The sequence below is a fragment of the Sorex araneus genome, chromosome 2 (genome assembly GCF_027595985.1).
Source record: "Sorex araneus isolate mSorAra2 chromosome 2, mSorAra2.pri, whole genome shotgun sequence".
NCBI lineage: Eukaryota > Metazoa > Chordata > Mammalia > Eulipotyphla > Soricidae > Sorex > Sorex araneus.
Window position 1 is genome coordinate 123,183,546 of NC_073303.1, and position 126,520 is coordinate 123,310,065.

A 126,520-nucleotide genomic window follows, 5' to 3' on the forward strand; every position below is an offset into this window, starting at 1 on the left:
TTTATGGAAAGCATGTTGGAGAGATTCATTGCATTTACTCAACAAACTCCACTGAACCTCTCTAATGGATGAATTCTGTCAACATGCTGAGAAATAACAATAAACACCGCCAGTCCTGACTGTCTAATTGAAAATAAGGGCAGAGGGCAGGAAGTTGGACAACAATTTCTTCTCTTCTCTGGCTTCCTTCTCTTCTCAGCTCCAAGTGCAGGAAGAGGCAAGTGTGCAGGGATTGTATGAGTGACATTTAAAGGAGAAATGGAAGTGGAGGGTGCAAAGAGATAGGGCAGGGGTTATATGGTATTTGTCCAGCAACCTCTCAGAAAGCCAGGCAAGCAATCGAGAGTATCCCACCCGCACGGCAGAGCCTGGCAAGCTACCCGTGGTGTATTCGATATGCCAAAAACAGTAACAAGAAGTCTCACAATGGAGACGTTATGGTGCTCGCTCAAGCAAATTGATGAACAAGCAAATTGATGAACAACGGGAAGACAGTGCTACAGTGCTACAGTGCCTTGCAACCAGGTTTGATCCCCAGCACCATAGACGGCTTCCCTGAGCAGGGGTCACTTCTGAGCCAGAAATAACTCCTGAGCACGGCCAGGATGGCCTCCAAACATATACAAACAAATGAATAAATAGATGAGACATGGGATGTGAGTTTCAAGGAGAAAGATGTGAGCGCAAGCAGGACACCAGTGTGTGGTCACCGAGAACTATTCCCCCAGCTGGCCCATGTCAGCGGACCAACAAAGGACCAGGGGAAAAGAGAGAGAGGGCCCCAGGCTGATCAGCAGTCAGTTTATTTCTCTCTCCTCCCTAGAGTAGTCTGATCTCTCCCCTTACAGCACAATCATAGCTGTAGTTTTAGTCGTAGTCCAAATCATCATAGTTCCATTATTCTAATCTCCTCATAGACCTCAAAGTCCTCTACCCTTAGAACATAGTTATATAGAAATTGTGAAGGGTGGAGTTACACATAGGTGGGGTTGAACATTTTCATAACAACAGAGGTAAAGCCACTCCTTCAGGGGAAGTTCTAGGAGATTAAATGAAGAACAAAATCTCATCTGAGGGTTCAGCACTCCAGATTACTAGGAGATCTGCTAAAGGGTAGGATTTCAACTAGGGTGTATTGCGTTCTCCTTTCCTCAACTAGTAATCCATTTAAACAATCATAGTAAATTTACTTCTTACTAATATTTCTAGTCATTTTGTATGAACACTGTAAGAGATATATTAAGCTTAAAGGTTGGCTCTTCCTGGGGACATCTTGCTATATATTCCAGACCACAGTCCTCAGGCCAGGTTAGTCTTTCCTAACCCCAGCTGGGTCTTTATCCAGTTACTTCTTTTTGGGTCATGACAGTTTGTTCCATGACCTTGCTCTTAACTTATACTCATGTTTTTTTTAGCTTGTTTCCTTTCGATGCCAGGGTAGTTTACAGCTTACCCGAGGTCCATCCAGTCCCTTCGTCAGGACCCTCCTTTTGGGGGTGTGAGGAAGTAATGGAACTGAGACTTAAGTCAGGTAATTATGGCGGGTGCCCTGGAGTAAATATTATTTGGAGTCAATTAACTCCCATGTTACAAAACACAGCATCAACTGTCTTCCTGTGTCTATACAAAAAGGACATTGCTAAACAATGCAAATGACATAAAGGAAAGAGAAAAGCAATATAGGATTATTAGTGTCTGATGGAATTGGGTATGCCTTAGGGGCACTGTTGTGGGAGTAGCTTAATAAACCTAAACTCTCTGAGGGAGGAGCAAGGACAATGTTATCCAACAGGTAAGGTGCTTGCTTGTTCGAGGCTTCCCTGGGTTCAATTTCTAGCATGTCATATGGTCTCCTGAGCGGTGCTGGGAGTGATCCCTGAGTGCAGAGCCAGGAGTAAGCCCTGAGCACTGCCACGTGTGACCCCCAAACAATAAATAAATAAATAACAAGAAGTTTTTCTCAGCACTTTTCCATTGAGTATGACATTCAATCATGACTCTCTACCTGACTAACAAAGATTCATTATTCTTATCTAGATAGTTTTTTTAAAATTTTTTATTAGTGCATCACCATGAAGTTTCTGGGTGTGATTGCCTAGCTACTGGAAAATGGGGAATCTGGGTGGAAGAGGCTCAGTTCCAATCCAAGCAGCCTTGGAGATCTTGGTCCTGGGTCCCGCACATCTGGGTTCCTCTTCTGGTTCCTTCATGTGTGAGGCTCGTCCGAACGTGTGGAGAGTGACCTTGAGCATAGCTGTGACTAGATTCTGGAGATCTTCAGAAACTGCCCCGGCACTTGGTAATCCCAGAGACTATAAAACCAAGCTCCCAGAAGCATGCAGCCACTCATCTGATAGCCTAGTTCTACCTCTTGGACACTGTGGCAAGCTACCAAGAGTTTATTGCCCGCATGGCAGGGAGAGCCTGGTAAGCTCCCCATGGCATATTCATATGCCAGATACAGTAACAATGATGGGTCTCATTCCCCTGACCCTGGAGAGCCTCTAATGTGGCACTGTTTGGAAGGATAAGTAAAGAGAGGCTGCTAAAATCTCAGGGCTAGGATGAATGGAGACGTTACTGCGCCTGCTTGAGCAAATCAATGATCAACAGGACGACAGCGACAGTGATACAATGATCACTGTGAGGTACAACTACAGACATACAAACTTTCGTGCTTACATTTCAGTCATAAGTGATCGAGTGCCCATCCCTCCACCAATGCCCATTTTCCACCACCAATGGTCCTAGCATCCCTCTCACCACATCCCGTCCTCCCACCACCCCACCCTGCCTCTGTGGCAGGACATTCCCTTTCACTCTCTCTTTCCTTTTGGGTATTTTGGTTTGCAGTAGAGGTATTAAGTGGCCATCACGTTTGGTCTATAATTTACTTTCAGCCCGCATTTCCCATCCTGAATTGGCCCTCCTAGCACCCTTTACTTGGTGGTTCCTTCTCTATCTGAGCTGCCTTTTCCCCCAGCATCCAAGGCCAGCTTCTAAGCTGTGGAGTAATCCTCCTGGTACTTATCTCTACTGTTCTTGGGTGTTAGTCTCCCATTGTGTTACTTTATATTACACAAATGAGTGCAATCTTTCTATCTATCCCCCATTCTGACTCATTTCACTTAACATGATACTTTCCATGTTGATCCACCTATATGCAAATTTCATGACTTCATCTTTTCTAACAGCTACATAGTATTCCATTGTGTAGATGTACCAAACTTTCTTTAACCAATCATCCGTTTTCCGGCACTTAGGTTTTTTCCAGATTCTGGCTATTGTAAACAGTGCTGCAATGAACACATAAGTGCAGGTGTCATTTCTTCTATACTTTTTTGCATCTCCAGGGCATATTCCCAGGAGTGGTATTGCTGGGTCAAATGGGAGCTCAATTTCTAAATTTTTGAGAAGCGTCCATACTGTTTTCCAAAAGGGCTGAACCAGTCGGCATTCCCACCAGCAGTGAAGGATAGTCCCTTTCTCCCCACATCCATGCCAACACCAGTTGCTTTTGTTCTTTTAGATGTGGGCCAGTCTCTGTGGTGTGAGATGGTACCTCATTGTTGTTTTGATCTGCATCTCCCTGATGATTAGTGAGGAGGAGTATCTTTTCATGTGTCTTTTGGCCATTCGGATTTCTTCTTTGAGAAAGTTTCTGTTCATTTTAGCGTCCCATTTTCTGATGAGGTTGGATATTTTCTTGTAGAGTTCAACAAGTGTCTTGTAAATCTTTGATATCAACCCTTATCAGATGGGTATTGGGTAAATATCCTTTCCCATTCTGTTAGCTGTGGGTTTTTATACTTTTTAAATAATCACCACTGTCATCTTTGTCATCCTATTGTTCATCGATTTGCTCGAGCCGGCACCAGTACGTCTTGATTCATCCCTGTTGAGTGCTAGTGTAGCCTGAAGGCATATTGGAGACTCTTTCAATATCAGGGAAATGAAAACCATCGTTGTTACTGTTTTTGGCATATCGAGTATGCCACAGGTTGCTTGCCAGGCTCTGCTGTGTGGGCGGGATACTTTTTTAATATGAATTAATATTTTATTTCTATTTCATCTACAGTGTATATTTAGGTGATATTTTTATATCTAAACATATTTTATTATAATATTTTATTTAATAATGCAGATATTTAAGCATTATCTATAATATATTTTCCAACATAAAACCAATATTTTCTTTTTAGGATAAAATACACTTAACTTTATTATTATCATTATTGTTATTATTATTATTTGCTTTTGGGGTCACACCCAGTGACGTTCAGGGGTTACTCCTGGCTCTGCTCTCAGGAATTAGTCCTTGTTTAGAGCTTGGGGGACCATATGGGATGCTGGGGACTGAAGCTGGAATGGCAGCATGCAAGGCAAACGCCCTACATGCTGTACTATCACTCTAGCCCATCAAATACACTTAACTTTAATATGACTATTTAGATTATCCCTTATTCTTTATTTTTTCCTTAAAATATTCTTAATTATTCTCTTTATCCCTAAATTGTATATTTAAAGTATTAGCATAGAATTACTCATGCTATTAATTTTTAAAATACATACCTATTAGAAAGAGAACAATATGCAGTTTTTTGAAAAATATTTTATCAACTTACTGATTTACAATTTTGTGGAATTTCAGGTTAGCCTTTATACATACGTAGGTGTTACTACTTCCACAACTTTTTTTTTTTTTTTAACTTTTTGGGTCACACTCGGCGATGCTCAGGGGTTAGTCCTGGCTCTGCACTCAGGAATTACTCCTGGCGGTGCTCAGGGGACCATATGGGATGCTGGGAATTGAACCCGAGTCAGCCTCGTTCAAGGCAAACACCCTACCCGCTATGCTATTGCTCCAGTCCAAAGTTTTAAAAATATACATCATTGGGGCCTGGAGTGATAGTAGAGCAGGTAAGGCATTGCCTTGCACACAGTCTACCTGGTTCAATCCCATCCCATATAATCCCTGAAACACTGCCAAGAGTAATTTCTGAGTGCAGAGTCAGGAGTAACCCCTAAGCATCACTAGGTGGGATCCAAAAAAGACCAAATATAAAATGTGTATATATATACATACATATATATGTATATGGGAGCAGGAGCAACATTACACTGAGCAAGGTACTTGCCTTGCACATGATTGAGCTGGGTTCGATCCCTGGCACCCCATATGTTCCCATGAGCCCCTCCAGGAGTGAGCCCTGAGCACCACCAGGTATGGCAAAAACAAACAAACAAACAAAACATATATATGTATGTATGCATATATTATATATGTATGATATAGGACATAAAAGAAACACAGTGAGAAAACAGCAAATGGCCAGTAGCACCAGAACTGGAGATTTTACCTCTAGAACTGAACTTACCTTGGTGATGGGGGAGGGGATGGCTGGACATTAGTGGAGGGAAACAGGCTTTCTGGTGATGGGTGTGGTGTTGGAATTATGTATGCATGAAAGTGCCATTAACAGTATTGCAAACCCAAGTACCTCAATGAAAAAATGAAAAAGAAAAAGAAAAGAAAAAGAATTCTCAGAAAGGCAAGATTTACCAAAGAAAACCTAATACATTACAACCCTTTCCAATGTGATCAGCCAAAGAATCTTCCTAATGAATCAAATGGCCAAGAGCTCTTCTCCTGTTCTGGAAATATTCAGAAACGGACAACTGCTCGCTTCCACTGAAAAGGAACATGTTGGAAGGCAGCAGAGGGGTATATGGGGGGAGTGTCACAGATCACTTACTGAATAGGAAGCCTGGATGCCCAGACTGAAAATGTGATGGGATCCGGGGTAAGTTCAGGGGCTGGAAGGTTAAGTGCAGGAATGTTTTGTTGGGGGTGAAAATGTTTCCTGTTATCTTCTGGGAAAGAAACTGGGGGTCATATGAATTTATGTTTGTGAACCTCACATAGCTCAGCTCTGAACCCCGTGGGAAATTCCTACACTGTGTCCATTGGGATGAGGCAGTGCCTGGCTCCATCCCATCCTAGAACCACAGAAGGAGACACAGGGCAGCCCCAAAAGTCACACACCTGTCCACTTCCCGCAGGACGCTCATGGCAATGGATGAATGTGTCACTGACAACGTGGAGTCTCAGTCTCGGTCCAGGATTTCAACTGTAAGAGCAGAACAGTCTTCCCAAAGTTTACTGCAACCCCCGAGGATCTGTCTGATAAGGAAGCCAGTGTCATTGTGGAGACAGCGCTTTGTTTCAGGGTGCCATTGTCTCCTTAGATGCCCCCCAGGATCTCAGGATCTGGAGAGATAGTTCAACAGATCAGGAGAGATAGTTCAACAGAAAGAGCACAGACTTTGCCTGAAGGGGTCCTGGGTTCCAGCTCTAGCACAACGTGGTCCAAGTACAGAGCCAAGTGTAACCCCTGAGCAACACAAAATATGACCACCCCCCCAACAAAAACCAGACAAATAAGGGCTTCTCTGCTTTGGGAAGGTGTACCCATATTAATATGCCCATTTTATGTATGCAATACTGAGTCTCATAGGTGTATAGTATTGTGCCAACAGTTATAAACGTCCTTTTGTTATGATGGAATAGAAACAGACTTGGAGTAATCTAAATTTTTATCATACCAAATTGTGCCCAGGGGTTACTCACATATTGAAGTTTGAGGGTTGGCCCTGGTGGTGCTTGGGGAACAAAGCTGGGACCAAGGACTTAAACCCTGACCTCCCACATGTGATGCCCATGAAGCATGCTAGGAAATATTTACTCTGATTTTATTTATTTGACTTGGGGAGAGGGACTGGAGCACACTTGGCTGTGTTTCAGGCTTACTCCTCCCATTTAGTGATGCTGGGTTGGGGGTGATGTCGGTGGGCCCCATGGGTGGCTTATGTGAAGCGGGGAGGAGAAAAACTGTCACTTTCTCCCGATCTGCTCCTGCTACCAGGACACAGGGTTACTGAGTTCTTGTCTCGCCTCACAGAAAAGAGTTTCAGGAGTAGACAAGCAGTGAAGTAAAACAGATTAGAATGACTGCACTCATTTGTGGAATATAAGATAACGTAATAGGAGACTGACACCCAAGGACAGTAGAGACAAGGGCCAGGAATATTGCTCCTAGCTGGAAGCTCATGAGTGAAGGGAGAAGGCAGGTGGGCTAGAGAAGGGATCACTAAGTCAATGATGCTTGGAGGGATCGTTCAGGATGGGAGATGTGTGCTAAAATTAGATAAAGGACTAAACAAGATGGCCTCTTAGTATCTGCATTGCAAACCATAATGCCCAAAAGTAGAGAGCGAGTATGGGGGAAATTGTCTGCCATAGAGGCAGGCGGAGGGTTGGGCTGTAGGGGTGGGATGCTGGGGACATTGGTGGTGAAGTTGTTTATTGGTGGAGGGATGGGTGTTTGACCATTGTATGACTGAAACTCAAACATGAACGCTTTTTAACTGTACCTCATGGTGATTCAATTAAAAAAATAATAATAATGCACCAAGCACCACCAGGAGTAATTCCCGAGTGCATGAACCAGGAGTAACCCCTGTGCATCGCCAGGTATGACCCAAAAACACACAAAAAGACCAAAAACCCAACAGATTTTTTTAAATAAATTATTTATTTTTAATTAGTGAATCAACGTGAGGGTAGAGTTACAGATTTATACATTTTTGTGCTCATGTTTCCCCCATACAAAGTTCAAGAACCCATCCCTTCACCAGTGCCCATTCTCTACCACCAGTAAACCCAGCATCTCTCCCACCCTCCCCAGTCCTGTCTCCCCCACCCCACATTGCCACTACGGCAGGGTATTCCCTTTTGATCTCTCTCTCTGATTAGGTGTTGTGGTTTGCAATAAAGGTGTTGAGTGGCCATTGTGTTCAGTCTCTAGTCTATATTCAGCATTCATCACCCTTCCCCCACATGACCTCCGACCACATTTTACTTGGTGTTCCCTTCTCTGAGTTGCCCAGAATGAGAGACCAGCCTCCAAGCCATGGAGACAACCTCCTGGTACTTATTTCTACTAATCTTGGGTGTTAGTCTTATAGTCTATTATTCTATGCTCCACAGATGAGTGCAATCTTTCTATGTCTGTCTCTCTCTTTCTGACTCATTTCACTTAGCATGATACTTTCCATGCTGATCCACTTATATGCAAATGTCATGACCTCATTTTTTCTAACAGCTGCGTAGTATTCCATTGTATAGATGTACCAGGGTTTCTTCAACCAGTCATCTGTTCTAGGGCACTCGGGTTTTTTCCAGATTCTGGCTATTGTAAACAGTGCTGCGATGAACATATAAGTGCAGATGTCATTTCGACTATACTTTTTGGCTTTTCTGGGATATATTCCCAGCAGTGATATTGCTGGGTCAAATGGGAGCTCAACCTCTAATTTTTTGAGAATCGTCCATATTGTTTTCCAAAAGGGCTGAACTAGTCGGCATTCCCACCAGCAGTATAGAAGGGTCCCTTTCTCCCCACATCCTCTCCAACAGTGGTTGCTTTTGTTCTTTTGGATGTATGCTAGCCTCTGTGGTGTGAGGTGGTATCTCGTGGTTGAAAAACCCAACAGATTTTATTTGGAGGTTTTGGAGGGGAGGAGGAAGAGAAAGTGGGAGAGAATGGAGAGTAATGTGCTAAAGAGAGAACCTGGGCTTCTCCAACGGAGAGAGCCCCTACACACATCCCAGCATTAGACACGAAAGCATGAAAGTCCACATTTCAAGAGGGGAGATGCAGGCGACATGTGCTCAGGCACCACGTGTGCTCAGCCATGTGGGCACAAGCAGCAGATGGGCTCGGGCAGCATATGCGCGCCCTTCCTTTGTTCAAGGTGGCTTTTATAGGGTTTTTCCAGCCTGCCGCCCCTTGGGACTTCTACCTAGGTAAATGTTCATTACTAAGGAGGTTGCCAAGAAGAGTAGGGTTGGAAGTGGTGACGGTCTTCTTTGAAATTCCTTTCCTGAGCCTTTTATTCCTGCTGGAGCTTCTCTCCAGCAGGTGAGGGTTTTATCAGGCCTTAATTCCTGTTTTCTGCAAGGTTGGCTTTCCCAACTTCAGGACTATTACTTCCCGGGAAATTTACTGCTATTGCCTTGGAAGGGGCCTTCCCTATATGCCTGCCTGCCTGCAGAGTGAATCATATATGGTGCCAGGATTTGAACCTGTTACGGCCACGTACAAGGCAAGTGTCTCATCCCTTACTCTACCCTATTCCAATTTTAAACAAAAAACAAGATTTAGAATGATTAATTTCTTCTACTATCTTGTAGTTCAAGTTTATACAAAACATGGCTCATAAAATTATCATTGTTTTAAATTGGGGTACACATCCAGGTGCATTGAGGGGCCACCAGGATGTGTACCAGGATGAGGGGCCACCAGGATCTCTTCTTTGTGCTTGGGGAGTCATATGATACCAGTGTCAAACCCAGAGCCTTGTTTATGCAAGACATATGTGCTATCCCCTGAGTCATATCCCTGGTCCTAAAATTATTATTTTTAAAAATACATATTTCCTCTAGAAAGCATAACACTTTTTGTCTTTTGTAAAATGAATGATGGAGATTTGAAAGTCCTGATGGAAAACAGGAACTTTCTTTGTTACATTTGAAATGGAGTTCATTAATTATAAACCAGGAAGGATAATGCTATTCAAAGTTTCACATTTCACCTGGAGAGACTCTAATTAACAAGATTGCTTTTTATAAAATAATTTCCCGGCCTATTTCCTTATAGAATTGAAACCAGACTCAACTATATCTGCTCTAATTACTTGGTTATTCTATTTGAGCTTGAAAGTTGTATATTTGAAAGTCTAGGTACTGTGATCATATACGTAAATCCAAGTGAATTCTTAAATTAAAAAGATAATATTGGGGCTAGGGCAATAGTACAGCAAGTAGGGCGCTTGCTTTGCATGAGGCTGGCTGGGTTAGAACCCCAGCATCCCATAGGGTCCTCCTGAGCCCCACCGGAGTGATCTTGATGTCGGTGGACCCCACAGGTGGCTCACATGAGTGGGGAGGAGAAAGACTGTCACTTTCTCCCGGTCCACCTCTGCAACCAGGGACTCAGGGTTACTGGGTTCTTGTCTCGCTCGCAGAAAAGAATTTCAGGAGTTGGGGCTGGAGTGACAGCACAGCAGGTAGGGCATTTGCCCTACGTGTGACCGACCCAGGCTTGATTCCCAGCATCCCATATGGTCCCCCAGCACCACCAGGAGTAATTCCTGAGTGTAGAGCCAGGAGTAACCCCTGTGATCACTGGGTGTGATCCGAAAAGCAAAAAAAAAAAAAAAAAAATTCAGTGGACAAGCAGTGAAGTAAAACAGATTTTATTTGGAGGGTTTTTGAAGGGAAGGAGAAAGAAAAAGTGAGTGAGTGAGAGAGAGAGAGAGAGAGAGAAATGCGCTCAAGAGAGAACACAGGCTTCTCCAAGGGCAGAGAGCCCCTACACACATCCCAGTATTAGACACAAAAGCATAAAAGTATACATCTCAAGAGGGGAGATGCGGGCGACAAATGTGCTCATCCACGTGGGCACAAGCAGCACATGGGCAGCATATGCATGCCCTTCCTTTGTCCAAGGTGTCTTTTATAGGCTCTTTTTGGGTTGTCTTGATCAGGAAGTTCTGGAGTCTTCCCGGGGCTGAATCACATTTTAATCAGATTAAGGGAGAGGTTGAGAGGTCTGAGGGTTTGAGGAACTTCATGGGGAGGGGTCCAACCTCCTCAGTGTCTGCTGAAGTCTTACCAGGTCTGTTTTCCATATCCACAGTGTGGATCATTCTTAGAATTTTCCTCTCAAAACTTCTGTTGATCTAAGTTTTATTGCCAAGGGCCATTCCCTGTCTACCTGCCTACATCAATCTGAGTATAGAGTAAGGAGTAAGCCCAGAGTACAGCTGGGGATGGCCCCAGAACTTTCTGTCGCACTGTTGCACTGTTGTCCTGTTGTTCATCGATTTGCTTGAGCAGGCACCAGTAACGTCTCCATCGTGAGACTTGTTACTGTTTTTGGCATATTGAATACGCCGCAGGTAGCTTGCCGGACTCTGCTGTGCAGGCAGGATACTCTCTGTAGCTTGCTGGGCTCTCCGAGAGGGACAGAGGAATCAAACCCGGGTCGGCTGCATGCAAGGCAAATGCCCTACTCACTGTGCTATCGATCCAGTCTGGCCTCAGACAACAATAACAAAAAATTTATTTATTTATTTATTTATTTTTGAGGGTACAGTTACAGATTTATACATTTTTGTGCTCAAGTTTCTCCCTTACAAAGTTCGATAACCCATCCCTTTACCAGTGCCCATTCTCCACCACCAGTAAACCCAACATCCCTCCCCCCCTCCCCAGACCCGTCTCCCCCCACCCCACACTGCCACTATGGCAGGGTATTCCCTTTTGTTCTCTCTCTCTGATTAGGTGTTGTGGTTAATAACAAAAAAATTTTTTAATAGTTTATTTTTAGTGAGTCAACGTGAGGGTACAGTTACAGATTTATACATTTTTGTGCTCATGTTTCCCCCATACAGAGTTCGATAACCCATCCCTTCACCAGTGCCTATTCCCCACCACCAGTAAACCCAGGGTCCCTCCCACCCTCCCCAGCCCGTCTCCCCCCACCCCAAACTGCCACCATGGCAGGGCATTCCCTTTTGAATAACAAAAAAATTTTAATAAAAAGATAAAATAAAAAATGAGTTGAAGAGACCACTTAGCAGGGGAGGTATGGTTTTTCATGCAGCTGACCTGGGTTCTATGCTGCACCATATATAGTCCCCTGAGCAGTGCTAGGAGTGATGTCTGAGTTCAGTCAGGAGTAAATCTGGAGCACGTCCAGGTGTGGCCCCAAACCAAAAACAGACAAAAGATAATATTGAGACCAGAGAAATTGTACAGGGATTAAGGATAAGGTTAAACCACTTTGGACGTGGCTAGCTCCAATTTGATCTACAGTACCACAAGACCCCGTGAGCACTTCCAGGAATAGCCCCTGAGCTCCTCAGGAAGTGAACTTAAGGCCCCCCAAACCAAAAAATATATAAATGTTTTGTTTTATAAGATGTATTAAGTATATAATAAGTATAAAACAATATATTCTCTCTCTATATATAGATAAAAAATAATTTTGAGAAATGCTTATGACTAGCACGCCCAATTCAGTATTCAGACCTATTATATTCCTTAGCAATTTTCATGTTTAAGGCTACTTTTTCACAAACCTAAAGCTGTGATGTTTTGATTAAGGAATCCTTGGGGAAATAAGTTTCTGAGGAAGTTTGAGGTGTTAAAGCCAACAAAAAGCTTCATAAATACTGCAAAGCAAGGCTTCGTGAACTTGTTAGCAGCACGACACCTCTGTACAGCGCTTCTATTTTATCCCTGCTAAGGTGAAGATAAAATTCCCTTTGCAGTAATTATGCAGTCGGCTGTTTGTGGTCTTGGGGGCAAAGCATGCTGGGACTTCAGCCACAGGAAGCAGCTCAGGTTGGATAAAAGAGGGGCCAGGCTGCGGGGCTCTCAGCAGAGCTGTGGCTTACCAAGGCTGGCTTCAGAGTCAGACAGAGCCTGGGGGGAGTTTTCACACTGGTCCAGTTTAGGAGCCAGAAAGGCACGCGCCCAGGAGTCCCACAGGGCCAGCAGGCAGGATTGCAGCCGTGGGAAAGCAGATTTGGTAGGAGCTAATAGGGATCCGCAGTCCCACACACCCCAGATTCTCATCTCGGAGCTGCATGGAGAAAGGATGATGGCTGGGATCCTTCCCAGAAAGACACAGAGGGACTAGGGACCCTACCTAAATTCCAAGTCCCCTTCCACTTCCCACCCCAGTTAGCAAGACAGACTGGGAGAGTCTGTGAGCTAGGAAAGCAGGCAGCAAAACTAGGCTGCCCGTTAAGCCTCAAAAGAAGGTGAGGGGAAGAGGGAAAAAAAAAAAGTGGTGCAGAGCAATATGCTTTCTCTGGTAGGTCAGCGTCTTAGCAAGCAGCGAGGCTAATCACAAGCATCTGATGCAACTTTTCTCTTTTTATGGAAGGGAAATTAGAGGTGTTTAGGCCACACCAGGTACTGCTTAGGGCTTATTCCCTGCCTCTGTGCCTGATCAGGGGTCACTCCTGGCAGGGCTTGGGGGACCATATGCAGTGCTGGGGATCTAACCAGGGTCACCATATGCAGAGTAAGCGCCTTAACCCCTGCACTGTCTCTCCAGTCCTTGGTGCAACTTTTCCTTCTGAACGGACCGTTATAAATCTAGTCTCTCCCACCCCCTACCCCGCCCCGCCCCATGGGTCACATCCAGTGATGCTCAGGGGTTACTCCTGGTTCTGCACTGGCAGTGTGGGGGGGACCAAATAGGATGCCAGGGGTCAAACCCAGATCGTCCACGCCTATCCACTGTACTACCCTTCTGGCCCCACAGATCCAGTCTTAACAAACATTTCTCCTCTCTCAGAAACCTCTTTGCATTTCCACCAACACTTTTCCTTCTGTGGGGTTCTACCCTTGCAACCCCACTTCTGAAAACACATCTGTGCACGTTATTCCAAAAGATTTTCAATGCTCACATTACATTTCCAGAGGCTGGAGATAATACTCCACTTTCCAGATGAATAATATTGAATGGCAGGGAATTGCTTATGCTTCTAACCATGCAGGTTCCGTGGAGTGTGGTGTGCTGAGACGTCACCATGGAAACGGCAGGTTGAGGCAGGAGGGGATGCCAGTGGCTCAGCAGGAGGCACATCCCTTCAAGGCACTTGTCTCTAAAGCCCTGGTACAGATACAGGCAACCCCCATCGTCTGCTGACTTCCGCTGGGCTAAGCTGCCACAGAGTTTAGAAGAAACAAAACGAGAGCTCAAAAAACCCAGAGGAGCAGATTGGAGTCAAGTGGGACAGAGGAAGGTGAGAAAGCAGCAAACTTGCGTTTTTTGTCTACTTTGTACGTCTCAGGCACCCCTCGAAAGCTTTGCTTTCCCAGGCGGAGCTTGGAGGGCGCCTCAGATGTTACTCAAAGCTATCCTACCTGGATTTTATTTCTTAGTGAATGAGAAGCTGCCTTCAAAGCTCCAGGTCTGAGTTCTGCTCTTGAAGTCAGTGGGCCCCACAGGTGGCTTATGGTAGGCAGGGAGGAGAGAGATGGTCATTTTCTCCCGATTCACCTCTGCCACCTTGTCTTGCCTCACAGAAAAAAATTTCAGGAGTAGATGAAGTAGTGAAGTAAAACAGATTTCACTTGGAAGCTTTCAAGGGGAGGAGGGAGAGTAAGTGGGAGAGAGTAGAAAGCAATGGGCTTCAGAGAGAGTGCTAACTTCTCCAAAGGCGGAGAAGCACCTACCTCCCCCCCCCCCCACACACACACCCCAGCATTAGATAGGAAAGCATGGAAGTCCACATCTCGAGACGGGAGATGTGGGCCCCACGTGTGCTAGGCTGCCACATGCGCTAGGCCAAGTGGACACAAGCACACATGGGCTTGGAACACATATGTGAGTCCTTCCTTTTTTCAAGGAGGCTTTTCTAGGGTTTTTCCAACCTGCCCCCATGTGGGGCTTCTACCTAGATAAAAGTGCGTTGCTAGGGAGGTTAACAAGGGGGTAGAGTTGGGAATGGCAATGGATGGTCTTTGAAATTCCTGTCTTGGCCTTTTGTTTCTGCTGGGGCTTCTTCTGGTGCAGCCTTCTCTGAGTCTGTTGCTGGCGCCCCAGTGAAAGTCTTATTAGGTCTTAGTTCCTGTGCTCACAGCCTTGTAAGGCCCTTATATAGCCTTAAGGCTAGGTGATGTTTTTTGTTTTGTTTTGTTTTTTTCTTTTTGGATCACACCAAGTGATGCACTGGGGTTACTCCTGGCTCTGTTCTCAGGAATTACCCCTGGTGGTGCTCAGGGGACCATATGGGATACTGGGAATCAAACCCGGGTTGGCCGCATGCAAGGCAAACCAACGCCCTACCTGCTGTACTATTGCTCCAGCTCCCAAGGCTAGGTGGTTTTATTACTTCATGAAAGCTTGTAACTATCTCACGGTGATTCAATAACATTTTTTTAAAAAAAGAATTAAAAATAATAATTGAATTGCCATGGGCCTTTCCCTATTTGTCTAAACCAGCCTCAGAAGAGATCTGGTGTTTTCCTACCATGGGAAACCCTTCCCCAATTCTCTTCACCAAGCAAAAACCACTGATATCCTCCTCCCAAGCCTGCCATGGTTCAATAGAAATGAGGCAGAGGGAAACTGGGTTCTTTTTTTTTTTCTTTTTGGGTCACACCTGGCGATGCACAGGGGTTACTCCTGGCTCTGCACTCAGGAATTATTCCTGACGGTGCTCAGGGGACTATATGGGATGCTGAGAATCGAACACGGGTCAGTCGCATGCAAGGCAAACGCCCTACCCACTGTGCTATGGCTCCAGCCCCGGGAAACTGGGTTCTGCGGTTCCCTGGAGGGGTGCTGGGAGCCGTCGTGGATATTCTGGTCCAACTGGATGGTATCTCTTACTAAGGATTCCCAGTGCCCCTTGCCACAGTGGTGCTTGAAGGGGCTCCAAGCAGCACCAGCTGATGCCCAGGGGACTTAGGATGCTGGGATTGAGTCCAGGTCTGCTAAGTACAAAACATGCACCTTAACCTTGGGGCTACTTCCCAGACAGACCTACGTTCTATTTCTTTTGTTTCTGGGCTACAAGCGTCTGTGCTCAGAGCTTACTCCAGGTGATCAGGTGGTGATCTGGGGGCAGGGAGGTTGATTATAATGCGTGCTGAGAAACAACCGGGGGAGCTGTGACCCCCGGCTTCGGATTTTTTTTTTAAACCTATTTCTATCTATGTACTCTCATCCTTCAGAAGCATGTTATGTTAGGGTGATTACCTACCCTCCCTGCCACCCTCTGCAAAGCAATAAAATTGCAATGGTGTTTGTGACACCAGTTTGCCTCTATTTGCCTTTTGCATCCAAGTATGGCTGTAATTTTATTATTTTAATCAGTAATTTCAATGAACTCATTTCAACTGCGATATCTACATTTTTATTTTTCTCATCTATATCAGATGAGAAAAAAGAATAACTTCAATATCTCTTCATTCTGGTGATTTTCACCATTATGATAGTTTAATGGTTTGATTTTAAATTAACTTAATTTTTTTGTGTATTTTATTTTATTTTATTTTTTATTTATTTATTTATTTTTATAGTTTATTTTTAATTAGTGAGTCAACGTGAGGGTACAGTTACAGATTTATACATTTTTGTGCTCATGTTTCTCCCTTACAAAGTTTGATAACCCATCCCTTCACCAGTGCCCATTCTCCACCACCAGTAAACCCAACATCCCAGCCCCCTTCCCAGTCCCGTCTCCCCCCACCCCACACTGCCACTATGACAGGGTATTCCCTTTTGTTCTCTCTCTCTGATTAGGTGTTGTGGTTTGCAATAAAGGTGTTGAGTGGCCATTGTGTTCAGTCTCTAGTCTATATTTGGCCCACATCATCTTTCCCCCACATGACCAACAACCACATTTTACTTGCTGTTCCCTTCTCTGAGTTGCCCAGAATGAGAGAACAGCCTCCAAGCCATGGTGACAACCTCCTGGTACTTATTTCTACTATTCTTGGGTGTTCGTCTTATAGTCTATTATTCTATATTCCACAGAGGAGTGCAATCTTTCTATGTCTGTCTCTCTCTTTCTGACTCATTTCACTTAGCATGATACTTTCCATGTTGATCCACTTATATGCAAACGTCATGACCTCATTTTTTCTAACAGCTGCAAAATTAACTTAATTTTTAATAATTTTTTTGTTAGCACCATCAAAAACTGAGAAAGTTGTATGTAACTCATGTATAAAATATAAAACACATCGACTAGGATGCATTTTATCACGCACATGTCTATAGTGTGTGTGATGGTGCACATCAAGCTTGGGACAATATTTTTTATTTCAAGAAAAAAAGAGAAAAAATGGGATGGGGGCACACCCTGCCGTGCTCAGGGCTTACTCCTGGCTCTGCACTCAGGTATCACCCCTGATGGTGCTCAGAGGACCATATTTTTAACTTACTATAGTTAAGGTAATGTGTTTATAATGCTGTTGACATTTATGGGCTTGTATAAAATCTATTTTAAGGAGGCACTCTCTTTAGTACAGACAGTCTTTGTTGCCAGACTTCAGGAAGACAGAACGAGAAGAGGGTTAAGTCATAAAAATAATGTTAACTAAAATTATCAGCAAATCTTTTTTCGGTTGGGCGGTGCCTGCATTGAACCCACGGGCCACACATGCAATGCATGTGTGTGCTACTGCTGAGTCATACCTCCAGCCCTAAAAGACTCGCTTACCTGTTCAAATCTTTGGTTTTTAGGGTTACTCCTGAGGGTACTTAAAAGCCACTCCCAGGCATGCTCAGGGGATCATGCAGTGACCTCATCAAACCCAAGGCAGAGTTCATTCAGCTCATACCACCAGCAAATACTCCAAACAACAGTCTGGGTTTTATTTTAGGTCCCTACGGCACCCATGCAGTGTCCAGTGCCATGTGGGGTGCCACTCCTTTCTCTTGCCTTGGGCACTTGCTACTCTGTGACACTTATGTCACAGAGATAGGACAGGGGTTAAACAGTTAAAGCATTTATGTTTGCAGGCAGCCAACACTGGTCTGATTCTTGGCACCATATATGGTCTCCTGAGCGCTACCAGAAGTGACCTCTGAGCACATGCCTCCTCTTCCCCAGCAAAATAAAAGGCTGACATATATTGCAGTTTTCAAATTAAATGCTTTTTCACTTACCTCGAGTCAAAATAAGACCAAACTTACTGTGTAGCAGTTCCTCGATCTGAGACTTCCACCTAGGAGTAGACAGTCAGGGAACTGTGACAATGGATAGGGAAGTAGGTAACTGTGCCTGTCCCCAGATGTGTCCCTCAGACCTCCTTGGAGGGAATGGGCAGTGGAGGAAGAGCCCGTGCATTGGCTGGACTAGACACCTGACTGCAGGGCCGCATTCTCTGCTCAGTGCTTCTCTGAAGCCAGTTTTGACTCAAGGATCTCTCCTGGGTGTGGCTCAAGCTTGATTAGAACTCGAAGTTTGGAAGTTTGAGGCATTTCCTTCTCCTTCCTTTGTCATGGGTATGCAATTTCCAGTACAAAGCAAGACTAGTCCTGCCCATTGCTGTGTGCTGTGTGCTCTCTCATGCAACGAACTGCCCTGAACACCCTCCATCTCTTGATTGTGATCAGTCCCTTGAAGTCCTGGCTCTGCACTCAGGATTACTCCTGGTGAGGCACAGGGGACCATACTCAGTGCCAGGGATCAATCCAGGTCAGCCTTGTGCAAGGTCAGCGCCCTATCTGATGTATTATCTCTCTGGCCCCAATAATTATAATTTCGGCTTTGGGGTCACAGCTAGCGGTGCTAAGGAATCACACATAGTGGGGCTCCAGGGACCATATGGGGTGCTGGGGACAACCCAGGTTGGCTGCATGGTAACCAAACACCCTACTGTACTATTTCTCCAGCCCTCTAAAAACAGTATTTTTTTTTTTTGCTTTTGAGGTCACACCCATCAATGTTCGGGGGTTACTCCTGGCTCTAAACTCAGGAATTACTCCTGGTGGTGCTTGGGGGAACATATGGGATGCTGGGGATTGAACCCAGGCCAGCCGCGTGCAAGGCAAACGCTCTACCTGCTGTACTATCGCTCCAGCCCCTAACAATAGTTTTTAAACAGGTAGATGGCTGATCTTTTCTTGGTCTGTAAGAATGGAGTATATAAGATACCCAAGAAAGCAGGGACAGATTTATATACTGATTTAAAACAGATTTATTTATATACAGATTTATTTTATATATGTATATATAGAATAAACATGCATGTATATATGCATATGCATATGCTTATGCATGTATACATATGTATATGTATATGCAAATATATGTATATATATAAATATATAAAGAACAAACATGCAAGAAATGAGCATGGGATCAGGATGTGGTCTAAGAGGTAAACATAAGCCACGCGCACACCGTGTCCCCCAGCATAGCTAGGTATGGTCCTGGTGACCCCCAGCACCACCAGGCTGAGGCATGATAGAGTCCCCAAAAAGAAAACAAACCTTTGCACAAGTCTCCTGTATGCCTCCCCTCCTCCTCCCTCCCTAATCTTGATCATCCCTGTGCCTTCCTTAACATTATTACTATAAATCTCTTTACTTAAAATTTCCTAAAACATGGGCTTATGAGTCTATTAAGCTGATGCATTAAAATTCAAAACTCCTGTCTACACAGAACTATTTATGAATTAGTTGGGATGAAAGAGAAGTCATTAAGTAGAGAGATCTAAGTTACAAATGCTGAGAAAAAGGATGGTTTATTATCTTGACCATAAATTATAATGAATAGTTATAAAAGATATACAAAGAGGCTGATCCTTTTGCTCAAAGGCAAAGATATCAATAACCCTGGGAAACAAATTCAATTAACAGAAGTCCTGGCATAATTCTTCTCTACATGTTACAGGCAGAGTCTTACAGGAAGAGTCATGGGGACAAGCATTTGGAGCAATGTTGAAGAGAATCGAACATGTACGTAAATTCAAGCATCCAGGCCTCAGTAACAGGTTGGGAGACAGTGCGCCTGCGGTTTACCGCTCACTGCCTCCCCTCTCGCCCTTCTTTCCCTAATGATTGCTGTGGTTTTGTTGATGGCGCAAGATGAGGCTGCAAAACTCCCCGTTTTTTGCTGTGGTGCTGGACCTCCACCCTGGTGTACACCAAGGTTTACTCTTCAATGAGGCACACATGCTAGAGTGACGGTGATCCCCGAGCGATGGGGTCCCACCTTCTGTCTATAGAGCGCTTCTGTGTTTTTCAATTGTCGTATTGGTCAGAGTCGTCCCTTAACATGGTGTTCACATGTGCCCGGCTGTGGAATGGCCAGAAATGGTTTGCAATGTGGGTAAGTGCAGAGAACCGGAGCTGTCCGGATCATGCTTGGCACATCATGGGACTCCGTGGATTAACTCATGACCATGTGGCCCCTGTAGTCTATGTCCAGGTCCACTCTGCAATTTCTAAAAGCCAAAACTGAGCTAGTGAAATACGACATACTTCAGTGAGGTAAGAAAGCAAACTGAGGGGAACAAGTTGGAAACAGCCCACCTTCCCCTAAGGACTTTGGGATGGTTAAACTGAGCTGCAGTGAAGCTCTCTATACAATGGTACTTTTATTTGCAGAGTTTCTGTATCAAAAAGAACAAATAGTTATACACCATCGCAGACGGGAACACCGTGTCTTATTTCACCACTGCCACAACATGCTTCTTCTTCTCTGACACAAACGGCACTGACCCAGGCTTGCTATGTTTTCGGCGATTCACCTCCCTAGGAATAAGCAAAATGCACAAAATGTAAGCAAGTTTATGAGAAACAATCTTAACAAGAGCAAAAAAAAAAAAAAAAAAATTTAAAAATCTCAGAAAAATCACATTTTCTCTCACCAGAAAACCACCTGAGTAGGTAAATACTTTCGGGGTATCAACTTTGGCTAATTGCCTCACAGTATGCTGTGTCCTTCATTAGGAGAATTGAAAGCAGTGACTTCTGAGCTCTGGACTACTCAGTCTAAGGCCCAAGAAGCTGAGAAACAGTCGACTGCAGAGCAGCTGACTGCCGGTCTGTAGACAGGTGCAAAAGAGAGCTGAAACCATCAGTCTAAAATCTCTCAAGTTTTTTAAAGTACTAAGGATTCAAACCCAAAACCTATCTGAAGACAGTAAGATAATAATTTGTATGGTCCAGTTAATAAAAAAGCGAAAGATCTGTCTTAGAATTTTGACAACATTTTGCAAGAACCCAAGAGCCCACAAGATCCATGATATGTGAATAACCCCCAGAAATGGAGCAGTGGTGCTCCGCTTCAGACTCTGAGGTTATGATCAAGAAGATGAAACAGTTTAAGAACTGAACTCTTTGCATTCTTTAACGGGTGAGGGTTGCGTTGGGTTGGGTTGGTGGGATACCTCTTACATTAGAAATCTTTTATCTTGGCTTTTGGGCCGTAACCACTGGTACTTGGGAATTGCTCCCAGCAGTGCCAGGGACCAAATGATGCTGAGGACTGAGCTAGGGCCTCGAATGTGCTTACTGAGCCCAACTAATTAGAGAGCTTTCTAGAATGCTCTGCTACTCTAGAAAGTACTTCTCAAACATTTAGTCACATTTTTTTAAAAGAAGCAGAAACATTTCCTTGTTTTCCTTCAATTCATTTCCACGGCTTGCCCACTAAAACTGTCTCAAAAATAAGTAAAACTGATGCAAAAATAAATAATGGAAATTTCCACAGTCTCAGATGATCCTGCTTTGACCAAGAAAAAGAAAGAAGCCCAGAGAACTCTCAAAAACCATCTTATCGGAACCAGAGCCCCGTGGGTTGCTCCTTCGGGGCAGAGAGCGAGTTCTGCAGGGTGGGGGGCAGCAGGGGGAAAGGCAGGCCCCACTTACTTCCTGCGCCGGGCCTCCTTCATCACTCGCTGTTCCTGGATCTGGCTGTAGATGGACTTGGGGAGGTGTCGGTGCCGAGCTATCCGTTTTATTTGAGGATAGTGTTGGAATTTCTCCTTCAGCTTCTGGTTATAATCTATGGCTGCTCTTTCTCGTGACGTGAGCTGGGGGGGAGGGGAAAGGCATTTTGAAACTTCAAGCATGTAACGATCTTTGTTCCTCTTACACAGCAAGACCCTTTTCCTGACAGTCTCATGAGAGGTGCCAACGGCCAGGCAGCCTCTCCTTCCCTCTCCTTGCACTCAGCGTCCCCTTGTGAGCTACATGCTATCGTGGCCAGTAGCTGGTGGAAGTGGCTGGGCTGGGCATGCATGGTGCAGATCACCGGAGTAGCTTCCCAAGCCCGAGGAACACAGCAATGTACTGAGTCACATTCACTCACATTTTGTGTGTGTTTGTGGAGGCAAAGGGGGCAACTTAGGCCACTCATGGCTGTGCTCAGGTCTTACTTCTGGCTCTGTGCTAAGGGATCACTCCTGGGGTCCCTGGGGTCCTTATGCAGTGCCTGGGATCAGACTCGGGTGGCCATGTGAAAGGTAAGCATCTTTCCCCGCTGTACTATCTCTTCAGCCCCATCACTCTCACCACTGTTCTGCAAAATAACTCTAACAGAAGAGAAAGCATTTGATTCCCTAATAACCAGCATTTAACCAACGTTGAAAGGATACCAGATTAAAGGCCCTTCTTACGGTGATAGAAAAGCCAGGCATGAATCAGAAATAGAACTGTCCTCAATTACTGCCTATTTTATCTTGGCTTCTTTACTGGAGATAAGTAGAAAATAACTCTCGCACACTACCCTTTCCTTCTTAAAATAAGTATCTGTTTCTGATAAAAAAAAAAAAAAACACTCCATATGTTTCGTGTAAAAAAAGCGAGACACTTAGAAAAACATCCAGGAGTAAATGAAAATGAACTGTCCTTCACAGCAAGGCCTGATTTGTCCTTGACAGTGTGTTAGGGGGTCCCTGAGCCTTGTGAACTCTGGAGTGCGTCACACACACACATACAGTGTGGCACACACACAGATGTACACTTTCCTACAGGACACGCACACAGTGCATCAGACACACAGCGGTAGGTAGACAGACAGACAGACAGACAGACAGATGCCTCCTCCTTGAGGGCAGCAGGCTAGAGATGAAACTGATGCCCATCGACAAACACAGACTCCATCAAGCCCCTGTGATGAGGCTGTGGGCATGCGGGCCCAAAGTGCACTTGGAGAGGACAGGGAAGCTCCTTGTGCCCCCAGCCCACCCCGGCCCCCGCCACACACACACCCCTTGCCGCCAGCATCTCTTCCATGAGCTGAACCCTTCTGAGCAGCCACGGTGTTTGAGTTTGCTGAACTGGCTACACAGCAAATTTACTAAGCTTAAGGCAGGGCTGACTCGGCGCCAGGTAGTCAGAAGTCCTGGAGCTGAGGAAATAATACAGCGGGTAGGGCATCTGCCTTGCACACAGCTGACTCAGGTTCGATCCCCAGCACCCCAAATGGTCCCCTGATGCCCGCTGCGAGTGATTCCTGAGCGAGGAGTAAGCCCTGAGCACCACTGGATGAGATCCCAAAATAAAAACAAAAGCAAAAACAAACAAAAAACAAAGTAAAAGAAAGCATGTGGAACACAACCCAGGCTTGCAACAGGTGTTTCAAACCTGCACAGCAGGACTTTCTGCTGTGTAGTGGGTGGGCCAAAAGCACAGGAATGCCTCTGGCTTCTCCAGTACCCAGGGAGCACCCAGCACTGCTATGGGTGCTGTGGAAAACACTCCAGCCATCACTATACCCACGCACTGGAACTGGGTCTTAATATACTCACAAGATCTTTTTAAAACCAGTTTCCCTGTGTCTGTGATGCTCAGAGACCACTTGGGGATACGCTGTCTTTGACCGGCTTGATTTCTATCCCCTTAGCAGAAGAATAGGCCTGATTCCCAGCTTCTACCTGGTCCCTGTGCTGACCCTGCTGCAAGGAAAACACAGCTCATGAAGGCTCAAATAGGGGCTGGAGCAAGAGCACAGCGGGTAGGGCGTTTGCCTTGCATGCAGCCAACCCGGGTTCAATTTCCAGCATCCCATATGGTCCCCTAAGCACCAACAGGAGTAATTCCTGAGTTCATGAGCCATAAGTAACCCCTGTGCATCGCCGGGTGTGACCCAAAAAGTAAAAAAAAAAAGAAAGAAAAGGAAAAAAAGAAGGCTCAAGTGTCTGAAAACATCTGCATTCACCAAAGCGCGTCAGGCAGGAAGAAAGGTATGTATAGCCTTATCTGCTTCACTGCTACCTGGCTCCGGGTACCTTAGAGGCCCTGGAATAAATTCTTTACAATCTCCAACAAAATTTGAAATCACTATGAAAACGAAGGGGTCTCTTACCACACCCAATTTTTCCGAAGCATTGGCTTTCCACAGGCGAATGTTCATCTCGTCGGAGCCGCACATGATGTACTTGCTGTCGGAGGTCCATTTGACACAGATGACATGCTGCATCCGCTTTGTGTGATAGACTTCCCTACAGAACGGGGACAGACAGACACATTGACCCCTCTCTGACGTGGCGCTGAGCACTGGGCAAGGAACTATGCTTACCCAGGTAGGGAAGGGGCAGACACTGGGCACAGTGGCGGGGAGCGTACTCGGAAGCCACACGCATGAAGCCCTGTCAGGAACAGTGCTGGAAACCACAGTGCCAAAACTTGAAAAGGAAATTTTAATTTAAAATAAAAAGGAACCACGTCAAACCCTCAGGATTTGGTACAGACTTTCTTTCACGCCTCCCTGTCAAGTACCAAGATAACAGTTTTGAGTGTTCACAGAGTACAAAAAGGAAATGCAAATTTGTTTTCATGTAGTCTTACTAAATCAAACTCACAAGGTTCTATGTTTAGGTACTGAGAACTTAAAAAAAAAAAAAAAAGAACCTTCAGTTATAATCCAAAAAGAGAAATTATTATAAGCAAAGTAAATCTAGAATCCCACGAAGCCTCACAAAACAAAGACATTTAACAGAAAAGAACCTGGTTAGTTGGGGAGGTGGTACAGCAGGTGGGGTGCCTGCCTGGCACACGTCTGACCTGCGTTCAACTGATTCCCAGTACCACTCGTGGACCCCCTTAGCCCTGCCAAAGGGATCCCTGAGCACCGAGCCAGGAGTAGGCCCTGAGTACCTCTGGGTGTGGCCCCAAACCAAACCAAACCAAACCAAACAAAAAGCAAGGTTAGCTGGACTAATTCTGTACCCATAAAAACAAACAAAAAATGAGTAAATTTCTTCATTTTTGAGTCACTTCGTGGTACCCAGGGGTTCCTCCTGGCTGGGTGCTCAGTGATCCCTGAGCACATGGGGGAAGCTATGCAGTGCTGCAGAGTGAGCCTAGGCTGGCAAAAGCCTTTCCTCCTAGACTCTCTGGACTTTGGTGACATCATTTTGGGTCACACCCCGCAGTGCTCAGGGTCACTCCTGGTGGTGCTCAAGAGACCATGTGACACCAGGGCACAAACTGGACTTATTGCATCAAAGCCATCTTTCTGGGCCTGAAATGCATCCTTTTAAATAAGTCCCTCAAATTAATTCAGATCACAATGTCCCCCTTGTTATTATAGGAAGGGATTTTAAAAAATAATAATAAATGCAATGAGTTTTGTCCTGGTCAAATTATTTAAAATGCTTGACTGAGTGCGCACGTGTGAAAAGGAAGGGAGGGCTAAGAAGTCTGAGGACATGCGGCCAGAACCATTTCATAAAGGCAGATGTCAAGTATCTTTCCTCCTTGAAAAGGCTGTGAAACATGCTAAGTGAAGTCACAGGAGCTACTATATTCGGAAGTGTTAAGAAGAGCATTCAAAAGACAAGGTCAGAGAAAATAAAAGAACGCTGGAGAAACCAGCTTCCCCGCGCGGCTTCACTGCATTGCACGGGGTATTAGGAGAGAGGAAGGAAGCCCAGCCAGGTCTCCACCACCACGACTGGAGTCAGCTGCAACCCTCTCTAACAGCTCTCCCAGACGCCAACAGATGCAGCTTCCCAGCCAATCCCCCAGGGGACAGAGGTCAAATGATAAAGTTGAAAGCGAGGTGAGCCAGATGGCTGCTTTTCTTCTCAATGCTCAGCTTTCCCTGCTCTGTTCTTTCCATCTCCACAGATCTATGGGCTCACTTCCCCCAGAGCAATAGGATGAATGAATGTAATTCAGGGAATTCAATCAGGCACCCACTGGGGTCTTAGACCACTCAAGCCCAATGGGCAGTCATTTAACCATCTAGAGTTCCTCCTCGCTGTCCATACAGAATGCTGAGCTTCTAGATATGCTGAGAAGTCACTCTATTAGGAGACAATGCATTTTAAAAAGTCTTTATGTGCAGGGTAAAGATAAATGATTTCATTAGAGTTCAAAGGATTCATCTGCTTAGTAAATACTGAATGAAACAGCAAAAGCTTACTCTCAAATATGGCTTACATGCGGTTTAAAATAAACTACTCAAAGTCTGTTTTAAAATATACATAGCTGTTTTCAGGACTTTCAAAGGAAAAACGTTGTTAAAATACAGGGTATTCAAAACCTGCTGTGTTACTGGATGCTTAAAACGACAGAACAAAAGCAGCCACAGAAACAAGGTGAAGCTAGCTTTCGAGGGGAGGTGACCACAGAGGTAAGGCTGGGGTCAGGAGGCATGTGCGCAGGATCTGGGTTCGGTTCCAAGACTGCATGCCCCCCGCTCCCCACTCATCTTGCGGGAGTCCCCTAAGCACTGCCCTGGTGATCCTTGACCCCATCAATGAGTGTTCAGCCTGATAAGCCAAGAATCCAGGGAGCAGTCTCCAGGCGCCCTGAGCACCGCTTAGGAGCCCCCCTCCCAAACACATGACAACTAGCTCTCAAGCAGATGAAGGCCAAGGACTGGTGAAAACGAAATGATGGAGGCCCACATCCTCGATTCCTAATGTCCTCCAGAGATGTGAGAGAAATAAAGCATCAGCCTTGCACTGGGCCTGAAAGAACAATCCCAACAAACCACTCAATGGCAATTTGGATGACACCGAGTTACTCAGGAAGCAGCGGCTAGCTGGGAACCAACAGCAATTCTACAATGGTGGGGACCGGTTAGGGAACGGTTGCGGAATCGCACCAGCAGTGTGCATCTTCCTGAACAGGGGCCTCCCACAGGCGCTAGGGGACCTGGGGCCCAGTTCTGGGATCTCTGTCTGGTGGTTCAGTGCTTTGACCAGAGATAAGAAGGGCGCTGTGCAGTGCTCGGACTTGGGGCCACACTCCCACAAGGCATGTACTCCTCTCCTCGGAGCCATCTTCTTCCCCCCTGCAGTGTATTTATGTGGGGGGCTAAATCCAGCAATGCTCGGGAGCCCCTAGTGGTGCCAGGGACTTGCACCATAGCTGCAGCCACCTTAACCTCTATACTATCTCTCCGGCCTCTCAAACACCTTTACAATCAAACACACAATGGTAACACCAGGGGTTTCAATACCTACACGGCTTCTTCAAATCCGAGGGGAGAGGATACAACCACCACAAGTCAAATTTCCAGGAAGTTCAGACAAACACGTTGGCAATAAGTGCGAGAGGGCTGGGCCAGCTGCTGGCCCGTCTTGGAGCTCCTTTGTTTCTGAACACAGGGCTGGGAACAGGGCCGTGAGGACGCAGGGCTGGCACTGGCAGGACCCTGTGGGTGAGGAACCCCTGCCATTCGCACTCGGGTTCCGTGCTGATTCTCCCCTCACCCGACTGCTCAGGCAGAAAGCTGATGAGTCAGAGTCAGAGCTACAAGTCAGCCCGCAGAGCAGAGAAATCAAGTGCTGTCAAAATCACCCTGAAAGGAGCGGAAGAGACACGACTGCAGGCTTATCACTTGCCTTGCACACAGCATGCCTGAGTTGGTCCCCAGGATCCCATCTGGTCCCCAGAGCACTGCCAGGAGTGACCTCGAGGCACAGAGCGAGGAGTAAGCCCTGAGCACCTCTGGGTCTGTCCACAAAGCAAATTAAAAACGATCCTGGAAAACCATGAAAACACTATGGCTGTCTATGAACTACCTGAGTACAACAATATATGGTAGACTCCAACAGTACACACTACCATCAGTGACTTGTAACAGAGAAGAGGAAGAGGAAGAGGCTGTACCAATACCGATTTCAGTGCAAGGATCACACTCCTACACAGAATTTGAGGAAGTAAGAAATAACATGCTACAATATTACTGTTTCTAACTGCTCTTAAACTATCCAGGCAAACTTAACCTCAGTTATCCATGGTCAAACTGAAATTTTCTTAACGTTTTATCTTGGTGCAATGAAAATACTTTATGATAGAATCATGAAGGATACATGTCATCATGCATCTGTTCCAACACACTGAATGTACAATACTAACAGCGCACTATGGAATGAGTGATTAATACAAATAAGTGTACCATCCTGGTGAGTGACCTTGATAATGGGATATTCTATGCAGGTTTGGGGCGAGGGCACATGAAAAACCTGTTTCTCCCTCTCAATTTCATTACAAACTTCCTGTTTTTAGTGGGGAAAAAGTCCTTAATTTTTTCTATTGTTGGGAAAGACGAGTAAGGAGAGGCTACTAAAATCTCAAGGCTGGGAGAAATAGAGAGACATTACTGATGCCCGCTTGAGTAAATGGACTAACAACGGGATGACCATGATACAGTAATATTTAAAAAGAACTTCACCCTTTGCGGCCCAGCGCGAGATCGACCCCGGAGGCAACTGAACCACTTTGGACACGAGCGGCGCCCCCAAAATGCCTCCAAACTGTGTGCTGGGAACTTCTGGCCCAGGCGCTGCCGGCAGGGTATGGTCTTTTCTCTCTCAACTCTTTCTTTTTGAACGCAGCGAGGCTATAGCCGGTTTTTAGACTCTACAGGAAGCCCGGGATAGCCGATGGGCGGGACTCCCGGATCTGCCCTGTGCCGGCCGACATTTAAGCACAGAGCCATGTGGGGACGCTCCTTTGCGGCCCCGCGCGAGATCGACCCCGGAGGCAACTGAACCACTTTGGACACGAGCGGCGCCCCCAAAATGCCTCCAAACTGTGTGCTGGGAGCTTCTGGCCCAGGCGCTGCCAGCGAGTGATGCAATTACCAAAAGAATTTTCCTTGGACTTCATATAGAAATCCAAAACCGCGCAGCTGCTATTGCAGCCGCTCGACCTAATATCACTTGATTGTCAGCAACGTGTAAATGTTCCTTTTTGGCAGGGCTTAACGTGGGGGGAAACTCCAAACAATAGTACTAAGTTTTTTGTTAAAGGGTAAAAGATTGTAGCGATAGAATTTTAGGCAGAATTTTCCCTGGACTTTATATAGAAACCCAAAACTGCGCAGCCGCGGCAGCCTAATGTCATCTAATCATCAGCAATATGAAATGGTTCCTTTGTAATGGGTTGGACTTTGGGGGGACCATAATAGGGTTAAAGTTTGTAGCGACGTGTAATTTCTGGCTGTACTTTCCCTGGACTTTATACAGAAATTCAAAGCCGAGAGGCTGCTGCCATGGCCGCGCAACCTATTTTCATTTAACCATCACCAATATGAAATGGTTCCCTTTTAACGGGTCGGACTCTGGTGGGAAATCCTAACAAGAATAGTAAGTCTTTTGCTGAAATATTGAAGGCCACCAAAGTGGTAGCCATCTCTATAGACTGAACTAAGCCATATCCCCACGCCGGCTGAGAAGAAATATCCTTCTTTCTCGGGAAGAAACGCGGCGTGGTGTTAACCATAGTATGATATCCATTAAGCTGACACGGACCTGGTGGCGTGGGAATCGGATACAAGGGAATAAATTATTATGTACTTGGAACAGCGGGACGCTGGTGGAATCTTGAGCCGGGGTCGATACCAGCGTATTACTTTTGGTTCCAGAAACTGCTTGCAGACATTCTACCAGACTATCAACTAAGCCAGAGCCCCACGCCGGCTGATGACGAGAAATAACCATCTCTTTTGGTTTGTTTTCCCTTTGTCAGGCAGCGTGGTGATTACTAAACAGGCGTGATCTCGGTGGCGCGGGACGAGGGGGGAAAAAAATAGAAAAGTTATGTACAAACAGCGGGACTTAATATCTCTACATTCTCAGCAATGGAGAGCCATCAAATGCTTCCTTGACAGTGGGACTGTCTTCTCTTTTTTGGGGGGAAACCCTAGCAACAATAGTGAATTATGTGTTGAAACATGGACTGTAACCAAGATAAAGCGTAAACGAAGTGAAACTTATCACTTACAAGGGCGGGGACTGGGGGGGCGGGAGGGGGCGGGAGGTATAATGGGGTGGTTGGTGATGGAATATGGGCACGGGTGAAGGGAAGGGTGTTTGAGTACTGTATAACTGGCATAATCCTGAGAACTTTGTAACCCTCCACATGGTGATTCAATAAAATTTAAATTAAAAAAAAATTAATGAAAAAAAAATAAAAAAAATAAAAAGAATTTCAAATAAAAGACCCTGCCCTGGGGCAAACCCTAAGATTTCCTAGTGACACATTCCATAAATGCATGCATACGTAACATTAAATGAACGCATACATGTTACAGAACCACACAATCCTTTTGTAAAGATGCTGATGTTCAATGCAAGAACATCTGCTCGGATGGCACACTTCCTTGAACTTCCATGTTCAGCGCAGCCACATACCTGCTCCGACTTTTATCCACAGGAAAGATGCGAATTGACTTATCAAAACTCGCAGACACGAAGTCCTTCCCAGTGGGGGAGTAATCCACGTCCAGCACAGCAGACACGTGGTCCATGTGGACCATCACAGGGGTGTCCAGGGCACGCATGTCAAAGGTATACAGGCTGCAAAGGAGCTGGTGTTAGTGGACACACATTTCTAGAACCAAGCAGGTGTGACACTGAGGTCAGTGAAAGGAAGACTGAGAGCTAAGCAGGACATGCCTAAGCAGACTCTGGGAGGTAAAAGGCAAAAGGATCAATGACTTTAATTATTTCTTACTGTTACATCTGCATGCTTTCCTCTATCAAAATAGAACTATCTGCTTGGAGAATATGCGGGAACTTTTTAAAAAAGTACAAAACATGAAACTTCTTGTCTTAATTCAACCACCCAGAGAAAGACAGTGAGTACACTGAGATTCTTTCTAATCTTCTCACCATCCTATTTTTAAAAATTAAGTAACACTATAAAAATTGAGATACTGTTTAAAGCCCTGTATACTGCTGATATTCCATATAGCTTATAAACATTTACCCGTTAGTCTCTAAAAATGTGCTAATGGTCCATATTTAAATACAAATTAGCTTTGAAAATTTCCAACTTTTTATTATTACATATAATTCCTTTTCAAATTGTTGTGCAGTGCCAGGGACTGAAATGAGGCAAACTGTTATACTACTGAATCCCATCCCTGACCCTATAAACATTTCTTAAAAAGAGTCCAGCATTTGAATACTTAAGATTCCATGCAACCAGGACAGGTTCCCACAAGTAGAATTATTAGGTCCAAAGGTATCAGAGCAAAAAACAAAGTAGACTGAACCAACATAGAACTGTGGGTGGCCCTACTCCGATGTGAAGTTTAGGGCGAGAGAAATTCAGGGTTTGAGGCTACACCTGGTAGTGGTCAGGGGCCAGGGAAGGTTGGGGATGAACCCCTTGAGCTATCCCTCCAGGCCCCCGTTTCTATTCCCTTTTCCTGCCTTTTTTGTTGCTGTGGTGCTGTTGCAAGGCCTGGGACGGGGGGGTTGGGGGGGTGCTCTGCACACTTGGTCATGGTACTCGCTCAGGCCTGTAACTGGCCACTGTAGTCGCCCACGTTGGATGTGGTGCTCACACACACCTGGCTGTGGTGCTCAAAACTCCTACACTCCGCTGTGATGTTGGGAGTCCCCAGGGCAGTGCTGTTCGGATGGCGGTGGGTGCATGAGAGGCTCAAAACTCCCGCTTTAGCCAGGGAGCTCTCCCCAGGTTCCTGAAGCTCGCTGCTGGCTAGATTTTCGGGGCAAAGGTGATAGTTGGCTGTCCCTGGTCAGTGTCAGTTTGAAAACTGAGCAGGCTTTCATGAAAAAGTTCTTCAATTTGGGAAACAATTATTTCAGCAAGAAGAATGGCGGTTTTCTAACTTACACATGAAGGACATTACTACTTAGGGAAACATCTCATTAGTTGGGACTCTGACAACTGAGCTATTTCTTACAGAAGTTTGAAAAGAAACCAACATACTTGTAATCTTCATTTGCCGCAGTGAAAACAAAAGCTTCCATAGGGTTCCAACAGATTGTATTTGTTCTCATGTCTAAGATGACCTGAAAAAGGAAGACTTTATAAATCCATCTTCTGGAATTAATTTCCTTGAAAACGCACATATTTCCCATTTAATTTCCTTTCTTTCTTTTCTTTCATTGAATTGAGCACATACGTGATAAGTAGTGAACTGTTCTCAGCTTGCTGCAAAATCAATTATGATTGTTTCCTGAATACACAGGGTAGTAACCATGAAAATTATTAAAATGCTTAATACATCGTCCTTTTTAACATATATGCATGTGATAAAAATGCAACATGACTAATTTAGAAAACTGAGATACATCAACATGTTAATAGAATACAACTAAGCAGCAAATGATTAACTACTGAACTAAGGTTCAATTTAACGGTGAACTTAGGGTTAAAGTGGAGGAAAATTTCAAAGGTTACTGGACATCTGGTCCAGTGAAAAACACCCATTGAGACATCTGGTTCCGGCCACAAAGCTCTTTAAACTTGATTCTATCAAACACATTACATAGCACTCAATGGCAGAAGCATTCTCTACAGGGGCAAGGCCTGGGCTCAATCCCCAAGTTATATGAATAAATAAATAAATAGTAAACAGAAGCAGCCATGAGTCTATCTGGCCACAATTCAATAAATAATACAGATACAAATCTTTGTCGCAAGATTTATTTTTATTGTAATTCACAATTAAATTAGGATATTACACCTGTTCTATATGGGGCTAGGTTAACTGAATGAATGGGAGGATATACCTGGTGGGACTTGGGGACCCTCAGCAGTGTCAGGCAAGCACTCTACCTCTTGGGCCTCCTCTGCTATCAACTCAGCCCCTCACGTTGATTTTTCTCTATCCTACCTGCAGGTGTTTCAAACATCAAGTATGATGTCAGCTGACCCGTGAGGAACTATTATAATGTTCTGCAGCAGGACCGCTACTGGCACTTTAGGTAGGACACACTATGTTCTGTGTGACTGTCTATGCACCAGGCACCTCCTTTAGACTTCCAGCCCATTAAATGCCAGAAACACCCCTTCTACATTAAACAAACAAAAACCACCTGGTGGAGAAATATAATGATAAGAGATTGAACACTGTTACATTTAAAAGAGAAAAAGACAGGGGCTAGACAGAGAGTACAGTGGGTAGAGCGCTTGCCTTGCAGGCAGATGACCCCCAGTATCCCATTTGCTCAAGCACTGCCAGGAGAGATTCCTGAATGCAAAGCCAAGAGTAACCCGAGTATCCCCAGATGTGGTCCAAAACAAAACTCGAAAAAAGACTTGTAAAACAGAAAACGGGCCAGGAGATAGCACAAAGGGCTGGAGCACATGCTTTGCATCTAGAATGCTGGTTCCACCCCCAGGGCTGCCTGGTCTCCAGCACCACAGGGGCAACCCCTGAACATGAAGTCAGGAGCAGCCCCAGAGCATGCTAGGGGAGCGCCACAACCAAAACAAAGCCACAGGAGTAAAAGAACATCTTTTCTTTTGTATCCAAGGTGACCGGCATGTGACAATTGAATTAAATGCTGCTTTACTGACTGAAACAAATAAATAAATGGAAAACAAGCGTGGACCAGATTTTGGAGGAACTTGAAAGCCACACACATGCGTGTTTTTTGAAATGATTCAAGGATGCTCTGGAAAGAGGATCTTATTTTCTGCAATCAGCCTCCAAAAATACATTCCCTTCTACTATCTGCGAACATACGGTGTGTCAGAGTGATCTGACCATTTAAAAAGGATCCGAGGAATGTCTTTCTCCGGTGCCTATGGCCCTGGAGTCCAGACCCAGGCGGAGCAAGGCTGTCCCGGAAGGGTCGAGGTCCCAGCCTCCTGCTCTTCTCACTGGGCACAGACTCTTCTCGCCCTCCTCACGGGCCACACAAGCAGGTCTGGGTGAGTACATACATGTCTTCTTCTGTAAACAGGCCCAGCGTACCTGATATCTCCCAGGCATGGCTAGGAGTGACCCCGAGAACAGAGCCAGGAATAGCGCCTGAGAACCACTGGGTGTGGGGCAGAATTTAAATTACAAACTAAAACACCAACATAAAAGCAAAAACCCCACAAACCATCAATAAGCTTTCATAACTAAATACTGGAGTGACTACCTTAGACTGTTGGGAAATCTGTTCCTCTGAACAGTCCTTGTCTAAACAAAACAAAGCGTCAAACAAGGGCCCATCAGCAAATAACTCAATAAACACAGCTGCCTGTGTCAATTAGAATCTGCTGGAACCAAATATCACCCGAGTCAGGATAATCACAGTCTGAAGTCATGAAAATACGTACTTCCTTGTTAGGCATTTTCAGTCCCGCCAGTTTTGAGGGTGCAAAGGTTAGAAGAGAGGAGCAGGAGGAAATTTAAGGATACTCAGAAAAAAACAAGAGGAAGCAGGGTGCATCCAATGTTGATCACTTTGGGGTAAAAGGAAATCTCTATGAAAAAAATGTATTAATCCTACAAAAAAACAAAACAAACATAAAAACATGTGTTCACCTTCCAGTCACCAGACACACTGAGAAATGCATCGACGATGGTTATGTTCAAAGCCAAAGATAAACGCAAACTCACCTTTTTCAGAGGAGTAGCTTGCCTCATGTCATACAACACTATATTCCTGTCAGAGGCACAACTTCCCAAGAGAAACGTCTAAAAATAAAATAACAAATACCAATCAAAAGCAGCCTTGGCAGTTAAGCATGTCTGCTAGTGGAAGAATGATCTCTCTACATGTTCACAGGAAGAGACACGCTGCAGCGCTTAGTCCACTGGAAGAGGGTAAGGACTCAATCTCGGCAGCTTAACCCTTCACTCTTCAGCCCATTCGGGCAGCTCAGAGGCCAGTGAAGACAGCACTGAGAACTCGGTATTCTACTTTAGTCTACATCCCTATTTTATATCTCCACTCTTCATCTTAAGACTTGTTTCCTATTTTTTCAGTTTTATAATAAGCCAGGGCTTATTCCTGGCCCTGCACTCAGAGATCATTCCTGGCAGTGCTTAGGGGACTACCACGGGGTGCCCGGGACGAAACAGTTGGCCGCATGCAAGACAAGTGCCCTACCAGCTGTACTCTCTCTCTAGCCCCTATAAATAACATTTCTGTCAACATTTTCATATATCTAAAAGCTATCAAATGTAAGGCTTCTTTCTTCTTAGTGTAAGGTTCCACCACTGGCACCAGTGAGTCAAAAAGCATGAGCAGGGGCTGGAGAGATAGCACAGCGGGTAGGGCGTTTGCCTTGCACGCGGCCGACCCGGGTTCAAATCCCAGCATCCCATATGGTCCCCTGAGCATGGCCAGGGGTAATTCCTGAGTGCAGAGCCAGGAGTAACCCCTGTGCATCGCCAGGTGTGACCCAAAAAGCAAAAAAAAAAAAAAAAAAAAAAAAAGCATGAGCAACTTTACACTTCTTGACATATATATTTAACTGTTCCATAGAATTGTATTAACTAGAGCTATCGTGGGGGAGTGTGTCAATTTTACTGCAAACAGCTGAGGGAATGTTATTTAAAAATTTAGATCTGTACATTGATATCCCTTAATGACGTGACTGCCTGGCTAGTGGTTACACATTTCCTCATGTTCGTGAACTAAATTAAGCATGGCCTTTGCCTCACAAGTTTCAAATATCTCTCAGGTATTAAGGTACAACACACACACAACCCTGGTCATTAGTGACACTAAGCACCCCCGCCCCACCCCTCCCCACTCACTATTCCTGACACTCACAGTCAGCCTCTGCCTCTATTCGCACTGCAAGCAGTGGAGAAATGAGCCGTTAACTCCCTCCCTGCACCACTGGCTGGCTTCTACCACACTCACATACCCAGACGGGATAAACCACATGAAATGACCGCTACCATCATAATCTCTGCTCAGTTCTTTTCCAGTTAACAATAATTGCACTTTGGAGAGAAAAAAAGCCTCACTGGCCACGGTGCCAAGCCTCCGTTCTCTCAGGAAACCCTCCTCATTAATCACTTCCTTCCTGAAACTTTCCATTGGTGAGTGAGTCCTCTCCACCCTTCTTCATTTTTCATGATGTCACCTCAAGGTCTGGCCAGGTCCCACTTATAGAAAGACTGATCTGAACAATACAAAAAGAAAAAAATCTGCCTACCCTTAAAGCCAATTTTCACACTCAACAATGTGGCAATGCACAGCATACTTCATTGGCACTATCAGAATACCATACTATAAAAAATGTTATTGGAAGAGACAAACACATTCTATTTATTCACAGCAACATGCCCTTACCATTAAGTTTAATAGGAAATAAGAAATACACACACAGTTTGCTTTTATCACTAAATCAGTTCGTAAGGTTAATTAAACAACAAAACACAGCTAAACAGCGTTGTTACAGAGGCAAACTTGAAAAACAGGGTCACAAAGTCATCACTAGCAATTAATTTGGATTTTGGTCTGGCATCAGCTCCTCTGACCCAAACAGAGATGCCAAAGATCTCATTTAGCCACTGGAGAAGAAGGAATTGTATCTGTCTGCTCCTCCTGGGGTGGGTTTTTTTTTTAATAGTAATAACATCTGCATCTTATATTTGATGGCACCTTTTAAAAATATTCGCATATATTATCACATCTTATACTCACAACAGACCTATGAATTACCCTGGATGATATAACTAAGCTCACTTTAAAAATAAAGAAGCAAATATAGAGAAAAACTGTGACCTGAAGAAGGTCAAAGCCAAGACACAAAGGCAGGAAACACCCAGCAGGAGAGATACTGCTTCTGACCCACTCCTGCATGCTCCTGCCTTGGGTCACGCCTGCTCACCTGCCCTCTCGGGTCCCAGTTCACCAGGTAACCAAGGAGAGCACAGGGAGAAAGATAGAGGATGAAAGGTTGAAAGAGTGCCAGTCAGTCACCACTTTCTGGAACAGGCTAGAGACAGGAAGTGCTTTGGGCTTGGTGACCCCTGATCCACACGGTCTCGGCATCATTTACTCAACTCTGCCATCAAGCAGCTACAAATGACACCTAGGGGAAGGGCACGGCTGTGTTCCATGACAGGACCAGGCAGCGGGTTCCCAGACCATCATTTATCAGCCTCTCTCTGCTCTCAACCTGGAGTGTCTTGCAGAAGTGGTTGGGGGCAGGAAGCGTGTCCTGGGACTGTCTGGCTTCTCAGCAGCACCTCGGGGCCAGGCTGACCTCAGACCATGCACCCACATTCCCGCTCATCATCGAGTTTATAACTGACCTTTCAACTCTCCTTCTACCAGCCTGGCTCTCTAACAGTATCAAACCGCACGTCAGGATTTTCTCCTCCACCATGTAACACAGTGATTTCCTGACAACCTCTGACCTCAGTTTATATATGAGGCAACTCCTCAGGAAAAGGCATCACCACTGTGTCTTCTAGATGAGTTTGCCTACTGCCCCGGGCCCAAACAAATCTCAGTGAGGGCAGAGGAGATGGTACAGAGGGCCAGAGCTCATGTTTCCATGCAGGAGCCCAGGGTTTGATCCCTGGCACCAGATGGACCCCTAAGCACAGCGAGGTGTGGACCCCCCAAAGTGGGAAAAAGCAAAACAGAAGGGAAAAAATATCTCAGTAACTGCCAAGAAGTTTAATGGCAGTTGCCTTTCCTAAATCTGGGCCTGAAGAGACAATAGCTAATCTCCAACTCTTTCCTTGGCTAAAAGCACAACTGAGACTTGTGAGCAAGGAAAAATATCAGTTAACTGATATACAGTACAATAGTAACCATACAGTCCTCATTATGCATTAGTACACTTACAAATACAGAACACTTGTGGAAAATTAAGAGCGATTTTTAAAGGTGCAGCGGTGGGGTCTGGAGGCACAAGTGAGACTGAAGCTTCACTGAATGGCCAGTGCTGGAGTCTTCCTACCCCCTCAAGCACATGCGCTCACCTTCCTCTGCCCAGTGTGAACAGAGGCAGGCAGGCCTGCTGAGATCTGAGCAAACGCTGCAGAACTCAGATTAACGGGGCAAGTTGAACAAAAGCTAGAACATCATTTAAATTTCAGTGAATTTTCATACCACGTATTCAAAACTTTTCTAAAGGGACTTGAAACTATTAAGTAATGAGGAAACAAAATGGAGTATTTTTCAAGAAGGAAGCTTACCTCGATTGGGTTAAATTTAACACTACTTATACTGTCAAATCCCCAGGTCATTGAACAGATAGGATTTGTCCTATGTTCATCCCAAATGTCCACTTGCTGTCCACATGTGGCAAAAACAGCATCTTTCCAGTGATGATCAATTCCTGTATATACTGTCTTTAAAAGCAAAGAGATAGTGCAATTACTTCTTTTTCATTGATAGTACAAATTTACAGATTATTATTTTAAATCTATTTATTTACACTTTCATTTAAGAGATTTTTAAAAAGATTAAGGTACTAAGATTTACCAAGTTGTTGAAACTAGAATTTTAGGCTCTATTAAAACATCCCAACTCCTATCCTATGACCATCTCTCCATCAATGACCCCAGGATTCCACTGGTCACCCAACATATCTCCTTAACAGACACTCTGGTTTTTAAAGAAAATTCCTGCTCAGAAAAAAACTATCACAGAAAAGTGATTTTTCTCATCTCATGTATGGGGATAAAGAAAAATATTAATAAGATATATTTAATTAAGTTTGAAAATATATCACCGAAGTATTTTTATTTAATTGGCAGTAGTGATACTCACAGAGCAGTGTTCAGGGCATACCCTTGGCTCAGTGCTCTGGGGTCACTCTCAGTGTCATATAGGGAACCACGTGACACTAGGAATCAACTGGGGATGGCCAGCAAAGCAAATGCCTTAGCCCCTACACCATCTATCTGGCCCAAAGTATTTTTAAATCACTGAATATTGAAAGATGTTAAAAAATCAAGTAATGAGAGGCCAGAGCAATAACAGAGCGGGTAAAGCACTCGTCTTGAACGAAGCCACCCAAGGTTCAATCCCCAGCATCCCACGTGGTCCCTCAAGCCACCAGGAATGACCCTGAGCACAGAGCCAGGAGTAAGATCTGAGCACCATTGCGTGTGGCCCAAAAACAAAACCAAAACCAAAATCAAGTAATGAAATGCTAAAATAATTAATAAAGAATTACTTCCATAAGTTTACACAAGAAATACTGACACCCAGGACTGAAATGCAGAAAGTGACAAATAAGTGTATTACAATCTGGGGCTTGGGGGAATTGGAGAGACAGCACATGGGTTAAGGTACTTGCCTTATACGGGCCAACCCCCATTCAAATTATAGCATCACACGGGGTTGCCCATCACTCAGGTGTGGTTTCTGAATTCAGAGCTAGGAGTCAACCCTGAGCACTGCTGCATGGGGCCCAACACACCCCCCACCCCAGCTTGCCCAAATTTGGGGGTTTGGGGGAGAACAGACACTAATATTGACAAAAACAATAACCTCATAAATCTGACACAATTCGTTTTAAATACATAATCAGCCAAGTTGGGACTGCATTATAGTCCCAAGTTGGGTAAAACATTTATTTTTTTTGAGGGGGGATATACCCGGGATGCTCAGGGGTTACTCTGGGCTCTGCACTCAGGAATCACAGGGGGATCAAACCCTGAGGGTCATGCATGCAGGATCAGCTGCATACAAGGTAAGTGCACTTCCCACTGTACTATCTCTCTGGCCCCATCTGCCTGTTTTGGGTAGCTGGTTAAGAAAAGAAAAAAAAAGTAAAGCTAAGTAAAGGGAACAGTGACACACGGTGGTTCTGTCTTTATCCCTGCTTCTCTGCCCTTCTCTTTCCTGTTGCTGGGAAGACTGGGTTGCACACATGGTCTATGCTTACATTAGCTGTGGTCCCACACACATTTGGCTGTAGTGTGCAAGAGACAGCATACTTTGCTGTGCACTAGAACTGCAACTAATATACTGATATGTGGGGTGGCACTGGGGTGGGGCCTACTGCGCTACTCCAGCTACTCTGAATTCAGTGGGCGGTGCTGTGGCACCATGCAGTTCTTTTCTTTTTTCTTTTCTTTTCTTCTTCTTCTTTTTTCTTTTACTTTTTCTTTTCCTCCCTTTCCCTCTCCCTCGCTCTCTCTCTCTCCCCCTGCCCTCTCAATATTCAGCTCCAGAGATTTACTGTCACCAGGTTGGCCATCTGCAAATGCCTTTCTCATTGCACTCTCATTCTGATCCACTTTCTCTAACCTTGCCCCCAGCCCTCTCACCCTTCTCCAGCCACACCCATTTTCTCCCATGACACTGTCACAGGAAATATTTCCTACACAGGGAAATATACCCTCTAGCTCAAACCTTACTGCATGACATATGGAAAAACTGTCAAAAGATTTTAGCTACAGAGAATCTTAGCTGCATCAAATATTGCTTAAAAAATAGTTTAAGAAACATAGGCCAAAGTCTGATTTCTTCTTACATTTTGTTTTGGAAATTGAAATTATGGCAAATTTTCAATAAAAGACAAGTATGTAAATGAGCCAAGCATGAATCTGTTCATTATGTACCTTTCCTAATATTGTATGCAATGGTTCTTCTTCTGCTCCAGAGTCTGGCCCATCCATCTTCCACTGCTTCACAGTTTTGTCATCACCAACCTAAAAATATTCATGATAATGATAGTGAAGTTATAAACTAACCAACACATAGATCATACTATAAAATGCTCTAGTTTTTTAAAAAATGACATACTTTTCCCGTCAATTTAATAATGTAGTATATCCCATCCTGTTACAGTAAAGATCTGTGATGAATACATATGTGTACAGAGAAAGAAAAACGAGAACAGGAACAAAATTGTGTCACAAACATGGCAAAAACTGCAAAATATAATAAGAATAGTATCTCACATTAAATAGAAGATGGGCTGCAAAAAGGTATCGGAATTTCACTAGTTGCTTAATATGTCTGACATAAAACCAAAATTCAAAAAGGCAGGAGATATTATAGTGGGTAAGGTGATTGCCTTGTACATGGCTAACCTGGGTTTGATCCCCAGCACCCCCTAAGAACTATCCACAGTGAATCCTGAGTGCAGAATCAGGAGTAAGCCTTGAGCACTGCCAGGAGTGGCCCAAAACACCAAGAACAAACAAAACTTCCAGATAACTGTAAATGTACAAAAATGTAATAAAAACAGAAATACTAGGGAGATGGGATTTTTAAATTTGGCATGGGAAAAATTCCTCTTTTCAAGGTTAACCCTTCCAGAAACAAAGTCAGCTGTTTTCAAGCTGTGAACTGCAGATCTCTTAAGGATGCGGAGAGCTGCACATCTAAGAAGCAACAGTGGGTAGAATAGCTAGCATCCTAGCTCATTCTCAAAGCAAGGCATGAAACTATGTTCATTTAGACTTGGGGATGCAGCATATCCAAGATACAGAGTGAAAGAGCTATAAAACAGAATCACTGTATCACTGTCATCCTGTTGCTCATCGATTTGCTTGAGTGGACGCCAGTAATGTCTCCATTGTGAGACTTGTTTTTACTGTTTTTGGCATATCAAATACACCAAGAGTAGCTTGCCGGGCTCTCCGAGAGGGGCAAGGGAATTGACTACCCACTGTACTGTGTGATATAACTCACAGAGCCATGTTCAGCGGCAAGAACACCCACCCTGCACATGTGAGGTCTGGAGTTTGATTGCCAGTACCGACAGCAACGTCTCCCCTGACCGCCCCCCCAACCCCCGCCAAAAAAAAAAAAAAATTTGTTGGGGGTTAAAAAAAACTCTTTATGGGGCTGGAGTAATAGCACATTGGGTAGGGTGTTTGCCTTGCACAAGGCCAATCCGGGTTCAATTTCCAGCATACCATATGGTCCCCTGAGCAGTGCCAGGACTGATTCCTGAGTGCATGAGCCAGGAGTAACCCCTGAGCATCACTGGGTGTAATCCAAAAAGCAAAAAAAATCAAAAAGCAAAACCTCTTTATGACGTTGCATAACTCTAAATAAAACAAAATGCTAGTTTTACCAGAGAGTAGAGTTACAAGATATATTAGCCTAGGCTTGACCTTTCTGTATCATACTTGCTTTAATCACCCTTTAAAATATTGACAAATATTTTAAAGAGAGCAACATAGTGTTTTCTTGCAGACTACTGCAAGAAAAGGTGAAAACCATTCCAGTAAAACAATTCACATTACCCACGAGACCAGACTACAGGGAAGAAGTCAGGAGAGACACTCTGGTATGAGGTCAGCCAGGAATTTCTTTCACTCAGGATGCTAATAAATAGAATCCTGAATCTCTATATTAGGAAGGAAGTATTAAACTGGGCTCTCTCTTATTAACAACTGAATCTGGGGAACACTGGCTTCCTACCAAAACTCAGCTCTGGAATCCCAAACCTACTGAGTGTGTAAGTATTAAGCAGGTACTGTGGTCCTGTTGCATCTGAACCATAGTGAATCCCTTAGCGTCTCCGGAAAAAGGGAGAAACGCCTTTGATCATGCCCTTTCTGGAGATGCTTTCCTTCAGTCAAGCTTCTGCAGGCTTGAGCCTGAACTCACTGGTGGGAGAAGCTGCTCTACCGAATGCCAGTGTGAGCAGGCCTGAGCCTGGGGGAGCTGAAAGGCACTGTGAAATTATAGATTGTGCTAGGGGATTCGAGAAAAGGCAAAAGATCAGTTGCTAACAGTGTCAGAAAGAGGAGAGTAGAACTACAGACCCAGGTGCTCAGGACTCACTCCTGGTGGTGCTCGAGGGACTACAAGGTTTCAGGGTTGAAAGCAAGGGCTGCCATGTGAAGAGTACTGGGGCGCTCCAGTCATTCCCACAGCCCCTGCTTTACAGGTCTGAACTTCCGGGAAGCAGCAGTCTCTGTCCCATCATCCTTCAGGGTAGTTCACACAAGCAGCTTCCTCTTGGGAAGCCAAGCTCCATCACGGGCTCTGTTTTCTGACTGCTCTAGTAAGCGGGTACTATGGTCCTGTTGCATCTGAGCCACATTGAATCCTTTAGCATCTCCGGAAAAAGGGAGAAACGCCTTTGGGTATACCCTTCCTGAAGATGCTTTCCTTCCATAGTCCTCACTTCCCAAGGCGGGCACATCCCTGGTCTATCTCCCCAGCATTTCAGTATTTCTATTTGGCACTCCCCTCTCATTGCCCCTCAGCAATGCCTTCTGTAACTGAGGATGCCTGGTTTAGCTGGCTTCCCTTCTCAGTTCCTGATTTGCATCCACAAAAGTTTACAGGCATCTTCACTGCAGTTCAGCTCATCTCCCACCTCCCCATTCTCCTCTAAAGTCACTGGTAATCCTGACTTCCTGTCTCTGTAAGGGGAACCATCTTCCAAGGTACCATTCAGCTCTCAAGCTCATCTGAAATGTTTCTAAACCTAACAACCACTTTCTGCTGCTTTTACTCCCTACTGCTGATTTGTATTACCACTTACTCAGATTAAAGTCTCCAAATGGATCACTGTCATCAAACATCTCCAAGTACAATTTTGATCAATTCCCTATTAAAAACCTTCCACAAACACAAAAAGATACTGGTATACTCCTGATCACATATTCACAAAGCCAAAAAGTGAAACTAATTAAAATGACTATTGACAGAAAACAAAATGTAGTATATACACATAATGGAGTATTACTCAGCTTGCAAAAGGGAAAGAAATTCAGTTCAGTCTGCAACATGCTATTACGTGAATAAGCTTTGATAATCATGCTTGGTGAAATGAGTCACACAAAAAAGGGCAAATATTACATAACTCACCTATACGAGGTTATCTAAAATAACACCAAAGTTGGACAGTAGTTACCAGGGAACAGGGGGTGGGGGGAGCTGGGGACCTGCTGCTTAATGGTATGGAATTTGAGTTTGGGAGGGTGATAAAGTGTGGAGGTGGGTACACAATGGTGTCAGTGACTTAATGCCACTGAACTGTCATTTGAAATCAGTTAGAATGCTAAATTGTGTGTTCTGCCACAAACACAAACACGCTCCAATAATTTACTATCAAAGTACATGGCTGGCTCTTTAAGCCCGTGCTCTCCCTCTAACGCTTGCTTGTATCTATGCCTCTTCGCTTGTTTATTTTCTCTGGAGAAGCCTGTGCTCTCTCTTGAACACACATTCTCCCCTTTTCTCTTCTTACATCTTTCTAAATAAGTCTCAATAAAAACTAACTTGCTTCACAAACTAATAATTATAATAGTGATTCACTAGCGAAGTACGAATCATTCAGGCCCAGCACTGAAAAACCTTCAGAGTAAACTAAACCACTGTTCTGGCTTCACTGTGCATAAGTACGTTTTGGTGCCTTAAGGAGTTATTAATTCAATAATATGTTGAAACAATCATTAAAATCTGAGAAGGGCCAGAGAGATAGCTCAATAGGTTTGGGGCACAAGCTTTATGTGCAGGAGGCATGGGTTCAAACTCTGCTATCACATGGTCGCTTGAGCACCACTGGGAGTGACCCCCGAGCACAGAGTTAGTACTGAGCACTAAGCTACAACAGGCTTGGCCCCAAAAAAAGAAGGAAAAAAAAAGGTAAGGGGAAAGCTGAATCGCACAACAAAAAGCAAGAGCTTTGGAATAAATACAAAAGTGCAGAAAATGTTCAATTACCTATATAGAAAGGAGCCAGTGAGTTAGTTACATTTACTGTACTTACCGTAAAAAAAGAAGACCCACAAAATCGAGTACATATTCCTCGTACAAAACCTTCGTGTGCTTGTATTGTACGGATACACTTTCGTTTAGTCAAGTTCCAAATCTTAACCTACAGGAAAACATACCAGGAAATTTCAGTGAACTATGAATATATAATGTTCAAGCACAGAGCAATACATTCCAAGAAAAATAAATTCAATGCTGCAAAAGCAATGGGCTGGATGGAGCGATAGATAGCACATTGGGTAGGGCGTTTGCCTTGCACTCGATGGACCCGAGCTCGATTCCTCTGTCCTTTGCAAGCTAACAAGAGTATCCCACCCGCATGGCAGAGCATGGCAAGCTACCGTGGCGTATTCAATATGCCAAAAACAGTAACAACAAGTCTCACAATGGAGACGGTATTGGTGCCCACTCGAGCAAATCAATGAACAATGGGATGACAGTGCTACAGTGCTACAGACTCGAAAATAATTAAGTGCTGAATTTTTAATAACACCCGGGGGTGGGGTGCACGACTCCCAATAAAATCTCTTTAGTGTTAACATGATTTATTAGTATTATTTTTAAACACGAGAGGAGTTTTATTTTATTTTTGGCTTTTTGGCAATGCTGGCAATGTTCAGGGGTTACTCCTAGATCTGCACTAAGGAGTCACTTCTGGTGGTGCTCAGGGGACCATATGCGATGCTGGGGATAGAACCTGGGTTAGCCACGTGCAAGGCAAACACCCAACCTACTGTACTACTGCTCTGGTCCACATGACTTATTATTGACTGTCAAACTGAGCCTTGACCTATACTTTAAATCTCTTATCTTTATATCTGAAGCTACTAAACTTACCAAGGCAACAGAATTTAGTTGAGCTATAAAACTGGACACAGAAAGTGTTATCAATCCAATTAATACAAAATTTGTATTTGTAATATAACTTCTGATTTAAAATATCCATGTTTGGAACACACTTGCCTCTCCGTCGCATGCCCCCGAAAGGACAGTAGCCAGGCTTTTGGGGTGCTTTGCCAAGCAGTTGACTCCATCTCGGTGTCCATCCAGGGAAGCAAGGAATGGTTTGGCAAACACCCGCTCCAGCTTGGTAGCATTTAAAGCTCTCACGTACTCTCTCGGGACCTCAAAAGGATGTAAGGTAGGATCGTAGTTTCTGGGAACTGAAATAAAAACAATTCCTCTTAATAAAACAGTTACACTTACTACTTCCTGCGATCTTTTTCCTCTGATCATTGAACTTGCTAAGACACAGTTCTCTGCTTAGTACTGTGACAAATACAAAAGTAATGCTGTTATATGTAATTTCCAAAATGACCAGAAGATCATGGAATGTGTACACTTGCAAAGGAAAGAAACTGAATAGATCAGATTCTTCCTCCTGTATGTACTTGGAGCATTCTTCATCTCCTAGGCAGGGACACAGACGACCCACACAGCTAGCTAAGTGCACGACAGGAGCCTGCCAGAGCAGTTCTGAACAGCAGGGTCGGGCTTGGGGCAGGGCTGGCATGAGCACTGCCAGGGCTGATTAATAACAAGGCGGAGGCACAAGGGGCACGACCACGAGGGTTACAAATCAGCGGGCACTTTCCATGATTGATGACTTACTTAAAAACAAGAGTTTACCATGGAAAAGACGGGCTCATTCAACCGTCATGACACTGTGTGGTCAAGTCTCCAGATTACAGCCAAGGAACTGAGACACAGAGTAAGAAATTACCTATTAAATGATGGGGTCAGGATTCCAATCAAGGCAGTCTGCCCCCCACCCTCTCTGCCAAAAAAAGTAAAGAAAGATTAAAATAACTCCAATAAACGTAAACTGTAACTGAAAGCAGAAGCAAGCTAGCACTTGGTGCTCAATCCTTCAGTTTTTCCTCCGAATTCCTGGCCTGCCACACATAACAGAACCAAGGCTGCCAGTGTCATCCAGGGAGCCTGCAAAACTTGACTGGGGGGCCCAGAGAGAACTCAAAGGGCTGAGTGCCCGCTGGGTTCTGCACTGTCAGTGCCCACCAACACCAGCAACTGTGGCCCAGAACCTTCCCCCCTCTCCCAACAAATTAGGTTCTTTATTTTATTTTGGTTTGGGGGCCCCATCCAGTAGTGCACAGGGAACACTCCTGGCAGGCTTGGGGGCCTCCATGGAGTGCCAGGGATTGAACCTGGGTTGACCACAGACAGGTGCTTTACCTGCTGTAAAGTGCTTTATCCATTTTGTGTTTAATTTTTTAAGATAACAAATATGAATTGAAGTGCTGTTTTATCCACTCAAGATAATACATATTATGAAGTGCTGACTGTTTTTCCATTCTGCAGTGGATTTAGGGACCTCTGGTCAATGAAATGAATCCTTTCTGGTCTGGAATCCTTTTTGGATCTCATCCCAATCTGTACCTTAAGTTTCCAAGTACTTTCAGAAACTCAGCCCCAGACAAATTGGTTTCTTTGCCTTCACCTCTACTGACCACTCATAAGTCTTGGCAGAAGCCATTCCTTCCGAGCAGATTGAACCCCACCTTTCATGCACACCTCAACCCATGCATCGAATCACTGAGCCAGGAGGCCCAAAGAGTGGCAAACAAAATAAGTTCGAAACAGTTATTGCCAGGGAAACACAAACCAGAACTACAGTATCATCTCACAGTGGTAAGGAAAGAGTGAGAATGTGGAGCCAGAGTGACAGTACACTTGTGGCGACCCAGGTTTCATTCCTAATACCACAAAGGTCCCAAGCACCTCCAGGAGTGAATACTGAGGAAAGAGCCAGGAGTAAGCCCTGAGTGCCAGTGGTGTTCACCCCAGCAAAAAAAAAAAAAAAGTGGAAGTAACAAATGTTGGTGCAGATTTGTTGAGAAAGAAACCCACACTCCCAGTGGGAAAGTTGTCTGGTTCAGCCTCTATAGAAAACAGTATCAAGACTTCAAAAAGTAAGACCCAAGCATCCATGTGATCCAGCAAGTTTGCTTTCCGGTATCTACCCCAGAACACAAAAGCATTAATTTGAAGTGACATATGCACCTCTATCATCTATAATAGCCAAGCTATAAAGGTAACTCAAGTGTTCAACAACACAAGTGGATAAAGTCGAACAATGGAATAGTATTTAGCGATCATCAAAGATGAAATCTTGCAATTTGCTGCAACTTGTATGAAACTAGAGAATATCGTGCTAATAAGCAAAATCCCCACGAAAGAAGGAAAAATATGAACAATGGAATAGTATTTAGCTATCATCAAAGATGAAATCTTGCAATTTGCTGTAACTTGTATGAAACTGGAGAATATCATGCTAATAAGCAAAATCCCCACGAAAGAAGGAAAAATATGAACAATGGAATAGTATTTAGCTATCATCAAAGATGAAATCTTGCAATTTGCTGTAACTTGTATGAAACTGGAGAATATCATGCTAATAAGCAAAATCCCTGCGAAAGAAGGAAAAATAATGGATAATCTCATTTTTCCCATTCTTGAGAAACAAAGTAAGGGAACAGATAGTATCAAATGAAGACAACCCCTTGAACTTTTTTAACTATAAAGGAGAAGGGAGACTTAGGGCTAGGGGAGGAAGAGGCAGAACAGCAATGACACAAGGATAATCCTGACCACTCTGGTGGTTGTGGTGGGGTAGTAAATATGTACATTAAAACCAAAAACATTAACACTATTGTAACTAGTTAGCTAAACTAGAAAACAAAGATACTAGTATTAAGCACAAGCACAGGAAGATGCTAACCTGAAAGAGAATGCACACAATGAACTCAGTCTGGTAAAGGTCAATGTCAGCTACTGTGGCAGGTGGGGAGACTGGGAAAAGGGGCAAAGGGACCAGATGCTCAAGGAGTAAGGATGTCCAAAGATACAACCAACACAGCCACCTGAACCTCAGGGCACAATCAGGAGCATCCACAGCCACTGACATGCAACCATCTGCACTGAGTGGCCAAGAGGGGAGAAAGGAGCGCTTCCCCCCCCACGCCCCCACCCCAGGTAGAAACACTACTGTTAACTCCTGACACAGTCCTTCTTTTTTTCAGGAAGGGGCGGAGGACAACCCTACCATCCAGGGGTACTCAGGACTTACTCCTGGCTCTGCGCTCAGGTGTCTTCCCTGGCAGTTCTGGGGACCATATGCGGTGGACGGGATCCAACCCCGGTGTACAGTTAATGCCCTACTCGCTGTACTATCGCTCCACCACCGCAGCCCTTCTCAGCACTTTTTAACTTCACTCCCACCTTAAAGGGTTTGCAGCCCTTACTCTGCGGGCTTAACAGGCTGCTCAATGTCGGTTCCTTGTCATTTAGACACCAGGATTGTCAATCACTGATAAACGGTCAGCCTGTTGATGGGGGAACCACCGGTTTGCATCAGTAAGAGTCATCTCATCTTAGCCATTTACCCCATTACACTCAACCACAAGAGTCGGGGGCCAGGGAGATGGTACAGTGGATCAGACGCTTTACACGTGGCAGAGCCGGGCTCCATCCTGGGCACCCCCTAAGGTCCCTTGAGCCCCGCCAGGGGTGAGCTCTGGGCACAACCTGGTGTGGTCCACGAAAGAAAGAAAGAAAGAAAGAAAGAAAGAAAGAAAGAAAGAAAGAAAGAAAGAAAGAAAGAAAGAGAGAAAGAGAGAGAGAGGGAGGGAGGGAGGGAGGGAGGGAGGGAGGGAGGGAGGGAGGGAGGGAGGAAGGAAGGAGAGAAATAAAAGACTAAGGGAAAAATCATGCTCAAGTTTACTTTATTATTTCCCTCATTCACAAAAGGTTAACTTCTAGTAAAGTAGACCAAAGTTAGCAGAGTACTAAGGTTGAAAACCTTAAATCCTTTGATCTAGGTAGTTCCAACTGCAGGAATTTGGAAGCAGCAGCTGGCGCGTCCCGGGGGGGGGGAGGGAGAGGGAAAGGGAGAGGGAGAGGGGAAGAGAGAGAGAGAGAGAGAGAGAGAGAGAGAGAGAGAGAGAGAGAGAGAGAGAGAGTGTAAAGGAGTTTAAAAAGAAGTTGGTTTGCTATCCAGTACCACAAGCATACTGTCACAAGCTTTTCCTGGGTGGGAGGGGACGAGGACAGAACGCGCCAGGTGGGTCGGCCGGACTCCGGGCTCACCTCTCTGTAAGTCCAACTTGGTTTCGCGGACATAGTTGTCTGGATTCCGGCTCAGCATCTTCACCTTCATCTTGGCGGCTCGCGGGAGACGCCGACACCACGAGCCTTCCTCCCGTCGGGCCTCCGCTTACCTCCACCCCAGAGGGCCCAGGCTACTTCAGCTCCGGCGGGCAGTTCCTGTCACGTGACCCGCGCGGAGCGGAAGCCGCCCTCCTCTTTGGCTCCCGCGACGCTCCGTTGCGCGGCGTCCCGAGGTTCCGGGCGCCGGGCGGGAGACGTTCTTCGGCGGGAATCCCCGGCCGGGTCCTTCCGCCCCAGCCGGCCGGCCCGGCGGCGGGGCGGGGCGTCGGCGGGGCTGAGCCGTCCTCCTCCTGCGCTCTCGCGGCCCCTTCACGCCCTCTCGCTCCGTCTGCCCGGGCGCCGGCGTTCGCGCGCCGCTCCGGAAGTGGGCTCGTGCCCGGCGGCTCCTGCCTCAGGCCGGCGACCGTCGCCACGGTGGCGGCCACCGCGTCACGGCCCACCTCGGCGGCCCTGGGCGCCGTGGTGACCGCGGGCCCCGAGCCTATGAGCGGCCAGGGGCAGTCGGGGTCCGGGTCGTCGGCGTGGAGCACGGTGTTCCGCCACGTCCGCTACGAGAACCTGGTGGCCGGCGTGAGCGGCGGGGTCCTGTCCAACCTCGCGCTCCACCCGCTCGACCTCGTGAAGATCCGCTTCGCCGGTAAGGGGCCGGGCCCTGCCGCGAAGCGGGCCCTGAAGAAAACGTTGTCTCGTCCGGCCCACCGGGGCAACTCGGGAAAGGGGGGTCTGGCCCCGCAGCCAAGGGCAAAACTCCCCCCACCCCCGGCGGCGTGGAATGTGGGGCCCGGCCGGATGTGTAAAATTTACAGGGAAAAGTTTTGGGGTATCGTGGGGGGCTTCCGTCTTGACACCTGCAAACCGTGCGCCTTGGACAAGCTCCTTTACACCGAGCGGGGCCGGCCACGTGTTTGGCGGCGCCCGGGACGGGCCAGAGCCGCAGCCCGGCGGCGCCGGGGAATAGAACCGGCTTTAGAATTCTCTAGAAGGTCAGGTTTGGGGCGCAGACGCAGCTTGGCGTGCAAGGTTCTGTGAGTGGGGTGGAGCGCGAGAGACTCCAACCCCTAAAACAGTGTAGTAGGTGGGTCGAGAGCGCTGGGTTGACCGTGCCGCGCTCGGCGGTGACGGATCGGAAGGTCCGCGAGGTTCTGCCCAGGCTCGTTTCGAAGAGGCCCGGTTTTGGTAACCGGCTCCGGCCCAGCGTTGTCGCCGTTGTCGTGTTCCCGTTACGGAGAAGTTCGGCTCGGCTTGGAGAGTTAGCTACGCACACGTGGTTTGTGCGGAGTCAGGTTTTAGCTCCGGCACTGAGTTCCTTCTTGTTGATCGCAACAACGGTTATGTTGTTTTGGGGGCGGGGGGGGGGGGAACAGGGTAGGGGATTCCTTACTAATCAAATCACCGAAAATTACCAAATTACAAAGTTACTCATGATTGAGTTTCAGGCACAGTGTTCAAACACCAGTCGCTTCCCCAGGGTCCACTTCCCTCCACCAGTGTTCCCATTTTCTCTCTTGCCACCCAGCCTGCCTCTTTGGCAGGTTTTTTTTTTTTCTTATTTCGTTTTGTTTTTAATTGAATCACCATGAGATACACAGTTACGAAGTTGTTAGTGATTGCGTCATACAATGTTCTAACACCCACCTTTTCACCAGTGTACATTTCCTGCCACCTGTATCCCCAGGTTTCCCTCTGCCCCCACCCCCAGCCTGCTTCTATGATAGTTTTCTTCTTTTTTCCCTCCCCCACCCCTTTTCCTTTTAGGCACTGTGGTTTACAATACTGTTCTTGATGAGGTATCCTGCATATCACTTTCTCGGTGATAAAAGTGAGTTTTTATCACAAAAAGTGTGAGTTTTATCACTGTTGTAGTGGTTCCTTCCCTGATAGAGCCTTTCCTCCCCCAATTGCGTAAAGCTTCCTACTAAGGACCGGTTTTCCTGGCCTTCAGTTTTGTTGTCTTTGGGCATTAGTTACACCCCTACTATATTTCTTGATATCCTGCATGAGTGAGATCATTCTGTGTCCCTCTCCGCGGCAGATTAATTCTATTCTGATAGATATCATTTGCTTACTGTTTGTGTACTGATGTTAAGAGTTAGCAAGCACTTAAACAGATACTGCCCTCAGGAATTTATAATCTTAAATTTAGATTTGAGACTTATCTAAAGGGTAATTCTAGATAATAGTACTTGATAGTACTTGCCTGTGGTTGACCTGGGTTCCAACCCCAGCACTACGTATGGTCCCGAGTCCTCTCAGTAGTGATTTCTGAGTGCAGAGCCAAGTGTGGCCCAGGTACCCTCCCCATTCTCAAAGAAAAATGAGCACCCCTGTGAACAACCCCCAAGAATGGCCAGGTGTGGTACCAAAACAAACCAAAAAAACAGGGGTTTGTGATGAAGCCCACAGTGCCACTCTGAAGCTGGAATAGAAAAGAGGAAAGTTTAGGAAGATGGATAACTGAAACTAAATAATTTGCCTTTGTTATACCACTCTGGTCTTTATACTCTCATAAATTAAGCCTTTAAAATTGTCTATTGACATGGGTGTTAGTCGTGAATTAAACCGGATCTGGAGTATTTCAGGTGCAAGCGGGTTCAGGTGCAAATCGGAGTTCTGAGGTGTCCAGTGTGGCGGATTAGAAATCCTTTTATGTAAGAAATGCTTACAAGAATTAGTTGGCCCTGGAGGTGGGGCAATTGAGATGTTCAGAGCATGAAAGGGGAGCTGTCCTATTGTGCAGTGATCTGAAACACCTGTTCATAGTCTTACAGCTGTGGACCAGAACTGCCACCTGCAGTCAAAACCTACCAGTCTACAGAGCTGACAGTTTAGGGGAAAATGACAGAGAAACAGATTTTTGGCCCCACAAAATGGTTGTGGTTGATCAAGACTCTGGGGGAGACCGGAAATAGACCAGAGATGAGGCGGCAGAGATGAGAGCAGGTGGCAGTATTGGCTGCAAAGACTTAGGTTGTCTTTGATGCCCCTTCTAATAGTAACATACAATTCTGAATCTCCAGAATAATGAGATGCCTAAGAAATAAGAATGTGAATGAGACTGCAAAATGGTCATTTGGGGGCAAAGTGATAGAACAGTGGCTAGAGAGTTTGCCTTGCATGGGGCTGACCTGGTTTCAATCCCCAGCATCCTGAGCCCTGCAGATCTAGGAGTAACCCTTTAGCATTGCCAGATGTGGCCAGAATAGAGTAATTTTCAGCCCAGAGAGAGAGCACAAGAGTTAAGGCCTTGCAGGTGGCTCTGTTAGCTGTGGCCATGATTGTGTCTCTGGCACCGCTTGTTCCCCCAGAGTATCTCCAGAGCTCAGAGAACCATGAGTAGCCCCTGGACACTGTCAGGCATGGCCAAAGACCCCCTCCCATGCCTACTAAATAGTAATTTTCTAAAATAACCTGAAATTCTAAAGTGAGCGGGACCAAATCATAGAGCCCATTAAGAGGAATAGCTTACAGCAGATCTGTATATGTGTGGTATAGCAATAGCTAACAGAATGCCCAGGGTTTGTTGTGTGCCAGGTGTGAACTTAAAGGCCTTATATGCGTTAACTCATTTAATCCTCTGTCATTCTTAGAAGAATTGTGTTAATATCTTTCCCATGTAATGGATGAAAGACTCAGGAACAGAAATCAGGTAACAACTCAGAGTCACACAATAAGTGTGACTCAAATTCAGATTTAGAAGTCTTTCTGCATAGCAGTCAAGACGAATACTGTTTATTTTTTTTTAATTAGTTTATTTTTAATTAGAGAGTCATCGTGAGGGTACAGTTACAGATCCATACATCTTTATGCTCATGCTTCCCCCATACAAAGTTCAATAACCCATCCCTTCACCAGTGCCCATTCTCCACCACCAGTAAACCCAACATCCCTCCCCCCCTCCCCAGGCCCGTCTCCCCCCACCCCACCCTGCCACTATGGCAGGGAATTCCCTTTTGTTCTCTCTCTCTGATTAGGTGTTGTGGTTTGCAATGGAGGTGTTGAGTGGCCATTGTGTTCAGTCTCTAGTCTGTATTCCGCCTGCCTCACCCTTCCCCCACATGACCTCCAACCACATTTTACTTGGTGGTCCCTTCCCTGAGTTACCCAGAATGAGAGACCAGCCTCCAAGCCATGGAAACAATCTCCTGGTACGCGAATACTGTTTATTTGAAAGTGAGTGGTTTGGTGTAGTTAAAGCATCAGATGGAAATAAAATCCCCCCCCACCCCCAATTAAGAGGCTGTTAAATAACACATTTCTCAGTGTCTCGTAAAATAAAACAGAAGTAGGTCTGGATTTTAGGAATGAGATCAAAACTAGAGATGTAGAACACAGGGAAAGCAGTTGAATTACTGAATCAATGACTGAACAGAGAGGGTGCATATAAACACACACACTTAAAATATGGGCATGGGAGATGGAAGTTAAAGGAAATTTGGCAGGCAAAGAAGTAGGATGAAAATCAAAAAGGTATAGAATGAAACTAGCCTAAAGAAGAGTGAATACAGGGTAAAGAATGCCCGGCCAGGTGCGGCTGAGGACTCCCAGAGAGCCCTTGACGATCTCTTGAGAGCACTTGCAGGAACAGTGGCAGAGGGTGGAGGGAAGAAAATCCCTCCTGAGCTGGTTATCTCGTGGGGAGGATTTACTGATACTGGTATCTTTGAGCCTCTGTCGGTTGGAGAGTTTACTTACTGGTGAGAAAGCAGTTAAGCTGGAGAAGACAGGAAGATAGTGTGGCTGCTGAGACTCTTTGTCACAGACTGAGTTGAACACAACCCCCAGCAGGAAATCAGTTTATCTTATTAGCTAGTTTAACACACACTCACCCATTACTGACTCAAATTTCATATAATTGCATTTAATTTTAGAACTAGTGGTGTCATTTACATTGCTTCATTGCAGTCCACTTTTAGTAGCTATACACACATATATCATCTGCTCGGTTTCTTGGTCTATTTTGTTAACTGTCTTGTTTACTGCCAAGATTTCCTTATGGAAGTGTACATCTGATTATCCCAGCGCACTTGAACTCAAGACTGAGAAATAAAGAACTTAGAAATCATAGCCATACTCTTCATGTGATTTTCTTTTTTTTTTTCTTTTTTTTTTTTGCTGTTTGGGTCACACCCAGCAATGCACAGGGGTCACTCCTGGCTCATGCACTCAGGAATCACCCCTGGCGGTGCTCAGGGGACCATATGGGATGCTGGGATTTGAACCCGGGTCGGCCGCATGCAAGGCAAACGCCCTACCCACTGTGCTATCACTCCAGCCCCTTCATGTGGTTTTCAAACCTTCACAGTTAGACCTGTATTAGTTGGCTAGGGCTGCCACAAGTAATACTGTAGATTTCAGGGGTGGGGGTTGCTAAACACAGAAAATACTTTGTTCATCATTCCGGGAGTTGGAATTCTGACGTCAAGAACAGCAGGGTTGGTATGGGGCAGGGCCTTCCCTTGGGCTTCTCACAAGCTGTGTCCTACGTCCCGTGTCATCAGGCGGCCTTTGCTCTGTGCCCTCAGTACTAGTGTTCTTTCTCTCTAGAAGGACACTGGACCATTGACTTCAACCATTGTGACCCTGATTAATTAGAATTACCTCCTTCCAATCCCCATCTCCAGCATCACCCTGGAGTTAGGGTTTCAGCATAGAAACTGGGATTTGGAGGCAGACCCACCCAATTCAGTCCCTAATTGAAACTTGCCTTGCGTATGGCTAACCCAGGTTCTATCCTTGGCACCACATACCATCCACTGTAACAAAGAGTCACTTTATAGTAGTTGAATATGAGCTACATAAAAGAAATTAAGTGATAGTCTGTCACTGTATTTCAGTTGCAGGTGTAAAGTGTCTAAACTGTTCTGAGGTGTGAGGAGAGCAAATATTTGCTGGCAACTTGCTCTTAGAAAAGGCATGGAGTGTCCTTGCTCTTTGCCCTTACCCACAGGTCATCAGTCCACATTTGAATCATTCTCAATCTGGACAACAAAAGAGGACCTTTTTTTTAAAAATTTTTTATTAGAGAATCACTATGATGTACAGTTACAAACTTATGAACTTTTGTGTTTGCATTTCACTCATACAGTGATCATTTACCCATCCCTCCACCAGTGCCCATTCAACTCCACCAATGATCCCAGTATCCCTCTCACCATCACCACCCCACCCTGCCTCTCCGGCAGGGCATTCCCAAAAGAGGATCTTTGGGTTGTGTTTAATCATTGCTTCATGCCTATTTTTTCTCCCTGTGAACTGAAAGCTCATGTAATTAGCCCATTTTTCTTAGGAACTTTCATTATTTTCTTGTTGATTGATGGGTATCTGGTATATTAGATATGTCAATGCCTCTGTGTGTGTTTGTGTATCTGTCTGTCTGTGGGGCAAAAGGGGTGCCAGGGATCAAACCCAAGGCCTTACACACATGGATAAACAGTTTTTCTTCAGCCTCTTTGTAGAGTCTTGCAAAATAGAAGTTTTAAACTTAGTTAAATAAATATTAGCTCATAAACTTCCAAAATTTTTAAAAATTCCTTAAACAGCATAAAGTCAATATATTATAACAGCATTTGCTTTACCCTACTGCACTGTATTACTTTACAACTTCTGAGAATAAGAAAGCCATAGATGAGGATCTTTTTCTGCTGTTTTGGTTTTGGTGTTTACATGTATATTGGATTGGTGAGGAGGGTAAAAGGCTTTGCAGGAAAAAAGGTGTATCCCTTCCTCTACGTTTTCTTTCCTGCCACTCTTAGGGTCTTTGTCCAGGTTTTCATTGAGGGCATCCTAAGCACTTAAAACCTGGCTACATTCATGGGCCAGAGAGGGACCTTAGGAGCTTGAGCATATGCTTTGTGTGGTAAAGGCCTGGGTTTGATCCCTGGCACTACATGGGCTTCCGAGCACAGAGGCAGGAGCCTGAGCATAACTGATTATGACTGCTCCAAAATGAACAATGCATGCATTCATGAGTGCACTGGTTTTAAAATATTAGTCCTGGAAGATAATTTTCTGAGTTTTTCCTTCTGAATTCATCTCCCCATTTGATATATATGTAGTTCAGTGCTCTAACTTTGTTCTTCCCTAACTTTGTGTATCCTTGACTGCAGTAAGTGATGGATTGGAATTGAGGCCGAAATATAAAGGAATTGTACATTGCTTGACTACTATTTGGAAACTTGATGGACTACGGGGGCTTTACCAAGGAGTTACCCCAAATGTGTGGGGTGCAGGCTTATCCTGGGGACTCTACTTTTTCTTGTAAGTACATCTGGAGACGGTATTAAATAACATAAAATATTTTATTTTTAAAATAAAAATTATTTTAGTTTCTATGATTTTTTTTTACATTTAATTGATAAAGCAAGAGATATCATTTATTCAGTTTGTTTGAACTGGGTGATAAAAAGCAAAATGGCTGGGGCTGGAGCCATAGCACAGTGGGTAGGGCGTTTGCCTTGCATGCGGCTGACTGGGGTTCGATCCCCAGCATCCCATATGGTCCCCTGAGCACCGCCAGGAGTAATTCCTGAGTGCAGAGTTAGGAGTAACCCCTGTGCATCGCCAGGTTTGACCCAAAAAGCAAAAAAAAAAAAAGTAAAAAAGAAAAAGGCAAAATGGCTTATTTAATCCTCTGTCAGTTGTTACCAGAGACATTTTATCTGGCAGGAAGTTCTTAATGGAAGAAGGTGAAAGGATGAGTTGGATAAACACTCTTAGAGAAGCCATGGCTGAGATCACCTCAAGAAGACATTACATTTGCTCCATACCAGAGTTGGGAAAACACAGGAGGTCTTGACAGAGCTAGTACCCTCCCCCCCCCCCCCCCCCCCCGCCCAGGAGCAATTTTCTGGGGGAAGCAAACCAAGCCCCTGCCTGGTTGACTTTGGGCAGGTTCTTCCTTATCTGACCAGCTCCACCAGGGGCCACACTGGCCCCTTTCCTTCCTCCTCTATGGGCCTTGGGGCATGACCACGAGAAATGGCTGCTACGGTCCCCTCCGAAGAGGCGCAGAAGACCCAGTTTTAGCCACATCCAGCTTACTAAGGGTGCTCATGGGAACAGAGCCACTTTGCTCTAACCAGGGCAGCCTCCAGCCAGCCCGGGCTTGCCTTTGAGCCGTGACCCAGACTGCAGGAGTGGGAGACTCTTGTTCACTGACAGCCTGTTTAGGAAAATAGCACCTGCTATGCTCCCGTTTCCTCTCTTGTTCATCTATTTTACTTGAGTTCATATTTTTATAACTATCTAAACCAATCTTAAAAATTTTTGTTTTGTTTCTTGGTCATATCTGTCCATGCTCAGGATGTCCATGCTCTATGCTTAGGGATCACTCCTAACAGTGCTCAGGGCACAAAATGGGGTGCTGGGACATATGCAAGGCAAGCACCCTATCCACTGTACTATCTCTTCAGCTCCCTTGACATATTTTTTAAATGAAAGAAAAAATTCAACGTTATTTTTAAGTATTTCTTTTTTAAATTTTAAGATATTGCTGTGTGAGGGAAACTATATTATAAACTTGGTTGTTATGAATTTCAGAGCTCATGTGGTTCTCTAAAGAGGTTTTTTGGTTTGCTTTGTTTTGTTTTCTTGGTTTGGTTTTTGGGGGACTATGCCCAGCAATGCTCAGGATAACTACTGGTTCTCCACTCAGGAATTACTCCTTGCTGTTCTCTGGGGACCATATAGAATGTGGGATTGAGCCCAGGTTGATTGTGTGCAGGGCAAGCACCCTACTATCTTTCCAGCCCCTCAGAAGACAGTTTCTAAGAACAAACTTTAGTATGATTGTAACTTGGGTGCTCAGACTTTCTGATAGTAGCACTACATTTATTTTAGGTTAGGTTGATACTAGTTGTGTGAAAGAATTAGTTGAAGTCTTCCATAAAGAAGTGGGAATTAGAGAGTTCAAAAGGCTTGGTTGGTTTGATTTCTCTGCTGAGAAGCTTTGACTAACTCTGTTTTCTGCCTGAATGAAGCCCAGATGCCTTTCTGCCACTCAAGTGATCTGTTTTTCCTTGTGTTCTCTCTCACGCTTATTAGAACTTCCGACCCAGCTCACCCGATCCCTCCTACACAGAGCCTTTTGGTGAGCTCAGCCAGGGGCTTTGAATCTTTTATGAAACCATCCATGTTCTTTTGTTATAATTACTTGCTGATGTGTTAATTAGGATCCACCGTGCAGGTGCCAACTGTAGTACTAGGGTATAGATCCTCAGCTCATATTTATTAGAGCCTTTTTCTGTTCCTTGTGTTATCTGCCTGGTCACTACTCTGCAGTATACCCACCTTCCAGTTTTCTTATTATGCATATTAATGGAGAAGTGAGAGGCGCAGTGTCTGAAAGGTGTGTTGTTAGCCATAATTTCTCTGTGTTGTGGAGAAGAGTTTTTGGACTCACAGTAAATGAGTGATCCCTTTCTGGAAGAGGTTTCATTTTGTTAGGTTATGTTATGCCTTTAGGGTGCTGTTGTTAATGTATACTTAAAGAACACACTTGACTGCTTTGTGACATCTATTTAGAAACTTATCAAAATATTCCTGTTTTAATTCTAGTTACAATGCCATCAAATCCTATAAGACGGAAGGCAGAGCTGAACAGTTAGAAGCAACAGAATATCTTGTCTCAGCTGCTGAAGCTGGTAAGGCATTGTGAGAAATGTGACTTCATCTCATTTTTCCCCCTTTTTTTTTTGTTTGCCCGCCATAATTTGAGTATCAGAATTTAAGTGTGTGTGTCAAACAATACTATCAGTTCACATAAGAGTTCCAAAACTATGTATTCTTACTGATTACTCTGGATGGATCTCAATATATGGGGCCAGGTAGATAGTTCAAAGGACCAGAGTATGCCTGGCATGCTTGCAGCCCTGAGTTTAACCCCCATAATGCATGCCTTCCCCTTCTGCCCCCATGTACCTCTGGGTGTGTCTCTGGTGGCCCCCAAGCATCCCCTGAAATGGTCCCCAGGCTCCCTGAGCACCTCTGGGAAATCCTCTTTGCCCCTGGTAAAAAATATATATAAATAATAATTTATAATTTAGAGACTTACAAATCTAAGAACTGGAGTGATACCACAGCAGGTAGGGCATTTGCCTTGCCGACCTGGAGTAACCTTGGAGATCTTACTGGTGCCTGCTCAAGCAAATTGATGAACAGTGGATGACAGTGCTACAGTGCAGTGCTGTACTGTCTGTACTATCAACCCGTTCATTGATTTGCTTGAGTGGGTAGCAGTAATGTCCCATTGTGAGACTTATTACTGTTTTTGGCATTTCAAATACACCATGAGTAGCTTGCCAGGCTCTGCCATGCGGGCGGGATACTCTCAGTAGCTTGCTGGGCTTTCCGAGAGGGACGGAGGAATCGAACCTGGGTCGGCTGCATGCAAGACAAATGCACTACCCTCTGTGCTATTACTCCAGTTCTACAAATCTTCAGTGCAGTGCTACAAATCTAAAAATTTATGATATTTCTTCAATTCTTATTTTTCAGTCTGCACTGACAGCCTTCTTCAGTTGCTTAATGCATGTATTATACTAAAGAAAGGAGGGAAAGCAAAGAGCCATAATCTTTATTACTCCTATTTTGATATTTTTGCTTACCTTGGCTTGTTAGTGTTAACTGGTTATTCTCTATGGAGAGCAACTCATATTTAAATCCTGGTCAGTAATGGATCTGGATCACTGAAGGCCTCAATGAGTACTTGTTGAGTAGGATTGTTAGAAAACTTTACCAGTTGATATTTTTCTTTCTTTTTTTCTTTTTAAACAAATATTTGTCACTTTCTGTAAAGAGTGTAAAATGGTACTGATTACAGTAGTTGTTTGGTTTTTGAGGTCTGGTGCTGCTTGGAATGAATTGTGCTGAAGCTGGGGTAGATCCTTATATGCACGGGTGCAGATGCCTGAGGCACTGGCCTGGGCTTTTTTCAAAATAGACCGTTGTTCATGGGCCGCATAATGGAGAAAGGGCCCATGGGCTGAGTGACCTTTTTAAAATTTTGATTCCAGGAGCCATGACCCTCTGCATCACAAACCCACTGTGGGTAACAAAAACTCGTCTGATGTTACAGTACAATGGTGTGGTTAATCCCCCGCAGCAGCAGTATAAAGGGATGTTTGATACACTGGTGAAAATATATAAGTATGAAGGTGTGCGTGGATTGTACAAGGTAATTGCTAACATTTTCAATAACTGATAGCTTTCCCTTGCTCTGTTCTCCAAGTTCTGGATGATCTATAGTCAGCCCTAAAAATGAAGCCAGACCTATACCAGAAACAATTCAGCAAAAGACTAAACTCTCCTTTCCATACTGACCTGTGTGTTCGAACACTCACCTCGCTCCCATAGGCTCTGTCAGGATACAGGCTGCCATGAGAAGGACCCTTGCATCCTCCTGAGCAGCCTTCCACTCCCCCAGCACACAGTGGGGCTGCCCGCCTGCCTTCCCACCCTGACAGCTAAGAGCTCCTAGGAACAAGTGCCTGAGTTTCAGTTCTTGGAATTGTTTGCTCCTTTCTAGGGATTTGTTCCTGGACTCTTTGGGACATCACATGGTGCCCTTCAGTTTATGGCATATGAATTGTTGAAGTTGAAATACAACCAGCAAGTGAACAGATTACCAGATGCCAAGTTGGTAAGATGATTCTTATAAATTCTTGTATATATTTTTTAGTCTATTTATTGCTATAATGGTGAACACTGACTTTATAGCTAGTTTCACTTATAGCTGAATATCTTATAGGCCATGTACACAGATACATACATACACCAAAGGTTAAAAATAGCCTCCATGAACTGTGCAGAGCTTGTTTTAAGAGTGGAAGCTTTTTGGTGGGGCTTATTTAAAAATTTGTTTTCTGGAATTGATGTATTGGAGGAAAGAGGCTATAAAAATAAAGGAGAGAGAGAAAACAAACAAAAAAATTTGTTTTTTGGGACCAGGAATATTACTCCATGATCAAGCACTTATCTTGCGTGTGTGAGGCCCCAAGTTCAATCTCTATTCCAAAAAAAAAAAAAAAAAGGTTTGCTTTCTTGTATAATTTTAAGTTTTATAGTTTTGGGTTTTTTTTTTTTTTTTTTTTTTTTTTGCTTTTTGGGTCACACCCAGCGATGCTCAGTGGTTACTCCTGGCTTTGCACTCAGGAATTGCTCCTGGCAGTGCTTGGGGGACCATATGGGATGCCGGGGATCGAACCCAGGTCGGCCGCGTGCAAAGCAAATGCCCTACCCGCTGTGCTATCGCTCCGGCCCAGTTTTATAGTTTTTAAGGGATCCAATCTGAAGAAGAGCATGTTTTGTGCTGTCTTTTCAGAGCACTGTAGAATATATATCTGTTGCGGCACTGTCCAAAATATTTGCCGTCGCAGCAACATACCCATACCAAGTTGTGCGAGCTCGTCTTCAGGATCAGCACAAGTACTACGCGGGAGTGTTGGATGTGATCACAAAGACATGGAGGTGAGTCCTGTGGGCAGCACACAGGGCTCTCAGGAGATGCAGGGGAGGGGTGGGCAGGGCATTTCCTGATACCCATTTACATTCTTCAGCGCCATATTTTCTCTGAGGCTCAGTTTCTTAACCTGGTAGGGTTGTAGAGAAGTCAAATGCATTGACAGATGAATGAAACAAAATTTGAATCTTACAAGATTTTGGAATGGCATTGAATCTCGGGAGAAGCTATAAAACCCCTAGTTTGATGAAAGGGCCCTGTCCCTACCCCTGCCCTGCCCCATGTCTTCTGCGCATCCTTGTCTCTGCATGGGGAGTAGAGCCCATGTCGGCATGGGCCAGTCTTACTGCTCCAGAATTTCTCTCGCTCTGAAGGCCACAGTAGAATATTTAGAGTATTTAAATTTGAGAACCTTGCAGAGAAGTTCTGAGCCGTATTCCTGCTTTAGGCTAATGAAGTATGTTTCATTTTTGCCTGTGTGTTATTGAATGTTCTCTAGTATAGTAAAAGCTGAGATTTTAGAATGCCTCTCAGTTCATATTTCTGCCTGTTCAGACATGTAAAGGCATCTTAGGGCCCAGGAAAGAGCTTAGCAGGCTGAGTGCAGGCTTGGTATGCAGAAGAACTGGGTTCAGGCCCCAGCACCAGTGGTCCCCCACACCACTAGAAGTGATACCTAAGTACTGCCAGGTGTGGCTCCCTGCCACCTCCCCCACAAAAAAAAAAAAAAAAAAGAGAGAGAGAGAGAAGGCATTTGAAAGATAGTTATCATCAATGCCCCTTTCAGTGTTGTGGTACCCGAAGCCTCCATTGGCAAAATGAGTGTAAGCCCTATCACTGTTCATAAGCCACATTACTTTGGACATTGAAAGTCTTTTCAGTCACGGTGTAGTTTGACTTCACTCACTGTCATTTAACGGTGTCATACAAATATCTAAACAACACTCTGTGGCACTTCAATAACTATCACTTAAACTTCATCTGCCTCAAAAGCTGGCTCAGAAGGCTGGAGCACGTGCTTTGCATATGGTTGATTTCTGGCACTTCCTGATTCCCCCAGCATTGTCAAAATGGCTAGAAAAAAATTAAACTTTCACATCTTTACACTAGCTATGTAGGAAATTAAAACTTACATTTATTTATTTTTCCTTTTACAGGAAAGAAGGCATTGGTGGGTTTTACAAAGGAATCGCCCCCAATTTGATTAGAGTGACTCCAGCCTGCTGCATCACGTTTGTGGTGTATGAAAATGTCTCACATTTTTTACTTGACCTTAGAGGAGAAAATAAATAAGAAGATAATTTCTGCATATCAAGCCAAGGCAGCAACAACGTTCCTTTATCCCGACATAGAAAACTCAAGAACACAACACAGTAATCCTGGCTCATAATCAGATTGGTCCACAATCATTAGAAATCCGAGAATTGCCAAGTCACAGTTTTTGTCTGCTTTTTTGCCTTCCCCACTGCCTGAAACGGCTATCGGCGACACCCAGGCCCTGAGTCCAGCAGAGTTTCGCATGTTTCTCCGTTTCCTCATTCAAGTCGAAGCTGATGGGCAGCACTTGCTAAGGGATTAGATGCACTTGCTGCTGCTTCTGAGCTCTTTGGCCTGCATCCGCTCTAAAAGCCACTTCTGTACAATTAGTAACAAAATGGCCTCTGACGGGAAAGCCAGGGCTGTTTCAAGGGTAAATTTTGAGGTTTAAGGATTTTACTGATAAAGGGTTTACTCAAAACTGAACCACTTTAGAATCAGGACATTCTTGCAAATGCTGTTTAGTTTTTTTGATGTAAATAGAATGCAGTCAAAATTTGAAGTTTCATACTTCTCTTCATTTGAGAAATCACAACATCTGCAATCATTCTGGTACTAGTATTATTGTGATGGAGCCCTATCTATGATTTAAAGTGCAGTCCTGCATCCAATTTTTTTTTTTTTGCACAGATGTTTAATGTCTTTTAAAATTTATAAAGTCTGAACCTCAAAGGATTCAACTGTGCTGCCCTTCTTCAGCATATGTGACTGTGAGGCACTTGTTGGTGTCGCTAATACATCACCTCACCTTCCCCAGGTGTTGGCATGGTTGGTTGGGTGTTTTTGTTGACTGACTGAATGAAAATGAGAAACTTGTAACTTCTTCATTTAATTTTCAGGAAATAGGGGTTCAGGTCCAAAGTAAGTGGTTATTCATCTACATTGATTGCACGAATTCAGACTTATATACAGGTTATATAATTGGCTATTATTGATTTTACTTTGATGAGTTGCAGAAATCTAACTATAAAGGCCTAATCCCTAAGATACCGGAATATTTCAGATGTTTTTATTTATTATTAATATTTGTAAAGGCTGTTGCACTACCATTTATTTGTCCAAACAAAACTGGTTTTCAAAGCCATATTTAGGTGGTTCTTTGAAAATAGGTCTATTTTTTTATATTTAAAAAATGGCACTGTTTTAAAATAAAGATGAAATGATAAATATCTAATTGTATTTATTAGAATCTCTTGTAAAACAAAGGAATGCTTTATAAATTAAATTTGATGTATTTTTTCACACTTGTGGATTATATAATTTATCTGAAGTCTTAAAATCAGTTCCTGTATGATATATACAAGTTGCAGTAAAGTTTCAGAGACCACATCATTATCTGAATGCTTCCTGTGTGGAATTGAGGGGAGCATCATTCCTGTCTCCTGAGACATTCCTCTCTCCACAAGCCTGCAGTCAGTCCTGAAGCCAAGTTCCTACCAGATAACTGCAGTTCTGGATTATAAGCCTGAGGAGAGCTCTCCAGGGCCCAGGAGAAAGGTCCCTGTTCCCTACCCAGCACCACTGCCTGTGCCCCCAGATGTTGCCGGTGGGGACACAGCCCGCAGGAATTGCTGTCTGACCCTGGGCGAGTGTCGAACAGCAGCAAACTGTGGGCCGAATGTCAGGTGATAAAATGTAGCAGCCAGGTGGCGGGGAGACTTGGTGTGTGAGGATGCTTGGGGCAGGAAGGCTCTTTGGGGAGGTCAACTTACAAGCACGTTTACAAGTTAAGAAGCAAGGCCCCCAGGAGGACCAGGCCCTAACTGGATGTCATGGGACAACTTTGCTCTCTTCTGTTTGGCTTTAGGCAGAGCTCACCCCTCCACCCATCATCCTTTGCCTCTCTCATTCATAAAATAGTGTCTTGGATCAATTCAAGCCTGAGAGGGTTTTGGGGTTTTTTTTTTGGGAGTGGGGAGAGCCACACCCAGCGGTGCTCGGACCACTCCTGGTGGGGCTTAGGGGACCATATCAAGTGCCCTCCAGATGGGGTTAGAGAATGACCATTAAGGATGTCCAAGGCAATTGGCTATTCTGCCCCCATTGAGCAGAGACCTGGCATGTGGGAACAGCACCGCTGGGGTCTGCTGGGGAACTGGGAGTCCAGACCCATAAATAAACATTAGTCGGGTCAACACTTGGAGATGATGTCTGAGCTCACATTATGGGAGATGGTTCCGGGGGCTCTCTGGAAAAATGAAGCTTTAAGAAGAGAGGGGTAAGGCAGAAGTTGGTGGTACTTGGGAACTCATGAAGCATCGCTGACGGCTTGGGACAGTGACTAGAACAGGGTTTTCAGAGGGGAAACATGTAGCTGGGTCTTGAAGTGATTGTAGAGGGAAGCTGGAGGGAGCCAGGGATGAAAGGCATTTCTAAAGCAGTCAGTGCCGGTGAAGAGCAGAAAGCTGGGCCTAAATGCTCGAAGTGTTACAGATCCTGTTCGGTTTGGTTTGGTGAATAAAATATAATTAGTAGAACCAAGAAGCATGGCCGTGCATCATAGGGGTGATGCAGGAAGGCAAAGCAAACTCAGAAAGGGAAGGTTCTCACCCAGCAAATACTAGGGATGAAGAGGAACATAGATGATGACAGATTGGAATTCTCCTCTGACAGCACATTGCAAGCTTGCAGGCAGTTTAGCTGGGGAGGCAAAGGGCAAATATTCTTTTCACTTAAGTCCTTGATTTCAGCAGATAAAGGGAAGGTAGGGAACTTTAGCTTGGGAGCCAGGTAGTTTAGGGATTAACGCACTTCCTTTCCTGTGGACCCAGTACTCCGTATGGTCCTACAGCCCCACCAGAAGTGTTCCCTGAGCACAGACCTGGGAGTAATCTCCAGCACCACTGGGTGTAGCCAAATATATAAAAACAGAACCAGAAAAGTGCTGCAGGTCTAGAAAGTTGGGGAGGCTCACAAAGCCAGGTCTATGGAGCTCACTTGGATATGAAGATAAGAGTCCAAGAAGAGCAACAGAAAGCAGGGCTGGGCCAGGGAGAACACGGCAGAATGTGAGCAGACGGTGTATGGCAGGCCTTGGGCAAAGATGCCAATCGCATCTCAGTACATGCTCTTGTGGGCTCACAGTTTTAGAAAGTGATGTTGTTTCTTCAACACTATGCTAAAAAAAGGACTTCACTGAAGATCCTTGAGTTTTGTGAGTCATCGGAGCGCGAAGATCTTTTGAATGTGGGCACTTGACGGGATTTAACACCTTCCAGATAAAACTCTGTATTACCACTTTCATAGCAAGGTTTTTTCCATGGTTATAGGACTACTTAGAGAAACAAAACACTGTGAAATGTTTTACTTAACCTTTCTGGCTGTTGACTAAGTGTGTTAGATAACATGCAGAAAATAACGAAATCTGGATTACATAAATATTTCAATGTCTTCCTAGAATAGTTAAGTAGGAATTAAAATCTGAAAGTATTGAATCTTACGTGATCACTGCCTGGCACGTCTCTTCATTCTTGGAGGAGTGGCCTGAATTTCTTGATGGCACTTACCTGTCCACTACATGCATGGGAACATTTATGATTTAATGGGAATGGTCTGGAGCTGTCCCAGAAATGGGCTGAAACCATTTGAAATTGGCCCTGTCACCAGAGTTCATCCAGTCAGAGTGATGAAGACATTTTCCTCTGTGTACACTAAGATCCTGCCCTTTCAGTAGAGGAGGATTCGTGTCACCCAGACCAACTCGACCCCTCTTTAGGATCATGAATTCAGGGATTTGTCTAAAAGCATCAACAGCAATAGAAGGAAGGACTCAAGACCGAAAGATAAACCTGGTCCTGAGCAGCATTCTTTAAGTGTGTGGCTGAGGACTTGCAGGGCGACAGGCGTCACTCGACTTCAACAGTCTCGGCTGGAAACATTCCCCACTCGGGGGAGTAAGACATTACCAGGACAGGAAGGAGAAGTCCACACATCGGGCCAGAGAGAGCGCAGTGGGCTGAGCACACACTTTGCTGCAGAGGACCAGGGTCAGTCCCACCCATGGCACTGCATGGTTCCCCTTGGCCCCCAGCACTGCTAGTATGGCCCCCAGACCAGACTGATAGATCCACATGGGTTATTAGGTATGATTGTGAAGGAAGCCCTACCCCTGTGCTCTGACTCCGGGAGAAATAGCATGTAAAGCTTCGTGGTCCAAATTCTATGCTGCACACAGGACAGGTCAGCGCAGAACGAATATGGAAATAGGCTTATATTAACCCTTTCAAAGATGGAGTACTATTAATTTTAGTGACGAGCTTAAAGTTACTTGAAATAGTTTTATTTCACAGATACAAAAACAATTTGACCATTTACAAATTGTACAAAAACAGATGGCTTTCTTTGAAACATGCTAAGTAGAGCCTGGGCCAGAGAGTGCAGGGTGCTTGCCTTATATCCCGCTAACCCCAGTTCTGATTCCCAGCACCATATATGGTTCCCAGGACACTGCCAGGGGGCACTTGAGCACTGAGCAAGACAGAACCCATGAGCACTGCTAGGTGTGACCCCAAAGGCCCTTCTCCCGCCCCCCAAAAATACTGTATTTAAGAACAGTGTGGATTCACACTTTGGTCTGTAACAGGTTTGGCTTTCTTTTTCATTCAGATGCATACATAAAAATGATATAAAATAGCACTAAATGAACCTTGCAAAGGTGTGATTTAAAAAAAAAAAAAAGAGGTAGGGGTGAAAAGGAAAGGATTTATTTTGGTAGCTCTTCAATGATGATACGAGACACAGAGTTCCAGCCCGTAGAAGCATCTCCTTTCGGGTAATCTGAGCAGGTACCGACCCAGATAGCAACATCCACTAACCCAGCTCCGATGCCTTCACACAGTCCTTCCACTGCAAAATGAGAGGGGGAAGTTAGGTCTAACTTTAGAATTAAAAGCAAAAGACAATTAACCAAGTTTCTTACTCTATCAGGTTAGATAGGAAATTGGTTTAATAGGCTCTGAATTTAAAATGATCATGCATGACAGTTTTATAAAGAGTTCTCTTTTACTTAGTTCATAAATATTTTCAAAAGATGTATGCTGTGGCATTACAGGAAATTTTCCCATGGGTTTTAATAAACAGTATCCGTTTGGTGAAGGGATAACCTAAAATTTAAAAAAAAAATTAATTCTGAATGAAAGAAGCCTATACTTTTAAAAACTAAGACTTAGTACAGTGGGTAGGGTCCGTGCCTTGCATGTGGCTGACCCACATCCAATGCCATATGATCCCCTGAGCACCGCCAGCTGTGCAGGTGTGATCCCTGAGTGATTGAACCTGGGTCAGCCATGTGCAAGGCAAGCATCCTACCTGCTGTCCTATCACTCTGGTCCCCTTTTTGTGGGAAAAAAAAATACCTGAAATGCCAGAGATACAGGACATGAGTTAAGTGTTTGCCTTGCACACTCCCAACCCATGTCCGATCCTCAGCACCACATATGGTCCCCTGAGTCCCACCAGGAGTGATCCCTGATCACAGTCAGAAGTAAGCCCTGAGCACCGCTAGGTGTAGCCCAAAACCAAAAAGCAAATAAAGTTACCTAGATACTTAATGGTTTTCAAGTAGAACAGGGACTTTCATAGCACTTACATTCTAGGCTTGCCTTGCACATGTGCATATTCGTTCCCCCTGCATCCCATATGTTCCCCCATGCACTGCCAGGAGCAATTCCTGAGCATCACTGGGTGAAGCCCAAAAAACGAAAAGAAAAGAAAAAGAAATTCTAGCATGATTACTATACCAGACCTTCAAGCCTGGAATTTCCATCTTACATCATCAATGTGGAAAACAAGCAAAAACCCTTGCTTTTTTAACTGTGTTCTGCTTTGTACTGAATAATACCTTTTCTTGGGACTTCTGGACTTCACATACTAATAGCCAACTTGCATCCCCTGCTACCAAGGTGCTTCTAGATTAAAATTATCCCCCCCCCCCCGCAGTCATTTTAATAGGCCAAAAAGATACGACTCCTTTGATGTCTATAAGGTGGGAAAGGCAGCACAGGCTTGGCGGGTCCTTGGGAACAGAGAGTGCAAACAGGAGTGGGGCAGGCAGGGTGCTTGGGACTGTCACTTTCCTCCCAGTTCTACTGCATCCCAGCAGCCGGGGATGGAGGACAGAAGCCACCTGCTTCCATGCAGGAGTTAGCATCAGTGAATTGAAGGCAAGTCCCAAGGATCCTGGGGGCTGGCTCTGGTTCAGGCCCCTTTGAACACCAGGAGGAAAGTTCTCATCAGCTCTCAATCATGTATCCTGGGAATCAGATCAGATGAGCTCTCCCCTCAGCTGGTCTAGAGACTTGTTCCTTTCACCCTACAGAATGGCAGCTGAGGGTTCATGTGAGTGCCCACAAGGAGAGTTCACTGGTCTGGTCATGGTCTTTAATACAGAAAAAAAAAATATATATATATATATATATATATTTGCTTTTTGGACCACACCTGGCGATGCACAGGGGTTACTCCTAGCTCTACACTCAGGAATTACCCTTGGCGATGCTCAGGGGACCATATGGGATGCTGGAATTTGAACCTGAGTTGGCCACGTGTAAGGCAAATACCCTACCCACTGTGCTATCGCTCCAGCCCCAGAAAAATAAAATTCTTAAGAATGAGTGAACATCTTTGCTGTGATCGTGTATAATTATATTGCAGATTACTAAGCACCTAAAATATGATGGATTCATGGACTGGAGAGATAGTACCGGAGTGTAAGGCCCTTGCTTTGCATCAGGGTTCCCAAGCACCCCTGGGAGTGACTCCCAAGCACTTCCAGGTATGGTCCCCAACCATATGCTTTCCCCCCTACACACGCATGCTTTCCCCCCTACACACCCAAAGATAAACCAAATTTTCTCAACCCAAGTAACAAGATGACATTCATCTTATACTCCCGTGGGCATAATCAAGGCATCCTGCATTTTCTGATCAGCTGATACAAAAGAATCCCTTTTCTTTTTTCAGGGGAAGGGGACAGGAATGTTGGCCACACTGAGTTCAGGGGTTACTCCTGGCTCTGTGCTTATGGATCACTCCTGGCGGTGCTCAGGGAACCATATGTGATGCCAAGGATCGAACGAGGGTTGTTGCCTGCAAGGCAAGTGCCTCAATCCCTGTACTATTTCTCTGGCTCTTTCCCTTAAGAAAATACATTAAGAGGCCAGGGTAGGGCATTTGTCTTGCATGTGGCTTCCGGTGTTCGATTCCTGGCAATCCATAAGGTCCCTTGAGCCCACCAGGAATAAACCTTGAGTGCAGAGCCAGGAATAATCTCTGGGCACCACCGGGAATGAATCCCCGCAAAAATTAATAAAACTTTTAAAATGTTTGAAATGTGCAAAAGTGATTTCATTCTAGGGTCAATTTTTAATTCATCATAATCAAAAGCTGTTATGAATAAAAAATTCCTTCTGACATTCAACATCCAGCAGCTCAATTAGCATACCATGTTTGGGAAATGCCTCTCTGAATAATTTATGAAATTTATGCATATATAGGTCAGTGTTCCTGGGCATAAGAGCTTTTATGTTATGACGAGATAAAAATACCACCTTTCACATATTAAAGATAACAATCAAAAATTGCTTTTACCAACCACTTTCTAAACACAAATTACTCCTTATCCAGTTCTGTTCTTTGTTTCTAGCTTTTTCTTACTTTCGAGACTACTTCTCAGGTAAAAGGTATAAAAATCTTCTTTTCCTACACATATATCTAAGAATTTGGTGAAAAGGTTTGTTAAATATGACCAAAGAGAGGTCTAGATCTTGATATATGTATTGCAAACCATAATGCCCTAAAGTAGAGATAAAGTAAGAAGGAAACTTCCATAGAGGCAGGGGGTGGGGTGGGGCAGGGGTGGGGAGTGACACTAGGAACATTGGTGGTGGAAAACGTATGCTGGTAAAGGCACTGTATGACTGAAACTCAAACATGAAAGCTTTGTAAGTGTAGCTCACTGTGGTTCAATTAAAAAATTTCTTTTATTTAAAAAATAAATTTAAAAAAAGAAAAAAGAGGCCTTGAGGGAAGATAGCATGGCTTGGGTTTCCATTATCCTCAGTAGTGATTCTATTTTCCTAGGTAATGACTCTTAGTTCCCTGGGCCTTCTCTATGTGCACTGCGAAGTGGTCAAACTATCTTTCTGTCTCAAGGATCTAGTGGGGAATTAAGGATGTAGAAGAGATCCCTTGGTTACTTGGGGATGAATATGCTGTATTGCATTTTTGACTCTGAGTATCACATGGACTCCAAAAGCATGTTGCTGGTTTACAATTATCTCTAGTATGCAATGGGCTGGGGTGGCGGAATCGAATCTTCTCTCTTTCCTCTGCCATATATAAGTTCAAGATTAGTGAGAATTGCCTTCAAGAAATCAAGGCAGGGGCTGGAGCGATAGCACAGTAGGTAGGCCATTTGCCTTCCACGCAGCCGACCCGGGTTCAAATCCCAGCATCCCATATGGTCCCCTGAGCACTGCCAGGAATAACTCCTGAGTGTAGAACCTGGAGTAAACCCTGTGCATCGCCGGGTGTGACCCAAAAAAAAAAAAAAAAGAAATCAAGGCAATGCGGTGATTCTCCAAGTCTATGCTCTCACAATGGACCATGCCCAGTACAAAGCAAGAAACCAATATGGCAGCAGCCAAGTCTTGATAGTGGTGTCTTGGGGTTAGGACATTAATCAGTTGGCTTTTGCCCCTTCGATCTTTTGCTATGTTCTTAGTTTTCGTTTGTTTGTTTTGTTTTTGAGAAACTTTAAACAGAAAAACAGGGGCCAGAAAGATAATACAAAAGTTAAGGCACTTTCTTAATATGCAGCGGTGGCATCAGCAAACTTTATCCAAATCCAGACACCACTCATGGCCCCTGAAGCATCATCAGGAGTGATCCCAGAGCACAGAGCCAAGGTAGTCCCTGAGCACTGCAGGATGTGTGGACCAAAAAAAAAAAAAACCAGGGGCTGGAGCGATAGCGCAGCGGGTAGGGCGTTTGCCTTGCACGCAGCCCACCCGGGTTCGATCCCCGGCATCCCATATGGTCCCCCAAGCACCACCAGGAGTAATTCCTGAGTGCAAAGCCAAGAGTAACCCCTGAGCATTGCTGGGTGTGACCCAAAAAGAAAAAAAAAAACAGAATAAAACAATAAACAGTACAAAACAAGAGCAACCATTTCCCCCTGATTAAGACCCCTAGTTTGAATGGCTTTCCCCCCATTGTAGGTAGAATGAGTACAGGAACACAATATAAATTCTCTTTTTCACAAATTCACATGCCATCTCTACCCTTCTCAAGGACAAGGTCCAGAAATAGGTCTCCTGAGCACTCTTGAGTTGGTGGTCCTCCACGGGGGAGGAACAATGGAGTCACTTGTGGGTGGTTTCACTAGCTTGGCCACTGCCCCGCCCAACCCACCCGGCTTCTCTGTAGCAGAATGAACTACCCAGCAGTGGGGATTACTTGCATTCTCCTGGTGACCCCAATGTGAGCTGAGGAAGAAAATTCACTACTCCATGGTATTATTAGCTGTTTTGCCGTTTCATTTAAATCTATGATTTTGAACCTTGGCAGCCTCTTTTAAAAAATACAGATGTTGTTGTCTTCTCCCCAGCGATTCTGACCCAGTTCCTCAGTGATGGAATCCAGGCATTCATTTGTAAAGATCTCTAGGAAATTCTGCAGTTCAGCCAAAATAGAGAATTATTTGCAGAAAACCCTGCTACAGGCTTTTTTGTTTTGTTTTAGGGATGCTTCAGGATTACTCTTGGTTTTGTGCTCAGAGAGCATTCCTGGCAGTGCTCAGAGAGTATTCCCTGGCAGGAATACTAATGGCCGTGCCAGGGATAGAACCGGGGTTGGTGGCATATAAGACAGCCTTATATCTGATACCATCTCTCCCAGCTGTTATGGACCTTTCCATAACTTGTCTACTTACCAGAAGAAGTGCGATGAATATTAATTGTTGAATTCAGTTCGGGACTTCCTTGGTCCAGATAAATGATGGCTTCGATGGGAAGCGGCCCTGCACATTCAGCTCCGTTGAACGTGAAGTACCAGCGCTGACAGCAGGCGCTTCTGCATTTTAAGCGGAGTGCACCGCTGAAGAGAACCCTCAGGGCACTGTTGGACCGCATCTTCGTGAAAGTACACTCCTAGCACACACACACACACACACACACACACACACAGTGCTCAGTGAGTATTATCCTCTAAGAAGAGGCTTTCAAATCAAATTGTCATTATTCTTTGCCCCAAACCACAGTTTATTTCTTAGTGAAGTCAAATAGTTTTTTAGAGAAACTTACTTAGATAAAGAGGATGGAAGGGAGAGAGATTGGGAGCTCAAAAGGGAACACAGACATCTCCAGGAGGGAAAAAGAACATCTCAGATTGGGTCAAAAAAGGAATTACACATTTCAGGTTGAGATGAGGTGGAGAATGTACCCCAAACTACATTATGATGATGATGATGATGATGATGATGATGATGATGATGATGATGATGATGGTTAATTAAATTTTTTTGCCATAAACAGCTATGTGCAGGGCTTACTCCTGGATCTGTACATTGGGATCACTCTTAGAGGGGCTCAGGGGACCACATGGTGTACCTGGGCTCAATCCTGGGTCAGATGCATGCAGGGGAAACTGTACTATCTCTCCTGCTCCGACCAAACCACATTTTACATAACATTTATTTTTATTCTGAGGAGGGAGGAGTTTGAACCACATCTGGTTTGCTCCATGATCATTCTTGGTGGCTCTTGGGGACCATATGCAATGTGAGGGATCAAACTAGGGTCAGCTGAGTGAAGGTCAGACCTTTGCCATTATACTCTCTCTATAGCCCATAGAACATATAGTTTTTAGGTTTTGTTTTGGGGTCACTCCAGGCACTGCTTTGTACCTACTCCTGGGTCAGCACTCAGGAGTTACTCCTGGCAGGGTTTGGAAGACCATCTACATGGTGCCTAGGATCAGTAAAGTGGGGAGCAAGGGAGGTTGACTCAAGAAAAGAGTGTTTCTACCTCTCTGCTCAACCCACCTAGAGCTGGTTAGTCCCTGCATCTTTGTCTCCATCACCTTTCCCTCACAGAAAAGAATTTCAGAAGGAGGTGAAATGGTGACACAAGAGTCTGTATGGAAACTCGTTTAGAAAGAGGTGAGGGAAGAGAGAGGGGGAGAAGTGTGTATTCAAGAGAGAATACAGACTTCTCCAGAGTGGAGATAAGCAAGCGAAGAAATGTAGAGACAAACACATGAGATATATGTTCAAGGGAGAACATAGGCTTGAAGAGTCAGCTCAAGCCACATTCTAAAAGGGAGAGCGGTGTGGCGCCATCTTGTCATAACCAGGAGTGAAAATTGGGGCAGCTCCAGTAGCACCGCAGGCTGGAGATGGCTTTGGACCCCAGACTGGGCCAGCAACGCTGGGGTGCCAGATGGAGAAGGTACAGCCAGCACGCCTTCTCCAGATGGAGCCCCGGCGACACTGAGCTTCTATTGACATGGCTCCAGTATGCGGGACTGGGACATCTCCAAACCGCACACACGTGACCTTTCCTAATATACAGAGAATATGCTCAGGAATGGCTCCACCACCCCTAAGTGTCCATTATCCCAGAGGCACAGAAACCAATGTCAGAAATGCAGCGGCTGCTGGCAGATATACTCCTGAACCCTGAACTAGGCTATGGCCCCATGCAGCCCCGGGAGGGGTAGGGTCTCTGTCCCTTGGCCTTTTCCCCCTGGACAGCATGGCGACCGCCACCATTCAGAATCAATTGGGCAGAGAGGTAGGAGTTTTCAGTGACGGGACAGGATGCATGGGGAATCTTACGATGGGGGAGGCAGAACCGGTCCTGCCTCCTGCCCAAATGAGACCCTGAGCAGTCGCCCATGTACAGCTCCTCTGCTCCTGAACAGCCATGATCCCAGCGCCACAGAAACCAATCTCAGAATGCAGTGGCTGCTCGCAGAAATACCTCTGGTCTTAATACCAGAATTCCAAATCTGTGGGTGGCCACTTGCGCGACCATGCAACATCATATGATCTTTGTTACCAACAATAGAAAACATACAGTCTGGTGACACCATTCCAACAGGTCTGACTGTTTCGGAAGAACTCCAAGTGATGATGGTGAGTTTCCTGTTGAGGGTTGAACGTGATCGAGGTGAGGAAAGAGTAAGGTGGGGATCATCTGCCACACAGGCAGAGGGGGAGTGTGAGGCGGGTATGCTGGGGTTGTTGGTGGTGGAACATGTGCACTGGTGAAGGGATGGGTGTTTGAGCATGGTATGACTGAGACACGATCCTAAAAACCCTGTAGCTATTTTCGTGGTGATTTATTTCAAAAATAAATTTTTAAAAAATTTATAAAATAAATAAATAAAAGGAAGAGAGGTGGTCTGCAAGGGAGATAAATGTTTTTGAAGCTGGGAACACTGAGAAAATTTAGCTGTGGCTTTCTTAGGATTGTTCCTTTCCCATTGAGGGTGTATACCCGGATTGTGGCCAATCTACTTATTTGCTTTCTGCTAATTCTGGAAGTAGTTCCTGGGTATTTCTTAAGGTCATTGAGTATCCTGCCCCAGGCATGGATACAAGCTGATGTACAGTCTGTACATTTGTTCTTGTTTCCTTATGAGACAAGGCAAACAGTATGGGGGCGGGGAAGCAAAGAAGCAAAGAGGGAAAGTCCTTACTCGTTATCTATGAAACACACTTCTAAGCTCTTGGACATTTTCCCTTTGACTAGCTTTTGTGAAATTTGTTTATTGCTTCGTGGTTCTACACTCTTCTACTTGCAGAAGGCTCCCAACCCCATTCTGAACCCTGCTAAAAATAAAGACATTAGTAATTCAGAGCAAGAGGAACCACTTTCATTATTTATTTTTTATGTAGTTTTTTTAAAAGTGCTGTGATTTATAATACTCTTACTGGTAGGGAAGGGATTACTTTCAGAGAAAACTTAGCCACTTTGAAGCAATCAATTTGCCAATTCCAGCAGTTTATTTTATTTTTCTGGTTTTAGGGTCACACCCAGTGGTGCTCAGAAGTTACTCCTTGCTCTGCACTCAGGGATTATTCCTGGTGTTGTTCAGAGGACAGATACAGTGTTAGAGGATTAGGGGATAGCCACATGCAAGATAAGTATTTTAACCACTGTACTATCTCTGGATCTCTCCCTTTTTTTCTTTTTGGTTTTTGGTCAATACCTGGCAATGCTCAGGGGTTACTCCTGGCTCTGCACTCTGGGATTACTCCTGGCAGTGCACAGGGGACCATACGGGATGCCAGGGATCGAACCCCAACCCACTGCAAGCAAGGCAAGTGCCCTACCAGCTGTATTATCTCTCCACCCCCGCCTCTGGGTCTCTTTTTAATTAATTGTGTGTGTATATATATATATGTATATATATATATTTTGTTTAGTGTTGGATGTTTGAAGAAGCAGGCAAAATACTTTCTAGAAATCACATATGAAAATACAGAACAACAGCAGGGGCTGGAGCGATAGCACAGCGGGTAAGGTGTTTGCCTTGCACACGGCCGATCCGGGTTCGATTCCCAGCATCCCATATGGTCCCCTGAGCACCACCAGGGGTGATTCCTGAGTGCAGAGCCAGGAGTAACCCCTGAGCACCGCTGGGTGTGACCCAAAGACAAAACAAAACAAAAAAAAAAAAAGAAGAAGAAGAAGAAGAAAATACAGAATGACGGCAGCTGTGTGCACAGGTTGCTGCTCAGGGCCCTCTCAGGCATTTTCAAATGAGCAAATGAAGCAGAGATGAAAGAATGGAAGAATAGTACAAGGATTGCATTTTAAAATCTCTGAGTTTCAGGAAAATAAAATCACGGCCCATAGCCTGGAGGCAGTTACATCAGGAAGAGGCATATTGTGACTCTGAAACCCTGTCAACCAAAGCCAGCCAATAGGAGAAGGCCTTCAATAGACCCTCCGGGCCGATTAGGAAGCAAGCACTAATCAAAGGACTGAATCATCAAAATGCATCTCCAGGCAGCCTCTTCTCAGTCATTTTCTCCCGTCAATGTTGCAGAATGATTTAGAATGGTCAGTACAGGCCATTGTTCATCCAACCCACTCCAATTTAGTAATGTTAAACTTAAACTTAGTAATGTTAAACTTAGTAATGTGAAGCTGCTATAGCGTCTTCTCCCCTCCAACCTCTGCCCTGCATAATGACAAACACAAACTGGACTCTGCTGAGTGTAAGGCAACATACCATCTCTCCAGTCCCCTTAATTTTGGTTGTTGTTGCTACGGGGGCCACTTTGAGCCACCAGGGCCATTCTCCAGGGGTAGCTGGGGATGTGCAGGCCTGCAGTGGCTGGGGTCAAAGCAGGCAAGACATGTGCTCCACCCCTGCCCCGCCACATCCCCGGCCCCTTCATTTTGGAAAAAACTTTAGGTCATAAGTAAATATATAAGCAAAGTTAAATTCCCTACCCCTCCAATGAACACTCCACGATAAGACCCTCCCCTGCTTAACCCCTGGCAACATCCAGGCCCGACTCACCGCAATTTTCCCAAGATCGATGCCATAATTCAGTGAGCTCCAGGAACACTGCTTGTAGTTGGGGCTCCAGGACTCCTCGAAGGTCTCCCTCAGGCATTCTCCCTTCTCTCCTTTGGATCCATCCCGCCCTGGAATCCCAGGGGTGCCAGGAATGCCGTTGGCCCCAGGGCTGCCATCCCGACCTGGCACGCCAGCAGGCCCTTGCAAACACATCCCGTTGTACTGCCACAGAGAAAAGCAAAGATGAGCCACACTCTGGTTAGCGCTGTCCTTCTTGGTTTGCTTTGGAGGCCACACCCAGTAGCACTTAGGGCTCTGCGCTCGGGGATCACTCCTGGCAGGGCTCAGAGAACCATGGGTGTTACGAGGCTTCAAGCCTGGCTCAACTCTGTAGAAGACAAGCACCTTCACCCCTGCACTATGTATGTCTCAGCCCCAAGCTGCATCGCTTTGGAGCCTCTGGGGGTCAGAATCCTCACTGAGTCACTGTCGGGAACTGATTTTCTCTGGTGATGTAGAACCTCACTTGGGCAATGCAAGTGCTTGACTGCAGGTCCACATCCCCCACTGCTAGGGAATTAATTTTTTTTTTTTAAATTTTATTGATTCACTGTGAGATACAGTTACAAGCTTTCATGTCTGAGTTGCAATCATACAATGATCAAACACCCATCCCTCCACCAGTGCACATTCCCCACCACCGATACCCCCAGTATACCCCCCCTTTCCCACCCTCCCCCTGCCTCCATGGCAGACAATATTCCCCATACTCTCTCTCTACTTTTGGGCATTATGGCTTGCAACACAGACACTGAGAGGTCATCATGTTTGGTCCTTTATCTACTTTTGGCACACATCTCCCATCCTGACTGATTCCTCCAGCCATCATTTTCTTAGTGATCCCTTCTCTATTCCAGCTGTCCTGTCCCTGCCTGCTCATGAGACAGGCTTCCAGCTATGGAGCAATTTTCCTGACCCTTCTATCTACTGCCCTTTATTGTCGGTCTCATGTTTTGTTATTTTATACACCACAAATGAGTGCAATCCTTCTGTATGTGTCCCTCTCTTTCTGACTCATTTCACTTAGCATGATACTCTTCATGTCTATCTACTTATAAGCAAGTTAGGGAATTAATTTTTAAATTATTTTGAAAATACTGAGATTTCTTTTCTGATCTTTTCTTGCACAGGCTTCATCTTTTTTGATTTTTGCATTGTTACTGAAGTACTGGACTGGAGTGATAACACAACAGGTAGGGCATTTGCCTTGCACGCCTCCAACCTGGGTTTGATTCCTCTGTCCCTCTCAGAGAGCCCAGCAAGCTACCGAGAATATCCTGCTCACACAGCAGAGCCTGGCAAGCTCCCTGTGGCATATTCAATATGCCAAAAACAGTAACAACAAGTCTCACAATGGAGACATTACTGGTGCCCGCTCTAGCAAATTAATAACCAATGGGACTACAGTAGTGCTACACTGCTACTGAGTTACTGTGGTGTGTAACGGTATTAATGTTGATGGTTTAGGCATCCAGTGTTACTGCACCACACCCACCCCTGAAATGCTGACATCCTGCCACCACCAATTATTGTCCCCAGATCGCTTCTTGTCTTTCCTCCCCCTTAGTAAGCTCAGGTCTTTGGTCAGACTCAAATAGTTTGCTTGTTTTTGCTGTACATTGTCTAGGACCTTGCTTTGTTTCTTTATACCCCACATGCTTTAAACACACACACACAACACAAACACACACATACACACACCCCACACACATACACACACCCCATAGACACACACCTCACAGATACACAAACACACACACACACACACACACCCCACACACATACACATGAAAACAATGCGCTCATTTACTGCCCTTTTGAAGTGCTCATTGAAAGCACACAAACATTTCAAATAGTTATATTCCAAGGAGGGCACAGTTTAATATACTGCTTTTTCCTTTGACCCTTGCATGTTGTAAAGGAATGTGGGTTTTGTTTTGTTTTTTGGCCATGCCTGGCGATGCTCTGGGGTTACTCCTGGCTCCACATTCAGGACTCACTGCTGGTGGTGCTTGGGTGACCATATGGGATGATTATGGAACCCAGATTGGCCGCATGCAAGACAAGTGCCTTCCCGCTGTACTATAGCTCTGGCCTCAGGAATGTGGGTTTTTAAAATGATACTCTTTTGTATTTTATGACAACACTGCCCTATCTGGGGATGTTCAGGTTATTTCTCTCTTCTTATGCCAGAAAGACAATTGTGATGAGAAATATTTATTGATAAATATAGCCAGTTTCTTCTTCTGAATTATTTCCCCAAAATATTTCTAGAACTAAAATTCTGAGATAAGATTTTTTTGGGGGGTGGCGGGTGGGAGTTACTTCTGACTCTGACTCAGGAATTATTCCTGGCTGGGATGCCGGGGATCAAACCTGGGTTAGCCACATGTAAGTGTCCTACCCACTGTACTTTATCTTCTGCCCTAAGATCGTAAGAGCCAACAGTGGTCCTAGTCTAGTGATCTCTCGAGGTACGAGGTGTATATACCAAGGTCTCCCCTGGTCTTTATGTGGAGATGAGTCCTGAGGGTCACACTTCTGTCCTCCAGCGCCCCCTACAGAGCAGGAGAAACAGGTTTGTAGTAGCTCACCAAAGGCCTTAGCTAAGGGGCAGGAACCCATCAAACATCTATGTGCTCAGATTCTGTGTGTGTGTGTGTGTGTGTGTGTGTGTGTGTGTGTGTGTGTGTGTGTATGTGTGTGTGTGTGTTTGAGGGGGAGTGCTGTTTTGAAGAGGGGTAGTGGTTTTATTTGTAGAAGTTGGATCCTCTAGAGCATGGTTTCTAGAGTTTGAATTTCATCCCACAGCATGTGAGATTGTACACGTTCCTCAACATGCTGGTGCCTGCTTCCACCTCTGTAAAATGGGGGAAGTAATCAAGAGTCTTCCCTCATAGGGTCTGTGTGAGTATGAGTGAGGTAACATATCACAGCTGGACGTGGCCCCCAAACAAACAAGCAAACAAATATAGTGAAACGTGTCTGGCTCCCAGAAAAGAGCAGACATGTTAGCCAGCATCATTCTTTTCTTGGGAGAGGGAGAGAGATAAGGGTTTAGGTCACACCCACAGTATTCAGACGATATTACTGGCTCAGGAGATCAGAGATGGTGCCAGAGATTTGAACCAGGGTCAGCCAAGTGCAAGGCAAGTGCCTAAACCCCTGTATTATCTCTCCAGCCCCAGCCATGGTCATTCTTATTGCATCTTGATGAATATACCCACTTTCTTTTTTTTTAATTTTTTAAATTTTATTGAATCACCGTGAGATAATTACAAGCTTTTATGTTTGAGTTACAATCTTGCAATGATCAAACACCCATTCCTCCACCAGTGCACATTCCCCACCACCAATATCCCAGGTATACTCCCCCTTTTCCACCCTCCCCCTGCCTCCATGGCAGACAATATTCCCCATACTCTCTATTTTTGGGCATTATGGCTTGTAACACAGACACTGAGAGGTCATCATGTTTGGTTCATTATCTACTTTCAGCAAGCATCTCCATCCCAACTGGTTCTTCCAGCCGTCATTTTTCTTAATGATCCCTTTCCTATTTCATCTGCCTTCTCTCCTCTGCTCATGAAGCAGTCTTCCAGCTATGGGGCAATCCCACTGGCCTTTGTATCTACTGTCCTTGGGTGTCAGCCTCATGTGATCCTACCCTACACTTCACAAATGAGTGCAGTCCCTCTATGTCTGTCCCTCTCTTTCTGACTCATTTTACTTTGCATGATACTCTCCATGTTTATCCATTTGTAAGCAAATTTCATGACTTCATCTCTCCTAACAGCTGCATAGTATTCCATTGTGTAGATGTACCAAAGTTTCTTTAACCAGTCATCTGTTTTAGGACACTCGGGTTGTTTCCATATTTTGGCTATTGTGAACAGTGCTGCAATGAATATATAGGTACAGATGTCATTTCTATTGTGCTCTTTTGCATCCTCGGGGTATATTCCCAGAAGTGGTATTGTGGGGTCATATGGAAGCTCAATTTCTAGTTTTTGAAGGACTGTCCATATTGTTTTCCAGAAAGGCTGGACCAGTTGGCATTCCCACTAACAGTGAAGGAGCGTCCCTTTTTCCCCACATCCACACCAGCACTAGTTGTTTTTGTTCTTTTGAATGTGTGCCAGACTCTGTGGTGTGAGATGATATCTCATTGTTCTTTTGATTTGCATCTCCCTGATGACTAGTGAGGTGGAGCATTTTTTCATGTGCCTTTTGGCCATTTGTATTTCTTTTTTGAGGAAGCTTTTGTTCATTTCTTCTCCCCATTTATTGATGGGGCTGGAGATTTTTTTCTTATACAATTCTACAAGTGTCTTGTATATCCTGGATATTAATCCCTTATCATATGGGTATTGGATAAATATTCTTTCCCATTCTGTGGGCTCTTTCTGTGTTTTGGTCACTGTTTCTTTTGTTTTGTTTTTTTCCTTTTCGGTCACACCCGGCAATGCACAGGAGTTACTCCTGGTTCATGCACTCAGGAATTACTCCTGGTGGTGCTTGGAGGGATGCTGGGGATCGAACGCAGGTTGGCTTCGTGCAAGGCAATTGCCCTACCCGCTGTGCTATCGCTCCAGCCCTGTCACTGTTTCTTTTGAGGTGCAGAAGCTTCTTAGTTTGATGTAGACTCATTTGTTTATGTTTGCTTCTACTTGCATGGTCAGTGCTGTTTCATCCTTAAAGATGCTTTTAGCTTCAATGTCATGAAGAATTCTGCCTACATTTTCTTCTATGAACCTTATAGATTCATGTCTGATATTGAGCTCTTTAATCCACTTTGATCTAACTTTTGTGCCTGGCATTAGACAGAAGTCAGAGTTCATTTTTTTTGCAGGTAGCTATCCAGTTTTCCCAGTACCACTTGTTGAAGAGGCTTTCCTTGTTCCACTTTTCATTTCTTGCTCCTTTGTCAAAGATTAAGTGGCCATATATTTGGGGGTCTGTGACAGGATATTCAACTCTGTTCCATTGGTCTGCAGGTCTGTTTTTATCCTGTTTTAATTACTATTGCAATTAAATAGTAATTTAATGCTATTTTAATTACTATTGCCTTGTAGTAGAGTTTGAAGTTGGGGAAGGTGACGCCACCTACCTTCTTTTTTCCAAGGATTGCTTTAGCTATTCGTGGGGGTTTATTGTTCCATATAAATTTCAGGAGTGTTTTGTCTATTTCTTTAAAAAATGTCATGGGTATCCTGATAGGGACTGCATTAAATTTGGAGTATACCCACTTTTTTGGGAGGCCCCTGCCTGGGAAGCTGCCAGCTGGTACACAGATGCCCCATATACCTCAAGGAAGTCAGCTCCAAGGTGAAGCTGTTGGCCTCATCTTCCTCTGTCTAACCATAATCACTTACACTTACAACACCCTCCAAATCTGAAATAAATTCACTTCAAGTTTTTGACATTCCTCAGCTAGTGTAAATTTTGCGACGCTATCATTCTACATAAATATATTATCTAGTAGAACAACAGTCACAACAGCGAAACTACCAAGATTCCTTGTACACTAAAATTTCTCATGTATTTATCTATTTTGTTTTGGGGGCCACACTCAGTAGTGATCAGGTCTTACTCTTGGTTCTGCACTCAGGGAATCAATCCTGGCAGGGCTCAGGGGACCAGATTGGGTGCCAAGGATCTAACTCACATGCAAGGCAAATGCTCTAACCACTGTACTATTGCTCCAGCCCTAAATTTCTCTTTTAATTGGGCCAGCTGTGCGTAAACATGGTCATATTATAAAATTTTGTAATGACACTGCCTAAGAAGGTCCCTTCTAGACCTATGCTTAATGGTCCATCTGCTCCTCAGAGTACTGACCTGGTCTTTGTTTGGAAGCATGACTTGTGATTTTGACAATGATGATGCTTCAAATGTATGAAAAGCAACAGAAAATGAAACAGGATTCAAGACATCGCTATTTATTTGCTGCTGCAGAAACAGAAACATTAACAGCTTTGGGGGCAGAGGTATAGTACAGTGGGGAAGTTCTTGTATGTGACCTACTTGGGTTCAATTCCTGGTACCACATACACTTCCTCGTCCCACCCCAGAGTGAAGAGTAAACCCTGGGTATCACCATTTAGGGCCTCCAAAACAAAAACAATGAAGCTAATGGCATTATAAACATGTCTGAAGACATGCTGAAAATATAAAATATTCTGAAAGAGATGGAGACTAGAATTCCATTTTAAGGATTTCCATCATTTCCCCTCTTGGCAACAGGAATTGTTAAAAGGCAGAAATGATAAGATTTCTGGGTTTGTTTGTATATTCCCTCAGGACCAGGTGTAACAGGAAATTTTATTCTCCACATATTTGTCATTTTTAACCAGGAATGGTGTTGTTGGTTGTAAAAAACTAAGGCACGCCAAACGGGCGTGTGCACTAACGGGCTCTCCAGGCGGCTCTGTCTCACCGCCTACGTTCGGTGCCCTGGAACCACTGTGTGTGCTGTCGGTCAAGGGCAGGCGACGGAAGGAAGAAGGCCAAACTGGTTGCTTGATCAGTTTATTTCATTCTCTCTCTCTGCTTCTCTCCCAGCTCTGGATCTCTCTCTCTGGATCTGTGGATCTGGCCCCCGAACCCACTCTTACAGCCTAGTTAAATCCCCCCAGTATGAGGGGTTTGGGGTGTACACATAAAGTGTGGTCACAATCAATAGGGTAATGTTCCTTTCCCTCAGGGGATGCTTCTCCTAGGACTTAATTCTCTTTCAGCAGGAGGATCCACCCAAGGGTGGAGTCCCATGAGTGTGTTTCTCCTCTTCTCATCCAGTAAACATATAAGCATTCATAATATTAATCATTTTGTATGGACACAATAAGAGATGCACTAAAGCTTATAGAATTGCTCTCCTGGGGCCATCTCAATCTCAGACTACAGTGCTCAGGCCAGATCAGTCTTTCCTATCCCTAGCAGGGTCCTAGTCTCATCATTACTTTTGGATCATGACAGCATTTGTCTATGATCAAGCTCTTAAGTTATAGTTAAGAATTAGGCACGTTGGCCAGGCCCATCTCGATGCCAGGGTAGCACATAGCTCACCGCTTGCCCTGGATCCGTCCCAGCTCTCGTTGGGACTCTGCTTTTGGGGTGCTAGGAACTGAGGGCAACTGAAGCTTAAGTGGAGAAAGCAGATGCCCGGGAGGGAATAATATTCGAGGCCAATTAAATCCCAAGTTACAAAAGCATAATATTTTCTTCTCATGTCCATACAAAAAGGACATTGCTTTAAAGTAAATTATTCAAAAGGCATAAGGGGAGGAGAAAGGCAATATTAACTTATAATATAAATTCAGTATCCTAGGAAGGTCTGCCTTACAAATTAGCAGAGTCAGATTAGTGGGAGAAGCTGATTAACTCTTTTTGGGGAAGAGAGCATAGAGAAGTGATTACAGCTAAACAAAGGGATGGGAGAGATTCGGGAACACCTTGATGGGTGAGACTGGGGTAAGCCTAAACTCCAGAAAAAACGGGGACAAGCTCCTAGTGGCAAGCGGGGAGAGGACAAAGTAATGTCATCCTACAGTTGGCCAGAGAACACTTGGCAATGTCTTAAGACATTTCAGATGCTACAGTCGGGAGGGAGTGATTGCTATTGGTATCTGGTGAGTAGTGGCTAATTCATCTTCTGGACACACCACACAGCACTAGCCTGCAACAAAGGGTTATTAACCCCCAACGTCTGTAACACAGCAGGCAGAGTTCAAATAGGCTGGAGCGCAGGCTTTGCATGCAGGAGGCCCTGGGGTTTGATCTCTGACACTGCATGGTCTATGAGTACTTCCCAGAGTGATCTCCAAGCACTGAACACTGCCAAGTATAACCCCTAAGACCCCATCCCCCAGTGTCAATAATTTCATGGTAGAGGATTTTTGTTCACCCTTTCTATCTAGTCCACATTTCCTAGTCCACAGAACTTTATCTAGCATGAATCCACAGGTATAATGACCTCTGTCTTCTTTCACTTAAACTACTAAGCCTGCACGCACAAGCAAAAAACCAAAGTGGGTTTTTTTTTTTTTTTTTTTTTTTTAGAAAAAAGGAACTCTGTTTCTCTCACTCACCAGCAGGGGGCAGAGCCCGCTGGAAGCTGAAAGCTGCGCTTTGAACGCTCCTGTACAAAAAGCTCCTTCATACAATCTGTAAACTTTTTTAATGATTCTGTGGACTTTTTTTCCTTCAGGCAAAACCAAAATCCAACCTCCAGGATGCACCTGATCCTGGCTACTTCCAAATTGGACTAGAGTTGTGGGAAACCGCAGCTACTCTAAATCCTTGGAGGGAGAGGGAGAAAGGGGCTGGCTGTAGGTAGAAAGGGCTGTTTTCTGGATCAGAATGACAGATTCATAAGATCCGTGCTCGCATGGTAAAGCTTTTCAAAACAACCCAGACACTTAAAATAGAAACTAAGCCTTGAACTTTCTGCTTTATGAAGCAAAACGACAGTAACCTCTTTCTCTTGCCCCCCCTCAACGCCCACCACCCTCCACCCCCCAATAAAGTGTCATGTGAAATGGGTTAAGAATGCTTTTCCTCTACAGAATTTAAAAATTAGTCATAGAACTAGTTTCCAGAAAAGGGGGTGGGGTGTTTCTTGGCTTATTAGTATAGTTTACAACAGGCAAGCTTAAATTCAAAACGGTATTTTTTAAAATACTTTTCTTGTTTGCTTTTGGGCTGTGCTCAGGGATTACTGCTGACTGCAGCCTGGACTTACTCCTGGCAGGTTTGGGGGATCCCATGGGGTGCTGGGATATACCTGGGGGTGGCCCTGTGCAAGATAAGCGCTACCTGTTGGGGTACTTATTGCCCCTGCCCCCCAAATGGCTTTTAATACAAAAAATTCCCAATTTGAAATGCCCAGACAAGCCTAGAAACCACATTTGTCTGCAAAGGTTTGGTTTGGGAGTTGAAGCTTGTGGTGACTAATGGAGCTGCATACCCCTCCCCCCGCCTTTTTATTTGCTTTTTGAGTCACACACAGCGATGCACAGGAGCTCCTGGCTTTGCACTCAGGAATTACTCCTGGAAGTGCTTGGGGCATCATATGGGATGCTGAAAATCGAACCCGGGTCAGCTGTGTGCAAGGCAAACGCCTTACCCGCTGTACCTTGGCTCCAGCCCCTGCATGGGGCCCCCTTAAGCCCTACAGACAAGATTCTTTGTCTGTCCTTCCTAGGAAGCACTGGGGGGTGCAGTTGGGTCTCCTGGAAACTGTCTAGTGCTACCCCGTGGCCACCGCTCTAGGAGCTGAGTGTCAGTAAGACCCCTGCCCCTCTCTAACAACACACTAGCACAGGAGCTGGGGGCCCCTCCCTTCCCCCTGCAGCTCTCTGAATCCCTCCTGGCCCCAGCTGTGGTCCAGAGAAAATTGCAGCCCCCAGTCCCTAGGAAGATGACCCAGCATGACTCACGCTCTTAAGTTTCAAAGAATTGGCCAGAGAGTGGCCAGGGCGGTTCTTCATCCCTCCTGCAGGCAGACGTGGCAGCGGCCCCAACGGGACACGTTGCTCGTGACCCCCAGTCCGCCAGCGGGCAGCGGGGTCAGGGGTCCCTGGGAGCTCCTAGGCCCATTGTTTAAGCTACCCAAGCGACCCATCTTGATCTCCTACCCACTCCATCCTCGGGGGCAGGGAGGGGGGAGTCATTAAGGGGAGATCTAAAACTTGACATCCGACATCCCTGGCCTTGGGGGTGGGGTGGAGTGGAGGCGTCCCACCCACCCTCGACGCCTCTGCTGCACGCGGGCGGACCCTGTCATCCTGGGGTCCCCACCGCGGGGGCCTCATGCCCGCAGCTCCCCTTCCTCCCTCGCAGAGCTGGATAAAGCGAGGGCGCACTCGGCAGCGCCCCGTGCCCTCCACCGGGACCCGACCCCCGTGCCCGGCCCGGGACTCACCAGGTCCACCACCTCTCGCTGCCGAATCACCGCCTTGGGTTTCGTCTTGGGGATGTCGGGGGCGCCGGCCGGCAGCTGTGGCTGCAGCAGCAACAGCAGGAGCTGCAGCAGCAGCGCGAGGCCAGCGGGCCGGGCCGGGCGGGCGGCGGGCCGTGGGGGGCGCATGGCTGGGGACAGGGGCGCGCGGGCTGCAGCGAGAGCAGAAGGCGCTCAGGGTCGGGCTCTGCCGCGCGCCGCCGCGCGGGCTGCATCAATGAGCCTTTCACCCGCCCTCCGCCCCCCACGAACTCGAAGTTTCCACCGAACCATAGGCTGGAGCCCCCACCCGGGAGCCCGGCCGGGGCGGGCCGAGGGCCGGGGCCCGCCCATGCACAGCAGCCCAGCTCTGCCCAGCTCCCTGCGAAGCGCACTTGCGGGGTGCAGGAGGCAGAGGTGAAGGGAGGGAGGGCAGAGTTGGGGTCTTGCTGGAAGCTAGGAACTGCTTTCAAGGGCTTCCACCCCTGCCAGCAAGCCCTCTGGGCCTGGGGGACTGGGGTGGTGACTGTTTCTGGGGAGAGGGAGTAGAGGCAGCCCGTTAGCAGGAGCCAAATCGTCCAGGCGACAAAGAGCCCCTGTTCCGTAGTAGTTGCCAGGGGCCACGGAGCCCTTTCTCTGTAAACTTGGGGTCCAGATTGGAGCGTTAACTAAGAGAAAAGCCTGGGTTAACTCCGGGCATCTTTAAACCTTACATTCACATGGTGAATCACCTCTCTCTCTCTCTCTCTCTCTCTCTCTCTCTCTCTCTCTCTCTCTCTCTCTCTCTCTCTCTCTCTCTCTCTCTCTCTCTCTCTCTCTCTCTCTCTCTCTCTCTCTCTCTCTTTTGCTTTTTGGGTCACACCTGGCGATGCACAGGGGTTACTCCTGGCTTTGCACTCAGGAATTACCCCTGGCGGTGCTCAGGGGACCATATGGGATGCTGGGATTCGAACCCGGGTCGGCCGCATGCAAGGCAAACGCCCTACCCGCTGTGCTATCGATCCAGCCCCCCTCTCTCTCTCTTTGGGTCACACCCGGCAATGCTCAGGGGTTACTCCTGGGAATTGAACCTGGGTGGGCTGCGTGCAAGGCAAATGCCCTACCCGCTTTTCTGTCGCTCCAGCCCTGGCGAGCTGGGGCCAGGAGGGGTTACCTTGCACTGTGAAATATGTAAACCGGATCAGGGGCTCTGTGTTTCAGAGATAATCTGTGATAACAGGCAAATGATTTCCAGCATGCCATGGGCTTTCACCTTCACATGCTAAAATTATCGCGGAACTGCAGGCACTGGGCACTTACTTTGCACTCAGGAGATTCCCCTATATCCTCAATTGCCCTATACTGCATGGTCCTGCGGGAACTCCAGGCGTGGCCCCCAAACCTAAAACCAAACCCCAAACAACAAAGCAGGGCTCAGAGCCAGGAGCCCTGCACTGCCTTCCACACACTGTGCTCTGGGGCAGCCTACGCTGGCAGACGCCTGCTCTGTGCAGCCCTTTCGCGGTGGGGAAACTGAGACTCAGGTTGGTAAGCAATTAGTGGTAGAATTCACTTTTTGCGGGTTAGTTTTGGGGCTGCATCCACTGATGCTCAGGAGAGAGCTCTGGTGGCATTTCTGGGGCCATACATGGTGCCGGAGATTTGAACCCGGGGCAGCCACATGCAAGACAAGCACACTAACCCCTGAACTATCTCTTCAGCCACAGCTGCACTTGAGGGACCGTGAGGTGCCAGGAAGGGAATATGGCATCCGGTGCATGGAGGTAGCTCCCGGGCCTGGAAACTCTCTCCAGCTGGAGGTTTCTTTTTTTCCCCCCAGCCTCCTGAGTCAAGTCCGCTCAGCTGTGGCCTCACTCACCCAGCGTTTTGGGAAGAGAGCCAAGCCCCTGGGCACAGGCCATCCCCGGATGGGGGGAGCAGGAACCTTTCACATGCCTCCTGGGAATCCGGTAGAGTCCCACTGCAGCCTGGACACATGTGGAGGTCAGGGCCACTCAAGCGGGACTCCTTGATGGGGCCCAGCCAGGTTCCTGGAAGTTACAGGGAGCCCTATTGAGGGTTATTCCAGGAAAAGCCCCGGGAACAGATGGGAGTATTTCTCACTGCACTGTAACTGCTCAGGCCTGACCACAGGGAAACTGTCATTCCTGTTTGCCAGAAGGAGCGAAACCCCAAGGGGGGGCTGGAGAGAGAGAACAAAGGCTAAGGTGTTCCGTGGCCGCCTCTGCAACTCTGATTTGAACCCTGGCACTGCATCTGCCCTGCGCGGACAGGGGCAGTCCCCGAGCACAGAGCCAGGTGTGATCCCAAACACAAGAGACAGATGTTGGCTCCCCCACCTAAAAAAAGAAAAATCCGAATGGCGCTAAAGCCAGGACTACCTCCATAATCCGCTGTCCCACTGCAAAATGAAAATGGGAGTTCTTTGTTTAAAAATGCTTAAGAGGAACTGGAGTGATAGCACAGTGGGCAGGGCATTTTCCCTGCACGCCGCCAACCCAGGTTCGATTCCCAGGATTCCATATTGTCCCCTGAGCAATGCCAGGAGTAATTCCTGAGTGCAGAGCCAGGAGTAACTTTTGTGTATTGCCGGGTGTGACCCAAAAAGAAAAAAAAAAAGGTTAAGAATTTCAGGATGATATCAACAGCACTGTCTGCTGAGCAGGGACCCTGCATGGATTACTAGCCCAGACACAGGGCTGGTGTGATACTGACCAAGGGCCCAGCCCTAGCCCTTTGCAGCCCAGCTCTGGCAGTGCCAAGGGATCCCCAGAGTCTAGTTTCTCTCTCTGCAGCTGCTGCTGTGTAGCTTCAGAAGATCCCTTTCTCTGTAAGTTTGGGGTCTGGGTTGGGGATTCAACTAAAAGGGAAGTTTAAGCCGTACATCTTTAAGCTGTATATTTATTCACATGGTGAATCACCTTGCACTGTAAAATATAGTGGACATGGGGTTCATGCTTTCTAGCATGCAGTGGGCTTTCACCTCTGCGTGCTAAAATTATTACCCCAGGGGCTGGAGCGATAGCACAGCGGGTAGGGCGTTTGCCTTGCACGCGGCCGACCCGGGTTCAAATCCCAGCATCCCATATGGTCCCCTGAGCACGGCCAGGGGTAATTCCTGAGTGTAGAGCCAGGAGTGGCCCCTGTGCATCGCCGGGTGTGACCCAAAAAAAGCAAAAAAAAAAAATTATTACCCCAAAGTACTGCTCATCTATATATAATATGGTGAAATACTGCTGGACTTGTCAAGTCATCGATGCTACCACCTTTGGAATTTACTCTCTCAGCCCAGCTTTCTTCATCTAAATTTTAGACAAGAAAAAGAAAGAAAGAAAGAAAGAAAGAAAGAAAGAAAGAAAGAAAGAAAGAAAGAAAGAAAGAAAGAAAGAAAGAAAGAAAGAAAGAAAGAAAGAAAGAAAACAGGGCCAAGAGCCCTGCCTGGGATGATCTTTGAGCACAGAGCCAGGAGTAAGCCCTGGGCACTGCCAGGTGTTAACAAGAACCAAAAATCAGGTCTGACAAGTAGCAAGATCAATGAGGTCAATAAACGTACTCTCATCGCTAGTTCTGGGAGCCAGCCAGCAGCTCTTTGTTTCCTTAGTGCAGAAGCAAACACAGTAGGCTCTCAGCACCAAGTTGTTCAGCGTGCACCTATCTCTCGGTTCCCGTGTTCTCTAAGTGTATCTTTATGAATCAGAGGGTGACGATTCTTTCAGAGCACCACGGGGTCACTGCCGGCCATAAAGTCCCATTTCAGCAGCCCTTCTAGCTGTGTAAACAGTGTTCGCTTTCCTGGGGGAGGGGATGCTCTGTGATTCTAGGCCCACCAGACTGGAGGTTTGATGCAAGGGCCTGAGCAGGGGCTGCTGCTTGGCCTCTGTAGTGCTGAGGCTTCCCCGGGCCACACCCACAGTGCTGGGGGCCTCCAGGGATGCACTTGGTCATGCTCAGGGACCAGGTGGCAGAGGGAATCAAACCTGAGTTGGGTTCATGTGCCGTGTGCTCTAACTCCTGTGCTGCCTCCAGGCACCTGTCACAGTATTTGTGAAACAATTTGGTTTGTTTATTTGGGGGGCCACATCTGGAAGTACTCCCAGCCAGCTCCAAACTCAGGAGTTGGTTCTGGTGGTTCTCAGCAGACCGTAATTAGGGCTGCGGAATCACACTCAGAGACAAAGCGTAGCTGAACACAATGCACACTCTCTCTGGCCATGCCAGTTATCTGACTGGTTTTTTCACATTTGCTCCTTTTTGCCTGTTTGTTTTTGTTTTCTGAGCCACACCCAGAGATGCTGAGGGGTTACTCCTGGCGAAGAACCATGAACTATTCCTAGTGGTGCTTGAGGAAATATATGGGATTCTGGGGATGAAACCAAGGTCGGCCACGGGCAAGGCAAATGCCCCACCTGTTGTATATTGTTCTGGCCCCTGACCTTATTTTTTCAAAGAGCAAAAATGGCAATGAGGAGAACTGATATTAATAATGGCTGATAAATAGGAAATTGAAATAAATATAGAAATCAATGGGCTGAAAGGGCCAGATGTTTAGGATCAATGGGAGATTTGCTGGAATTAAGGGAGAAGAACCAATATATCCATCTGGACTGGGAGTAATAGGATCATATCAGTTATTTCAACTTGAGGGACTATAATGCAGGATATTGATGATACGTATAATGCAGAAAATTGATATTATGGGAAATGTTGGAGTCTACAGTGCTGAGGTAAACAGAGAAAGCTGCTACCATGCAGGGCCTGGGAAGCATGAGAGAAGAAGCAGTGTCTCCTCGGGGCAAGGTTCCAGAGGTGGCATTGGGAGAAAGTCCTGTCCAGTTCTCTGGGGTTGACCAGATGGCTCTTAAACTTTCAGTAGAAGCATCAAGTGTTTAGACCAAGAAAGCTATGGTCTGTGGGGCTGGAGCAATAGCACAGCGGGAAGGTGTTTGCCTTGCATGCGGCCGACCCGGGTTCGAATCCCAGCATCCCATATGGTTCCCCGAGCACCGCCAGGAATGGTTCCTGAGTGAATGAGCCAAGAGTAACCCCTGTGCATCACCAGATGTGATCCAAAAACAAAAACAAAAAACAAAAAAAGAGAAAGCTATGGGCTGTGTGCAGACACTCCAGAGGAATGTGGCATAGCTGTTTCCAGGGAAAACTGGAAGCTAAAGTTACAGTTATCTTCTACTTAGTTACATACTAAGTACTTTTACCTGGTTCTTAAAAAAAGCTTATGCTATAAATTCTTATTATTTTTATGATAAGGGTAGGGATTCTATATCAAATCTAAGGAATGTTTGATTCAATAGATGACTCTTACACACCATATCACTCAAGATCCAATTGGGAAACAGAATCCACTCAAAACAGAAGGAATTGAACATAGGAAATTGGTCGCAAGGGCCAGAAATTCAATGAAAATTATGAAGAATGGGGCCAAAGAGTGCTAATAAATCCTTAAAAGAAAGTGGGTGGCAAATGACTTATTCCACTGATTTGTGTTTACACAAGCACAGAGAGTGTAAAATAAAATCCAGTGATTGAGTGGCTTCATCTATGTTACAAAGTACCTAGATTATCAGACTGTTTGGATTGGTATTAAATGGTTATAAATGGTCTTACTCTAGCTCATAAGCCCTGAGCACTTCTAGGTGTGTCCACCACCTCCCATCCCCACCAACAATTCCCCCCCCAAAGGAAAAAGAAAAAAAAGAGAGTGCTAAAAAGTCACCATCAGTTTTTATTCTCCTAGAACAACAATCATTCCCATCACTCGTAGCTGGGCATGCTTTGCCCTCACCAGCTAATGATGGGAATTTTTGTTGTTCTGTAAGAATGAAAGTTGAGGGTGACTCGTCAAACCTAACTCACTGATGAAAGATGAGTGGAAACTCCCTGCCTGGGATTTAGTCTGATACACTCTTGTGCACTGGATTTTTTGGTATTTGGATCTTTGTGTATTTGGATTTAGAGCTTGCCTCATGCTTTCTACTTGGATAGTCTTTCATTTCCTGTTAAATATTCCTCCTTTTTCTTTTAAACTCTTATTCTGGGTGTTGGAAGCACAGACAATAGTGATTGGGGACCCAGTGGTGCCAGAGATTGAATCCGGGGTTCCCACACACAAAGCAAATACTCCAGTTCTTCACTCCTTCTGGCCCCTTCCTTTTCCTGAAGTTACCTCAAAATGTCTCTTCTTCTCTTAATTATGCACTGTGTACAGCAGTTTTGAAATCAGCGTCTTCTGAACAGGCTCTGTATTATAAGGATTCTTCAGAAAATTATAAATTGTTTGCTGTGGAGATCTGTGTTTGAAACTGACCAAGATTAAAGTCATTTCTGGGTATTTCAAATGACTTTCTGTGGTCTCTGTGTCTTTCAAGGCACAAAGAACTGCCTGTCTTATGAGAAAGGGAAGCCAAAGAAAGCAGGGTTTTGTTTTTTAATTACATCTTAAAACATCAAGTTTTACCAAATATATCCAAGATCTCTATTTCCTTTCCCAGGTCCAAACCCATCAGATAATCCACCGGATCTGGCTCTGGTCCCCTCAGTTCGCTTAATGATAGAAGTGATGGTTTTGTGGATAAAAGTCAGATTATTGCAATGGAAATTGAAACAAGCCAGCAGCATTCATTTCCTCTGGTGCCAATCAAAAATTTAGTAAATGATAACACTTAATATAGTTTCAATATCCTCCAGTCTGCCCAAGAGAAATGCTAAGCAGTGACAAAATGCCATAAAACTGGTGACAGGAGGGAGGAAGATGAAGACATGTGATGTGAAGCATGAAATGGGAAACTATCCAAAGAAAAACAAGAGACTGGCCAAAGAAATCATACAGGGAGTTAAAGTTCTTGCTTTGCCTACAGCTAATTCTGGTTGGATCCCTCACACCACACATGGTCCCCTGAACATCGCCAGGAGTGACCCCTGAGTCAGGAGTAGTCCCTGAACATTGAAGGATGTTATCCTCCCCTGCCCCCCCGTAAAAAAAAGGCTTCAAAAAAAGATACAATAAAAATAAGGGTAGGAATCAGAGCAATAGTACAAAGGGAAAAGCACTTACCTTGCATGCAGCCAACCCAGATTTAGATTCCCGACACTGCATATGGTCTCCTGAGTACATACCTCCAAGAATGACCCCTGAGAGTAAACCCTGCACATAGCTAGGTGTGGCCCAAAAGACAAAGGAAAAAATATACAGAGAAAGAAGAGTGAATGGAACAATTTACTGTCATTCTGGCAGAGATAACCCTCGACATCCAGGCAGGCATCAGGAATCAAACTCACAGCCTCATGCCTACAAGGCATCCCTCTCCCCGTGGGCCACCCATGGGCCATCAGCTGCAATTTCTAACCTCTGATTTCTGGACCAGCAACTGCAGAGCTGGTTAGAGAAGCAGATCCTGGTGCTTCTCTCCAGACTGGCAGGTTTAAAGTTCTAGAGATTGGAGCCAATGATCAAACGTTGAGAAACGTTTCCGGTGTGAGGACCTCTGTTTCAACACACGCACTCCATCCCCTCTCCGCGCCAGCAGGAGACTGCAGGGACCTCAAACAGTCTGGGCTCTGGTTTCTGCCCCTGACAAGCTACTAGGATGGGTGGTGGTGGGGTTAAACCATGAAATTATATTTTCCCAGGGGCACAGAGAGGCTAGTCCTGTGACCTGGAGGTGCTGGAGGTTGTCGTTTCTCCCTAGGCTCTCTTCTCAAGGGGCAAGAGGTCTCCTCACTCTGCTCTCCCCCCACCGTGATGTCCTGAAAACTCTTCCTTCTGCTGGGCATTTATTTCAGTAGTTGGCAGTTAGATGGTCAGGAACTCCTGGACAAGGGTAAGAGTGGGGGTCTTTTTCTGGGCCCCCCACCCAACACACACATGATCAACTTCTAGTTCCTCTGGAGGAATTTCCTGGAGTTTTCTCCCTCCATGAAAACACCCAGGGACCTCCCAGCAAAAATACAGTGCAGAGAAGCAGCACAAGATTACGGTGTTTGCTTGCATGCTGCAGACTCAGGGTTATAAAAATGGGGTTGGAAGGCTGACTGGGGCAATCAGACAGGGGATAGGGCACTTGCCTAACATGGGGCTGACCTAAGTTCTACCCCCGGTATCCCATATGGCCCCCTGAACCTGCCAGGAGTGATCATTGAGTGTAAAGGCAGGAGTAAGGTCTGAGCACAAGCAGATAGGGCCTCCAAACAAACAAACAAAATATTTAAAATTTAAAACAAGAAGGGGGGCACTGTGAAGCAGACATCCCTAGAAAGAAATGGGGTGAGCATGCAGGGGTCCCCAGAGTTCATGGACTGTTTTGCACCTCACTCCATCCTCCCTTGCTGATCTCCCACGTTTGGAGGTGCATTGATTTTGGGGGTGCACTGTTCTTCCTTTTTAGCTTCTGCCCTCAGCTTGCATTTCCTCTGCCCCTCCCCAGCCTGGCAGAAACCAGATGATCTCCTTCCCGAGTCAAAAGTCACCACGGCCAGGTCAACTCTGGATTTCAGGATACCTGCGGCCAATCCATGTTTGCCGAACAAACTAACAGATGCTTGCCTTCTTCTGGGAGAGAGACCAGGAAGGATGTGCACAGCCTGCGTTCAAGAGGGTATTCCCTGGGCGTTGTCCCCTTGAACTGCCCTGTCTCTCATGCATTGCCTATAAGGACTCCAGAGCCCAGGGACACGGCCCCGAGAGAGGACAGAAGAGAAGACTCCTCTCCTGCAGAAAGGAGCTGATTGCTGGTGGGGTCGGGTGTGGGGGCGGGGGGGTTCTATTCACAGGGAAGAAGAGAAAGAAGGCTGCCAAGAGGGAATTGGGAGTGCACTGAGGAAGAAGGGCCAGGGGGCCAGGCTCTAACCTCCAAGGATGTATTTGAAGGTTTGATAGGGAGAAATGAAGCCATGGGCCCTGAAGAAGTAAACCCCCAAGTTCCAAGACTAAGATTTCCAGTTTCCACCCACAGCGATACACTATAGATGTCCCCAACCTCTGTTCCTGTTTTGCCCCAGTGGTGTTTCACAAAGGACAAGCAGCTCTGCTTCAAAGGACGGAGCCCCAGCTCAATTGTGGTTGCAGTGAAATGCTTTTATTTTGGGGGGAAGAGTGGGGAGGGTCACACCCAGAGCTGTTCAGGGCTTACTCTTGGCTCTTAAGTCAGGGATCACTGAGCCCTGTTAGGAGTCATATGTGGTGCTGGGGATGGGACCTAGTTGGCCACTTGCAAAGCGAGCACTTTATGTGCTGTACTCTCTCTCCAGTCCCAAGAAGACTGTTTTTTTTGGGGGGGTGGGGTCACACCTGGTGATGCACAGAGGTTACTCCTGGCTCATGCACTCAGGAATTACTCCTGGCGGTGCTGGAGGGGGGGGGGCAGGGGACATATGGGATGCTGGGAATTGAACCCAGGTCGGCCGCGTGCAAGGCAAATGCCCTACCCGCTGTGCTATCGCTCCAGCCCCAAGACTGTTTTATTTTAGGAGTGTTTTCTGCAAAGTCCATCACCTTTGCACAAATGTACATGTTTGATCAATGTCTTTTCTGCAAGATTTGCTTCCTCCAGGCCTAGGGATTCGAATTCTGAAAGAAGTTACTTCCCCTCCATCCCACCCAGGCTCGTGGGCGGAGCCTAGTGGAGGGAGGGGCCTGTGAGCCTGGGAAGTGACCCCAGGACCTGGGTTTCTGGTCAGGCATTTTCCCACGGGCATTTTATTATCTCTTGATAATTTCTCACTGACACTTAGTCCGTTTTAATGCTCACACTTTTACCTACACTCATTACAGTCTTCAAGTTCCTGAAGGACGGGTCTGATTCACTGGCAGAAACTCCAGTTAATAGGTAGCAGTTTCCAAATGGGTGTTAATGATTGTGTCCCTTAGTATAATTACTATAGCATTCAAGCTCACTCTTCCTCTTTCCACGCTGTTCCCCATACGCATAGATATGGTCCCCCACAGAAAGTGAGCTATAATTAGGTTAAAATGTTTCCCAGTAAAAAAGATGCCACACAGCTGACAATTAACCTATTATAGCCTTACTTGAGTGTTTTCTAATGTTTCATTGTCAGGCTGTAGATTTGACCCCCAATTGCCAAGATGCCAGACTGACAAGCTGACTTTTTTTTTTTCCCGAAATTTCCATGATGATACTTCAATTTGTCTTGGGGCTGGAGAGTTGAAAGGGCTGAACACAGGCTTTTCATGCAAGATGCCCAGGTTGGATCCCTGGCACTGCATGGTCCCCAAACATGCAAACAAACAAAAAAAAAACCCAAATGAACAATATGTGCAGGAGATCTGGCACAGGGTAGGAATGCACACGATGAACCCCTGTGCCTCCTGAGCACTGCCAGCTGTACCCCGGAGCTTCTCTGGATGATTGGTCAAGCATTTCTGGAGTGGGCCCTAAACTCCCTAAGGATTTCTGGGTAGGCCTCCCCAAAAAGGCACTGGGCATGTCACATGCTTATCTGTTCCCTTCCCCTGCCCTGCCCTCACAGCCTGTCTCTATGGCAGACACTTTTCTTCTTTTCTCTTTTCTTCTTCCTCCTCCTCCTCTCTCTCTCTCGCTCTCTCTCTCTCATTCTCTCTCTCTACCTCCCTCCCTCCCTCTTTGTCTCCCTCATTTTCCTTTTATGCAATGTGGTTTACTATTACTGAAAGAGTATTATGCATATCACTTTACTCTTTCAGCACTCAGCTTTTGTGATCATTTCCAACTATCATTGTCACAGTGGTCCTTTCATGGTCCTAACTGCACTCCCCCTCCCGTTGGTGGCAAGCTTCTTGCCATGGATCAGTCCTCCTGTCCCTTGTTTCTACTGCCTTTGGGTATTATTCACATACTATGTGGGGGTTTTTTATACCCCACAAATGAGTGCAATAATTCTATATTTATCCCTCTCCCTCTGACTTATTTCACTCAATGTAAACTCTCCATGTCCATCCATGTATAGCCAAATTTTATGACTTCATTTTCCCTGACAGCTGTGTAGGTTCCTTTGTGTAAGATGTACCATAGTTTCTGTATCTACTCATCTGTTCTTGGGCACTTGGGTGGTTTCCAGAAACAACCATATGGTTTTAGAGTACCTAAAATAGACAGACAGAATCAGGTTGGGAAGAGCTGTTCTTTGAGATCTGTCACCAAAATAAAGTTTCATGTTGGTTTAAAAAAGGGGAAGGGGCTGGAGCAATAGCATAGTGGATAGGGTGTTTGCCTTGCACGTGGCCAACCTGGGTTTGATTTCCAGCATCCCATATGGTCTCCTGAGCATGGCCAGGAGTAATTCCTGAGTGCAGAGCTAGGCTTAACCCCTGGGCATCACCAGACATGACCCAAAAAGCAAAAAAAAAAAGGAGGGGTGCAATCCAGTTAAAAAATCAGCTCAAGAACTAGAGAGAAGAGAGGGCAGAGGTTAAGGTGTGTGCTTTGCATGTGGCTGTGGCAATGGTTTGAATCCCAGCACCATATGGTCCCCTGAGCACCACCAGAGGTGGCTCCTGAGCACGAGCCAGGTATGAACTCTGAACATCATTGGGGATGCATTGCCCACCCCCTTTTCCCCGTTGGGGAAAACAGGCTAAAGACCAGATGCCTCACCCAGGAAAATGTACACAGAACAAATGGCAAGTGGAAAGTCACCTGTAACGCTCTATGCATCAGGATGATGCAAACTCAAACATCAGTGAGAAGCCACAACACACCTATGCAAGGCAAATCCCACATGAGGACTGCACTCAACATGGCACAGACACAGAGGTGGAGAGGCAGAAAGCCCAGAAATCACTGTTGGTGAATATATGCCAATAGTAAAGCCATTTTTGAAGACATGGTGGTAGTTGGCAAAACTCAACCTCTCCTGCCAGAGGTTCTGCTAACTATGCTCCTTGGCATGTCCATCAGTAGAAATGAGTTAGAAATTTCTGTCTACAAACACAAAGACCTGAGTCCATAGCAAGTTTTTTCATGATTGCTCAAAATTAGAATCCAAAATTGACAATCAAGATAGTCTTCCTTAGATGGGTGGAGAGATGATCTATGGTATGGCCAGGTAATGAAATATTTCTCAGGGCTCAAGAGATATTGACCTATGAAATGTCATGTAGACACTTGTGATATAATTATTCATCAAAAGATGTTGATCAGAAAAGTATACACACTGTAGTAGAATTCCAGTGAAAAACAGCATTCTGGAAAAGTCAAAACTCTGAGGACTGTAAACAGATCAGTGGATCCAGAAGTGGATGAGGGGGGGCAGCAAGGGATCAATGAGAGAATACAAAAGGCTTTTAAGGTAGTGAATTGATTATGTATGATACTCTAATGGGGATGACATGTCCGTATCTATTTGTTGATCCATGAACTTTGCAATACGAAGTGTGAACCCTAATATAAACTAAGGACTTGAGGTTGCTACAGTCTGTCACTATAGGATCATCAGTTGGAGGACGTTGATACTGGGGGAGCCATGCCTGTATGGGACCAGGAGTATATGAAATCCTTTAGACCTTCCACGTAATTTTGCTATCAACATAAAACTTCTCTTAAGAATTGTCATACATGGCCTTCCTATACGCAAATAACGAAAACAGAGGAAAGTGACATAAAAAAAAATCCCCTTCACAATTGTGCCCCAGAAAATCAAGTACATCGGAATCAGCTTAACCAAGGAAGTAAAGGATCTCTACAAAGAAAACTACAAGACGCTAATCAATAAAATAAAAGAGGACACGAGGAAATGGAAACATATTCCTTGCTCATGGATAGGAAGAATGAACATTGTCAAAATGGCAATACTCCCCAAAGCACTGTACAGATTCAATGCGATCCCTATAAGGATACCCATGAAAAACTTCAAAGAAATGAAGCAAACACTTCTGAAATTCATATGGAACAATAAACGCCCACGAATAGCTAAAGCAATTCTTGGGAAAAGGACGATGGGAGGCATCACACTCCCCAACCTCAAACTCTACTATAAAGCGATAATAATCAAAACAGCATGGTACTGGTCCAAAGGCAGATCCACAGACCAATGGAACAGGGTGAAATATCCCTACACACAACCCCAATTGTATGAACATCTAGTCTTTGATACCACGATCACGATCACAAAATCCCGTTAATCATCGATTTCTCGAGCGGGCTCAGTAACCTCTTCATTCGTCCTTTCCCTAGGATCTTAGAAATCTCTCTCAACTTGGCCCTCCCAGTGATGTCCACTGGGGGCTCTTTCAGGGTCAGGGGAATGAGATCCAGCTTGTTACTGAATTTAGCATGTGAATACACCATGGGAAGCTTGTAAAGCTGGGAGCAGGAAACTCCCAGAAGCCTGCCAGTTTCTCCCAAAGGGAGAAGGCTACAAAATATCTTCTGGGAGCTCGCTTTTAAGTCTCTGGATGTTGGCCATTGATGGAATTACACACACCTGGGTTCCTCTGCCAGTACCTTCATGCGTGAGGCCTGTCCGAATGTGTGGAGAGAGGGGCCTTGAGCATGGCTGTAGCTAGGTTCTGGTGGTCTTCGGCCGCCGGGAGCTCTGCTCAAGGCGGGGAGGAAAGCTGGAGCCCATCCCCTCTGAGGGGCCCCGGGGAAGACAGCCAGGAGTGCGGGCAAGAGACTCTCTGCATCGCTCTCTTCTGGGAGCTTGCTTTTAAGTCTCTGGATCTTGTCCGTTGATGGGATTACACACACACTTGGGTTCCTCTGCCGGTGCCTTCATGCATGAGGCCTGTTTGAACATGTGGAGAGGGGCCTCGAGCATGGCTGTGGCTAGGATCCGGTGGTCTTCAGCCGCCGGGAGTTCTGCTCTGGGCAGCGAGGGAAGCTGGAGCCCATCCCCTCTGAGGGGCCCCGGGGAAGACAGACAGGCGTGCAGGCAAGAGACTCTCTGAATCTTTGATAAGGGAGCAAGAAATGTGAAGTGGAGCAAAGAAAGCCTCTTCAACAAATGGTGCTGGCATAATTGGACAACCACTTGTAAAAAAATGGGTTTAGATCTAGACCTATCACCATGCACAAAATTCAGATTAAAATGGATTAAAGACCTCAACATCAGACCAGAATCCATAAGGTACATTGAAGACAAGGCTAGCAAAACTCTCTATGACATTGAAGCTATTGGTATATTCAAAGATGACATGCCACTGACCAACCAAGTGGAAACAGAGACAAACAAACAGGGACTATATTAAACTAAGAAGCTTCTGCACTGCAAAAGATACAGTGACCAAAGTACAAAGACAATCTACAGAATGGGAAAGAATATTCACCCAATACCCATCAGATAAGGGGCTGATATCAAGGATATACAAGGCACTGGTTGGAATCTACAAGAAGAAAACTCCCAACCCCATCAAAAAATGGGGGATGGAAATGAACAGAAACTTTCTCAAGGAAGAAATACGAATGGCAAAAAGGCACATGAAAAAATGCTCTTCATCACTAATAATCAGAGAGATGCAGATCAAAACAACTATGAGATACCACCTCACACCACAGAGAATGGCACACATCCAAAAGAACAAAAGCAAACGCTGTTGGCATGGATGTGGGGAGAAAGGGACCCTCCTACACTGCTGGTGGGAATGCCGACTGGTTCAGCCCTTTTGGAAAACAGTATGAATGCTTCTCAAAAAATTAGAAATTGAGCTCCCATTTTACCCAGCAATACCACTTCTGAGAATATATCCCGCAGAGGCAAAAAAATACAGTCGAAATGACATCTGCACTCGAATGTTCATTGCAGCACTGTTTACAATAGCCAGAATCTGGAAAAAACCGAGTGCCCGAGAACGGATGACTGGTTAAAGAAACTTTGGTATAGCTACACAATGGAATACTATGCTGCTGTTAGAAAAGATGAAGTCATGAAATTTGCATATAAGTGGATAGACATGGAAAGTATCATGCTAAGTGAAATGAGTCAGAAAGAGAGAGACAGACATAGAAAGATTGCACTCATCTGTGGAATATAAAATAAAATAACAGAATAGGAGACTAATAGCCAAGAATAGTAGAGATAAGTACCAGGAGGTTGGCTCCAAGGCTTGGAAGCTGGCCCCACATGCTAGAGGAAGGGGCAGCTCGAATAGAGAAGGGAACACCAGGTAAAGTGTGGTTTGAGGACCCGCACGGGATGGGAGATGCACTCTGAAAATAGAATATAGACCAAACACGATGGCCACGTAGTGCCTCTGTTGCAAACCACAACACCCATAAGGAGAGAGAGAGAACAAGGGGGAATTCCCTGCCACAGAGGTGGGGTGGGGTGGAGGGGATGGGGTGGGAGGGTGGGAGGGTGGGAGGGATACTGGGAACATTGGTGAAGGGGACTGGGCACTGGTGGAGGGATATTAACAAAATGCAAACATGAAAGTTCACAAGTTTGTAACTGTAACTCATGGTGATTCACTAATAAAAAAAATTGTCATACAAAGTAAAACTGGGTCTGAGTGGGTGAACGAGGATCTTGCTGACTGGGCACCTCAGTGGCTCACAGCTCCAGGCCATCCTGTAAACTGTACCTTGCTAGACTCGCCGTCCCTTCACCAGGAAGTTCATTTGGACTGTAGCAAGCTGACCAGCAGCTTGGCAGACCTCATCCCTTCTCTCAGTACAGAACAGGAGTCACCTTTAGACCTTTTGCTCTAGAGACTCACTAGCTATTTTATTTGCCTCATCTGGGAAAGCCCTGCCTTACCCTCCTGAGTGCCGCCAGTCCCCATTTTTACACTCTTCAAGGACATGACTATTGGTGGAAGTTGCTATCTCTATGTCCTGGTTCCCCAGCTAGATGGTGACGGTCTTGTCCCCGCTCACTCTTGACCTTAGTGACCCCCAGATTCTGTGACTCTGTGCTTCATCCACAGAAATTCTCCACTGCCCTCTTTGCTACTCATTTTTCAGAATAAACAAGTTGAGAGTCAGGCTTCTGTGATGGGGATGACCTAACTCTGGGTGAGGTGAGTGAAGGGTCTGATGTATACAAACTTAAAAGATTTCAACAAAAATATGTTGAGTGTCCTTCATGTGGTGGACACTCTGTAATGGTGACATATCACTAGTGCATCAGTTAGGGCGCTCACAGCAGTAATGGAAAATTTAATGCAGTCAGACTCAATAAAGAAATGAATTTTCTAACGGTGACATATTATTACATCTGTTGAGATGCTTACAGCAGTAAGTAACAGAAAGTTCAATTCAGTGACACTCACCCCACAAGGAAATGAATTTTTCTCTCCTAACAAGAAGTTCAGAGGAGGACGTTCCAGCTCTGGATAAATTCTGTGACTCACCACATGGCCAACAATGCTGATTCCTGGCTCATCTTTTCCTTCTGTCTCTCTGGGATACTGGGTTTTCCTCCAAGCCATCAGCCCCACCAGAAGTATACACGGGGCAGAGCATTGTTCCCTTGTGGCAACAATGTTTAGAGGACGACGAGGAGATTCTCAGTGCATGTTCTTTTTAAGAAGAGAATCCTCCTCAACAGAATTTGAACTCTCCAGTCCTTTCATAATCCACTAACTAGAAGGGGTTTTATTCTCAGCCTGCGAAGAATCTTCAACTCAAAGGGAGAGGAAACCACAATAGACTTAAGCAAATCATGAGAAAATTTCACATAACGTAGAAGTGCAGCTTGAGCTAAGTGATATTCTGTAATAAAAGAGGTTGAGGGACTGAATGTTGAGTTGGGGACCAATAGCTTGCAGCTGAGGGCACACATATGGGTAACCAATATGACAGTTTCTGAAATTTGGCTGAAGGCAGTATAGGAAATAGGTGTCTGCACATTCTTTGAAGAGATACTAAATGTGCCCAGACAACCTCTGACTTTTAGGCAGGCCTATCCCCTCCCCTCATTAGGATTTCAGGACTAAATATTTTTGTGTAGTCCTTTCTTCTTAGCTTTTGCTCACAATCATATTTTTGAGATCCTCCATAATACAAAATTATTTGTTGTTTCTTTTTAATTTTTTTTAATTTGAAGCACTGTGATTTACAATAATGTCAATGACAGGGTCTTATGTATACCAACACCTTACCTTCCACCTGAGTGACCACTTCCCTCCACCAAGGACGCTTTCTATATGCCCTTTCACCCAGATAAACTCTGTTCTGTAGGCAGACTCTCCATTTCTGTTGCTTTTAGTCATTCTCTGCTCCTTACTGTTTTTCTTTATAGCCCACCTATGGGGGAAGATCATCCTGTATCTGTCCCTCTCTTTCTGACTTCACTAGCATGATGCCCTTCAGTTCCTTTAGCATAGGAGAAAATGGAAAGATTCCAATTGTCTTGTAGTTGAATAGTGTTCTACTCTGTTTACCTCTTCCTCCATTCCTTTCTCTCTCTCTTCTTTCTTTCTTTCTTTCTTTCTTTCTTTCTTTCTTTCTTTCTTTCTTTCTTTCTTTCTTTCTTTCTTTCTTTCTTTCTTTCTTTCTTTCTTTCTCTCTCTTTCTTTCTTTCTTTCTTTCTTTCTTTCCTTCTCTTTCTTTCTTTCTTTCTTTCTTTCTTTCTTTCTTTCTTTCTTTCTTTCTTTCTTTCTTTCTTTCTTTCTCTCTTTCTTTCTTTCTTTCTTTCTTTCTTTCTTTCTTTCTTTCTTTCTTTCTTTCTTTCTTTCTCTCTTTCTTTCTTCTCTCTCTCTCTTTCATTGGTTTTGAGCCACACCCAGCAACGCTCAGGCATTACTCCTGGCTCTGCACTCAGGAATTACTCCTCATGGTACATGGGACCATATGGGATGCTGGTGATCGAACCTACCTGGATTGGCTGTATGCAAGGCAAATGCTCTACTCACTGTACTATGTCTCCAGCTCCCTACCATAGTTTCTTTACCCACTCCTCTGTTCTTAGACTGTTGGAATTGTTTCCAGAGCTTGGCTGGAAATAACATAGGAGCACAAATGTCTTTTTGAAATACTGGTTTTTTGGACCTTAAGATAGGTACCAAGAAGTAGAATTACTGGATTGTATGGAAGCCCAAATCTTAGGTTTTCAAAGTGTCAATATTAGGAAATGAGAACAAAACAATGAGATACTGCCTCATACCAGTGTGGCTAACACACATAAAAAGAGCAAAAAACAGTCCATGCTGGTACGGGTGTAGGGAAAAATAATACTTATTCACTGTGGGTGGGAGTGCCAACTATTTTAATCTTTTTTATTTATTTGTTTTTTGTCATGAGCCTGAAGTCAGAGTTTCTTTTTGCCTGAGAAGAAATAGCATTGGCCATTACGAATGAGTGAGTGCCAATAGCTCTATTGCAAACTACAACATCCAACAGGAGAGAAAACAAAAGGGAATGCCCTGCCGCAGAGGCAGAGTGGTGTGATGGGGGTTGGGGTGGGGGTGGTGGGAGGGATACTGGGAAAATTGGTGAAGGAGAATGGGCACTGGTGGAGGGATGTAAACAAAATGCAAACATGAAAGTTCATAAGTTTTTAACTGTACCTCACAGTGATTCACTAATAAAATGTTTTTTTAATAAACTGAGCACTCTGGCAAACGGTTCATATTGCATTTATGCAGGGCACATTGCTGGTCTACAGCAGTCTGTGCTGAAAACTGGCTGACGCGTCAGAGAGTGGGTTGGGTCATACAGGACAGGGTAATATAGAAGCCAAACACATAGGGGTAATAGAGTGATGAACAAATATGGCAGGGTGATATTCTGATGAACAAAAGTGGGATCTGGAACTGCCTTTCCTTGACAAGGGATAGGATGATGGGCAAGACCAGGACCAAGAACCAGACTTTTCATTTACAGGAATCAGGCTTCCTTTCACATCTGTCTTGTGATGGACTCAGAATTAAAGATATTGTAGAATGAATCTATAGATAATTCACTCCTTTCCCCCAAATAAATCTAGTTGTTCAATATATTTATGTTACTTATTGACTTTATTTTGCCTACACTGATGTTTTTAATGTTTTTATTTGAATCCTTGTAAATTCACCTATGATTGAGAGAATGTTTTATAAACGATAAATGCTATACTTTTGTTTGCTATTATACAAACATTTACTATTTGTAAAAATATATATACATGTCTTAAATATTACATAAAAGTTAAAATTTTTAATCGCAAAAAAAAAAAAGAATGAGTGAGTGCTTTAGCTCCCTTCTAGAGAAAGAAGGTTGGAGCTCAGGGGTACTCCCACTTTTCCCCCCTGTCAGAGGATGACGACCCCCAGAAAAGGAATGTGCTAGAAGAAGCTAAAAGTGTGACAGGGAGTCATCCTTGCCCCTCCACTTCAGAGGAGACACAAATAGGGTTATCTGGAGACTCCTGAGGAGTTCCCAAGAAGAGAAAGTCCAGCTCTTCTTCCAGAATAGCTTGTCACCAGGCTTTTATTTGTGCTAACATTCTTGGGCTTCATAACAGAAGCAAGAATCCAAGCCACCTCGTGGGCTGTTGCACTAATCTTTTTCCCTCTTGCTTGTCAGGGCCCTGGAAAATAGAAAGCAGAAGGAGATTCATCAAAGCTAATTTCTAAGCCAAGTTATAGCAGGAGGTGAGGGAGTTTTCCCCACCTACTGGGTCCATCGGGATGCATTATTATCCTATCTTGGCCTGGTTGTTGGGAGTCCTCCCTGGTAGGTTAAATCCACTTCCAATTTTATGTAGTGTTACAGAACCCCTAGATCTCTGTACATTTAGAGGTATGAGCAAAAGATTAAATTCCTTGGTATATTTAACTCATGTGGTTATGAGTCATCGTTAATACATTCAACAGATACACGGGTTTCCAAGCTGCATATCCAAAGTAAGGATTTTAATTGTTTTTCTTGGTGATTTGCTCATGTCTGCATACCAGCAGCAATGACTTGGCTGCCCCAAAGCATCTTGAAATATTTAACTTTGAATTCAGTATAGGTCTCAAACATGTCAACTATTTCCACCATGTCTATCCAGGGACACAGATCCCTCATCAAAGCCAAGTTCTAAGCCAATTTACAGCCGGGGATGAAATCAATCATTTTACGCATTAATACCATATCATGAATAAATGAAATTTTACATAGCACATAGGAAAATGTTATGCATGGAGGAATAATCAATATTCTTTAGCAAAATTGTGAGGGAGGGGAATATTTATCTGTCAAGCAACAACTTCGAAAATTCTATGAAGATAATAAAACCGTAAACTTTTAAACTTTGTGAAACATGTTTCAAGAACTGAGAGATGTCCTCACTTACCTTTGGAGAACTTTGCAGACTGTTCCATCATTTTGAGCACCTGGCCCCTACAATTTGGAGGTGCAAGGGGAACATTTTGAAAATCAAACAATGGAAAAGAGCATAAAGCCAAAAAGAACTTCTTTTCATTAGTAACACTACCTTAATCTTACTTCTCTAAAATACTTGTTATCCACAAGTATTATTAGACTAACACATGACATAGTATTTGTGTAACTGTACACATTAGGATTAGTGCATATATATTGTGACTTATAATAAGAAATATCTGTTAGGTCTTCAAATATATTTCTGGCACAGAATTCCTGTAATCCTTGGAATTTCCAATGTAATTAGAGTGATATGGGTATCTTTTTAAATAAAAATTGATGCATCATAATTTACAACATTGTTAATAGTAGTTCATGCTCACAACATTTCAATACCAAACACTCTTCCAGAGTGTCCAATTCCCTCTACCATTGTCTCAGAGTTCTTGCCCATCCACTCATCTTGGTAAGCCCAGTTCTGTAGACCAGTTCTCAGGTTCTATTATCTTTGACCATTTGTTATTTCTGTACTATGTACTTTTATATCTCACATATAAGAGATCATTCTGTCTGTCCCTCTCCTCTGACTGACTTAACTCAACATGATACTATCTAGTTACATCTATGTAGCAGAAAATATAATGATTTTATCTTTTTGATAGCTGAGTAGTATTCCATTATCTATATATGCCACCATTTCTTTATCCAGTTCTTTGTTCTTAGACATTTGGGTGTTTTTAGACCTTGAATTTAGTAAATTGTGCTTCAATGAATATTGGGGAGAAAACTATCTTTTCAAAAGAGTGTTTTGTGGTCCTTGGTGTAGATGTCAAAAAGTTGGAATTGCTGAGTTGAATAGAAACTCAATTTTTCATTTTTTGATATGTGTCCATAGTGTTCTCCAAAGAGGTTTGATTAGTCGACTTTCTCACCAACAGTGGATGGGGCCTCCTTTTACCCCATGACTTCGATATAAGGCTGTTTTGAATATTCCCAATAAACTCCTTTTAATCATACCTGCATTTATGCAAATGAGATTACATGTGGAAAGTGTCCAAGGATGGAGTTTGGTTGCCAGGGAGACCAACCACAACTTCCTGAGGAGAGGGTTGAAATTTACAGACCCACCTACTGGATTCCCGTGTAACAAAGTCACCATAAAAATCCAAAGAAGGTCTTTCAATGTCTGTATTGTAAACCATAATGACCAAAAGGTGGGGAGAGAGAGAGAGAGAGAGAGAGAGAGAGAAGAAAAGTGGGGCTGAAAGGGAAACTGGGGACATTGGTGATGGAAATGTGCACTGGTGAAGGGATGGGTATTGGAACATTATATGACTGAAACCCAATCATGAACAAACTTGTAACTGTGTATCTGTTAACTGTTAAGATTTCTTTTAATTTTAAAATTTAAAATATCAAAGAAGGACTCAGAAAGCTCTAGAGGGTGAGCAAGTGGAAGCACAAGAAGAGCCATCACGGGGGCTGTGGACACGTCCCTCGCTGCTCCCCACATTCCTTGCCCTGAGTTTGAATTCCTTCTCATATTCATCCTTCTCAGTGTCCTTTATGAAACTAATAAATATAAACCAATGCCTCTGAATTTCTGAGAGGTTTTCTAGCAAGTGAATGGCCCGAGGAGGGGACGGTGTGTGCCTCTGGTCTAGATAACCTAGCCTGCCACTAGCATGTAAAGATGGGGCCGGGCTTCTGGAATGGAGCTGAAATTTGTGAGCTCTCCAGGTAGAGAGTATCAGAATCAAGTAATTTCCCTGGTAGTATTGAAGCAGACACCATGGGGAAAAGGTTACTCTATTGCCTGCTTTGTTCACTAGCAACATGTCTTGTACTTCTTTCTCGTCGAACATTTATTGTTATTCCTGGTCCCCTTAGATATTTTCAGAGCAATTCATTGAATGGAATAAATTCTATAACCGAACACTGAAATGACCATTATAAATGAGGCTTCAATTAATTTCACTGAGAGGTATTCTAGTACAATGTTATTTCCTGTCTGAATTTATCTTATTGTCTCCTCTTAGTTGCTCATTGTCAACAGGGCCCCTGGAAGCCTGAGCTTTGAGAGACCAGGGACCTGGTCCCTTGTTCCCCTTTACATCCTGAGTACTGGGCACAGAACCTGACAGATTCTGTCCATTGTGGTTTTTTGCTATCAGTACTTGGTTCTTTCTAGAATCCTTGAAAGGGGCAGGAGAGATGAGGGTAAGAAGGACTTCCTGTCCTCTCCTTCATTCTTCCCACCTGAGCTGTGGCCTTTGGAAAGGCAGATTTCTCCAAAGCCCTGATAACTCCTAAGTGTGCAAGATGGGACCTTCCTTACAACAGCCAAAATCTGGAAAAAACCTGAGTGCCCAAGAACAGATGACTGGTTAAAGAAACTTTGATACATCTACACAATGGAATATTATGCAGCTGTTAGAAAAGATGAAGTCATGAAATTTTCAATAAGTGGATCAACATGGAAAGTATTACATTAAGTGAAATGAGTCAGAAAGAGAGGGACAGACATAGAAAGATTGCACTCATGTGTGGAATATAAAGTAACAGAATGGGAGACTAACACCCAAGAATAGTGGAGACTAGGAGGTTTGCTTCAGGGCTTGGAATCCGGTCTCACATGCTGGGGGAAAAGGCAGCTCAGATAGAGAATGGACCACCACGTAAAGGGTGTTTGGAGAACCCACTCTGGATGGGAGATGTGTGCCAAAAGTAGACTATAGACCGAACATGATGGCCACTTAATACCTCTATTGCAAACCACAACACCCAAGAGAAGAGAGAACAAAAGGGAATGCCCTACCATAGTGGCGAGGAGGTGGGGGATGGGCTGGGGTGGGAGTGGTGGGAGAGATACAGAATCACTGGTGGTGGAGAATGGGCACTGGTGGAGGATGGGTACTTAATCATTGTATGACTGAAATGCAAGCACAAAAGTTTATAAGTCTGTAACTATACCTCATGGTGATTCACTAATAAAAAAATAAAAGCACTGCACTGTCATCCCATTGTTCATCAATTTGCTCAAGCAGGCACCAGTAACATCTCATTGTGAAACTTATTGTTACTGTTTTTGGCATATGGAATACGCCACGGGTAGCTTGCCAGGTTCTGCCGTGTAGGCAGGATATTCTCGGTAGCTTGCTGGGCTGTCCAAGAGGGATGGAGGAATCAAACCAGGGTCGGCTGTGTGTAAGGCAAAAAAAAAAAAAATTAAAAAATAAAAAGATGGAAAAAAATAAAATAAATAAAAATAAAATAAAAAGATGGGAACTTCCCTAACATCTCAGAAACTCTACCCAAATCCCAGTTGTCTTCTTTGCAACTTCTCTGGCCATACCAGATGTGGGAGAGCCAAGACTGCATTCCTGCATTCACACGCCGTGTTCCTGAACTTCGCTTGTCAGTTTGGTTGTTTTTGGAAGGCCATACCTTGTGGTATATAGGACTGACTCCTGATTCTGTGCTCATGGATTATAGGATAACATTGGTTTGTTTTTTCTGCCTTGCCACAGGGAGCTTTGATTTATCGGGTTACTCCCATCACATTGCTCCCATTCCTCTGTGTTTATTTGCAACTTCTTTCTTTGTGCTCTGTTGACTTGTAAATATTGTTTTTCTCTTCTCAAGTCCTTTGCATAGTTAATTCAGAGCAATGTCCTTTCTGTGTGGACACAAGAAGACAGTAAATGCTATGCTTTTGTAATGTGGGAGTTAATTGACTCTCAATGATATTTACCTCCTGGGCATCTGTTCTCTCAACTTAAGCCTAAGTTTCCCTAACTTTCTAGCACTCCCAAAGCAGGGTCCCAATGAGGGACTGGATGGGCCCAGGGCAAGCGGCGAGCTGTGTGTTATTCTGGCAACAAAACGGGCCTGGCCAAAGTGCCATAATGCTTAACTATAAGTTAAGAGTTTGGTCATGGACAAATGCTGTGATGATCCAAAAACTAACTAGATTCGAACCCTACTAGGGTTAGGAATGATTAATCTGGCCTGAGCACTGTAGTCTGAGTCTGTGGCAAGATGCTCCCAGGAGAGCTGCCCTACAAGCCTCAATCTATCTATTGCTGTACATACAAAAATATCTAATATTAAGAAGTAGAATTAAGATTTTTTTTAAATCATGGTGTTTTTTATTTATTATTTTTTTAATTTTTATTGAATCACCATGTTGAAAGTTACAAAGTTCTCAGGTTTATGTCTCAGTTATACAATATTCAAACACCCATCCCTTCACCAGTGCCCATATTCCACCACCAAAAACCCCAGTATACCCCCTGCCCCCCACCCCCAACTGTATAACTCATGAATTTCACTTCATTTTCTCTTTACCTTGATTACATCCCATATTTCAACACAAAACTCACTATTGTTGTTGGAGTTTCCCCCCAAGAAAGACAGCCCTACTACCAAGGAAGCATTTGATAATTAGTTTTCCATTGCTGAGAATGAAGAGATATGTAGTCCCATTGCTCCAAGTACATAGCTCTTTTTTTTCCTTTTTCCTTTTCCTTTTTTTATTTCCTCCTCATCCCCCTTCCCGCGCTTCATAGTATGGTGGATGCCACGCCTCGTTTCTCCCTGAAAATGGGAAACAACCGGGAAAGAGGGATATTTCCTCTTCTCAGCCGGCGTGGGGCTGTTGCTTAGTTCACAGTCCAGAGAAGTGGCTGCTACTTCAATAACCTTCAATATTTCAACAAAAACTCACTGCTATTATTTGGAGATTCCCCCCCAAGTCAGACCTGTTAAAAAGGAACCGTTTCACATTGCTGACAATTATAGATGTTAAGTCTTAACCGCGGCCGCGCGGTTTTGGATTTCTGTATAGAGTCCAGGGAAAATTCTGCCAGAAATTGCATAGCCCAGCTCACAGTCCCAGTGCATTGCTGTAAGAAGTCTCTGGAATCAAAGTCTTTAGGAGCAGAGGGTCCGTTTCATTCTCAGCAGCTCCAAATTTATCTGGGCCGAGGGCATGCCGGTTACACCCACTTCCCATGATTCCCTAGGAGCCACAAGTGTAAAAATTGTATACCTCTGGGTTAGGAGTCTTAGAAGATGGCTCCTGCCATGTGGATGCTGCTGCCGCCACCGCCATTTTCCGTGCAGGAAGACAGAATGGGGAGGAAAGATCCACCCCTGGGCAGTACGGAGTTGTAGCCCAGTTCACAGCCCCAGTGCATTGCTATTAGAAGCTGCGCTGGATGCCCGAATGTGTTAGGTCTCTGGAATCAAAGTCTTTAGGCGCAGAGGGTCCCAAGAAGTAGAATTAAGATGTTAATTAAGTTATTGGACTAAGGATAGGAGGAACACCCTGGATGTGTTTCTGCCCTTGAGCCTAATGGGCAGTCAGGAAGGGCTTTCTTATGTTGAATTTGCTACCAGAATGGGTGTAGTGTTGGCCCAGAGTGCTGGGCGTGGAGAGATGAGAGAGTTGGAGGGAGAGGAGAGAGAGACCAGGGCAGCAAGATGGGATGCGGAAAGACTAGCAAGGGGGACAGAGGAGAAGAAGGTAGAAGAAGAATGAGGAGCAAGCACGTGGAGAGAGAGAGAAAGAGCCCAGGCTGCGAGATGGAGCGTGGTGAGATGAGTGGGAGAGTCAGAAGGAGACAGGAATGAGAAGCAGTGTGAGCCTAGAATGGGGTCTCAGAGAGACTGGAATAGGGACGTGGGGAGAATAGAATAAATGGCAACTGATCAATCAACTGGCTTGGCCTTCATTTTCTCCTGCGTCTGCCCTGACTGGGGGAGTGGCCCGAGGTCAACCTAATCGGGCCTGAGGGGGAGAGTTGTTGGGGCCTTCCCTGAGCACCTGGAGGTTATACAGTAGATCATTTCTGCCAGTGGCTCAGGGGACCATATGCAGTGCCAAGAAATCACACCAGGGTCAGCCACATGCAAGGCAAATGTCTTAACTCCAAAGCATCCTTTTTGTTTGTTTGGGATTTTGGGCGGGGGGTGGGGTTATTTAGGCAGTACTAAAGGTTTAGTCCTGGCTCTCTGCTCAGGAGTGAAACTTGGCAGTGCACAGGGGTCCGTACACAATGCTGGGGATTGAACTACAGTGATAGCTAAAGTGGCTGCATGCAAGGCAAGTGCCTTATCTCCTTGGACCCCTTGACTCCTGGTACCCTGAGGATGTGAGTGCTATTCAACATTCCCACATATTGGGAGTTGCATGGGAACAAGAGCCCACTTAATAAGAAAAGTAGATTGAAATAGTTTCAAATATCAACATTGCAACAACAGGGTAATACCTATAGTTCTCGGACATAAAACAAGAGCTCGGCCATGCTGGTGGCCTTTGTAGGAAAGGGGGACTTATGGGTTTCCGGCTGATGATCATGGCTGTCTCTGCTTCCTTCCCTTTAAGCTCCTCCCTCCCTCTGCCAGTTCTTCACCTGCCTGAAGTTTCCCTAATGGGTGACCCTCACCTCTCGACATTGTGTGGGTCTCTGTGGTTCTGTTTGTGTTGGGCTGCCTCACTTTTTCAATAACCAAAACTGTAAGCTAAGGTATGGTGAGGCAAACCTGACAGTAGACAACTACTTTGGTTGTCTTCTCTGGGAATATTCCTTCTGTAAATGCTAACCCTTTTGTTTTCTAGAAACATTTTTTCTCATTCACACATTTACATGCTTAAGTCACTTCAAACTTTTCCCAAACTTGCTTTCACGACTTCTTTTGTGCCTTACTGAGGGCAGGGTTCCTGTTTGGGGTGCTGCTCCTAATGTTTTTATGTTTCTCTTCTGAGTTTTAGCAGCCGTTCAAAATGTGTCTTCTTGTGAGTTTTCTTGACTCATCCCTGAGATCTTGTGACTCTTTAACGTACTTCCTTTACAAAGCTAATCATGTCACTGTTTGGTTTTCTTTTCTGTTTTGGGCAGCTTTTTATATACAAAATCAAACCATGGGATTGATATTTTCTAGGGAGTACTTCGGATTGGTCATGGTTTTTTTTTGTTTGTTTTCTTTTTCCTCCTTGTGGCTTCATTGTAAAATCCTGGGTTCCTTACATTTCTTCCTTCCTTCCTTCCTTCCTTCCTTCCTTCCTTCCTTCCTTCCTTCCTTCCTTCCTTCCTTCCTTCCTTCCTTCCTTCCTTCCTTCCTTCCTTCCTTCCTTCCTTCCTTCCTTCTTTCCTTCCTTCCTTCTTTCCTTCCTGCATGCCTGCTTTCTTTCTTTCTTTCTTTCTTTCTTTCTTTCTTTCTTTCTTTCTTTCTTTCTTTCTTTCTTTCTTTCTTTCTTTCTTTCTGTTTTTTGGTGTTCAGTGCTTACTCCTGGCTCTCTGACCAGGGATCACTCCTGTGGGCTCAGCGCGCTGTATGAGATTCCAGGGATCAACCCCAAGTTGACAATGTGCAAGGCAAATGCCCTACCCACTGTAGTATTGCTCCAGTCCCCATTGGGTTCCTTACATTTTTTTCTTGTCTTGGTTTGGTTTGGGGGCCACAATCCTGGCTCTTTCCTCAGGGATTACTGTGGGTGGCACTCGAGAGACCATATATGGTGCCCGGAATAGAGGGACCATGTATGGTGCAGTGTTAGCTATGTGCAAAGCAAGCACCCTACCTGCTGTACTATCTCTGTAGCCCCCATTTTCAAACTATACCTCTTTTCTGGATGAGGGACTTAATTCTGGATTGACTCTTTTAAAAGCTCATATGAGGAGTAAAGACCCAGAGTATTCTAGGGTAACAATGATTCTTATTTTGACTCTGGATTTCTATGTGAAGGGTTTACGGAAAGTAGTTTTCAGAGCAGTTTTAGACTCATAGCAAAACTGAGAGGAAGGTACAATGCACCAACACTCTTCCCTGCAAACCCACCCGCCTCCCCAGGCAAGTCTCCCCCAGCTTTCATTAGAGATTATCAGATAGCACTCAGGGTGTTCTGTGACTCTTCAGTTTCCAAATTCAAAGCAATGTGGGGTAGGTATTTTGGTGAGATAAAACATTTATGCTCATACACACATACAAGTGGTTGATTGCTGTCATGGTTGATTGCAGACTGGAGAAGCATTTCTAGTCAGAAAGAGCTCTGTGCCTGCAACCAGAATTAGGCAACTGCTGACTTACCACTCCCTTGTCCCCCAAATGAGGAGTGGCTGTAGCTTATGCCTCAGTTCATGCCAATGGAAACAATCCAGTTTGGACACCAGCCTCTACTTCTGCAGAAATCATTAAACTGAATCCAAATAGACAAACCACATAGCTAACTGGGATGGCTAAATGCAGGGTGCTTCATATGAGTGCTATCTAGACAAATGAGAACTTCCATTTTCTTCTTGGTTGTATTTTATTTATGGATGGAATGATTGGGCCACACCCAGCAATGCTCAGGGGCTATTCCTGGCTCTGTACTCAGGAATGACCCCCCCCCAGCCATGCTTGGGGGACCATACACAATGTTAGGACCAAACCAGGGTTGGCTGCATTCAAGGTAAGCATCTTATCCCCTGTAATATCTTTCCAAGCAGCTATACTCAGTTGTTTGTTTTCTTTTCTGGGCCACATTCATTGCTGCTCAGTGTTTATGCCTGGCTCTGTGTGGAGTTACCATTCCTGGCGGGGCTCGAGTGACCACATGGGGTGCCAGGGAATGCATGTGAGGCAAGCACCTTACCTGCTGGAGGGGCTCTCTAGCTCTCTGTTTTTCTTAATTTTTTATTTAGTGAATCACTGTGAGGTACAGTTACAGACTTACAAACTTTTATGCTTGTATACAATGATTGAATACCCATCCCTCCTCTAGTGCCTGTTTTCCACCACCAATGGTCCCAGAATCCCTCCCACCACCCTCACCCCATCCCTTCCACCTCACTTCACCTCTGTGGCAGGGCATTCCCTTTTGCTCTCTCTCTCCTTTTGGGTGTGTGGTTTGCAATAGAGGTATTTAGTGGCCATCACGTTCGGTCTATAGTCTACTTTCAGCCTGCATCTCCCATTCCGAGCAGGCCTCCTAGCACCCTTTACTTGGTGGTTCCTTCTCTATCGGTAGATGTTTTTTAATAGGGACCATTCGTGGCAGTGCTAAGGGTCACCAGGACCATATCCCACAGTACAGTAGGTGGGTTGCTACAGCGTTAGGGACTGAACTTGGGTCCAGGCCTTTTATGTGCAAGGCATATCTTCTACCCCTCAGCCTCCCATTGGCTATTCATTCTAGAGATGAACCACAGATCTGGCACCAAAGGTATCAAGGATCAACCAGCAGTGCACTGATGGGCCTTAGTTCTGTCTTATGTTTATGGGATTCCAAGAGGAACCTTTGATCTATAAATGAAACACTGGTTTAAGTGTCAGATGTTATTTGTTTGCTCTTGGCAAACAAACTGAGAGGGAAAAACAACTCACCTGGTCTGCAGAGAAAGGACTAGGCGAGTTTTAAAAGGAACACCTAATCGCTTAAGCAGGTGAGACAGTAGATAGGTCCAGACAAGAAACTTATTCCCGGAGTTTCTGGGAAGAGTTTGGGATTGCCCAGCCAGTTGGGATCAAATGGGGTGATCCAGAGACAGCCCATCATCCATAGCTAGAAGCTAGATTGTTCTCAGATCTATGGATTCCATCCTTCCATCCAGGACCTGCTGTCGGGGCAACCCCTTCACTCTAAGGCTGAATTTCTAGGGATCAGGAGTTGAACTGCCTTTGGCAGAAAGCCCTGAACTCTCCCTGACCCGCACATCTCAGTTGCTTGCATTGGAGAGATCTTGACCAGCTTCTTAACCCAAAGTTGTAAATATAGAAGCAAATTATAGTGATGAATTCTACAGGGCTGGGGACTTGATGTGGTGGCTCTATGTGTGTGTGTGTGTGTGTGTGTGTGCACATGCACATGTTTGTGTGTGTGTGTAGCAGTGGATAGAAAGAATCTGCCATTGCCATTGCAGATGTTGTGTTGAATGCTGCCACCATGGCTTCCTCTCCCCGTGGTCACCGGTATCACACTCAGGCAGGCAGACTGGATCTTGGACCTCTGTGATAGATCAGCAGGCTTGGGCTTTGTTTGTGGGGCTGGGAGGAGAGTTTGGGGGAAGGAACCAGAGAGAAAAATGAAGGCACGGAGGGTCTCGAAGAACAGGATGTGGTTGCCAACTAAAGAGAAAGTGGTTTGGGTGAGAAACCAATGGGATTTTGAATGGGATGAACTAGGGAGGTCTTCCCCTCTTGCTAGATGGGTTTACCCCCGCCCCCCCCCCACCCCGTGTGTGCACACAAGCTCAGATTCCCTGGCTACATGGGATTGAACCCACTACCTCTCCAAGCAAGAAGTATGTTTGGGGGATTTTTTTTCTATGAAATGAAGCATTTTTTTTGCCACACCCCAGTGATGGTCAGGGCCACATTCGGGTCTGAGTTCAGGGATCACTCCTAGTAGGGTTCAGGAGACCATATATGGTACTGGAGTTCAAACAAGGGTTATGGTCTACTGGACAAGTGGCTTCACCTTTCTATTATCCCTTTGACCCAAGAAAGAGTTTGAGGGCCACTCAGGGTTTACTCCTGGCTCTGTGCTCAGGAGACCATATGTGATGTCAGGGATCCAACTGAAATCAGCTACGGGCAAGGTAAGGGCCTTATCCCCTGTACATTCTGACCCACAATTTTCTTTTCTAAGAAATTAACTTTGGATAGCACCATGTACCATTGGAAAAAACCTTCCATATCAAAATGCAGACATGCCTGCTTTAAAGTCAACTTCAATACATACCTTGCATGTGCAAGGCCTCCGGTTTGGTCCCCAACATGGTACAGTGCCCCTGTTCTGTCTAGTTGTAGTCCCAACTAATGACATCAATATACTTGTTCTGCACCCAGAGTGAATCCCGTCTGTGGGGTGGCCTGTGTCCCCACCTTTTGCAGTCTTCTCTGCATTTAGGTGCACATATAAGCATGCTCCCATTTGACTCTAACAAATATGTAACATTGCGCTGTGGGCTGGGGTTGCTTACATATATGGCATCATATATGTTGTACTTAGGACTTCACTAAATGTGGTCCGATGTCCCTTGGAAAGGACAACTTGAAGAGAAATGATAGATTAGGGCAGGGGTTAAAGCACTTGCTTTGAACGAAGCTGACCTGACTTGATTCAGTCCCTAGCATTGTACATGGTCACTGACCATCACCAGGAGTGATCCCTGAACACAGAGCCAGGAGGAAGCCCTGAGCACTGCTGGTGTGGCCCCACAAACAAAACCAAGAGAGAAACCGAAATGACACATAAGGAAAGCAAGTCCTGAAATCGTGTCTATCCCATAGATATGTGTGAAGAGTTGTTTTTTTTTCTTTCTCAGTTACAATGAAACCAAGTTATTCCTAGACCTACTATCTATGAAACAAAATAGGAAACATTTACTATTGTTCTGTCAGCTGGGGGTGGTTTGCAAACATGACGTTGTTCAGTAAGTAGAGTTTCACAGCTTCCTTTTTCAGGTTTAACAATGCGTTGGCAGGCTTCCACATCAGCTCATTCAGATTCCATTTTCTCCTACCTCTTGCATCAGTGGCTTCCTGGGCACTTGGAGGCTGGATCCTGCAGGTTTTTATACTGTTCTGGGTCTCTTGAAGGCTCCGGACTCTGTCTCAAAGGTATCCTGGTGTACCTTGGGTTCCTGCACCCTGGGAATGGTTGGTGACTGAGAGGGTCTTCGAAATATTCCAAAAAGACCTAGGAGCTTACAATTGTCCTCCATGCAAATTAGGCAAAAAGGCGGCCCAATTCCCATTGGTCTGATTATATGCAATGTAGCCGGGACGTGCTCTAGCAGAGCGGTGATTGGTTGGGTTTCCGTCCTGGGCGGTCCGTGGTAGCAGCTTGTTTCCCAGGCCTTCCCCCATCCTCCGCATCCTCCCGCTTTGGGACTGATTTCCCGTTGCTTGCCAAAGAAAACTTGGGATCTCTCTGCGTCTGTGGGTCGAGCCTAGGAAAACCGAGCCCCAAGCTCTGCGACAAAGGGGCAGTGATCGCAGTCCGTCGAGGAAACAGTTCTGGTTTGTTTGTACTGTTTTTCCCTTGCCTGCAGCGTTGCCAATAAGGCCAGTCCTGGAAACACAGCGTGGCATTCATTCTTCTCTGGACGGCTGCATGGAGAGAAGGGGCACTTGAGCCACTGAGGAAGACTCCAGCACAGGCTTTCCCTAGTGGTCGAATCTGTTTGCAGAGTCTGGAAGTTTCTGTTCCGCGAAAGTATGATGGATTGGGCCCATCAGAAAGGGAAGGAGGGAACCACCGGGGACCCTCCTGGGTTGGGGGATTTTCCAAGGCAGCCTGTGCTCTGTCTGTGCTTGCGAGCAGAGACCCATTCACTCATAGGCCTCGAAAGAAATAAACGCGTAGAGTTAGCAGTTTTGCTTTAGTGAATGTAGTGTAGAATGTAATATATACTTACAAACATAGTATTAAGTGGGGGTTTCATGGGGTGGAGAGGGGAGGAGAAAACTCAAACGGCCTGGAGAGCATTTGGGTAACCCAGGTTCTTTCTAGACCCTGGACACCTGGTCTCCCACCACTACCAGGGGTAACCCCAAAAGATATGACCCCCAAACACAAACTCCAAAAGACTCTTTGTACTTAATTATGAGAGCATCAAGCATCCACTTAAAATGCAAACGGTGATGAACCTAAGCCTGCCTTTGGGAACTTATTTGAGAAAAATTCTCTATGATATTTCCAAAGTTTAAACTGACATGCCTTTCTTTCTCATTCCCTTCTTTTAAGGAGGAAAAGTTAGAAAACTTATTTTTAGAGGTTTTTTCCTGGCTTTTACTTTTCTCCTTCTAGGGATGGAAAATAAAAACCTCAGATTAGTCTGCTAAGATTTCTTTTTCTTTCTATTTTTTTTTAGCAACCATTTCCCCTCTACTTATTTTCATTTTTACTACTCACTGCTTTTCTTTCTTGTTTTGGTTTTGGGGCCACACCCAGGTGTGTGCTCAGGGATCACTCCTGGCAGGGTTCAGGGGACTATATAGGATCCTGGGGATCAAACCACTGTTGGCTGTGTGCAAGGCAAATGCTCTAAACTATTGTTCTGACCCCAGATTTCCTGAGTGTTTACCAGAAGGTTCATCTTGCTTTCAGTCATCTTTTCTTCTCCCTTTCCCTTATGCTTCCCCAGTAAAGATCTTGGAGCTGGAGAGATAGTAGAGCAGGCAGGGTACTAGCCTTGCACGTGTTCAACCCAGAATCAATCCCTGACTCCCTGTATAGTACCCTGAGCCCCCACCAGGAGTGATTCCTGAAGGCGGAGCCCAGAGTAAACCCTGAGCACCACCCTGTGTGCCCCTCTTCCAAAAGACCTCAACACATATTACTATGCCACCAGATCTATTTCTAGTTTTGTGTCTGGCATTAAATTAATCTTTCATCTTTCCTTCTCTGCTTCTTGGTTCCTCGTGTGCACTTAGGAGTTAATAAAAGCTGCACTTTTCTGCACATGGCTGATCACAGCTGCCATTACTCAAACCTTCATCGTCTGGAGTCGAAGTCTTAATTGTGCCATGGGCAGTGAGTTCTTAAAGATTATGCTTTCGTTGCAGAAAAGCAGCAGCAGGGCTGCTGTGGTCGTGAAGAATTCTATCCTTCATTTCCTGAGAGCCCCAGAGACTGTCTTGGCAAAAGGAAAATTTTCCAGCTGAAGTTTCAAGAAATGCCCAACATCAGTGCATTTCTGAGAAAAGAGTAAGAAAGCACTGAGACTGTGAATTTGACAGTGGGAGCAATGACAAATTGGTTTGGCCTAGGTTTCTGAATATAGCCTAGAAATGATGGATCCCAATGGGTATAGTGAGGCCCTGTTAACAATGGTATTCTAGAAAGTTCTGTTGAGGTCTTACAGCTGTCTTCTTTAAAAGTAAAATGGTGCTCTATCACAACTTAAAGATCATGACTTTAGCTGTACCCTTTGCATGCCAATTGTTATTGTAAATCTATAAATGAAGTGAATTTCCTTGCTTTAAAAAGGAGTATATGATTTAAAAAAATAAAATACTTTAAACATTGTGTTATTTAAAGTTGGACTGGAGCGATAGCACAGCGGGTAGGGCGTTCGCTTTGCACATAGCCGACCTGGGTTCGATTCCTCTGTCCGTCTCAGAGAGCCTGGAAGCTACTGAGAGTATCCCGCCCACATGGCAGGGCCTGGCAAGCTACCCGTGGCATATTTGATATGCCAAAAACAGTAACAACAAGTCTCACAGTGGAGATGTTACTGGTGCCCACTCGAGCAAATCGATGAACAACGGGACGACAGTGACACTGGCAGTTATTCAAAGTTATTTATATTACAGTTATTACAGGCTTTCTATGTTCTAACACAAATCCTGCCACCAGATTTTTTGCATCAAAGAGTGACCTTCCTCCCTCACTGTCCTCTTTTCCAAAACATCCCCCAAGACTACCCTCTTAGCAGGCACACATAACTTAAAATTTAATATTGCTTATTCATCCAAGAGGCGAATGGAATTATCAAAAAAAATTTAGTTAAAGATTTGTGAAAATTGTTATATCTGTTCACAAGGTTGTTAAGTCCTTGTCTGAGGATTTACTAATTGTGTTGCTAGTTGGGACTTCAGTGTTCTTGTTTGCTGAGTTTAGTAGGCTTCTATATTACTTTCCCATCTAAGTTGGTGTGGTTCTACTGGAATTTCAGCATTGTGAAATTTGGAGATATCATGCAGTTTGGAGACTTTGGGATCTTTAATCTGAGCGAATGAGATGACATGGTGTTGGCTGTGGGAGGTGGGTGTGGCTTCCAATGCTTCTGGAAGTACAGTGGGATAAGGTTGCCCATACCCACTCTAAAATACCCCAGAGTTCTCAGCCTGGGCACCGGGGTACCTGAAGTATTTCACAGTTTAGTGCCTCTGCAAAGAGTATTGGTGAAGCGGTGGAGTTGGATTATTGGCATGGTTGCAGTGGTGGGTGTGGGTGCAGCTGCCAGGGTAAGGACTATGTCCACGCCCCTATCCTGAGCGTGTCCCAGAATTTGCAGTCAGAAGACTGATGTGTCTGTGAATTTTAGCTGCTTGCTGTGCATCTCCTGGGAGATTCAGTCATGAATCAGTACAACAGGGCCGTCGAGTGAGTCAAAATGGCGGTGTCTGTGGGAAGTGGGCATGGGGCTTTTGGAAGTACAGGGGTGGGGTGGGGTGAGGTTGCCCACCCCTACTCCAATAAGAGCCCAGAGTTATCAGCCTAGACATAGGAATACCTAAAAGTTTTCATGGTTTGGTATGTCTGCAGAGAAGAAATATATCACTCTTATAAGCATAACCATCACCACATATAATATCATGATCTTTTTGCATCAAAGACTAAAAGAGAGAAACTGCTGTTTGCATTTCAATCAGATGATGGTTTTGAAGTTTTCTATTAAAAAGAAATGATTTATGGATATTATATGTTCTGAATGTTATTTTCCTAAAGAGACCAGCAGTGATTCAAATCCAGCATGATATTAAATGATATCTCATGGCCAACTTGGATTAGCCCAAAAAAATTCAAGAATGGCATTATGTTAGGCAATGCATGGGCAAAATCACATTTGTAAATTGAAACATTGCTAGTCAATTAATTGTTCAAAGGCTGGTTCTTCCTCCCCACGGGCACTCATCAGCTCTATTTCTCTCAGCCTCACCTCACTTAGGTATGCATGGCTCCGGGCCTAACTTCTGGTAAATGGGATGAGTTGGAAATGGTAAGTGGCACTTCTGTACTTCTGTATGAATTTCTTAAATAAAGGATATCTTTATATATAGATGAATCATAAAAAAAGATTGAAATTCATTGTTTTTGTTTACTTATTTTGTTTTGGGATCACACCTGGCTATGCTCAGAGTCTACTCTTGACTGCTCAAGAATCAGTTGTTGTTTGACTTTTATTTGCAGGGGGTTGGGAACCACACCCATCGATGCTCAGGGCTTGCTCCTGGTTCTGTGCTCAGGGATCACTCCTGGACGACTCAAGGGACCATATGGGGTGCTGGGAATTGAACCCAGGATAGCCAAGTACTAGGCAAACACCCTGTCCCCTAAGCTATCAGCCTTCCCCATCAAGGATCAATTTTGGCAGTGTTCAGGGGACCATGTAGAATGCCAAGGATCAAACACTGGTTAACTATGTGCAAAGCAAGCACCTTACCCACTGTACTATCTCTTTGGCCCCAGAAAATGACTATTTTTTTTAAAAGAGAAAATGCTTAGTGAATCTAAAAAATACATAGCCAAAATATAAATTCAATAGAAATTCAGAAGATAAATTTGAGAAATTTTTCTTAACCCGACAACAAAAATTTAAACAGATGGACAAAAGGAAAGAACAGAAAATGAGAGACTCCACTCAGGATATCTATACCTAGCTGAAAGGAATTACAATGCAAAAGAGCAAGTAGGAGATAAGAGATGATCACAGACTTAATGAAAGAACGTTTCACTGAACTGAAGGACTTAGGCACGGCCCATGTTTTATTCTAGTTTCCTTTAGTTCTACTGTTGTGCCTTTTATAGAAGTCCACATTGCACCTAGATCCCTGCCTCCTTCGGCATCTCTTGGGTGGGAGTTGCTCGTTTGGAGATACACTGGTAAGATATATTGTGAAATGTCCATCTGTGGGGATTTGATTTATATTTTCCTTTGAACTCAACCGAGGCAATAGATTATGGTTTGGAGAAAGACAAAGGGTGAAATGTTGCTTTCATTACATCAAAATGAAAGGTGCCTGCTCCATGAGGGACACAGCTGATATATATTTTTTTGCTTTTTTGGGGCACACCTGGCGATGCACAGGGATTACTCCTGGCTCTTCACTCAGAAATTACTCCTGGCAGTGCTCAGGGGACCATATGGGATGCTGGGAATCGAACCACGTCGAAGGCAAACACCCTACCCACTGTGCTATCGCTCCAGCCCCCACAGCTGATATTCTTTACCTGGCTTGGGAAGTACTTGTCAGGTTTCACCACTAAAAGTTATTTGACCCCACACCCCTTCCTGGCTGTTAATCTTTGGAAGAAAATGACTATGTGCTGCTCAGACTTAACGAGTGAAGACCCGCCCACACAGTGGAGTAGCTGCATGCATTAGTCAGATGAACTTCCAAGACTGGGTGTTCATCTGGCTATATGCTAAGACCATGTTTAAAAGAGTTGGGATAATTTTACATTCCACCCAGCAATGAATTGAGTGATCCTCTGCTGCTCTGAATCCTCACCAGAAATTGGTATTGTCAGCTGGATTTTAACCTGTGTGTATTTCAGTGTTTTTTTCTGAGTGCATGAAATTAACAAGTCACACCTGGTAATTCAGGATCCCTCCGGATCTTGCTCTCCTCTTGCATCTCATGATTGTACTCGTTCTTGTTCATGAACTTTTTTGCCTGGTTGTGTAGAATAACATTTTCTTTTTCAGGAGAATATTTTCTTTTTTCTTTTACCTTATGCTATTTTTTATTATTTTTAGAGATTTGTCTGACAGTTTCTCTCATTTATTACTGGGGAGGGCGGTGTGTGTGTGTGTGTGTGTGTGTGTGTGTGTGTGTGTGTGTGTGTGTGTGTGTGTACGTACGTACGTACGTACACAGGGATGGAACTTGAAGCTTTACACATGAAAGATAAGTGCTCACCCACCAAGCCATGTCCCTCATTGGGTCTTTAAAAGTGTTTAGAAGATGATACTGTTTACCTTTCCATGAGGAGTGAAACACAGGCCTGGCTTCCCTTTACTATATCCCTTTGTTGTCTCACTGGCTTTCAAAAGTCTCATAAACAGGGTCTGGAGCGATAGCACAGTGGGTAGGGCGTTTGCCTTGCATGCAGCCAACCCGGGTTAGATTCCCAGCATCCCATATGGTCCCCCGAGAACTGCCAGGAGTAAAAAAAAAAAGTCTCATAAACGTGGCGGTATACTTGGGAGAAATTGTGGCAAAATCTAGAGAGTTCTACCTTCTGCTCCAGTTCAAAAGAAGTTTCTGGGGCTAGGAGGATGTGGCAAGGGGCTGGGGCCCACGCTTTGTACGTGGGAGGCCTGAGTTTGATCCCTGGCAGGGTCTGGTCCCCCAAGCACCACAGGAAGCCACCCCCTAGCATCGTGTCTGGAGGAGGCCCGAGCACCCTGGGTGTGGTCCAAATAAAACAACAGGAGAAAGAACCTTCTTGTTCTATTAGCTACGGACCTATTTCAGTGATCTCTCTGCTTGTGCCACGAGCACTATACATAACCACGAAACAGTCCAGCCGCTTACAGAGAGAACGTTTATTAATGAAAAGACCACACAAAACAAGTTTTTGTATACGAAGTTTAAAAATGTGGAGA

At 45.0% G+C, this 126,520-nt stretch overlaps 3 protein-coding genes across 3 annotated transcripts; 1 reads left to right on the plus strand and 2 right to left on the minus strand.

Annotated features, from left to right (window-relative positions):
* Nucleotides 1-19,332: 19,332 nt before the first annotated feature.
* On the minus strand, nt 19,333-49,759 carry DCAF13 (DDB1 and CUL4 associated factor 13). Its single transcript, XM_004607681.2, has 11 exons — nt 49,559-49,759; nt 45,413-45,612; nt 44,445-44,552; nt 40,324-40,413; nt 37,945-38,100; nt 34,393-34,470; nt 31,761-31,843; nt 30,212-30,376; nt 23,923-24,058; nt 21,483-21,646; nt 19,333-20,363 (listed from the first exon to the last, which is right to left on the minus strand). Exons 1-11 carry the CDS (start codon nt 49,626-49,628, stop codon nt 20,276-20,278), a joined length of 1,338 nt encoding a protein of 445 aa, XP_004607738.1. The 5' UTR covers nt 49,629-49,759; the 3' UTR covers nt 19,333-20,275.
* Nucleotides 49,760-49,855: 96 nt separating this feature from the next.
* On the plus strand, nt 49,856-66,857 carry SLC25A32 (solute carrier family 25 member 32). Its single transcript, XM_004607780.2, has 7 exons — nt 49,856-50,276; nt 56,746-56,896; nt 59,195-59,280; nt 60,652-60,812; nt 61,164-61,277; nt 61,959-62,104; nt 63,254-66,857. The coding sequence occupies exons 1-7, from the start codon at nt 50,123-50,125 to the stop codon at nt 63,387-63,389; spliced, it is 948 nt and encodes a 315-aa protein (XP_004607837.1). The 5' UTR covers nt 49,856-50,122; the 3' UTR covers nt 63,390-66,857.
* A 1,226-nt stretch (nt 66,858-68,083) lies between these two features.
* Nucleotides 68,084-88,238, minus strand: CTHRC1 (collagen triple helix repeat containing 1). Its single transcript, XM_004607682.2, has 4 exons — nt 87,937-88,238; nt 77,952-78,173; nt 73,345-73,561; nt 68,084-68,258 (listed from the first exon to the last, which is right to left on the minus strand). Exons 1-4 carry the CDS (start codon nt 88,099-88,101, stop codon nt 68,116-68,118), a joined length of 747 nt encoding a protein of 248 aa, XP_004607739.2. The 5' UTR covers nt 88,102-88,238; the 3' UTR covers nt 68,084-68,115.
* Between the last annotated feature and the right edge of the window lie 38,282 nt (nt 88,239-126,520).

Bases quoted from the DNA above. Each gene is read 5' to 3' on its own strand.
- DCAF13 (XM_004607681.2), bottom strand. From the start codon at position 49,628: ATGAAGGTGAAGATGCTGAGCCGGAATCCAGACAACTATGTCCGCGAA. The intron at 38,101-40,323 runs GTACATAATGAA...TTGCTTTTAAAG, and splicing joins TGCATACAATATTAGGAAAG to ACAGTATATACAGGAATTGA. The intron at 21,647-23,922 runs GTAAGAGACCCC...CCTCCCCCCCAG, and splicing joins CTTCGGAAAAATTGGGTGTG to CTCACGTCACGAGAAAGAGC.
- SLC25A32 (XM_004607780.2), top strand. From the start codon at position 50,123: ATGAGCGGCCAGGGGCAGTCGGGGTCCGGGTCGTCGGCGTGGAGCACG. The intron at 56,897-59,194 runs GTAAGTACATCT...TTTTAATTCTAG, and splicing joins TGGGGACTCTACTTTTTCTT to TTACAATGCCATCAAATCCT. The intron at 61,278-61,958 runs GTAAGATGATTC...CTGTCTTTTCAG, and splicing joins GATTACCAGATGCCAAGTTG to AGCACTGTAGAATATATATC.
- CTHRC1 (XM_004607682.2), bottom strand. From the start codon at position 88,101: ATGCGCCCCCCACGGCCCGCCGCCCGCCCGGCCCGGCCCGCTGGCCTC. The intron at 78,174-87,936 runs GTGAGTCCCGGG...TCTCTGTGGCAG, and splicing joins AGCGAGAGGTGGTGGACCTG to TACAACGGGATGTGTTTGCA. The intron at 68,259-73,344 runs GTAAGTAGACAA...CTCATTTTGCAG, and splicing joins TATTCATCGCACTTCTTCTG to TGGAAGGACTGTGTGAAGGC.